Source organism: Mirounga leonina, unplaced genomic scaffold (genome assembly GCF_011800145.1).
Source record: "Mirounga leonina isolate KUSES-001 unplaced genomic scaffold, KU_Mleo_1.0 Mir_180, whole genome shotgun sequence".
Taxonomy (NCBI): Eukaryota; Metazoa; Chordata; class Mammalia; order Carnivora; family Phocidae; genus Mirounga; species Mirounga leonina.
Genome location: NW_023270469.1, coordinates 4060189 through 4201956, shown reverse-complemented (window position 1 = coordinate 4201956; position 141768 = coordinate 4060189). Strand labels below are relative to the sequence as shown.

Here is a 141768-nt window from a genome sequence, read left to right as displayed (position 1 = left end):
TCTTGGGGATGCAGAAAGAATTCTACTGTTTTTGTGTGTGTGTGTGTGTGTGTGATTAGAGCAGCTGTACATATGGTTCATGCACAGATAATGCAGAATATGTGTGGTCTTAAAATTTCACGGGAACGGTTAGGAAAAAAATATCTTACAAGAAGATTGAAAAAAAAGATTAAGGAATAGCACTTTAGATAAAGGGAGTTGTGAGCAGCCTGTAGATTTGAAGGGAAAAAAGAGGGACAGAGGTTCTGCAGATGTGCATGATAGGAAAATGGGGTGTAATTTTCAGGAGAGGTTGGTTCTCCAGAGAAACGGGCTCCTGTTTCCATCTGAGTTCCCGAGAAGGCGCTTGCCAAGCCTGGCTTTATCTGCTGTGAAAACCCAGAGAGGTCTCGCGGCTGTCTCAAAGAGGCTTTGTTTCGGACCCTGGCTGCAGAGACAGTGTAGCTTTCTCAGTGTGATAGTGCTAGAAATCTTTGTCCCTTAAAGCCACATCCTGAGTTTGTTTCTGTCTGAACCTATTCCTTGGTTAGATTGTTTATGTTTCTAATGTTTTGTATTAAAGAAAGAACCCAAATGGTAAGTGTATCTTCAGTTTTCTAGATATTAAACACATCTCTGTAGCCAGCACCCGGATTACAAAAGAATGTTAGCAGACCCTCCCGTCCCAGTCTCCAGCTTCCGGGACTGGCATTTTGTCTGCCCTTGAACTTACTGTGAATGGGACCAGGGGGTAGGTACACCCGTGTGCCTGGCTCCTTTCACGGGTTAGTACGCTTCCGAGGTTCATCCTGGTTGCTGTGTAGTGGGAGGTGGTTCCTTCCCAGCACGCTAGAGTCTTACCTAGTGTGACGGCCACTGTTCATTTATCTGCTCCGAAATGTCTTCATCCGTTTCGATGGTTAATTTTTTTTTTTTTTTTTTTTTAATATGAAATACCCTATACCTGCTGCATTCTGGCTAGGTTAGCTGCTGAGTGGCTGTGTTCCTTCACCCAGCTTGCCTTGCCTCTGATGAAGGCAAGGAAATAAAGGAATGAATAGGGTTAATACCATCAAAGAATGTAGGGGTTGGGCCTTCCAAATTATAGGAAATGCCTCGAGACTGTTACTCATGTCCCTTTAAAATTGGGAAGTCACGTTGTTCTGGATTTTTTTTTTTTTTTTTTTGAAAGTGTTCATCTTTGCAGCTACACGAAAATAACCAGAAACGGGGTTGTAGTTGAGACCCAGGTGAAGAATGAAACATGCCTACTTAGCACGGAGACCCAGTTTTAGAAAGAGTGGCTGCTCTTCTCCCTGCCCCGGCTCACTGGAGCAGATGGTCCCCTCGGCAGCTGTCATCTGGGGCTGTCCCTCCCTCCCCACCCCGCCCCCTGGAGGGCTCTTTCTCTTCCTGCACTGCAGATGGGGGTCCTGTATACACCCATTTAAGTGTGGTGGTGCCACATCCCCACCAGCTTAGAGACAAACGGGGGGCCAGGTTGGGCAGCCTGCCCACTCGATGCCCCTCACTTCTCAGGATTCTGAGCCTTTGCTGTCACGAGATAGCCTGCACTGCCCTGGTGCTTTTACACTTCCTTCCTTTAGTCCACGCCCAAGAGGGGCCCCAAGCAAAAAAAAAAAAAAGAGGGGCCCCAAGCCAGGGTGCGTTGGAGCCCCGGCCATTTCTGCTTCATTAGAAGCCCATACCAGGCCAGCCGGGCTCTCTCTGCCAGTAACCAGAATAGACCGAGAGACTGTACGGGACCTCGGAGGAACCGTCCCGTACCGTGACAGCCGCAGAGCCTGGCGCTTGGCACATTTGGAAGGAAGCTTTGGGCAGTATCTGTCTGGTGTCCTCAGCAGAGTGTGAGAACGTGGCCTGCACCTGTGGTCTAGATGGCGTGATTGGTGTGGGAAGTGTCTGGACCAGGAGGGACCGGAGGGAAGTAAAGTATCACAATCACAAATGCGTTGGAGGCAGGAAGCGGAGAAGGAGATGAGTCCAATGCAGTAGGGCATGGCTTGAGAGGTGACCTGCAGGAATGCATGCAGGGAGCCCTCAGCCCATCACCCCTCGCCCCACCACTTCCCCTTGCAGCCTTAGAGCCCAGCTAGCCCCTTTCCTCAAACACCCTCAAATAGGCCAGCAGCCTCGCAGATGTGTTTGGACAGCCTCCGTCTCCCTGTGCTGAATTTTGTGGTGTTTCTGAGGTAAACGAATCAAGCAGCATGCAGATCCTGAATGCCCGGAGCCTAATCGGTCTTCTAAGGATGGAAGAGCTGCTGTCTTGGTCTGACGGATCTTTGTATCCTGCAAAGCACATGGCAGGCTTACAGCACTCAGTCAGTGTCTCCCAACCTGAATTGATTGAATTAATCCATTTTAATTGTTCATATTTTTTCATTATTTTGTTAATTCCGATGCTGTATGGCAATGAAAAGTTTGGGCTCTGAAATCAGACCTACCTTCAAATCCCAGCCCTGCCACTCGGTCACTGTGGGACTTTGGGCAAGTTTCCTCGCTTCTCCGAACCTCAGTTTTCCTCATCTGGGAAATGGGCATGATAACTACATTCTGTCTCCTGAACTCCCATGCCTCATCCTAAACACTCTCATCCTCACTCGTGAGACCAGGCAAAGGGGGCTGAGAGGTGGCTTGTGGCTTTCCTGAGATCACACAGCTAGTGAGCAGCAGAGCTGGAATTCAAACCCAGATTCTGTCCAAGTGTTGGCTAGGCTACATTTGAGCAACTTCACCGTCCTGATAGGACAGCAGGTTTCTTTTTCTTTTTTTTAATTAACATATATTATTGGTGTCAGAGTCTTATATAATACCCAGTGTTCATTACATTATTCTCTCCTTAAAAGATAGCAGTTTTTAGAGCTATTTGCTCATGTCCCACAGTAAGAAAGAAAGAAGGGGCAGGGAGAGAAGAAAGAAAAGTTCCAGGAATTCTATTTAGAAAGAAGAGAGGAAGGACAAGAAAGAGAAAGAAAAAGTAAGATTTTAAGAATTGTATATATAAAGAAAGAAAGTAGGAAGGAAGGGAAAATGCTAAGTTAGTTTTTAGAAACTGCAATTGATGTATCACTTTTTTTTTTTAAGATTTTATTGATTTAACTGACAGAGACACAGTGAGAGAGGGAACACAAGCAGGGGGAGTGGGAGAGGGAGAAGCAGGCTTTCCGCCGAGCAGGGAGCCCGATGCAGGGCTCAGTCCCAGGACCCTGGGATCATGACTTGAGCCAAAGGCAGACGCTTAACGACTGAGCCACTCAGGCGCCCCGTCACTTTTTTTTTTTTTTTAAGATTTTATTTTTAAGTAATCTACACCCAACATGGGGCTCGAACTCACAACCCCGAGATCAGGAGTCTCCTGCTCTTCCGACTGAGCCAGCTAGGCGCCCCTTTAGGACTTGCATTTGAAAAGGAAGAAGGAAAGCTACAATACACACACACACACACCCCCACACACAGAAACACCCTTACTTCCTGCAGACTCTCTGATCTCCTGTTCCCCCTTCTCTTTCATTGTACTGTAAGTTCCGGCCGTGTCAACACTCGGACAGAATCTGGGTTTGAATTCCAGCTCTGCTGCTCACTAGCTGTGTGATCTCAGGAAAGCCACAAGCCGCCTCTCAGCCCCCTTTGCCTGGTCTCACGAGTGAGGATGAGGGCGTTTAGGATGAGGCATGGGCGGAGTTCAGGAGACAGAATGTGGTCATCATGCCCATTTCCCAGATGAGGAAAACTGACCCCAGGGCCCTGCAGCGGGGAGCGGGGCGGGGAGGGGCTTGGCGTGCTCCCCCTGGGAGCCGACCCCTGAGCCGAGCTCTCTGCTGCCGCAGGTGTACCACTGGGCCGACCACTCGAGCACGGTGCTGCAGCGGCTGAACGAGCAGCGTCTGCGCGGGCTCTTCTGCGATGTCGTCCTGGTGGCGGACGAGCAGCGCGTGCCGGCCCACCGCAACCTGCTGGCCGTGTGCAGCGACTACTTCAACTCCATGTTCACCATCGGCATGCGCGAGGCCTTCCAGAAGGAGGTGGAGCTGGTCGGCGCCTCCTCTGTCGGGCTCAAGGCCGTGGTGGACTTCCTGTACGGCGGGGAGCTGGCCCTGGACGGCGGCAACATCGACTACATCCTGGAGACGGCCCACCTGCTGCAGATCTGGACGGCGGTGGACTTCTGCTGTGAGTACCTGGAGCAGGAGGTGAGCGAGGACAACTACCTGTACCTACAGGAGCTGGCCTCCATCTACAGCCTCAAGCGGCTCGACGCCTTCATCGACGGCTTCATCCTGAGCCGCTTCGGCACGCTGTCCTTCACTCCCGACTTCCTGCAGAACGTGTCCATGCAGAAGCTGTGCGTCTACCTGAGCAGCAGCGAGGTGCAGCGGGAGTGCGAGCACGACCTGCTGCAGGCCGCCCTGCAGTGGCTCACGCAGCAGCCCGAGCGCGAGGCCCACGCCTACCAGGTGCTGGAGAACATCCACTTCCCGCTCATCCCCAAGAACGACCTGCTGCACCGCGTCAAGCCGGCCGTGTGCTCGCTGCTGCCGCGGGAGGCCAACTGCGAGGGCTTCATCGAGGAGGCGGTGCGCTACCACAACAGCCTGGCGGCCCAGCCGGTCATGCAGACTAAGCGCACGGCGCTCCGCACCAACGAGGAGCGCCTGCTCTTCGTGGGCGGCGAGGTCTCCGAGCGCTGTCTGGAGCTCAGCGATGACACCTGCTACCTGGACGCCAAGAGCGAGCAGTGGGTCAAGGAGACGCCCCTGCCGGCCCGGCGCAGCCACCACTGTGTCGCTGTGCTGGGGGGGTTCATCTTCATCGCCGGCGGCAGCTTCTCCCGGGACAACGGAGGGGATGCGGCGTCCAATCTTCTTTATAGGTATGACCCCCGCTGTAAACAGTGGATCAAGGTGAGATTAAAGCCAGATTATTTCTTTACTCTTGACGGCTTTTTGGTCGCTTAACCTAGCCTTGACTGCCCGCCCCCCACCCCCCCCGGGCCTTGGCCACCGTCCCGCTTCTTCTTTTTTTTTTTAAAGATTTTATTTATTTGAAGAGAGAGACACAGCGAGAGAGGGAACACAAGCAGGGGGAGTGGCAGAGGGAGAAGCAGGCCTCCCGCCGACGGGAGCCCGATGTGGGGCTCGATCCCAGGACCCTGGGATCATGACCTGAGCCGAAGGCAGACGCTTAACGACTGAGCCACTCAGGTGCCCCCACCGTCCCGCTTCTGAACGAGGCGTGACGATAAAGTGACGAGCCCCGTGATTCCCACGCTCCCCGGCGCCCGCACCCTGCACGGGGCGCGTGAGGGCCGACTGGCCTCCGTGTGCAGGCCAGGTCATTGTCCGGAGCGGTGCCTGCTCGCTGGTGGAACGTTCTGCGGCGGTAGGAACGCTCCACACCTGTGCTGCCCGATACCTGAGGCACCGGCCACATGTGGCGATTGAGCCGTCAAAATGTGGCCAGAGGGACTGAAACACCGAATTCCCTCTTTTATTTTATTTTAACTGATTTACGTCTAAGCAGAAAGGCCCACGGGAGGCTGGAGGCTGCTGTGCTGGATAGTGCCGGTCTCGAGATTTGACCCAGAGTTCAAACCCCGTTCCCCTGTCTCAGAGTCTCCCTGCAGCCCCCTCTTTGGGAAGGGTTTGGAGCTCGTGGAGGAAGGCCACTGAGCCTCACACCTGCTGGCAGGTGTGGTGAATTCTGGCAAGTGTGGCTCTTGGCATCAGACCTGAGTTCACACCCCACCTCGGCTAAGTCATAGCTGTGGATTTCAGACTGGGCCTTGCCCTCCGAATTTCAGCTTCTGCCTCTGGAAACGGGGTGGGAGGGCATTGTCATTCTACGATCAGAGGCTGTATGTTGCTCAGGGCGGTTGGCAAACGCCTGGCACAGGGAAGGTGGACCCTTCTCTCGTGAACACCTCCCCAGGCCACCACCCTAGAAAATCAGCCTGTCTTTATACTCACACCTCAGTGGGTTTTTTTGGTTTTTTTTTTTTAAAGATTTTGTTTATTTGTTTGACAGAGAGAGAGAAACAGCGAGAGAGAGAACACAAGCAGGGGGAGTGGGAGAGGGAGAAGCAGGCTTCCTGCTGAGCAGGGAGCCCGATGCGGGACTCGATCCCAGGACCCTGGGATCATGACCTGAGCCGAAGGCAGACGCATAACGACTGAGCCACCCAGGCACCACCTCACACCTCAGTGTTTTTACTTAACTTGATGGGGTTTTCTCCTGGGCACAAAACACAGAATGGACTCCAATGACCTTTCTGTTTTATTCTGAAAAAAAAAAAAAAAAAACCACAAAAAAAACTCCTAAAAACTCTCCTCCAAAGTCTATGTCCTGCCACTAGAAAGTGGCTCCCAGCTTTGGAGCTCATCCTCAAAAGCATTGTAGTGGTGGCAGCCTGAAGGTGTGGTCTCCTCCGGGACTGTGTTCGCTTCTCTGTTCCACGTGAATTATTTAAACAAACAAAAAAAATGGGGTCTTTTGCTTTAAGTTTCCTGTTGATTGCTCTTAACACATAGCAATCAGCATTAATTTTAAAAGTATCTTATGTGGGGAGGAGCAAAAGGAAAGATGAATTTTTATTACGGGACACCACGAAGCCGGTTTCTGAACTGTATGTTCCGTGGAACTCAAGCCCATGAGGTCAGCCACATGGCCAAACAAGTTAGGGGAACTGTGTTCTCCATCTCCTTCTTGGGGACTTGCAGTGCCTCCAGGGTCCTGGGAGCTCTGAGAAGTCCCTCTCAAGAGCCCCCTTTTCTTCAAGTTCGACTTCCTTCTCCCAAACACGCTTGGCCACCACTTGACCTTCCTGGGCTATGTGTTCCATAGAACCCATTTGGGAACTCAGTGCTCGATGTTGACATGGTCCAGGTGTGGGCAAGGGAAGGTACAGGTGTCCCGCCTCCACAGGTAGCCTCCATGAACCAGCGCCGCGTGGATTTCTACCTGGCCTCCATTGAAGACATGCTGGTGGCCGTCGGCGGCCGGAACGAGAATGGAGCTCTTTCCTCGGTGGAGACTTACAGCCCCAAGACCGACTCCTGGTCCTACGTGGCTGGCTTGCCAAGGTGATGGGGGGCTCTGTGGCGGACTCCGCAAACGTGATGGCTTTGTCCACCTCATTTTCTAGATATTTTGACCTTCAATTCCAGGGAAAAAATCTCCTGGCTTGTAAATAACCGTGGGCAGACCATGGGGGCAGAGGGCGTGGTGGTGACCAGTCAGGGCTCTGGTTTCAGACCATCCGGGTGCACGTGTCTGCTCTGCCAATCAGGCAGATCTCCCTCAGTTTCCGAGTCTGTTTGGAGTTTCAGGGAGAGAGTATTAAGTTCAGATAGCAAGAGCTTTCCCTAGGAATGTCCTGAGTGTGGGCTTGGGTTGTTCCAAGAGGTGACAGATCTGTGACACGAGCCAGAGTCTTCACCCCGCTCTCACTCCATCTGTAAGGGAAGGGAAGGTGGACCCAGCGGCCGTGATAACACCTGCCCCATAGGGCTGTCAGGGCGAGATGTTCCTTAGAGGCCTCACCCCCCAACACACAGCATCCAGTACCCGGGGAGCGCCCGGGGCCCTCACTCCTCCTCAGGCGCTCCGCATCGAGGTCTGCACTTAGGAGCACTGGTCATCATCGCAGATCTAGCAGAAGGTGTTTGCCACCAATTTTACCAGCTCCTTATAGTTGAACCTGCGAGCACGCTTTGTGAACAGTCTTGCCGTGGGGCATGGGCAGCTGTCTTGCACGGCTCCTGGGGAGCTAGAAGGACGCGTGGCGTAAGCCGCAGGTTGTGAATCGCAGTCCCGCAGTCTCTAGTTGCTACCACCTTCGTGTAGAGGTTCCAAAAAGGCGATGGAGTAACACCTCAGGCAATCGGGATAGTGGCTCCTGATTAGCCCGTGCCATCTCTTGGGCCAGGTGCTTTAAGTGACGAGTCCCTTGAGCCCCACAGTGACCTGGTGGGGTGGAGGTAGTCGCCCACATAATTTGTCATCCAAACCAGGATTGGCAGTGAACTGGGGAGGTTAACAGTGTAAATACCGACGGTGTCGTAGGTAAACCAAGACCTCTGGTCTCCCTAGGTTTAGGACTGTTGTTTCACCATCCCACTTCACAGATGGAGAAGTGAGGCTTCATGGTAGTCCTAAGAGCATCTGCTGCCGTCACTTTCTCTGGGCCAGCTGGGGTGACTTACGTACCTCAACGCTACAACAACCCTGGTTTTTTCTTTCTAAATGGGCCTGAGCTGCCGGGATTGGAGTCAACATAGCCCATGATGCTCTGATCATTGGTGTGTGCGTGTAACGGGACCTCCATGAACCCGCAGCCCAGCCCGAGAGCCGCCCCGGACTGCCCTCCCAGACGCTCCCCTCCCGCCGCCCCTGGCCTGCCCTGTGCAGCCACTCCCCTGAATCACCTCCCCTTCTCCTGTCATCTGTGTTTCCACTTGGGTTCTGTTCTTTTCTCCTCGGTTTTATGTCCACTGCACTTTTTAGAGAAAATTAAAAACTGAGCAGAAGGTCCAGATTGTTCCCTAGACCTTCCCCGCAGAGCATCTTTCCCCGTTGGTAACCTCTTGGAGTCGCGAGCAGCGACCTGTTACAGCCCGAGTGGCTGCAGCACCTGAAGGGGGGTCGCCCCGAGTGAGGGCTCGCTGTCTGTGTTGTACGTTCTGTGGCTCGGGACAAAAGTGCGGGGGATGCGTGTCCCCAGCGTCGCACAGAGGAGGTTCACGACCCTGAGGCGCTCTTGTGCGCCACCCATTCGTCCCACCCTTCCCGCGAGCCCCTCGGATATTTCACTGTCCCTCCGGTCTTTTCCAGAACGTCGCAGAGTTGAATTGTACTTTGTTTGGTTCCCGTTTGCGGTATAATTTGATCAGGTGCCTCTGTGTGCCTCGATTGCACAGCCTTGTTTTCCGCTCCTCCAGAAAGGGTCAGCCTCGTGATTGTCCCCACTCCCGGGCGGGGGAAACGGAGCGCGGGGCAGAGCCCAGGCGGCATGATGCCGAGCCGCACGTCCGTTTCCCCACCCGGCCCTGGCACGTCTTGTCCCGTGACCTTATCCAGTGTCTGTAAAGTGTGCATGGCGTGCCTGCTCCCTGCGTGGTCCCCTCAGGTCCCCACTGCCTCCCGTCTTCCCAGAGAACGGGTTGCCCCCCCCCCGCCTTAGTCAGGGGAAGAGAGCGCAGGCCCGGCGCCAGGAGGTCCCAGCCCGGGCACGGCCCTGAGCCTCCTCTCTGCCTCTCTCTGTCCCCACCCCGTCTCCCCGCAGGTTCACCTACGGCCACGCGGGCACCATCTACAAAGATTTTGTGTACATCTCAGGGGGCCACGACTACCAGATCGGCCCCTACCGCAAGAACCTGCTGTGCTACGACCACCGGACGGACGTGTGGGAGGAGCGGCGGCCCATGAGCACAGCGCGGGGCTGGCACAGCATGTGCAGCCTGGGGGACAGCATCTACTGCATCGGCGGCAGCGACGACAGCATCGAGTCCATGGAGCGCTTCGATGTGCTGGGCGTCGAGGCCTACAGCCCGCAGTGCAACCAGTGGACCCGCGTGGCCCCCCTCCTGCACGCCAACAGTGAGTCGGGGGTGGCCGTGTGGGAGGGCCGCATCTACATCCTGGGCGGCTACAGCTGGGAGAGCACGGCCTTCTCCAAGACCGTGCAGGTGTACGACCGCGACAAGGACAAGTGGAGCAAGGGCCCCGACCTGCCCAAGGCCATCGCCGGCGTGTCCGCCTGCGTGTGCGCCCTGAAGCCGCGGCTGGAGGACAAGAAGAAGAAGGGCAAGGGCAAGAGGCACCAGGACCGGGGCCAGTGACGCCCCCGCACCCCCCTCCCCCACCCCCACCCCCCCTGCCTGCGCCTGGCGGGGACCTGGTCCCCGCCACCACCTGCCAGAGTGTCTAGACCAGCAACAACTTCGTAGCATCCTGGAACCATGATATACTTCTTAGCAGCTTTTTTTACTTTTATGATTCTTGATATTTCTATGATATCACAGTAACCGATTAAATATTCTGTATAATTTTACATATTATTTTGCTTGAATAATTAAACCCGGGCCCAGGCAGAAAACAGCCCCTCATCTCTGTGCAGGGCTTCTTCCCTCGTTCTGAGTCTCCCCGAGGATGCCACCTCACTGCCCCCCGCTGAAGTACCTAGGGCAGGGCTTATGCAGAAATTTTTGTGAGCGAAACTAGGGGCCGTGGTGGGGATAGCTGGGATCCCCCAGTCCATGCCTCTCTCAGCTTGGCTGAGCTGTTGGATTCCTGGGCCCCACCTCAGAATTATCCATTCTAAAACTACCAGGAGTAGGGGCAGAGGGGGTGCCTGGAAACGAACCAATTTCCAGAATGACTGAGCACTGTCCACATTTGGCCATCATGGGCAACGTCAAGTGCGTTCATGTTTATGAATGGGGACTCCGAGGCCCCCCCCACAGGGCAAGACCTGGGACTTCTCACCAGGGAGACGTTCCCACCAGGATTTCCTGATCTGGTGACTGTTGTTTCTGAGTAGTCCCGTTTTCCTGATGGGTAATCTTCCTGAATTCTAAAAGGGTCCAGGTAATCAAGAAACTTAAAAAAAAAAAAAAAAAAGGCATGAAACTCTTAAACATTTTTCTGTAGCGTGTGCTTTTTTTTCCCTGAACCCACTGTTTTCTTATGTTACTGACATACTGAGCCCCCAAAATCTGTTCATTTCTCAGGAAAGAAAAAGTGGCCATCCTAGAATTTGCCATTGTTTTCTCTGGCTTGGCTCCAAGAAGCCCTCGACAGCCCCTCCATGAGTGAGCCGAGCACATCTTGCTCCCTAAGGAGGATGTCAGGTACCCACCCCCTCCCCGACTCAGCCGTCCACTGCGAAGTCGTTTTGTGCTGCTGGGCAAATTCTTTAACAAGTCCTAGCTGTTCCCTCTTTCATTGCGCGGTGGGCCAAAATCACTGCCTCCCAGGGCTCGGTGCCTTCAGTCCGTATAAGCTATTAATGTGTGTTCAGCACCTCCTCTTGCGATGTGTGACCGCCCCGCGCTGATTTCTGCAGGTGTCACTAACTGTGTGCCCTCGGAGGTCAGCTGGGGACCCCTGCCCCAGCTGCCGTGGACACAAGGATATGGGAAGAGAAGCGTGCTTGCCGAGGGAGGCGTTCACGATCTTTGCCTTGACAAAGATCAGATTGCAGAGATGAGAACACCTCAAGATTTATTGTTAACCTTGGTATTAGACTATGAATCTCCGTTAACTTATTTCCTTAAAAAAAAAAAAAAAAAGATCTCTTTACTGTACTTCTTTTCCTTTCCCTTAAAGGATTACTGTGATTTTGAGTGGCTTGGGTGTTGAAAGCTTCAGTACATAAATCAGTGCCCTCCGTCGTTAGTGGGGCAAGGGGTCTGCTGACTTGGCTAGTTCCGTGCATGCGGAAGTCCCTAGATGCTTCCAAACTGTTGAGAGGTTCTGCAAGGCATGCAAACAATCAAACCAAAAACTGTACGCTCTTCATGGAGCTCCACAGTACTTCAGTGTATTAAAGTCTCTGGGAAGTCCCACATTAACTGTTAACCTTCCATCAATCCAGTGTTTCCAAACTTCACTGAGCCCAAAACCCTTTTTTTGTCTCATACCTTGTCCAGCCCTCCACAAAATGTTCTGCAGAACTTCTGCCAACTTTGGGATAGCTTACCCCCTTCCTATTCCAGGGAAGATATTACTATTAGAGGACCCTTTGGAAGGCATGGAACATGGGGTCTGTGCTCAGTCATAAAGAGGTGGTTGTTCAACCAGAGTCCAGGGGAAGGTGGGGAAGAGCACGTAGATTCCATGTGTGCTTTGGGGAGCAGGATGGCTTTGACCTTGGGAAGAGGAGAGACGTCCATTTTTAGCTTAAGCCCGCTCTCTTATTTTTGACTACCGTGACGTGTCCCTGGATAACAGTGCAGTGCTGGTCGCTACTCAACTCTCTTGTGCCTTGTGGGTTCCGTACAGTGTCCTGCACCTCATACTTCGTGGTGTCACTCTTGCCACTCTGAAGGCAGGCTTTTCATTTACGGGGTTTAGGTTCCAATATGGTTAGGCCTGGGAGTGTTCTTTCAAAGGTAAGGTTGATCAGTTTCTTCTCGTGGGCTGGCTTCACATGATTGGTGGTGGTTTCCCTGTGTGAAGAAAGGTTGTTGAGCCTATCGGTGTCAAGGGAAAGGAGCGTCAACGACCAGGGGGCAGCATCTGCCCAGACGCCGGGCAGCATGGTGGTGGGACCCATGACAGGTAGCTGCTGTCCGATGTTTTTAAGATGGCAGTCACCCTGCTGTGCCGTCCAGCGGAGAATGGGAGAAGATGCTGTTTAACCCAGTTGGGCGGTCCGCTTGGGGATGCACTCCTGCAGGTGGCCATCTGAGCGGCAGAATCTCAGTGGTGTGGTTTCCAACCGCAGGGACAAAGGTTGTTGGAGAACACCAGAATCGCTTCTTTGGATCTTTCAAAATAAGCATAGTGGGCTTTCATTCAGGTTTTTTGGGTTTTATTCTCACTTTTAAAGAACTAGAGTTTTCACTTCATGTCAGTTGTATGTTTTGAGTTTGATCCTCACCCAAGTTGGTACCTTGTTTGCTTAAGACGTGACTGTCACGCTAGAAGGGAGGGGAATAGAAGGCTGAAGAGTCCTGGTTACTTCTTCCTGCTGTTTAAATATACAGAGCTTGTCTTAGCAAGTTGTGTGTTCGTACGGCTTAATCGGTATTTTTAATGTTTTCGATGTTAAGTGTTAGCGTTTTAGCATTTTAGAAAGACTGCCCGGTAGGACTTTCAGATCTTGATCTGAGCAGAAAACCTCGTGTGTGAATTATATTCTGAATGCTCCTCCCCTTGCTCTTTAATGATAAGGTGACCTCATGGTGACTTAGTAGAAACCCCAGAAGCCAACCCTAAGGGGTGTTCAGTTTTGGGTGGAGACCGAAATGCCAAAGGGAGTGGGGTCCCAGTTCCTCCTCTGAGCTCCAAGATCCCACTCGGTGAGCTCAGGTGAGTTAACCTGTGGTTCCAAATACCTGGCCCCTCAGCCAGGTGACCTTTCAGTGGTTTGCAGCAATGTGGGAGGTGAAAGATCCCCCAACCCCGCCCCCAGCCCCTGGTAGAGTTGTCAGGCTTCATCTTTACCCTGGTCCTCCATGGCATGTGGCTTAGCCCAGCAGCTGCCGAAGGAGTACCTCCCGGGCCTTCTGTCTCTCAGAGCTTTCGGCTGGAATCTCAGACCACTGGCCCTGCCCCTGGAGGGGCAGTTCCATCCTTGGCCTCTCCATGGATTCCGAGTGTCTTCAGAGGGGCGGGGAGGGGGTCGTGTCCTGGCCCCCAGAATAAACCTCTGGAGCGTAGGGCAGCTCCACAGGCCCTCGGAGATCCTGCCCTGTGCGTCTGCCAAGCCTGGCAGTTTTTAAAGTTTTTTGAAATGTTTTGATACTTTTTGATACCATTTGCTAATAACCGTTTTGTAGGTTGCTGCCGGGGTTTTCCACTTCACGTCGCCCCCACTCCCTGCCCCCTTCCCCCCCGCCGTCGCCACCCCCTTGAGCTTGCACTAGACAGCAGGTGCCCCCCGGGTCAGCACTGGGACCTCGCCCACCTCCAGTGGCTTTGTCTTGGATCTTGCTCTCCTCTGTGGCTGCGATCTGATCCAACTCTTGAATTCTGTAAGGTCCTGCGTGGCCCACCTGGCCCTGCCCGGCCTGTGACTATGACCGCCTTAGGCCCCCAACTGAGCAAGAGGGCACTGATTTGCCAAGAAGACATTCTCATTCCCTTAAGATATTCTGCATTTCTCCTGAAGCTCCTACCTCAGCGGTGTGCACAGAGGTGAAACCATCCCTGAGGACTGACCCACGTGTCACCTTTCTCATACGGGTCATTGCTCAACCCAGGGCTTGCCCGGGTCCCCATCCGCTCCCGTCCACCCCGCCTAAAGACGTCTTCAGCACGAAGTCTCTAACAGCGAACCATCCTGCACTTTACAGAATGACTGCCCTCAGCTTGGAAGTGAGTTCCGCTCTTTTGTAACAGGAATAGAATTTATGTTCTGTCCTTCTGAGGGTGTGTTGGGGTCTCAAGAAACTGTCTTTCAGTTGCCTTAGTTAAAAGAGGTCAATGAATGTACAAATGTGATGGTGGAACGGGGCAGAGGGGATCAACCTTCTGTGTCCGTTTTCTTTGAGAAAAGGCGCTCCACTTCTCAAAGCGGTTTGCTTGCAGTGGAAGGAAGACTGGAATCCTTTGGGGTCAACTGAAGTCAGTCATCACCACCAGCCCCCACCCCCACCCTTTCAAAATTAGTAAGATATTTGACGATCAAGCAATTCGTTGGGTATGTTCTGGCTACTAATGTTACCAAAATCTGTAATTGTGTGTGCGTGTGTTTTAATTTGTTGCTTTCGTATTTGTAATTTTATGACACTCGAAGGTTTTCTGTGTCTTACCTATTTTTAATTAATTTTCTGCATGTTGATTTTTTTTCTTTGTTTTTAATTCCATACAGAATATTCAGTTCTCAAAACACATTAAAATGATTTGCCTGCTAGGGTATGGTTCATTTTATAATTACATTCCTAGTCTTGTGTGGTTATTGCAATGATCTTCAGGCCTATTTTCTCTGCCCGAATGAAAAAGAGCCCTTTGCATGTTAAGCCCAAATATAATTTGGAAATTAACCAGACTGCCTTTTAGTGCGGGAGGCTGGGACGTTTCGAGGCAGCTTTCATGGTGTTTGTAATTACTATATTTTGCCAGGAATTTCATTCAAATCCTTGATTGCAGGACAAAGTCCTGTGACCTGAAATGAAGCTATTTGCTTAAGTTCGTGTCAGTTGGGGTAATCTGATTAGAGAAGAAAAACAGAAACCAGGGGGAAGCCTAGCTTATGACAAGCAGTTTATTATCTTTATCAGGAAAATAGCATAACATTTCTATAAGAACAGAGCTGGCTCTCTGTCCCATGGGGCCCAAGAAGAAAGTGTGGCCCCACTGCCCCCCAGGGGGTTCACAAGCCCCCCACCCCCAGCGGACAAGCCCAGTCACAGTTGGGACACCTCTTCCCCCACCTTTGGCAGTTCATCATTGGAAGGACGGAGGGAGGTCCCTGGCGCACCCATTGCCCCTGGAACCTGGACCAGAATTTGCCTCTGAGCCGATGAGCTGCCCCAAACAGGCCCCTGGCCACCAGATGCTAAATTCACCGGGATTCTTTCTTTCAACCTCAGGAGGATCTTCGGTTGGAACTGGCACTCTTCCCACTTTCTGGGTGAGGAATCCAAGGCTCGGGTTACAGTATCTTCCCTAAGTTGAGTGACCTTACCTGCCCCGCTGCTCAGGGCTTATCTTGCCTTGGGTTCTCTCGAACCCAGAACGGCAGGCCAGGCAGGTGAGTTCTATGGGGAGGTGGTCCCCCAGAAGCTGGAGTGAGACGGGAAGGAGGAAGGGCTGAGGAGGAGGAGCTTTATCTACAGCCGAGGAAGCAACCACTGCAAGCAGGGGCTGTGAGCAAGAATGAGCGTTTACCCTGCGGACACATCGGGGTTGCCTGGGGTCCGCTAGGTGGCCCTGCCCTGGGCTTCACGGACGAGCGGGGCCCCCTGCACGATGGGGCTCCCCCAGCGCCCCCTCCTCCTCCCGCCCCTTTGCTGTCTCTCCGGTCTCTCCACACGGTGACCTTACCCAGTTCTCTCACACGGCAGCCAAAGGCGCCCAGAGCCAGCGCCCCCAGTGCGACGAGCGGCCTCCTAACAGCCTGGAGCGCCGGGGAGCGGGTCTGCCGCGCGCCGCCCGAGTTCGGGGCTGCGAAGCAGAGCGGGCGCCGTTGCTGGAAGAGGGTCGGGGAGTTGGGGCAGCGGATGTGTTCGAGGAGACCCTGCGGGCAGGGGTAGCCTCGGGGGCGGGGGCGGGCGCGAGTCACCCGCCGGAGGCCCCTGCCACGGCTGCAGCTGGGCCGTCACCCAGCTCGGCCAGCCCGGGCGCTTGCTACTCCTTCGACTACTTGAGAATGACCACCATCCGGAGTCTGCAGGTGAGGTATTGTGTGCCCCCCGGGTCCCCCTAGGATGCAGATATGTGACCTCAGGGGCTAAGCAGGGAGGCTCTTAGCTGTCTCCGGCCTCAGAGGTGGCCGTGGGCGAGAGACAGGGAAGTGTGGGGGGGGCTGGGTGGAAGGCAGACGGGGGGCACAGGCCCATCTCTTAGGAGCCCCACACGGACGAGGTCAGCCGAGGCCCGGCCGTCATCTCAAGGACCTGTTCGCATCCCTGAGATCGCCTTCTCCGTGCACCCGAACAACTTGGCTTCCGCGCCGTGCCCGCCAGGCACCGCTGCGGGGCGCCAGGGACACGGAGGCCATCAAGCCCCAAGGCCTTACCTCCCAGTGGGGAGACGAAGACCAACAAACACGGGTCAGCTTGATCTGACACAGACACACTGATCCGAATGCACTAAAACCCACTGAACTCTACTCTTTATTTATTTATTTATTTATTTATTTATTTATTTATTTATTTATTTATTTATTTTAAAGATTTTTATTTATGAGAGAGAGAGAATGAGAGACAGAGAGCATGAGAGGGAGGAGGGTCAGAGGGAGAAGCAGACTCCCTGCTGAGCAGGGAGCCCGATGCGGGACTCGATCCCGGGACTCCAGGATCATGACCTGAGCCGAAGGCAGTCGCTTAACCGACTGAGCCACCCAGGTGCCCTGAACTCTACTCTTTAAAGGGGTCAGTTTTTTGAGATACGAGTTCTATCTCAAGAAAGCTGTTCATTTTTTTTTTTCTTAAAAGTTTATTTACTTGACAGGGAGAGGGAACACAAGCAGGGGGAGTGGGAGAGGGAGAATCAGGCTTCCCACTGAGCAGGGAGCCCGACGCAGGGCTTGATCCTAGGCCCTTGTGATCACGACCTGAGCCGGAGGCAGATGCATCACCAACTGAGCCACCCAGGCACCCCAAAGCTGCTTATTTTTAAAGCTCTGCATGGGGAGTGTGCGTGGCGGGCGAGGGAGACCAAGGCACTGAGAGAGGTAGGAAGTGGTGAGGTTTGGGAGCTGGGGCAAGTCACACAGGGCTTGGACAGAGGAGGGAAGTGACCCGCCCCCTGTTTTCGAAGCAAAGCCTGGGTCATGGTGGAGAGCAGGGACATTGGGCAAGGGTAAGAGGAGGGAGCCGGCCGGCTGCGTGTGGACAGTGCTGGCCGGGGAGAATTCCCTGCCAGACCCCCCACAGGGAGGGGCCGCAGCTGCCCCATCACCTAACTCCCTGAAACAAATGACACACAGACTTGAGGGCTCACGAGGACATCTTTGTTGTAGCTCAGAGCTCCGTGGGCCAGGAGGGCGGCCGGGGCCCATCTAGGAGGTTCTACTGCTCCCCATGGTGGCTTGGCCAGGGTCTCTTAGGGGCACAGCCCCACTCCACACCGGTTCGGGAGGGGAGGCTGGCCCCCACTGGCCCTGCCCACCACCCACCTGGCCTTTCCCACCTGGCGGCTCAGCCCAACCCTGTTCCGAGACAGGAAGTGGAAGGTGCCTAGGTCCTTTTCCTAAAAATTAACATACAGTAAAATGTACTCAGTCTGTACAGTTCCATGAATTTTAACGAAAGGCCAATCAATTATTTACCGCAGAAACTAAAGCCCAGCACTGGACGAACGGAGAAACAAAATGGGCTCTAACCATACAACGAAATATTACTCAGCCATGAACAGGAATGAAGCTCTGATCCAGGCTACAATACAAGGGCCAGAATGGGCAAATTTAGAGAGCCAGGAGGTAGGTTAAGGGTTGCTCAGGGCTGGGGTAGGGAGCAATAGCTCATGGGTACCGGCTTCCTCCTCGCAGTGATGAAAATGTCCTACAATCGATTGTGGTTCTGGAGGCACATATCTGCGCCCACAAAAAAATCCTTGAATTGTACACTTCAACGGGGCGAAATCTGTGTGATGGGCATTCTATCTCGATAGAGCTGGTTGAAGTATCAAAGCAATAATTCAGCCCGTTCTCTGAGTTCCGAGCTTGGTGTCCCCAGATAGTTCCAGGTTGAGAGCTGGGAGACAAAGCTCCCTGCTCGGGTTCTAAAACTGGGGACAAAATGATGAGAGTAGAGGCAGCATTCATTCTAGGCCTGTGGGGCGGCAACTCTTGGGGGGGAGGTGCCTCAGGGCATCCTCCCAAGAGCACCCTAGAGCAGTGCTCCTCAAACCGTGGTCCCCTGGACCAGCAGCATCACCATCCCAGGGAACACCCCAGATCTGCTGAGTCAGCCCCTCCTGGGGTTGGACCTGGCAATTCGTGTTTTCACCAACCCTCCTTGGTGAGTGTAATGCGTGCTCAGTTGAGGACCACTCTCTCTAGAGGTGTCCGTCTCCTGTCTCCAGCCACAGGCCTTCCCAGGCTGCGATTCTCTGCCGATTCAATGACACTTGTGTCGGTTTGCCCCGGCCAAAACCTGAACCCCGGGGCTTCTCTCCGGTTAAGCATACAGCCCAGGCTAGGGGTAGCTGCAGCTTCCAGGTTCAAAGGCTGGAAAATGTCTTGGAGCAAACTTCGGCCAGGCCACGCACCTGCTGCCTCCTGGAGAAAGTGAACCTCGTCTGTGGGCTTCCTGCTGACGTGGGCAGGAAGCTCTGGTGTGGCCCAGCCCTTTGAATGATCTCCAGCCTCCTCTGGCTCCGCGGAATCATTTGACCAGGCACGCCACAGAAGTGACTCATCTTCCCCAGGGCCGCAGTCCCACTCCTTCAGTCATCGAAAGGCGCTAAAAATACATAAGTCCCGTAGGCAGCTCTAAACTTCTAAGCTGTAGGCCTTTTTTTGTTCCAGGCTGAGGGTCAAGAGATCTGGATCCCAATCCAGTGTTCCTAACGAGGGAGCCTGGAGCAAGGCTTCGCTCGGTATCTCCTGTTTGTAGAATGGGACAGATCTCATCCCTGTGATGTCCACAGAGCGTGGGCTGTGAGTCAGGAAGGCAGATTTTAGCTTTGGCTCAGTCACATCCCCCCGGGCGAGGCACCTCATCTCAAATCTTCTGGGGCCGTAAGAGGAGATGGCTGGAGGAGACTCGTGTCCCTCGGTGTGACCTGCAGAACCCTTGTCCCCTAAGCAGCTACCTAAAGGAACTCTGTTTGCACACTCGAATTTTGCTGACACTCCACGAGAAGGTCAGATCTATGTCAGTGACTAAAGTCATGCACGGGTTTTGAAAGTTGTTGTTTCTTTTTTTCCTTTTTCCTTTTTTAATAAAGGAGTTCTGGTCAGGAAAGGTTTGGGAAATCCTGGAGACAATACCCACCTCTTGGAGATTCACACCAGGCTACACATTTGTATATCACAGCCTCCAAAAGGCCCATCAGATACCCATCTAATTTTGCTTAAACCAGTATCTTCTAAGCTTGTTTGCCCCTGGCCCCCTCCCCCTTTGTGCTCTACTAATAACAGAGACTGTGTGTCAGCACATTACCCCTTGGGAAATGGAAGCCTGAAAGATTTCTGTGTCCCATCAACTCTGACAATCAATGATCGAGTGATTTTCTCGTCACCTACATGGAAAGATGCCACAAAATAGCAAAGAAGATGGGCAGCTGACTTTGTAAGATACATTCCCCCCACCCCCCAACCCCCACCCAGGACAGTGGTTTGATGTGGTTACTATGTTGCAAGGTCTGGCTTTGAATTTTGCAGGTCTAGAATCTTGATTTAGTTAATGCGTCTGTGCGGGTTAATTTTTATGTGTAAACTTGGCTGAGCCGCAGTGTCCAGGTATTTGGTCAAACATTACTCTGTTTCTGTGGAAGTGTTTTTTGGTGAGATTAACACGTAAATTGGCTGACAGTGGAGTAAAGCAGATCACCCTCCATCGTGTGCATGGGGCTCATCCAATCAAGTGAAGGCCTTTACTAGAACAAAGACAAAACTTCCTAGAGCACGAGGGAATTCTCCAGTAGATTGTCTTCGGGCTTGAACTGCAACATCAGCCCCTCCCCAGGGTCCCCAGCCTGCCAGGCTATCCTGCAGATTTTTGGACTTCCAGCCTCCACAATCACATGAACCAATTCCTTAAAATAAATGTCTATCTCGGGGCGTGGAAGAGAAAAGAAAAAAGAAAAAAAAAATTTCTGTCTCTGTATATATACACCCTATTGGCTCTTTTTCTCTGGAAAACCCTGACTAATACAATGTGATAACTTGAAATGTAGAGACCACCTTAAGCATGAAAGATGCTTATTAATATTCAGAAGAATGAAGGAGTAAATGCAATTTAAATACAGGAAATGTGCACAGGACAGAATATTGTACAAGCGCTTAAAATAATGTTCACAAGGTGTTTTTTTTTTTTTCTTTTTAATAAAATGGAAAAATAGTTGCATGGAAACAGCCAGGATACAAAATCAGATATCTAATAATAATAATGTTAACACTTATTTCCTGAGCAGTAGCTAAGTGCCAGGCACTGTCTTGGATGTTCTCTATGCATCATTGAACTCAATGAAATTTTATTATGTTAAAAAATATATATTTTAAAAAAGGTTTGGAGGTTATATACCAAAAAGCAAACAGCGTTTGTTTTTGAAGAGAAATGAGGTTTTTCTTCTTTCTACTTTGCTTACCCTGTTTACCATATTGAGCTTGAATTGCCTTTATGATTGGAAAGAATTAGAACAAACTGGATTTTTAAAAGCAGGATGGAGCCTCAGTCTCCTGCCTCTGATTCTTCTTCCCATTAATCTGAGATCACAACATTAGCAGGGACAGCAATGGCAGGTGGTGGGGCACCCCTCTCCCTCTCCTGGGAGGCCACCATCCCCAGAATCTACCCATGAAGTTAAAGTCAAAATTATTGTATAACTAATATCAGTAATGCTAACAGGAGCAATATTATCTTATATACAAATCACTTTTATTTAATCCTAGAGCAAGCAGAGCACAGTAATTACCTATAAGTGGTAATTAGGCTTTTATTCTTTTTTAAACTTCCTTTTTTTTAAAAAAAAAAAAAAAAGCATCTTAAATTGGAAAGAAACAACCCATGTCACAAGCAGTTAGTCAAAAAATGTTTGTCTGTTTGGAATTCCCAGAATGATCATCCTAACACCCACCTCTGACAGGACACTTAACGCATACCAGGCGCACTTTGCAAAGCAGTTTGCATTCAACCTCTCAATATGTGTTCTTCACCGCTGTGCTGGAGTTTCATCTTGCTGTCACAAAATTACAGATGAAGAAGCAAGGACTGAGTCAGTTGAAATTGCTTGTTGTGGAGGCGGAGCTAGAATTGAAGCCTAGGAGCACTGAACTCAGAAGCGAGGTGCCCTCAGCCACCAGGCTATTGCCAGTAGAGGGGTGTTCTTAACTTGTGCTACGGTGTTCACAAGGGTGTGTTGGTGGAAATAAAAGAGTAAGACAAGGCATGTATACTGTGCCTCGAGAGGAACACTGTCATTCCCTTGGCTTATGTTTCTCTCTCCCGTCATTCTGAAAGCAACCAGAGAGGTTCTACATGCAGTTAAACACCTCCTCCTGGGCTGCGCTGTATACCCAGTCCAACAGATCAAAAATATGGCATTAGGATAACATTGCCTATCTCTCATCTTGCACATCAGTGGTTGGACTTCATCACTTCAGTATCTTCCAGTTCTCCCTGTTACCCAGCTTCTCTCCAGCATCCTATTCAGGATGGCCTAATTGGGAAGTCTATGAATTTTCTCTAGCTTCAGGTATGGCTCTATCCAGGAGTTCAGAAAGTATCTCCAGCCTGGGATTTGTTTATAGGCTCTTAACGAGCTACAAGTCCTCCCATCTTTTTGTGTTCCTCTAGCCTCACTACCTTCCCGCCCCTACCCCCACTGGTTTACACGCCGATGCCTGAAGTACCTTTCTAAAATGAAAATCTGATCACCATTCCTGTGCCAAAGCCTTCAGTGCAGGACAATAGTTTAACTTCCTGCCTTAGCATGATCTGCCATCTGCCTAGCTCCCCAATCTTACCTCCCACCATTTTTCCCCATATGCTTTTTTAAAGAAAAATTATTCTAGGGGTGCCTGGGTGGTGCAGTTGGTTAAGGGTCTGATCCCTGGTTTCAGCTCAGGTCATGATCTCAGGGTCCTGGGATCAAGCCCCCCCTCGGGCTCTGTGCTTAGCACAGAGTCTGCTTGAGGTTCTTTCTCCCTCTCCCTCTGCCCCTTCCACGGCTCACATTCTCTCTCGCTCTCTAAAATAAATAAATAAATCTCGGGGGGAAAAAAAGGAAAAATTATTCTGAACTCGGAACACTGAATGCCCTTCAGATGTCACATCAGGCTACTAGCAATGTCCTCAAATCTGCCCAAAGGTCACCTGACTCTTAAAGGCATTAGGACCCTAGAGAGCCTGCTTTTGGAGTTTTTGATTCAGTGGGTCTGAATCTGGAGGGAGCTTGAGTATTTACATTTCTAACAATGCCCCACTGCTGTTACTCATGGTTCGGGGACCACACTTTGAGAACCACAGTTCTAGGCCAAAGTTCAGGAAACTTTCCTGGAAAAGATGTGATAGTAATGATTTTAAACTTTGTGGGTCAGAGGGTCTCTGTTGCAGCTACTCAGTTCTGCTGTTCCAGCAGGAAATCAGCCACAGATAACATGTAAACACATGGGCATGACCGTGTTCTAATAAAACTCTATTTATAGGGTGACTGGGTGGCTCAGTTGGTTAAGCGACTGCCTTCGGCTCAAGTCATGATCCTGGAGTCCCGGGATCGAGTCCCACATCAGGCTCCCTGCTCAGCGGGGGGTCTGCTTCTCCCTTTTACCCTCTTCCCTCTCGTGCTCTCTCTCATTCTCTCTCTCAAATAAATAAATAAAATCTTTAAAAAAACCCCAAAACTCTATTTATATAAACAAGCGGGGGTGTATTCGGCCCATATAGGCCATAGCAGTTTACTGCTCTAGAGAAAGGTCGTTGTGTTTGACTTGCTATTTACTATTAGGGCCTAGACTCTTCGGGCGAGATGTTAACTTATAGAGTATTAGTAAGTTACCGATGACTTTTGTCCCATAGAGATGAGAATGATTTACATCTGGAAGAAAATGTAGCCCCAAATGTGAGCATCTTACCGCCTTATAGGGCAGCAACCCTTTCGTGTCGGCCTCAACAGTTTTTCTTCCTTTCATTAACCTCATCAACTTCAGTCTCCTGTGTCCTCCCCAGAACCCACTTCCCATCCTTCCGCTTCCCTCGCTCCTGAGTTAAGTCAGCCCCCAACATGGCTCGCCATATATTTGCATGAGGTCGTGGCTTTAACTTTCCGAAAATGATCCTTGCGAAACAATAGTAACAACGTATTTATGGCCCTCATTTGGTGGCAGGTGACAAGGTCCCAGTCCAAAGTAGCAAAAGTTTAAAGATGGGGGGAGGGGTGGGAGGGTCTCAGTTGAGTTGCCTCTAGTTTCAGGCTGGTGGTCCCAGGGGGCTGGAGTAACATCATCAGGCCTCTCTCTGCCTCTGTCTTTGTCTCCCGCCCTCTGTCTCTCCCCCTGCCTCCCTCCTCTCCTCACTTTATCTCCTTCCCTCCCTCCCTCCCTTCTGCCTCTCTCTCTCTCTCCCCCTATCTTATCTTTTGCCTCTGCTGACATCCACTTGGCTTCTTCTGAAGCAGGCACCTCACACGAGCATACTAGAAGCCTTGGCGTTGAGCGTGTGGGCCCATGACGCTGCTCATCTCTCTTGGTAGCTCTGGTATATCCCGGGAGGAGTTTGACTGACTGGCTTGGGCCAGGGGCCTCCACCAAGCACTGAGCCCAGCTGATGAGAATCATCCTCTGATTAGCTGGGGCCTTTGCCATTGGAAGCCACCTGCTGGAAAGAGCAAGATTATTCTAGAAAGGGGATAGGGTGCAGGGCAGACCAGCACATTTCTTCTGTTGCTACAGACTATTACTCGTGTCACTACTCTGCTGCAACGACAAGGACTCCTCCCCACCACTACTACTCTCTTGTGTTGATCAAGTTCATGCTAAGGACCCAGCACTGTGCCAGATGCCTGGCACAAATAGCCCCACATAATCCCCCCTGGAATTAGCTCCATTTCATGGATGAAGACACTGAGGTTTGGAAACGCAAAGTACTTCACCCAAGTTCACATAGCGAATCGGTGGCAGGACTGTGACCCACATCTACCTGAATCCAAAGCTTGTGTGGTTTCCAGCAATGCTGGGGCTGGGATGCACACGATGAGTCAGTGGGAGTTTGCTAGCCTGGAGCATTAGGGAAGGGTGTTTTAGACAGAGGGAAGGGCACTGCTAAGCGACGGAACTGTGAGAGATCATGTTGCCTCTAGTGGCCGGCCAGCCAGGTGTTTTATGAAGCTCCCCAACCCCCCCCCCCACCTGTGCCCCGGCCCACACCCGGAGACTTTGACTGACTGGTCTAGGATTGGGTCTGGCATCAGTGTTTTAAAAATTTAAGTAAAAACAAAAGGCAAAAACTCCTCAGGAGGTTTTGTTTATTTGTCATCATCCCCCAGGAATATGTTTTTGTGTGTGTTTTAGAGATTGTTTGATGCTATAGACTGAATGTTTGTCTACACTCCCCACCCCAAACCCACATGTTGAAATCCTAACCCCCCCATTGTGATGGTATTATGAGGTGAGACCTTTGGGAGGTGATTAGGTCTCGAGGGTGGAGCCTGATGGATGGGATTAGTGCCCTTATCAGGGAGACCCCGAGAGCTCCCTCCCCTCTCCATCTGTGAAGACACAGAGTAAAGATGCCATCTATGAACCGGGGAGCGGATCCTCCTCGGACACTGAACCCGTCAGTGTCTTAATCTTGGACTTCGCAGACTCCAGCACTGTGAGAATTGTATTTCTACTGTTTAAGCCATCCAGAATTATGAAATTATGGTATTCTGGTATAGCAGCCCCAACAGACCAGGGCATTTGATTGTTTTTGAGTGCGTAACAGGTCACCCGAAATATAGTGGCTTAACACAACCACCATGACTTACCTCTTACGATGTCGTGGGCTCAGCTGGGCCATTCTTTTCTCTCTGTGGCAAGAGCTGGGGCTGCCGTCATCTGGGGTCTCAACTGGGTTGGGGCATCCCAGGCGGCTCCCACATGTGGCTGCCAGTGGGTGTGGCCTTTGGCTGGGAGCCCAGCAGAGGGGGAGGGCAGGAACACCTCATTCTCCCCCATGTGGCCCCTCCGTGTCACTCGGGCTTCTTACACCACAGGGGCTGCGTTCCATGAACGGAACTCAGACAATGTTGCTTACATTACATTCTGTTGGTCAAAGCAAGTCCTGGGGCCAGCAATTCAAGGGGAGGGACGCAGACTCCATCTCTCAGTGCAGAGTGTCAAAGAACTGGCAGCCGCCTGTAACCTTCCACACAGATGGCTCTGGGGCTGTTAACGCAGGAAGAAATCCCCAGGGTGACTTTGAGTGTGGTGGAGCTAAAGGCCAGCATGCTTTAGAGCACATTTCAAAGGAAAAAAAAAAGTCTAGATGAGTAGTCAAAATCTTGATGTTTGTTTGGAGGTAATGGTTGTCAGAGGTGAAAGAGATCTTAGAGATTTGGGGACATCCTCCAAATGTCCCTAGAGAAGGGGTGCCTGGGTGGCTCAGTTGGTTAAGCGACGGCCTTCGGCTCAGGTCATGATCCTGGAGTCCCGGGATCGAGTCCCGCGTCGGGCTCCCTGCTCAGCAGGGAGCCTGCTTCTGTCTCTGACCCTCCCCCCTCTCATGTGCTTTCTCTCTCTCTCAAATAAATAAATAAAATCTTTAAAAAACAAACAAACAAACAAAAAAAAAAACAAAAAAAACAAAAAAAACAAATGTCCCTAGAGAAGACCCCAGATAAAGAAAGTGACTTGTCTTGGCTCTCAGGAGACCCCATTTGAGTTCATTCACCAAGCACTTAATTAAATCAGCACATAATTATGGGACACTTATGTGACAGGTGCTGTCCTAGGCTCTAAGGATATTACAGTGAACAAAACATAAATATCTCTGCTTTCCTGGAGCTTCAATTTTAGGGGGCAAGACATACATTAAAGAAAATGGATTAAATACAGGCATGTGAGGGGTATGTCCTAAGGAGAAAAAAGAAACAAAGAAGAGGATAAGCGGTTTGGGGCCGTTCCACGTTATCAAGGGCAACCAGAGAAGCCCTCATGAGAGAGTGAGGGAGTAGCCATGGGCATGTGGGGAGGACATTCCAGGCAGATGGACGAGCAAGTGCTAATGTCCTGGGGTAGGAGGAACAGCAGGGAGTCCAGTGTGCTAGAGCGGAGAGGGTATTGAGGAGAGGAGGAGAAGGTGGGGAGGGGGCAGGACGAGAGTGGGGGGGGGGGGCCTTGTAGGTCACTGTATGGACTTGTACTCAGTGATGGGGGCCAGTGGAGGGTCTTGAGCAGAAGAGGGACAGGATCAAGTGTGAGTTTTAACAGGCTCTCTGGTCACTGCGTGGACAGTAGACAGAAGCGGCAGGGTAGAGTGGGAGGATATTGCATTAGTAGGGTATTGTTATAGTCTAGACAAGGTGCGAGGCACTGATTTTCCTGTTTTTAACTAGCTGGATCACCTTGTCATGTTTCGAAGACCTAGTTTATCATGGATCAGAAGAAAGAGAATCTCTACTTCGGAGAAAACGTGAGGCTGGGCTTTGAAGGCTCAAAGCTGTTGCCTGCGTGTCTGGAGACTCGAGGTATGGTTGGAATATTCTCAGGGCCCCAGCTGTTCATTCATTCATCAAGTATCAGTGTAACACTCACCACATGTCAGGGATTATGCCTAGGGTTGAGTCTCTAATGGAAAGCAAGGCGTGTGCAGACCTTGCCTCCACAGAGCAAAATCATAATTATTGGGGCAGAACGGGGGAACCTCGTGGCTTTGACTGACCAGCACTCGATGGGACAAAGACAAGCAGTCTCCTGCTCAGTGTTGTCAGCAGTAAGTGGCCTCCCTTATGGGGAGTCACACCTGTCGGGAAACGGTAGGGTGATCCCCCAGCTGAAATGTGTTCCCCAGCCACCAAGTGATTGCTTATTCAATTCATAATAAAAAATAAAGTCGGAAGGAGATGTGTTAAGAACCCCACATTTCATGGCAGTATTCTCAGTGATGGTGAAATGCTGGGGACAACCTGCATGGACAGCATGAGCTCAGAACATGTGTGTATCTGTATATAGTAAATGGATACATTCTCTGTCACTTTCCCTCCCATCTCCAGCATCTAAATTAATACTTGCAAATGGTAGCAGCTCAATGCCCTTTTGTTAAACGAATACATACATGAATAAATGATGGACTGATGCATACAAAAAAATGTAATCCAAGTGCCTAACACACAACCCTCAATACATGGTAGGTGTCATTATATGACCTGCCCCCTGCCTGTTTCTCTGATATTCTCTCTGCCAAGACTCTCAGACAGTCCAGCCCTATTTTCCAGGTACTGTGGGGACTCCTCTAGTTTTTCCTGGACGGAGCTCCTCTCCCCGCCAGCTCATGCCCCACCACATCCCTTACAGGGTCATTTGGTATTGGCTGCTTGGGGTGCCTTGGCTGACTCCTCTCTCCGATCCCTAGGTTACGGCACTCTAGCCGATATATATGAGTTCATTTAATCCTGTTGACCATGTGAGAAGGGAAATGGAAGATTTCAGCAGCCAGCTTGCCCACAGTTCCCCCGCTGCTGAGTGGGTAGCTGGGAGCTGAGCTCAGACTGGTAGACTCCAAGTCCGCTCTGGAGAATCCCGTCCCATCTGTGTTAACCACAGGCTTAGGGCGAAAAAAAATCCAGACGTCATAGTGTTTGTGCCAGAGTGCTGGGGTCATGGATTATTTTTTTTATTTCTTGATTTTGTCATAAAAATCAATCTTGCCTTTAGAGTAGAAAAGATACTTATTTTTGTAGGCTACAGGAGATTGGAAGAGCGTGTGTGTGTGCGTGTGTGTGTGTGTTTTCCCTCTGAGCTGTCTGGCAGACAAGAAAAACCTAAGGTAGCTGAAAGTCAGTGAAAAACAAGCAATTCTTGGCTGAGTGGGAAAGAAAAGGGAAGGCTTGTAAGGGGGACTGGACCGAGACAAATGAAAGGCATCAGATTGCAATGTCGCCACTTGAACTCATTACTAATGTGAGTGCACCCACCGTGGCTAATGGCTCATTTTACGAGACTGGAGTCATGTCACATTCGTGTCTCAACTGATCCCGGGATCCAACCTCTGAGGTGGGAGGACTTCCCCCATTACCTGGAACCCGAGCTCCGGAAAATCAGTGGTTCTGCCACGGTCTCCTGATGGCTTGCCCTCAGCATTGAAGACGCAATCCAGACCAGTGCGGTTCTTCCCACCTTGTGTTCACTGTGCTTCCTTAGCAGGGTCTCCCCTGGCCGTGGAGGCGTCCTTGTCTGGGGCTATGCCAGACCCGGGGGGGGCGGGCAGGGACGAGGACATAAAGATGATGTGTGAGTGAGGAGCTGCGTTGTATGGATACTTAAGACACTTCAACTCTATGAGTTCTGCCACTGAAAACGAAAGGGAAAACAAGAGAATGAGAAGAAATCAAAAGGTGAGCGGATGTGCTCGGGACGCCAGGGCCAGTGCATGGGCCGGGTCCCCGTGTGCTCCCAGGGCAGCCTGGCCGAGTGTGGCCTTGATGTTTAGTGCTAAACAGGTTTCACATAATGTGTCCTGTGGAGTAAGCTGCAATCAGGGGCTCAAGCGCACCACCTGAGGTTCCATTGGGTTCGGGATGACGTCCTCCGTGTTGGTTTTATTAAGGGACACAGAGACAGAGTCCCACAGTAGAAGGCCAGGTGACCACAGAGGCAGAGATGGGAGCCATGCAGCCACAAGCCGAGGCGTGCCAACCGCAGAGGCTGGGGGAAGCCTGGGGCAGATTCTCCCCAGAGCTTCCAGAAGGAGTCCACACCTGCTGCCCACACATTGATTCCAGACTTCTGGCCTCCACAGCTGTGAGAGGACAAATTCCCCGTGGGGTAAGCCCCTGGTCTGTGATGCTTTGTTACAGCAGCCCTAGGATACTCACACTAGGCAGGTTCTTTCCTGAGACACATGGGACCCCCTGATGGGAAATGTGGCTCAGGGGCGTTGACGGTCCCACGGAAACACCCCCACGGAAACATTTTAAAGATCGAGCTGTAGCCGAAGGCCACTCCTACCCAGGCCTTCTTGGTCCCCCTCTCCTCCCAGGGAACAGCCCCACAGCCCAGTCTGCAGGCTCCCACCTCGGCCGGCTCCCTCCCGTTTGCCCCCAGGAGGTTCCCTCCCGTATATCTTCACTCTGGCTTCTCAGAAGACCTGAACAGACGCCCCTACATCCCATGATCCCCAGCTACCAACAGTCTGCCATGTTTGCCTCATCCTCTCCTTTCTTCTTTCTGTGCTTTCCTCAAATATTTTAAAGCATCATACATCACATCTTTCACCTCTACGTCTTGAGCATACATCTCCTAAAACCAGAAGGGGTATTTTCGAACATAGACTCCATGCAGCTAGCACACCTAACACATTTATTGAGAAGTAATTCCATGGTCTCCTCTACGCTTCGCTTATACTCCCACGTTGTCTCAAAAACGTCTTTGTATGGTACTTGGCTTGACTCAGTTTCCAAATAAGATCCCAATTCTCCATTCGACACACCCATGTTTTTCATCTCAATCTGCCCCACTTATTAGAGGTACAGGTTTAGGCAGGTTGCTTGACTTCTTTCGGTTTCCCCAGCCCTAAAACGGGGAAGCCAATAACGTCCACCTCACTGGGTCTTGTGAGAATTAAATGAGGCCATTCATTCATTCATTCATTCAACAGATATTTATTGAGTGGCTGGCATATGTCTGAAGCTATTGTAGATGCTGGGAAAATACCAGGGAATAGGACCAAGCCCCGGGCTTCCTGGAGCTTAGGGCCCTAGGGGAGGAGACAGATGATCCACACATGAAGTAAAGACTCCACAGACTGGCAGCTAGTGGTAAGTGTTTTGGAGAAAAAAAAAGCAGGATAACAGGTGGGAAGGTGGAGAGGTGGCCATTAGGGTCAGAGTGGCCAGAGACCTCCTTTCAGAGATAGTGGCCATCAGAGAGCTGAGTGAGTGAGGGGAAAGAAAGTTCTGGGCAGATGAGCAAAGCAAAGAGGCAGCCTGCCTGGTACTTGGGAGCTGTCATTCTCAAACCTCCTTACATTCTTCAGAATTATTGCTGACCTCAGAAAGCCTTTGTTTTTCCAAGTTATGTCTACTGTTTTTTACCATTTAGGAATGAAAACTGAGACATTTAAAAATAAGTATAGTAATGTATTAATCATAAACACATTGTACGTCAACATAAAAATAATATATTTTTAAATGATTTTATTTATTTGAGAAAGAGAGAGAGCATGAGTATTGGGAGGGGCAGAGGGACAAGCAGACTCTCCGCTAGGCAGGGAGCCCAACTTGGGCTCCATCCCAGGACCTTGAGATCATGACCTGAGCTGAAGTCAGATGCTTAACTGACTGAGCCACCCAAGCACCCCATAACATTTTTTTTTAATGAAAAATAACTATTTTCTGAAGCAAATAATTTGGGTGAGAAGAATGGCATGATGGTAGATTTTTCTTTTTTTAAGTAGACTCCATGCCCAATGTGGAACCTGCAGGGCTTGAACTCCTGACCTTGAGGTCAAGACCTGGGCTTAGATAGGGCACCTGGGTGGCTCAGTTGGTTAAGCGATTGCCTTCAGCTCAGGTCATGATCCTGGAGTCCCAGGATCGAGTCCCGCATCGGGCTCCCTGCTCAGCAGGGAGTCTGCTTCTCCCTCTGACCCTCCCCCCTCTCATGCTCTCGCTCTATCTCATTCTCTCTCTCAAATAAATAAATAAAATCTTTAAAAAAAAAAAAGACCTGGGCTTAGATCAAGAGTATTTCTTAACTAACTGAGCCACCCAGGGACCCCATATGGTGGATTTTTGTAAAGTTCGTTAATGTCTGGCTTAAAGGAAAACAGCTGGGTTCTCATATCTGCTGCTGAATTCAGTCTGTAGCAATATGTTGCTTTGATTGAGGTGTATGAAGAAAATTCAGCCTCACACAGAGAATGTGGTTAGGAAAGAGACGGAGGGGTATTTTCCTAAAAAGTATATTCCTCAAAAGGAGTGATGTTTTTAATTTTTAATCTGTTTTATTTTATTATTTATTTTTTAAGAGTGATGTTTTTAGATAATTGTGGATATTTTCCTTCATCACTGCCAAAAACAGACAGATTTCTTAAAGAAAAACTGCAAAGTGGAATGTGAAATCATATCAATGAACTTTTTGTACTCTGTTAGATTAATATCCATTGGTCTGTCTTGTACTTTGAATGGATCTTTCACTCATGCATGGTTTTATAATATCCCACATGGGTCTTTTGGAAAATATTGATTCACTGAGTTATGCAGATCTTCCAAATGCTGAAACATTCCATTATTCATTATTAAAAAAAAAATCATGTTTGTTACTATCACCACTAATCCCACCAGAAAAGTCTTTAAGTATTGGGAAGCTGCCCAGCTCACAATGGTGGATATGTTTTCCAAAATTCCAGTTTTTGTTTGAAAGCTTGAATTTCATTATCAGCAATAAATTCCATCAAATGCACTACATCCTTCCTGTGCAAACATCACTTTCTTTTCCAAGGAGTCTGGGGATAATGATAGTTTCCACTATTTACTGAGCTCTTGCTGTTTGCTGGATATTTTACCAAGCAATTTACATAAGTTATCTTGTTGCTGTATTCATTTTCACTACACGTACTCTGCCAGGTATTGTTTCTCCCATTTTTCAGATGAAGAAACTGAGATCCAGAAAGGTTATGTACTTGCCCAAGGTCATAGAGCTAGTGGTATTCCTCTGTACCCTCAGAATTCCAGAAAAGAATTTTCCAGGTAGGAAAGGCCTAATAGAAATAGCCTGTCATGGGGCACCTGGGTGGCTCAGTTGTTAAGCGTCTGCCTTCGGCTCAGGTCCTGATCCCAGGGTCCTGGGATTGAGCCCCACATCGGGCTCCCTGCTCAGCAGGAAGCCTGCTTCCCCCTCTCCCACTCCCCTTTCTTGTGTTCCCTCTCTCTGTGTCAAATAAATAAATAAAATCTTTAAAAAAAAAATAGCCTGTCTTCTGGGAATCCAAGAATTAACTCCTGCTTGTCAGACCATGTATCCACAAGTTTATTTATTTATTTATTTTTAAAGATTTTATTTATTTATTTGAGAGAGCGAGCATGAGTGGGGGTGAGGGGCAGAGGGATAGGGAGAAGCAGACTCCCCGCTGAGCAGGGAGCCCGATGCTGGGCTAGATCCCAGGACCCCCCCGGGATCATGACCTGGGCCGAAGGCAGACACGTGATGACTGAGCCACTCAGGTGCCCCTATCTAATGGTTTGGATGGGGAAATACGGATCCCTTCTCAAGACATAATCCTCAAGACTTTGCTCAAGTGTTACCTCTTTGGAGAACACTTACACCCTCCCTAGGTATAACAAAAAGTCCCTTCTATTTGTTGAACAGCAGTTAAAAACTGCCAGGCACCATATTCCACGTGCTGAGCCATCACTTCATGTCCTCCTGGCAACATGTTTGCAAAGTAGGGGATATTATTCCCTGTGTTAATTTCCTATTGTTGCTGTAAGGAATGACTGCAAATTTACTGGTTTACAAATGATTATTTTACAATTTTGTAGGTCAGAAGATTTACTAAAATCCAGGTGTGGGCAAGGCTATGTTCCTTCTGGAAGAACTAGGAAGAAATCTGTTTCTTTGGGTTTTCCAACTTCTAGAGGCTGCCTGCATCCCTTGCCTCCCGGCCCCTTCCTCCACCTTCAAAGCTAGCAGCACAGCATCTTCAGATCAATCTCTCTCTCTCCCCCCACTCTGCTTCTGTTGCCACATTTCCTTGTCTGATTGACTCTCCAGCCTCCTCCTTCTTTCCCTTATACGGATCCTTGTGCTTACCTGGGCCCACCCAGATAATCCAGAATGATCTCTTCATTTTAAGGTCTTTGATATAATCACATCTGTAAAGTTCTTTTTGTCATGTGAGGTCATGTATTCATAGATTCTGGGGATTAGGACGTAGATATTTTTGGGTTGGGAAGGGGGCTGGTATTATTTTCCCTACCATACCTCTTTTTACAAAAGATTTACAGAAAGGTTAAGTAACCTGCTGACATTCACACAACCAGTGAGTGAAGGAGTCCAGATCTTAATTCAGGCCTATGTTGACTCTGGGTTCCTCCAATGCCCCTAAACTGGTTGCAAATACCAGGGCCTACTCAGCACTGGGGGGCCCAGGGTTAACTGTTGATATATTCTCTTTACCATCTACATCCTTGTATTGAAACCATGTGTTAATATCTCTGTGGGTGATTTGAAAATGAGAATTAGGTCCCATTTAATTTTTATGCACGATTATGATAAAAATCAGACATCAACCACCATAACAACACCACTGGGTTTTTGTATCCCTTTGTCTTTATCCACATGCAGATATAATTTTTCTCTTGTAACCAAAGCATGGATACAATATTATATTGTTCCCCCAGCTTTTTGTTATATACTTTTTCAAACATACAGAAAAGTTGATAGTACCACTTTGATCCAATTGTTCACATTTTCCTCATTTGCTTTCTATGTATAGCTGCCTGTCTTTATACACTGTTTTTTGGTGAACTATTAAAAAAAGAACTCACAGGGGCACCTGGGTGGCTCAGTCGTTAAGCGTCTGCCTTCAGCTCAGGTCATGATCCCAAGATCCTGGGATCGAGCCCCACATTAGGCTCCCTGCTCGGCAGGAAGCCTGCTTCTCCCTCTCCCACTCCCCCTGCTTGTGTTCCTGCTCTCGCTCTCTGTCAAATAAATAAATAAAATATTTAAAAAAAAAAAAAGAACTCACAGGCATTATGACATTCATCCCGAAATTCTTCAGAGGCATATTCTAACAATAAGAACATTCTCTCACACTTGCACAATATCTTTAGTATACCATTACAAATACCAGTAACGAGCCATACTCAAATTTCTCTGACTGTCAAAAGATATCTATTCACTTAAAAAACACACCAGCATCCCGATTCACCCATTGTATTTGGTTATATTTTTAGCTCTTTTATTTTAGAGCAATATCCTCCCTCCCCCTGATATTTTTCATGGTGTCCCATTGTTGAAAAGACCAGGCCCTCTGTCTTAACAGAATGTAGCAATGGATCCTACTGTTGATCTCTGCTTCTTAGCTCGGGGTCTGGCAATAGTAGGCTCTCTGTGTACGTTTGTTGAACAAGTGAACCCAATGATAAGGAGTGTGGATAATAATCACGGTAGCTACTTTTTTTTTTTTTTTTTTTTTGAGGGCTGGCTCTCTTGGCCAGTTTGTTCGCACTCATCCAATACGATCCTCACTGACATCCTTTGAGGTAAGAAATTGCACTGGTCTCATTCGTAGGTGAGGAAGACAAAGCTGAAAGAAAGAAGTAACATGTCCGCAGTCACACACCCAGAAAGGGGGCCGAATCAGATGGCAAACTGCGTGGTCGGGGAGGGGGCTCACTGTTGCTGGGTCCAGTGACCCAGAAGTTGGGTCTGTCTGCATACGTGCAAGTATGTGTGTAATAGGTCGCACTTCCTGCGTGCTTACAATTCGCCAGGCCCCAATGCTGAGCGCTTTACGCGTGCGTTTTATTTGAATTTTCTCCACTGCCTGGCAATAGGCGTGGCACAGAGTGGGCGCGCAGGCAATGTTTGTGCAATGAAGAGTGAATAAATGAATGAATGGACGGAAGTGTTATCGCCGTCAACAGGGGGACTCCTCCGGGACCTTCGGCGCTCGCTTGGGAGACCCCGGCCCAGGGAGACTTTGCGGCTCCGGGGCCCGGGCCGGCCTCGGGCTCGGACTGTCGCGAGTCCCGCCCAGCACCCGGTGGCCTCCTAGCAGGTGAGAAGCCCGGACCGGCTGGGCGATTTGGCGTTACCACCTCCGCCCCCCGTCCTTCCCCTTTCTGGCTCCGCTGCCGGGGCCCGGGACCCCCAGCGCGCCGCCCGGGGCCCGGCGACGCCGAGGGGCGCGGGCTCGCAGGCCACCAGGCCGGCTCCCGCCGCGCACGCCCACCTGTCGGCCGCGCAGGCGCAGCACGCGCCCGGCGCGCCCGGCCTCCCCGCGCCCCGCGGCGCGCAGCCAGTGCGCAGGCGCGGCGGCCGATGCGAGTGTGTATGTGCGGGCGAGAAGATGGCGGCGGCGGGGGAAGCAGCGTGAGGAGTCGGACGAGCGCCGAGGCTCATTGAAACGGGCCGCCATGGCCCTCCGCAACCCGCAGGTAGCCGGCGGCCCGCGTCCCGGGCGGGGGCGGCCCCAGGCCGCGGCGGGCGGCGCCGGGGCGGGCGGGCGCGCCCCGCCCGGAGCGAGCGTGTGGGAGTGGGGGAGGGCGCTGGGACACGCTGCCCCGGACTAGGCCCCGGCCTCCCGCCGCCGCCGCCGCGCCCCGGCCGCCCGCCGCCGCCCCGCGCGGAGCCCTCAGGGCCTGGCCGCGGGGGAGCAGCGGGGAGGGGCGTCGGGCCCCCGCGGAGGGCACGGGGACGCGAAGGGGTTAATCTCCGGGTGGGCCGCGGGGGAGCTGGGGGTGCGGAGGGGCCCTGGGCGCCCCGGAGAGGCAGCCGGGGAGGGGGTGCTGCGGGAGGCCCCGCAGCGGCAAGGGCCCTCCAGGCGCCTGGCTCGCTGCTCCGCGCCGAGCGGGACCCCAGGGCGTGGGGGTGCCTCGCTGCCCACACGTCCCCGAAGGTTGCTTCCTCAGCTTGATTGACCGCGGGGGGTTTGCTGCTTTTCTGGTTTACGGACTCGAGTCGCCGAGGAGCAGCCTTAGGTGACTGTTGCAAAGAGAACTGGAAATTGAGTCGCCAGGACCGTACTTTTACTTGCACCAGAGTGACACCTTTTGCACGAATCCATCCCAGCCTGGCTGACACTAACGCGCCCTGTCTCAGCTGTATCTAAAGTTTAGGGGCCGTGTACTGTAACGCCGCAGTGGGAAGAAGGGTAGAAGGCACCTTTCTCTTCTCGGGAGCTGGACGTGAGTGTAGAGTCGAGCCCCCGCCCCCCGTTACAATTACTTTTGTGGTATTGCAGTTACTCACGTGGTGTTACCTTTCACGTTCGCTCTAGACCCCTGGTTTTTCGACATCTAATCCCTAGAGATTACTGCACTTTATACCATCCCAGGGTGCTTTCATTTAAATATGGGAAAGTGAAAGTAGCTCCTGGGAAAACTGGTGGCCGGTAAATACTAACCCTCTGTAAATTGGTTTTTCTCGCTCTTTAGGAAATGAAGTCGGTTTTAATAGCTATTGTAATTAACGTGTGTCGTGAAATTTAAAACGCGAGAACCTTTTTTTTTTTTTTTTTTTTAAATGAGATCTTACGGGAGGCTGGAATTCTGTCACGTTTTTGGTACTGTAGTTTGCAGTAGAAGTTTTCCCCTTTAACTTTTTGTTCGCTTGTACATCTGCTTTTGTGAGTATTTAGTATGGTTCTTTGAACACACGAAAAGGGGTTTAGTGTTTGAATGATTTTTACACATGTGTACTTGAAAGATTTTCGTAAGAGATTTGGTATTTGCCGCTTTCTCAACTTAAATATTAATGTGCATAGCTCATTAAAATTAGTAAGAACAGGTACAAGATTGATTGTGGGCTGATGTGTACTGTAATATGCATAGTGATTTTGGGAAACGAAGAAAACATGTTTAGGGATAATTCAGTCCATTGTTTTTTTTTCAAGATTTTATTTTTGTAAGTAGCCTCTACACCCACTGTGGGGCTCGAACTCACAACCCCGAGATCAAGAGTTGCACCCTCCACCTACTGAGCCAGCCAGGTGCCCGTAATTCAGTCCATTATTATAAGCATCCATTACAATGCAAATTGATTGAAATGATAATTAGCTGTGACAGTATGTAAACCTAATTGTAATTTCGTTTGCGTTCATTGTTCTAGTGTTTATGTTTTATACTACAATATTGCTTATACACATCTTTAGAAAATTGCAGTGGCCGAAGTCAGCTGAACATAAATATTAGTAACTCTTTGAGTTTATTCTTTTGTTGGGTTTATTTTTAAGAATGATCTAAATGCTGGTAAGTTCTAGCATGGAGAAGGTGGCAGAGGATTAGTTTGATTTCTCTTAATTTTCTTTTTAAAAGAATAGTAATGAAAACAAGTAATGAAATCATGTGACAGGCTTTCATGGTTGTATCCTGCTTGAGTCAGGCTGAGCGTTTTAAGAAATTTGTTTTCATTCAGTTACCTTTGGTCCTGAGGATCCTGCAGCGTCAGTGGTCATCCATTCATTCATTCAACAAACAGTTATCACTTACCATGTGCTAAGCACGGTGTTAGTGTATTACTTGTTTACAATTGGGAATGAAAACCACAAATTAATAGTAAGGGTTTTATAATAAAATTGAATGGTTACGGGTACAGTTTTGAAAATTTATATAGATTATATCCTGTTTCCCTATTACTGATTGAATCGTGTTCCCTGGATTGAAGTGAACCAGTGCAGAACTTGGAAACATTTCTAATGCCAGTAGCTTTCAACATTGTAACAAATACAAAGGATGAACTTTACAGTTGAAGTGTAAGTGCATCTCTCATTTATGAATATTTGTTGTCTGATGAAATGATTTGGCATAATTAGTTTGAACTGACCAGTTTTTCCTTAAACCAGAAGAGGTTTTTGTGGTCATTGAGGTTGTTTGTAGTGAGATTCCCTCAACAGCGCCGCCTACCCCCTGTTTGAATATCACCGGGGCTGCTTCTGTCCTGGTCCTCTGAAGCGGGCTCACTCCAGTCTTTTCATTACCTCACAGTAGCGGATCCCCCACATTTTATACTGTGGAATTTCTTGGATCCAATTTACAGCATATGGCAGAGTGTTACTGTGTCATTGAATATCTGTTTATAACTGACAGCTCTATTAGTAATTCTCAAAAGATACATTTTTATCAGAGTCTCACATAGCAGCTGAATTAAATAAAATTATCTGAAATGCAGGATATTTGGAGATCCTGATTTTCCTTTGCACAGTGACAGCAAAATACCCAGACATGTCCTAAGACTAGATATGCCCTTTAAAGTTTGTGAGTTGATGGTTGCTGCTCTGGTTTACAGAGTAGCAGTGCAGGTGAGGTGTGTCCAGGGCCCTGACCTCATGCTCTTGAGCCATCTTGTTGGGACCGCTGTTTATTGAAATTACAGTGAATGCTAAGCGGATCTGCCTCATTCCAAATTCCTCTCTAGAGCAAAAGTTAGGACATACATTACAGTGCACTTTTATGTGGAACCCGCATGATTTAAATAGTGGTTCACATAGGAAAACTGAAAGGAAAGGATTACAAGGTTTAATGATTATTTAATGACAAACCTCGTGGCATCTTTACTTTGTGCCATGTTCGGAGTGTAATATTCAGGTAATTGAGAAACGTTGTATCATCTCTACTTGAATTATTAGTTACATCAGGGTTCTTTTTTGTTCGTCTTTGTGTTTTTACTGATTGCAGACATGTGAGTATTTGCTGTTAATGGGTCTGGTTTTTCAAGTGGATTATGAAAGGTGGTTGCTGAGGACACTTCTTACTGATAATATACTAAAGCATGAGAAATTGTAGGAAGAGCTCGCTTTTGGATTTGTAATTAGGCTGTTACATTTCTATTTACTGCCTCCCATGCAAGTATCAGAGTGGCACAAAACAGATAAATCTGTTTGAAGTGGAATTTATTGGCCTCGGGCCATTGGATTACTGTCATTTGTCCCTTTAGTGCTACTTCAGCAGTGTAGATGTTCATTTCCAAAGACTTACGTATGCTTGGATTGCAGTTTGCCCGTTTATTGAAGTGATCCCTCCCCCCCCAGAGGTCTGTTTGTGACCATTTTTGTCACTACAGGCTGGATTAAGGACTAGTGTAGGTGACATAAAGGTAGCCCGTGGGGTATGTTCATAGTATTTGTTTCAAGGATCAGACATCATAGAATCGATCATAAACCTGGGTGAGGATCTTCAAAATGTAGACTTTCCATGAGCTGGCTCTTTTCGGACTATTTGAAAGTTCCTCATCCATGACCCCATTCCAGCAGAAGACCTGAGAAACCAGAACCTGTTGGCCAATAACTCCATTCTGCCCTCTTGTCTTGACACATACGGTTCTCTGGGTGCCCTCTTCTGGGCATAGAGTGGGTGAGGTAGAGAGTCGCTAGAGGTGTGGCTTAGGACTGGGAGAGTAAGGTAGTGCAGGGAGGATTAGAGCATGTGTTCCTGGAGTTTCCTTTTCAGGCTTACTGGAGAATTGTTAGATGGTAATGTGCATGGAGTGTTACCCCAGTGCCTGCCGCCATGTGTCCGCGTGCTGCTCTTGTGATTCTCAGACCCCCCCCTTTGGGGCTTTGTCTGCAGCTTTATTGGTTGTCATTCTTCAGATTAATTCTTAATTTATGTTTTTGGTACCGGCTTGAGGGACGTCTCCTAAGCCCACACTGTCTGATTCAAGAGTGTCATAACTGATGCACTACAAGTGAAAGTAGCTCCCGGGAGAAAGGCTGGGATCCCCACTCTTGTACCTTCGGTACTTGATTTTTACATCTAGTTGCCTTTTTCCTTTCCTCCCGCTTTCTTTGCTCCCTTTTCATCATATATGATGGTGGCAGATTTTCTTACCCCATTTGTTCTTGTTTTATGAGGTAAATTTTTTCGGGGATCCTGGGTGGCGCAGTCGATTATGCGTCTGGCTCTTGGTTTCAGCTCAGGTCATTTCTCAAGGTTGTGAGATCAAGCCCTGCGTCGGGCTCTGTGCTCAGCATGGAGTCTGCTTGAGATTCTCTCTCTCCCCCCTCCTGCTTGTGCTCTCTCTCTCTCTCAAATAAATAAATAAATCTTTAAAAAAAGAAAATTGTTTCATTTCTCTGTACTGTATGCAGACAGCTTGCTGGCTGGGGTGGGAAGGGCAGAGTGCCGTGAATGGTGCGCCCCCGTGGAGCTGTTGTTCTGAGATGAGACCTGCTGGTTGTGCTAGAAGTGGTGGGGACAGCTTTCCAGACTATTTTCTCCACTTGGGTCTCCCACTGTCCACAAAAATGGTGGTTTTGCATTATTATGAGTACATGTCACAAATACTTGTGTTGTAAAATGTATCGAATAAAGCTAGATGTCTGTGTAAGTTACATTTGCAAGCCACAGACCTCCTGAAAATGGAACTGCTCAAGAACATTTAAGATGATTCTGTGTAGAAAATTTTGATTTGCATTTTGGTGTAACAGGTTATAGTCTGCATTGTTTACTTGTTCTCACAGAAACATGATGACATCCTTTGCCCTGGATATAAGGAGTGCATTTTAAATTTTATTATATTCATTTAAATTTAGTTAGGACTAATTAACTTATGAATTTATTTGGTATTCTAATAACAAGAGGATTTTAGTGTTTTTTTGGGTTTCTCCTATTTTAGACATCTTACAACTCTAGAGAAGCAGTGCCTCTCTTGAGAGACTTTCATCTTATGTCATTGAAATACTCTCCCTCTTCTTTCTGAAAATCTTAATTTTTTTTCGTCTTGATATGACTTGTTGAAGCTTTAGGGGAAATGGAAGAGAATTTGACAGTGAAATTTAATTCTAGAGGTTTTTTTTTTTTTAAGGTTTTATTTATTTATTTGAGAGTTAGAGAAAGAGAGTGCGCGCGAGGGAGAGCGCAAGTGCAGGGGGAGGGAGAAGCAGGCCCCACCTCCATTCGATCCCAAGAAGATTCCAAAATGGTGGGGTCATGACCTGGGCTGAAGGCAGAAGCTTAACTGACTGAGCCACCCAGGTGCCCCTATTCTGGAGTTTTTTGAGAGTCTTGCCTGGTGTTGTAAAGTATGTCTCTTGATATTTTAAGTAGTAATTCCACTTAGATGGCTGCCAAGATGTGTATATTTATTTGAGACCTGAAGTAGGTCTTCTGAGTAGATCCCATAATTGGACAAGGAAGAACATATTAATAATAAAACACTAAATGTTACAGTAATCAACATTTGAGGAATGTTGTGCAGTGTGTAAGCTTCATAGTTTATAAAGTGCTGTACCTTGTTTGATCCTTATGGCCACTGTGTTGTCATCACCGTTTTACAGATGAATGAAGTGAGACCCTGACGGCTTGTGACTTGAAGTCCCATGGCTGTCGAATGTGTGATCAGGGCCTTGCAAGCAGGCCTTTGGCCTTCTGAATTCTTTGTTTTTTTCTGCTTTGCCAGACTGCTTTTCTACAAGAGACTGGTAAAGACATAGGGCTTCACATGGTGACTTTGCCATAGCACTTCCTCAATGAAAGTTTACGGAATGGGTGAATGCATGAAATAAAAATTGAAATGTTTAAAGATTTTTTTTTTTAAGATTAAAAAAATTTTTTTTGTGACAGAGAGAGACAAGGCGAGAGAGGGAACACAAGCAGGGGGAGTGGGAGAGGGAGAACAGGCTTCCCACGGAGCAGGGAGCCCGATGAGGGGCTTGATCCCAGGACCCTGGGATCATGACCCGAGCCGAAGGCAGACAGAACCGACTGAGCCACCCAGGCGCCCCTGAAATGTTTAAAGATTTTATTTATTAATTTGAGAGAGAGAGTGCACACATGAGCAGGGGGAGGGGTAGAGGGAGAAACAGACTCTCCTCTGAGCACGGAGTCCGATGTGGGGCTCCATCCCAGGACCCTGAGATCATGACCTGACCCCAAATCAAGAGTTGGATGCTCAACCGACTGAGCCACCCAGGTTTCCCCCCTTCCAAATTGAAACGTTAAAGATAGTAATCTTACTAAGAGTTGCTAATACGTTATTCATTACTAAATTTTGTGTGGGGTGTGTCTGTATTGATTTTGTTTTTTTTTTTTAGAGATTTTATTTATTCATTTGACAGACACAGCGAGAGAGGGAACACAAGCGGGGGAGTGGGAGAGGGAGAAGCAGGGTTCCAGCGTAGCAGGGAACCTGATGCAGGGCTGGATCCCAGGACCCTGGGATCATGACCTGAGCTGAAGGCAGATGCTTTTTTTTTTTTTTAAGATTTTATTTATTTACTTGAGATAGAGAAACAGAGAGCGAGAGAGGGAGGCAGAAGCAGACTCCCCGCTGAGCAGGGAGCCCGATTCAGGACTCAATCCCAGGTCCCTGGGATCATGACCTGAGCCTAAAGCAGATGCTCAACTGACTGAGCCACCCAGGCACCCCTGAAGGCAGATGCTTAATGACTGAGCCACCCAGGCGCCCCAGTATTGATTTTTTTTAAACACAAACTCCAGAGGTGATACATGTTTTCCATGCTTTTTTCTCCTGGGCGTTTTTGTTGTTCCATTGTATGGTCCGTTTAGCCAGATGGTCACTGAGCTGAACTGTTTGGAGCAAATCTTGTTTTTAAAATTTTAGAAGGCATGTCTTCAAGCATAGTAATTTTCTTCTTTTTACCTGATTTTTGCCAGGGAATGGAGCAGATATTCTGGAGGTTAAAGTATACTGAGAACTGTGGAAGTGTTCTAGAAATTTCTGAGTAATAAAATGTCCAAACACTTTTTTTTTAAGAAATGGTATTTTGAAGAATTCAAGCCCTCAGTTACAGCAGCCATGCCATCCAGTTTTTGTGTAGTAAAAAGAGATCTGAATCAAATTCAGATTCTTGTCTATTGGTCCCCCATCTTCACTAGAGGTTATTGAGAGGATAAACCTTTCCTTAGTTGGAGAGATTGGTAGGTTACCAGCTTGAGTGAATAGTGGGGGAATTGGTAGTTAGCCTGGGTTTTCCCGTCTTTTATTAAAATCAGGTTTTCTTCTCCCCTCCTTTGTTTTAATCAAAGTGCTACAGTGGCAGAAAATAAAGCACTTTCCCATTGCCCACCTCAGGTCCCTCTCCCCAGAGGCAACAGCATTCAGCCACTTCTGATTCTAATCAAATGCAAAATCAGGTCTTCCAAGGGTAGCATTCTGTTTGATTTGTAATTAATGTGTAGGCTATCAGACACTTTTATTCAGAACCACATATAAAGGACTTTGTATCTTTTGTGATTGTTCAAACAAAAATTTCTGGCGCCTGGGCATTAGGAATATAGAGCTGAAGAGAGTTCCTGTGCTTCAGAAAAAGTTCACAGGGTAGCAGAGGGGAGAGAAACAGGCTTAATTGGTGAATCCTGATTTCGGGTGGTAATTCCTGTAACGGAAGTGTGAAGAACATTGTCAAGAATTTTCATTCATTCATTCATTCATTCATTCAGCAAATAGTTATTGAGGGGCTACTGTGTACCAGGCACTGAGGATTCGGTGACAAGCAAAAACATTGTCCCTCCTACCAGGGAGCTTACTGTCTGGTGAGGGACACAGTTGCTGATCAGATAATCACAGTATTGCATGTGTCATTCCAAGCTGAGAAGTGTGTCCCAAAGGAAGGGGACACAGCGTGTTGGCATGGCCTGGGGAAGTCAGGGAAGTGTTTCCCTGGCAGTGGCTCCTTAGGGGAGATGCACTGTGTAAGACAGTGCGGACTGCCTGTGCATAGGCCCTGTGGCTGGAGGGCATTGAGAGCACATAAGAGGACTCAGAGAAACCCTGTGTATGCAGAGCTCAGTGTCCAAGAGGAGAGGCGGACCAGGGTCTGTCCAACCTCATAGGCTTTCTTAGGTGTTAATGACTTTATCCTGAGAAAAACCTGGAAGGAGGGGCTTATATAGCATGGAACCACATAGTCGTGTTGCAGTGTGGGCTCACTCTCTGACAGCCCTGTGAAGAATAGACTCGGTATAATGGGGTCACAGTGGCCATCGGAAGATTAGGTAGGAGGGTTTCTGGATTTTTGTTTATAGAGAGTGTGCAGTGGGGACATCTGAATGGCTCAGTCAAGTGAAGCGTCTGCCTTCAGCTCAGGTCATGATCCCAGTGTCCTGGGATCAAGCCCTGCATCATTGGGCTCCTTGCTCAAGTGGGGAGCCTGCTTCTTCCTCTGCCTGCCGCTCCCTCTGTACTCTCACTGCCTCTCTCCCACGCTCTCTCTGGAAATAAATAAAATCTTTTAAAAAAAACAGGGAGAGTGCAGTGGAGAGAGGTGGCATGGCTCAAGAGATGTTGAGGTGGAAGGTGGATTGAACAGGAAGAGTTCAATCTGACTGAGTATCCGGGAAAGCTGGGAAGATGCTCTTCTAAAAAGGTGACGTTTGGACAGAGAAACAAGAGGACAAGGGCATATGGGAGAGAGTATGCAGAGGAACCAAGTCCCAAAACCTGAGGCTTGTTTAGGGACCCGGGAGAGGTTTTTGGCTGAAATGATGTTTAGGGTGAAGTGATGGGGCAGGAGTCAGAGGAGAGCTGAAGGACCTCGAGAGAGTCCAAGCCAAAGACTGCCTTTGATCTTGTAAGCAGGTGGGGGTCTGTGGGAACCCACAGTTTTTGTAATAAAACCACAGGTTTTAAAAAGTGGTAGTACCACTCTGTGTTAGCATTGCTGGTGGAGATGGTTTCCAGGGGGTTAGTTGAGGTACTTCATGGGCTGTCAGAGGTTTCAATCTTTTGGCTGTCCTCCAGATCTGGGAATATTCAGCACTTCTGCTCACTTCAGCACCCCAAGCATGTTAAACCCCAGAACTTTGAGGGGGAAAAGGTAGGGCATTCTTTTGGGGACATCTGAGGCGGATTAATGCAAGGCAAATAGCTCTTTTTTTTTTTTTTTTTTAAGATTTTATTTATTTATTTGACAGAGAGAGAGACAGCGAGAGAGGGAACACAAGCAGGGGGAGTGGGAGAGGGAGAAGCGGGCCTCCTGCCGAGCAGGGAGCCTGATGCGGGGCTTGATCCCAGGACTCTGGGATCCTGACCTGAGCTGAAGGCAGACGTTTAATGACTCAGCCACCCAGGCACCCCTAGGCAAATAGCTCTTGACTGTCCTCAGTGGTAGAATTGGATGGATTTGTTAGGGAAGGCCATTTGGGGACATTATTCACTTTATTTGGGGGGGGGGGAGCATCTTTATAAAAACAAGCATTTGTTCCTTCCTTATGATCCTTGGAAATAAAGAAAGTACAAGAAACACATGTCAACCATAGTGTCCCACAACCCTGAGGTGACTTAATGAGGTTAATAATTTGAAATGCTTCCCTTCAGTCCTTTTTATAGTAGATGTTGGAAATTTGGAATCATCCTGTGTGATAGTATTTCTTACGTTGTGACTCTTGGTCATAGTCTTCTCCTTTGGGAATCATCTGGCACCCTGATGGCCAGCCAGACCTCCTGGGCAGGGCTTCTTGTGGGCAGGCCCCCAGATCTGGGTTTTAGGCAGTTCCGCCCGGATATTGCAGCCACGCTCAGGTTTCAGAGCCTCCATATGGCTTTGTTTCCAGCTTGTTTCACTTAACTTGTTGAACGTTTTACCATAAGATTAACTAAATCATATTTTGGATAAAATTTTTTAACTCATTCGGTCTAGGTTAGGTATGAGCAACAACAAAAATACATGTACGTACGGCTGTGAGAGGTGATACTATGTAATTGTAGCACTGAGTGGAATGAATCGTTGGAACAGAACTAGCGTGAAAAACCTGAAAATTTTGCCCCTTTGAAGATCTGTCACATTGGGACTTCAGATGGGGATTTCTGACTAATTGCTTTTCAGCAACATTTATCCAGCTCTTGCTGTGTGCTAGCGCCTGTGTTGAGGTTTGTCCGGGACAAAAGTATCTTTTTTTTTTTAAGATTTTATTTATTTATTTGAGAGAGAGAATGAGAGACAGAGAGCATGAGGGGGGAGGGTCCGAGGGAGAAGCAGACTCCCCGCCGAGCAGAGAGCCCGATGCCGGGACTCGATCCCGAGACTCCAGGATCATGACCTGAGCCGAAGGCAGTCGCTTAACCAACTGAGCCACCCAGGCGCCCCGGGACAAAAGTATCTTAAGTACAGATCCATTCCCCAGAGCCGTAGAGCTCCTCTGCGTTGTGGGTGGGACCCAGTGTGGACGGTGTGGGAACAGCCCAGACTGCCGCACGGCTCATTCGAACTGTGACCATCTGATGTCCCAGAGAGCTGGGGTGAGCTTTTTGATTCATCCTGAAGTCTGGTCGTAGTCAAAATTTCTCTGAGGTTGTATGTACAGTATTTAGCCAATTTGTTTTCAGAAATTCTTGTTACCCTTTTTTGTTGCCGGTCATGGATTTGTCAGTTTAGGAAATTCTTGCCTCCAATTCTAAACAAACGTGCTAAAATAATTTTTTTTATTTTATTTATGTATTTTTTTTTTTAAAGATTTTATTTATTTTTTGACAGAGAGAGACATAGCGAGAGCAGGAACACAAGCAGGGGGAGTGGGAGAGGGAGAAGCAGGCCTCCCGCAGAGCAGGGAGCCCGACGCGGGACTTGATCCCAGGACCCTGGGACCATGACCTGAGCCGAAGGCAGACGCTCAACGACTGAGCCACCCAGGCGCCCCTAAAATAATTTTTTTTAAAGATTTTATTAATTCACTTATTTTAGAGAGAGGGCGATAGAGGGAGAGAGATCGACAGAGAGTGGGGGAGAGGGGCAGAGGGCGAGGGAGACAGTCTCATGCAGACTACATGCGGAGCTTGGAGCCCAACTGGGCTCCATCCCACGACCCCAAGATCATGACCTGAGCCGAAATCAAGAGTCAGATGCTCAACCGACTGAGCCACCCAGATGTCCCTAAACTAATTACTCTTGGTTCCATCTTTTTTTTTTTTTTTTTAAGATTTTATTTATTTATTTGACAGAGACAGAGAGGGAACACAAGCAGGGGGAGTGGGAGAGGGAGAAGCAGGCTTCCCGCTGAGCAGGGAGCCCGATGCGGGGCTCGATCCCAGGACCCTGGGACCATGACCTGAGCCAAAGGCAGATGGTTAACGACTGAGCCACCCAGGCGCCCCTTGGTTCCATCTTCTTAGTGAACTCTTGGCTTTTCCTGCCACAAATGTATTATGAGTTAAGTGCGAGGAACACAAATTTTAAATTTTAAAATTTAACTTGACTAGTGTTCAATGAGAAAGAGTTAAGAGCGTTGTGTTGTGTTTTTTTTTTTTTTTTTATCTGAGAAGCATTCTCTACAGTTTTGGCTGGAAGCTTAGCTGACTATAACTTGAACTTCACACAGGATGACACTGTAGCAATAGCCTAGTGACTGGTCTTGGACACAGAATTACCACAGCTGAGTTTGCAAAGAGTTTACTACCTCTTATCCCAGGGCACATGTTGAACAAATAGGCTTTTCTTTCTAGGGTGGACAGAAAGTAAAGTACATTGTCATTTTGTTTCCTTTTTTTTTTTTTGTAAAGATTCTTTTAATTTATTTATTTGACGGAGAGGACACAGCCAGAGAGGGAACACAAGCAGGGGGAGTGGGAGAGGAAGGAGCAGGCTTCCCGACAGGCAGGGAGCCCAGTGCAGGGCTGGATCCCGTGGGGCTCGATCCTGGGACCTTGGGATCATGACCTGAGCCGAAGGCAGACGCTTAAACAACTGAGCCACCCGGGCGCCCCTGTCATTTTGTTTCTTTGACATTGATTTCTTTTTGGGTTGAAAGATAGATTTGAATTAGCTTTGTTAATTAGTCCTTCACTGTCCTATGAAAAAGGAAAGGAATGCCATGTATGTATTGTGCACAGTGAGCTTTGAGGCCCCTGTGAACTTTGATTTTGTAGATGCCCTGTCTTTCCTCTGTGAGTCAGTCAGCCGTTCATGGAGGCCTGCAGCCTTCTGGGCCCTGTGTGGGCACTGTGCCCAGAGAGGGCCCTGCCTGGTGGAGGGGAACACCACACACGTGGTTGTCTAACTAGAGCCTTGGCAGGTGCTCTGAATAAGGACCCTGGGAGTGACCTGGTGGCGCAGGAAGGCTTTCTTGAGGTCTGGTTCTCCTCCAGCACCTCCACTGTCAGCACAGTGTCTTGCCCCTGCTGTGTGTGCAGTGGGTAAGTCATTTGACGGAGGAACCAGTTGGAGGAAATAAAGAGAACTCCTGGTTGTCATTCAATTTGTTCAGGACTGCGTATGGGTTTGTTTTGGTGTTTCTCATTCTGGAAATGAAGATTAGGACCACAGTGTGCAGAACCGTGAGGGACGGATTGGTCCTCCGTAAAAATACCTTTTAGTAGTGACACCTGAATAAGGATAGACTGCTGATGAAGTATTCAGATTGACTATAATGTCTGCATTAAGAATGAGTGGGTGGTGGGTGCCTGGGTGGCTCAGTCGGTTGAATATCGTCTGCCTTTGGCTCACATCATGATCCTGGGGTCCTGGGATCAGGTGCATCAGGCCCCTGCTCAGCAGGGAGCTTGCTTCTCCCTCTCCCTCTGTTGCGCCCCCTGCTTGTGTGTGTGTGCGCGCGCGTGCTCTCTTTCTCTCTCTCTCTCTGTCAAATAAATAAATAGAATCTTAAAAAAAAGAAAAGAATGAGTGGGTGGAGCACCTGGCTGGCTTAGTTGGCAGAGCATGTGACTCTTGATCTCAGGGTTGTGACTTCAAGCCCCACATTGGGTGTAGCATTTACTATAAAAAAAAAAAAAAAAAGAATGCATGGGTGATCTCTAAGCATCTTTTAAGGTTTTTCATGGTTCTCTTTATCTCTGTTGTGTAGTTTCTTGAATCCAGGTGACTGACTTCTGTATCAGATAATCCGGTATTTTGTTTCCTTTTCTGGGTTGTCTCTCAGTGATGTAATCCTGAGATCAGAGCATAGTTACTGATGCCAATACAGTGCTTTCAGCCCCCCCTCTCCCATGCCCTGTTAGTGGACCATGGCAGTCATCCTTTGTTGACCTGGTCAGAGCAGATGCCATTATTTCCTGCAATTCAAGAGCCACAGAGCTGTCAGCCTTCCAGGTAGAGAGCCTAATAGTATGTCAGAGATGAGCATAAGTTTAACCAGAGCAGGGATTTCTTTGATTTGTTCACTGATACATCTCCAGGGCCTCGAACATATCAGTGCTCAATAAGTATGTATTGATGAACAAATTGGTGAAAGATACAGCACAGTCCATATATTGAGGAAGTTCACAGTTGAGTGTGGGAGAGACTAATCAACTTAAAATCTAGAGTGAGTAACTCCGCAGGTTTGTTGGGAAAATAGTTGGTATAGCTGAGACTCTGGAAGTGACGGAGTTCTATGGTGTGAGAAGTCCTCGAGGCCAGAGAGAAGGCCCCTGGTGCAAGAGACTCCAGTGTGCACAGCGGCGTGGAAGTGAGCAGAGAGAGCTGCGGCACCAGCTGTGGGGGGTATTTGCTGATGGGTCTGGCTAGGTAGGTGAGTGCCAAACCCTGAGCGCTTGTATGCTCTGCTGGAGCCTTTTCTCCTGAAGAGTTGTGGCAGGCTGTTCCTAGGGACCAAAATCACATTCCCATTTTAGAGAAAGTGCTGTGGCGGCTGCCTGTGGTTTGGAGGGCGGAGGTTGAGCCTGAAGGCAGGGAGGGCTGGCCTGCTCAGAAGCACTAAAGGGGTGGGGAGGGGAAATGAGGCTTTGGATGACCAGTTGAAATGGGATGCAGAGGGAGCCAGGCAGCTTCCCTGTAATGTATTTTAATAACACATTTTCTTAACAAACTGAGGGTTCTAGAGGGGAGGGGGGTGGGAGGATGGGTTAGCCTGGTGGTGGGTATTGAGGAGGGCACATTCTGCATGGAGCACTGGGTGTTATGCACAAACAATGAATCATGGAACACTACATCTAAAACTAATGATGTAATGTATGAGGATTAACATAAGAATAAAAAAAATCTAAAAAAAACCCCACATTTTCTTCTTTAATGAAATAGTTTGTTTAGTGTTTTTTTCCCACTTATATTGTGAATATTCTCCATTATTAAACTTTTTCTTAAGTAGTATTTTTAAGTACTGTGGTGCATTCACAAGTTGTTTTATACATGCTAACAATAGTAATGGGGGACGCCTGGGTGGCTCACTCGGTTAAGTGTTTGCCTTCTGATCAGGTCATGATCCCAGGGTCCTGGGATCAAGTCCCACATCAGGCACCTTGCTCAGCGGGGAGCCCTCTTCTCCCTCTGCCTCTGCTGCTCCCCCTGCCTGTGCACTCTCTCTCTCGGACAAATAAAATCTTTAAAAAACAACAACAAAAAACAGTGATGGACATTTTTTGGATACATTTTTTAGTTGTTTCTGATTGTAAATTATTTTATTTCCCACAATTGATTAAAGCATTGACGTAAATGGAAAGGTGAATTTAAATCATTGATTATCTTGGGGGTGGGGGGGGATATATTTTGCTAAGTAATATTAAGTAATTAGTGGTAATTTAAAACGAAGTTTTTTGTTTTTTGTTTTTTTTTTAAAGATTTTAATTTATTTATCTGAGAGAGAGTAAGAGAGCCAGAGCATGAACAGGGGGGAGGGCAGAGGAGAAGCAGACTCCCTGCTGAGCAGGGAGCCCGATGTGGGGCTCGATCCCAGGTCTCTGGGATCATGACCTGAGCCGAAGGCAGACGCTTAACCGACTGAGCCATCCAGGTGCCCCAAAATGAGTTTTTTTTTTTAAAGATTTTTATTTATTTGAGAGAGAGAGAAAGAGAGCATGAGAGCGGGGAGGGTCAGAGGGAGAAGCAGACTCCCCACTGAGCAGGGAGCCCGATGCTGGACTCGATCCCAGGACTTCAGGACCATGACCCAAGCCGAAGCCCTAACCAACTGAGCCACCCAGGCACCCCGAAGTTTTTTTTTAAGATTTTATTTTTAAGTAATCTCTACACCCAATTGGGCTCACAGTCACAATCCTGAGATCAAGAGTCTAATGCTACTGCAGGGAGGCTGCTTCTCCCTCTCCCTCTGCCGTTCCCCCTGTTTGTGCACTCTCTTTCTCTCTCTGTGTCAAATAAATAAATAAAATCTTAAAAAAAAAAAAAGAGTCTAATGCTCTACTGACGGATCCACTCAGGTGCCCTGAAAACATGAAATTTTTTTAATGTTTGGATTTTATTTTTTTATTTTTAAAAAATTTTAAAAGATTTTATTTGAGAGAGAGAGAAAGAGCAGAGAGAGAGAGTGAGCACATGAGCAGGGGGGAGGGGCAGAGGGAGAGGGAGAAGCTGACTTGCAGCTGAGCAGAGAGCTGGAGGCAGGGCTCCGACCCAGGACTCCGGGATCACTTGGGATCACGACCTGAGCAGACATTTTTTTTTTTTTTTTAAAGATTTTATTTATTTATTTGAGAGAGAGAATGAGGTAGAGCATGAAAGGGGGGAGGGTCAGAGGGAGAAGCAGACTCCCTGCTGAGCAGGGAGCCTGATGCAGGACTTCCCGGGACTCCAGGATCATGACCTGAGCTGAAGGCAGTCGCTTAACCAACTGAGCCACCCAGGCACCCCTGAGCAGACATTTAACTGCCTGAGCCACCCAGGGGCCCCTAAATGTTTGGATTTTAGAACTACATACTGATTTGTTCATAGGCAAGTTATACATATGAAGTACTTGAAAAAGATTGAGAAAGATTTTTCATAAAATATGTGTCAATAAGCTGGTTAATGTATGGTGAAGGCCAACTATTTTAGCTGCTGCTAGAGCTATTCAGGAGGGTAACTGAAGTGCTCTTACCCTGTGTGGGCAGTGGGTGACTAAGCACGTGTTTGAGGCATCGGGAACAGCCGGGGCACGTTGTGGGATGTGTAGTTAAGTGCCGAGTGCTTGTACGGTGCACGTGTTAAGTTCTGCAGCAGTAATTCAGAGAGTGAAGGAGATGAGTGACAAGTAGCCTTGACAGTGAAAGAGGATTTTGGCGAATGGAGAGGAAGGAGGAGGGCATTCTGTGTGGGGAAACAGAATGAGTAGGGCTTAGATTTCAAATTAACCTGGTTTTGGCTTTTGGAGTGATCTTACTTTCTATGCATCCCCTGGTTGCCGCCACTGAACTTGGAATAAGCCTTTTATCTTTTTCATTGCTCACTTCATTCCTGTTTTAGTTAGGATGCGTTTGGTAACAAGTAAAAGAAAGGCCAGCTCTAACTGGCTTGCACCATACGTTAGAGACATAGTGGCTCATGGAACTAGAAATCCCAGAGGGAGGCCAGGCTTCAGGGTTGGTCTGCTGAGTGAGTCCAGCGGTGTCTTTGAGGACCTGGTTTCTTCTCACTTCTGGTGTGTCAGCATTTTCCTAAGGCTAGTTCTCCTTCAAATGACACCATGATCACAGCAGATGCAGGCTTCACAGTTGTGTCCAGCCTACACCACATCAACCAGAACAAGAGAGTGCATGTGTGTTCCAGAGTTCTTGACTGTGTCCTGAGGTTTGTGCCCTTTGGGTCCCCCTTGAACCAAGCGCTGTGGGCAAGGGAGGGTGGCATGCCAGGTCAGGCTCCCATCTAGATCTGGGAGTGGATGTGTGTCAGCCTTCTGAGCTAGGTGACCACTCACCAGCAGGGGAGGAGGAAAATGAACTTTCAGAGGATGGCTGCAAAATCCATTACCGTCCCATCTGGGAGGACCATTCCTTCCCACTCTCCTTTTCCAGGTTTGTCAGTTCCTTCTCCTTCTGGACTCCTCTGACTAAACACTCTGTCCTTTTTTCTTGGCAAGTCATCCTGCACAGTCTGATGGCATCCTATTGTATTTTAGTCTTCATTAAATTTTATTGTACCTTAACTATTCATGTATTCTTTTTGGCATAGCCCCAAGCCCCAGGTTCTAATCCTGGCTTTCCCACCTTCTGTTCCTGGGATCTTGGGCAGTTAGTTCTCTGAACTTGAAGTGTTTTCATCTTAACAGAGTCAACAGATACTAGATTCTAAGTATTGTACTTAAGCACTTAAGTGGTTGGGATCCAGAACTGAAAGACACAAGATCACAATTCATTTACAGAGACATACAGGTAAATGAGAAATTACCATGAGATGTGACATTGCTTTGGCAGAAATAAGGAGTTGGGAAGACTTCCCTGAGGAGATGGTGCCTGTGTTGACCCTTGACAGGCAAGCAGTGGTCACAGCAGCGAGGGACGAGTGAGCTGCTTGCATGAAGGCTTCAGGGCAGGAGAATAGCTGGGGTCTTTGCTGCACAAGGTGAGGCTGGATTGTTTAGGTGGGGATGGCCCTTATACCAAGCTAAAGAGTTTAGATTCCATCTCTGTATACTGTACAGTTAGGAGTTGATCATACATCCTGGCTTACACCTGTTGTTCCAGGATAATTAATGTAATTCTTTGACGCTGAACTGTGCCTCCAGTTTGGATGATAAATGGTTACCTGACTTAAAGTAGGAGTTCAGAGCTACGTGATGGTGGTATACAGGACGCAGTGCTTACCTTAGAGTAGGATCCTGGGATTAAATGAAATACAGCAGTACTTCTCAAACCTAAACTACAGAAAGAATCAGCTGGGGATCTTTTTGATGGAACATTTGGCTGCAGTAGGTGTGAGTTGGGGCTCCAGAGCTGCATAAGCTCTTGAGTGATACCCTTGTTACTGGCCTGGGAACCACCCTTTGAGTAGCAGGGTAGGATAGGACATTAGGAGTGTCAGAGGGTCTCTAAAGTCCCTGGAATCATATGCAAAAATGTGGGTGTGTGCATTCTTCAGGGAGTGGGCCTAATTTGCTTACATCAGATTTTCAGGGGCTCTGCTACCACCCCAAAACAGTTAGAAATCAGTGCCTTTTAGAAATAATGTAATGATGAAATGACATCTATACATTAAATGCTTTTAAGGCAGTGCCTAACTCATGAGAGTAATCCAGAATGCATTAGGTATCTGTCTTCCTTCCCTCCCTCTCCTCCTCCCGCGGCCAAGTTCTTTGAGGCAGGAAACATTGCTTAAACATTTAAAATAACTTTTTATTATCTTCTGTACTATTAGTGCTCAACAAAAAACTGTTTAGTTTGGTGACAAACTCTTTTAGGAGTGTTAGCCGTCCTGATGGCATTTGAGGGTCCCTTGTGTGTCAGCTATTTTACTAGGTGTTGAGAGGCTGCCGTTTGATCTTGCAGGTAGCCACGCGTGGAGGGAGGGTCATCAGGGCTTGGGTTGGATAGTAAAAGAAACAGCAGGATTGAAGAGATGAATCATATTTTTATAATCTTACTGTTGAGGTGTAATGTATGTTCAAAAAGGTGCTACTCCTGCCTTTGATTCATTGAGATACTGTTCTCTTGGTCTCCGTGGTGTGGGATGTTGGTAGGCATCAATTAGAATGCTGCTTTCACTTCATGTAGTTGCTTGTTCTTGCCAAGTAGAGCTTTCTGAACATTTTGATACTTTGTTCATTGTCCCAGAAATTTGAGATGGAAAGGGTACCTGACTTAAGATAATCTTCAAAGTTTCTCTTCTAGGAGGTTGGCAGAACAATGAAGTATGCCATTGGTATAAGTGTAGAAGCTGGTTTTGAGAAAATAATGGGCCTTTTGAATTTAAGGTTAAACAAGAACATAAAAGTGAAGTGCTGTGGGGCTGGCAGCCTGGAAAATGGAACTGCAATATGATTGAGCAGTCCACATGGAAGATGTGAATTTGGACTTCACCAACACAGTTGAAGCTGGGAGAGCAGGAGAACTTCTTGTGGGGGATATTGAGGGGCCAGCCGAAAGAAGAGGAGGGAGTGGTGGGAGGCAGAGTCCAGTCTTGCAGGGTGTGGGAGCCACTGGCAGAGTGTATGTGTGAGAGAGAGCTCTTGATGTTAACAGATTGATGCTTGACGGAGAGGCGGGCTAGCTGGAGAGTGTAAGAGGATGCTGGATTGGATGGGAGGTTATTTCTGAAAAAGCAGAGTATTGGAGGTGAGTGTTAGATTTCATTTAGTTAAGAGCAAATGGAAATGAGCTCAGTTATAAAAGAATTGTCTTTGGGATGCTTGGGTGGCTCAGTCAGTTGAGCATCTGCCTTTGGCTCAGGTCATGATCCTAGGGTCCTGGGATTGAGTCCCACATGGGGCTCCCTGCTCAGCCGGGAGCCTGCTTCTCCCTCTGCCTGCCCTTCCCCTTGCTTGTACCTCTCTCTCTAACAAATAAATAAATAACATCTTAAAAAAAAAAAAGAAAAAGAATTGTCTTCATGGAAAAGACGTGTCTAAAAAGTTGCATGGGGGGCACCTGGCTGGCTCAGTGGGTTGAGCATCTGACTCTTGGTTGCGGCTCAGGTTGCGATCTCCTTCGGGTTTATGAGATCGAGCCCCACCCACATAGGGCTCTGCACTCAGCAAGGAATCTGCTTGAGATTCTTTCCCCCTCCCTCTCCTTCCCTTTGCTCAAACGCACTCTCTCTCAAATAAATAAAATTTTTAAAAAGTTGCATGGGAGTGGAATTTTTTTTATTAAATTATTTCCAGTTGCATGATAGTTTTTCTTCTGATTGACATTTAGCTTTGTTGCCTTTTAAGTTGTTAGTGATCAGTAAACCCTTAAAAGCACTAAGAGTTCCCATTTTATTTTGTTATTTTTTATTTTAAGATTTTCTTTATGAGAGCGCGTGTATGTGAGCTTGAGTGTGGAGAGGGGCAGAGGAAGAGGGAGAAGCAGACTCTCTGCTGAGCAGGGAGCCTGATGCGGGGCTTGATCCCAGAACCCAGGGATCATAACCCGAGCCAAAGGCAGACACTTAATCAACTGAACTACCCAGGTGCCCCAAGAGTTCCCTTTTTTTTTTTTTTTTTTTAAAGATTTTATCTATTTATTTGACAGAGGCACAGCGAGAGAGGGAACACAAGCAGGGGGAGTGGGAGAGGGAGAAGCAGGCTTCCCGCCGAGCAGGGAGCCCGATGTGGGGCTCGATCCCAGGACCCTCGGATCATGACCTGAGTCGAAGGTAGACGCTTAACGACTGAGCCACCCAGGCGCCCCAAGAGTTCCCATTTTAAAAACATCTGCCCTGGTTGTTGTTCATCAAGCAGTAGGTCCTCTTATAAAGTGAATAATCATTTCAAATGGTTTCATAGTTGCTTCTGTCTGGTTTGGGGGTATAACTGAGTGGCAAAGTAGCTCTGCTCACCTTTCTTCCTGTTGTCTGCTTAATTTCTCCCACCCCTCAATTGCCTATAGTGGTAGAGCTTTTTCTTAGGTTACAGGAACACCCCTGTATAGTGATTCTGAACCCTAACTGCACATCAGAGTTACACAGAAAGTGTTTAAAATGTTGAGTGAAGCCTGGGCGCGCCCTTACCCCCACTGAACTCCGAATTTTTGCAGCTATGACCTGAGGATCCTCAGGTGATTCTAGGGGGTAGCCTGGGCTGAACATCACTGCCATAGGCCTTTGACCTGCATAGCTGACCCTGCTTCCCTGCTAGGTGAGCCCCCCCCTCCCCCAGGTTGGTTTTCTACTTCTGTATGGGAAACAGTATTGTGAGCTAATTGGGTGAAATACCTCTTTTACAGGATACTCAAGTTTCGAGCTGCACATATTTACCGTAAGGGGGACTTTCTGAAGTCTCAGGTTTCGTTTTCTCTAATAAAAGATTTTTAGGGGCCCCTGGGTGGCATAGTCAGTTGAGCGTCCTCGACTCTTGGTTTTGGCTCAGGTCATGATCTCAGGGTTGTGAGGTCAAGCCCAATGTCCGGCTCCATGCTCAACGCAGAGTCTGCTTGAGGTTCTCTCTTCCTCTCCCACTCGTGTGTGCTTGCTTACTCTTTCTCTAAAATAAATAAATCTTAAAAGATTTTTAATCATAACAGTGAACTTAAATACATAATTCAGGAGTGAAGTTCAGCCTGTTGTTTTGGCTGGTAAAGTAAACTATTTCTGCATAGTTGCAATCTTCGTTTTCAGCAGATCTTGAGGTGGAAGTAAAGCTGAAAAGGCAAGTGGACGGCTTCCTCAGTGGGCTCGGCTGGCCTTAGCTGTCAGCACCGTATTTGTGTTCTTTTATTTTCAGCATATTGTAATTTAGCAGCTTTTACTGCTTGGACCAACTCTTCTTCTAAGTAACTTTGGTCTTCATTAACAAACAAAGTGACTCATTTAGGGGAACATGGGGAAGTTTTGGGAGCCATAGAAAGGGTTGAAGGTATCTTCCTTCCTCTGGAGGTATGGGATACAGGGGTCTAAGTTTGGCAGCTCTAGATCTTGCAAGGTATTAAGAAACCATTGGCAATGGCCAGCAAATTGAAGAAAGTCATTATGTAGTAACACTGCTTTTTTCCAGATGTGTTTAAACTTGAAGCTCTGGTTTAGTGATGCACTTTCCTTTCTGGCAGGTGGCCTTTGGTAGCCCAGCTTCTGTTTCATATTTCATTAAGTGAAAAATCCTGTAGAACAGATGCACTTACAAGTTTCTTCCCATGTAGCACTCTGTTTAATGAAACACTTGAGGTTTGACTCAGTGTTATTGGCAGTAATTGTCTGTGTGTCGTGTGGGGTTTAAGTAGGTGGTTGGGGATCTAGGCACTTAGAAAAGCCGAGCCGGGCCAGAACAATCTGAGGTGTAGTGATTGGGGAACCACAGGAGTGGGCACCCTTACGGTGACAACGGGCAGCAAAATACAGGTATCATGCACAGTATCGTGGGTGCTGCTGAATGCTACCAGTAAGAGTCTTTGGACCGAGGAACGTGAAATCTTTAAAGAAAATCCCAGTGCATGGATGTTTACAGACAAGAGTATTTAAGATTACTCCTTATGTAAATGAAAGATTAATGCTGTGGTCTTTGGTCTTCAAGAGCTGCCCCAACCACCTTATTTGTAGGTGTGCACTGATTGTGCATCGATTTTAAAAAATCAACCATTTTGAGGTATAATTTAATACAATAAGTGTACGCAAAATTTTAAGGTTTCAGTTTGAGCTTTGATCAATACATGCCAAGGTAACTACTCCCACAATCAGTCTGTTGCCCCAAAAGTTCCCTCCTGCCCCTTTGCCATGAATCTCTACCCCTGTAACCAGGCAGATCCTGATCTGCTGTCATTCGAGGCTGTTCCCCTTTTCTAGAATTTTGTGGAGGTGGAATTATATGGCATGTACTCTTCTCTCTGACTTCTCTCACTCTGCATAACATTTTGAGATTCGTCCATACTGTAAGAATTCTCTCCCTTTCAGTGTGGAGTAGTATTTCATCACATGGCTGTACCACAGTTTCTTTCTTCACCTCTTGATGCACATTTCTTGTGCTCTGGTGTTTGTTAAGATTGAAGCTGTGGTCTGCATTCATGTGCAAGTCTTCAGTGGACGTAGGTTTTCAATTCTTGTGGGGAAACTTCCTGGAAGTGGAATTGTTGGGTCACGTGGTAAGTGTGTGTTTTATTTTATAGGAAGCTGCCAAGTTTCTCCAAAGTGTCTGTGTTGTTTGACTCCTGCACCAGCAATCATGAAAATCCCCCTTCTTCTATATCCTCACCTGCACTTGGTATTGTCAGTCTTGTTAATTTTATTGTGCATCAGTTCAAAAGGGAAGAATTTTTTTGTCCATGAGAACAAGATTCCACATTGATTACAGAAAAGTGAATCTGAGTGCAGATAGGTGGTTCTTAGTGAAATATGTTTTTTAAAAAAAGTTTGAGCCAAAAAGAGAGGGGCAGTAAAGACTGGGAGAGTCTGGACACAGGGGACTTGTTGGTAGGCAAGGATAGTAGGGCTAGGGAATGAAACTGGATTTTTATTTTTTATTTATTTTTTATTTAAAGATTTTTATTTATTTGACAGAGACACAGCGAGAGAGGGAACACAAGCAGGGTACAGAGGGAGAGGGAGAAGCAGGCCTCCCGTGGAGCAGGGAGCCCGATGTGGGGCTCGATCCCAGGACCCTGGGACCATGACCCAAGCCTGAAGGCAGTCGCTTAACTGACTGAGCCACCCAGTCAGTGGCTTTTTTAAAAACTGGATTTTTAAAAGGTTGACCTGCCCTGATACTTTCTGATCACATCTATGGTTTGTTTTACCCTTTTTTTCCCTTCTGGATTTAAAATGTGAAAGTTGATTTTTCTTTAGTTTGGGAGACCACATGGTAATTGTGAATGATTTTCCTCTGGGTCAGAATACATGGTCTTAATAGGTTTTCTGTAAGGCTTAATTCAGATTGTCTTGATTATGTTAAATGTTATATTTAAATATTAAAGATTATGTCTTGGTTATATTTAAAGATTATATTTAAAAGTGAAAATTGTTCTTCTGGCTGGAACATCTCTGATATTAAAAACAGGAGAACAAAAACCAGTCAGAGCAGTCCAGGTGATTAGATGGCACTGCCTTGTGGGAAGTTTCCTGATGTGGAGAATGGGGAGGCTGTTATTCCTTATCCCTAGAGCTTAAATTTGCTGTAGGGTTTTCTCTCCATCTTCCTCTTCCTGAATTCACTTGTTCAGCAAGGCTTTTTTGAGCACCTACTATATGCCAAGTACTGCATTAACTGCTGGCGATACAAAGATGAATTTAACTGGGTTCCTGTTCTTCAAAAAAACAAACAAACAAAAAAAACCCCACAAACCTTTATGGGGACATAATATATCTGCAGTGAATTTCACCCTTTTAAAGTATATATGATGAATCTTAACAAATGCACACATTTGTGTAATTACCTCCACAGGTAAGATACCTGTCAACCCTTTCTCTGGCTCCCAGAACTTCCCCTTGTACTCCCTGCAGCCTGTCTTCTCATTCACCCTGGGCCCCAGCAAAGGTACAACTACTGCTAAAGGTTCTTGTTTATTGGTGTTCTGCCTGTTTCCCCTTATCTTCTTTTTTTTTTTTCCTTCCCTTCTTCCTGCCTCTCTTCCATACCTTCCTTCCTAGATTAGCACCTAGGTGATTGTAATGAAAATTAAAGTAGGTGGAATCTTAAGCTTCTGCCAGAGCTATCCTAGATAACATGGACTAAATTCACTCCCTAATAATTTATCAGGTCTTTTCCATGTGATAAAAATTCTAGAGAGCAAGTTATTGTATAATGTGGACTCTTTATCTTGCTATTTGTATTAGTTTAGAGCAAAGCAAGTTAAAATTTAACTGCCTTTATGTGAAGTAACTAACTCTAATGTAGACATAGGACTGGAAAGTTGGTAAAATTGGATTTCTGTTAGATGCATCATGTTTTCTAATTTGGAAATGCATTTGGTGGGGACAACTTTTTGCTCAGAATCTCCATGAAAGCACTCAGAGAGTGTACAGCCAACCCATTATAGATCGCGCTTCGGAAGGTGAGAGGCGATCTTCTGATAGGACTTTAGTAGTCACATAAAATACACAAACCACATGAAACTGACACTGCATTGTGCTCTTTTGATGCTTGAAATGTAAGAAGAGGGTACTGCCTGTAGGAGTGGCTTTGTAACACAGTCTGTCCATTCTGTCCCCTTCTCGGGACCCTTCTGCTCCAACCCGGTCCATTAAGGATCAAGCATTCCTCTGCCTCCCTCTTTGTCTGCTTTTGCCCCTTGTAATACTCACTGCAACTTGCAGTCCACTCGCGCTGTGACAAAACTGTTAATGTCGTGGTGTCCTGAACCCTGTGTCTGTTTTGTTCAGTTTCTTCTTATAACCTAGCACAGCTCAGTGCGGATAGTCGGTGCTCAGTACATATGGTTAAATCAATGAAATTCCTGCTGTGCATCGACTGCCCAAACAGTGTCATCTCCACGTATCCCCAAACCACCCACACCACTTTGTAGAGTTGAAAGTGTGCTGTGACCGACCGCTCAGTAGATGTCAGTTAGCATCCATCAAGGAGGAGGCATGATCAGTAAAGTTTAGTAAAGGGGCACCTGGGTGGCTCAGTTGGTTAAGTGTCTGCCTTCGGTTCAGGTCATGGTCCCGGGTCCTGGGATCGAGCCCCACGTCGGACTCCCTGCTTCTCTCTCTCCTCTGCCCCTCTTCCCACTTGTGCGAGTGCTCTCTCTCTCTCTCTCTCAAATAAATAAATAAAAAACTTTAAAAAAAGTTTAGTAAAGAAATTATACTTTTTATGCAAGCATTGACCTTTATTTTACTTTATTGAGATATAGTTCACATACCATTGAATTCACCCATTTTAATAAGAATACTTTTTAGTGGTTTTTAGCGTGTTCACAGAGTTGTGTAACCACCACCACAGTCAATTTTAGAACATTTCGTCACTCCAAAAAGAAACCCCATATCCATTAGCAGTGACTTCCCATTTCCCCTTTCCGCGAACCCCCGACAACCACAATTTACTTTCTGTCTCTAGAAATTTGCCTCTGCTAGACATTTCGTATGAATGGAACGCTACAACTTGTGGTCCTGTCACGTGTGACTTCTTTTAATCAGTGTGATGTTTTCAGGCTTCATCCATGTGGTAGCATGGATTCGCCTGAGGACATTTCCAGACCCCTGCTTCTTTGTCCTTGTTGGAGCCAGGAGGTACTTGGGAGAGCTCTGGAGGCCACCTAGTCCAGCACACCCTCATGCTAGAGATGAAATTAAGACTTAACCTCTCCCTCGGAACAGTTTGTTAGTTTCATCTTCTCTCCCAAATTCAGCTTTCTTGGGTTGGGAAATGAGGGAGAAGGAGACTTTGTGCCTCTCCGCCTCTTGTTGGCGGTGCCTGCTTCTGTCCTTCCATCCTGCGAGGCTTGACTTAGGCCTGGACGCCAGAGGTTGCCTGCCTGCTTGGGGAGGCTGAGGGACAGTGTGCGTGCAGCCGCGCGTTCACGGAGCACTGCCTTGTATCTTCATTTTTTCCCACAGACGCTGATCCCCTATTTCCACTAGTCCTTTTGAAGGCAGAGAACAGGCTTTGGTGGTGCCCTGCATATGTATTGGTGCTTTTAGAGGGGAGGTTTACAAAGTTGGACTGGAGGCGCGGTGTGCTGTGCGCCCGCGCCCCCTAGCGCTGCGCTGGAGTGCATGCGCCCCGTTTCTCCCGTCTGCGCTGCCACAGATCTGTGCAGAGCTGGCCGTGCGGCGGGGAACCTTCCCTGCGTGGAGATGGCACCATGGCTTTTCCTATAGCACGTACGTGGTATTTCCACGTTTGCCCAGCCCCTTCCCTGGGGTTTACAAAGCCAGACCCTCTTAAGGGCCGTGGCCTCGGGTCTCCGGAAAACGAGATCCAGAGCAGCCACGTCCAGGGGCTGCGTTCCACAACGGTGTCTTGTCTCCATCCTGTGTTTTGGGCTTGCCCCCTTTTCCTGAAGCACTTCTTAGATCTATTTTTATCATATCCTCTCTAGGATCAGAAAATAATCAAACATGCAAACATTGGGAGTTCTGAAAGCCTGAGCTGAAGGTAGTTGGAAGTGAGGGGAAGTCGACTGCGTCCCTGGTGGTGGGCAAGAGCCTCTGCATCTCACTGGCTTGCGTCCCTAAGAGGGGTATGGAGAGGCTGAAAGCCCTTGGGGCATGCCCCCTGACCGCATGCCTTTCCTCTGGGCATCATGGCTGCTGGGAAGGGAGAATTCCATTTTGCTTTCTTGTTTCTCCTCGTGACTCCATTATTCAGCCAACTCTGGTGGGGGTTGCTTAAAACCTAGAGGGAGTTTCCAGCTTTGCCTTAGACAGTATTTGCTACAACTATTAGAAGAGTGAAATTATAAAGGACAATATAAACATTTTTGTAATGCAGTTGGACCGACAGAGGGACTTTAGGCACCTTCTTTTATCCTCACTGAACTCGTGGGCTGAGTGAGCATCTGTCTGTGCTGGGCCCTGCACTGGGCTTTGGAAATGCAAGAAAGAATGCACTTGTTCCTACTGTTTCTTCTCCCACGCAGACTCAGTTGTCCTGTTTTATCTTTCTGTGCTCTTATAGGACAAAACTAATTCATGAGGTCACTGGCATTTTCTTCCCCACTAAATTATAAATCCTGTGAAATCAGGCAGAATCATTTTTATCTTTTTAAACCCAGACTCCTATAGTATTTTTTCCCTAAAAAGACTTTAAAATACATTTATTAATAATCCTCCAGAGGAAGGAGAATGTCTCACACTCACATAAAAAGAGGGTAAGGGTTTTGCTCACAACTGAGTATTTTCTGCTTTGGCTTTTTAAAAAAATACATTTCTTCATTTCTTTTTCTTTTTCTTTTTTAAAGATTTTATTTATTTATTTGACACACAGAGAGAGATCACAAGTAGGCAGACAGGCAGGCAGAGGTAGAGGGAGAAGCAGGCTCCCTGCTGAGCACAGAGCCTGAAGTGGGGCTTGATGCCAGTACCCTGGGATCATGACCTGAGCTGAAGGCAGATGCTTAACCATCTGAACCACCCAGGCGTCCCAACATTTCTTCATTTCAAATTTACAGAATTTGCAAAAATAAAAATAGTATGAAGAACCCCCATTTACTCCTTTACCCAGATTGACCAGTTAAGATTTAACCCCCTTTGCGTAATCATTGGTGTATGCTTGAGTTCTCTCTTCGCATACACACATATTCCCAAACTTTGCACACACACATGGACACATACTTTTTCCTCCACCCTCTAAGATTTGAGAGATTATGCACCATGATCTTTTACCCCCATACGCTTGAATGTATTTCCTAAGAATAGGAATATTCTCTTACATAACCACAGTAAGTCAGTTACCACTTTCGTAAATCTACACTGGTGCAGTACTTTTTATAACCTACTGTCCATATTCTAATTTTGTCAGTTGACCTAATAATCTCCTATATAGCATTTCCCTCCTGGATGGGATGCAGTCTGGGGTCAGGCACTGCGTTTACTTGTCGTGTCTCTTTAGCTTGTCATCCAGGACGTTTCTACAGTCTTTCATAACTGACTTTTTTGAAGAACATAATCCTGCCCCTCTCTGTTTGGTCACATTCTTCATTTTGCCAAACACCTAGAATAATTTGTGAGTGAAAATTAAGCAGGCTTTTGGAGAAGGAGGTGGTAGAACCTAAATGCGTAGTGGCAATTGGCTGTCCTGAACTTCTGTGACAGACGCTTCAGTGTCATAACACTGTGTGGCTTCAGCCTTTGGTCAGGCATATTTAGCTAAATACTTGTCAGTAAGATGCAGGGCAGCATATTCTATGTCCATGCACTGGGATTTGCTCTTGAATAAATATTTGGCCTTTGTCTTTGTAGTTTTTATCAGGATATTTAAAAAAAAATTTTTAAAGATTTTATTTATTTATTTGACAGAGACAGCGAGAGAGGGAACACAAGCAGGGGGAGTGGGAGAGGGAGAAGCAGGCTTCCTGCGGAGCAGGGAGCCCGATGCAGGGCTCGATCCCAGGACCCCGGGATCATGACCTGAGCCGAAGGCAGACGCCTAACGACTGAGCCACCCAGGAGCCCCAGGATATTAAAAATATACATTTTTTCTCTCCCATTGAATTTGTTTTTTTAATTTGAACTTTTATTTTATAAGCAACTCTCCTATTTGCCTTTCTGGAACAGTGTGGATAATAAATGCTTATTCGTGGTAATGCTTCCTGTAGTCAGTTTTGAATGATGTAGATGATTTTGTTAAACACTGAAATGATGTCATAGCCTCAGAATTTTTATGGGATATTTTGTTAAATCATTCCAAGTGAACATTTGAATGGTTACCAAAGAGGCATTCGTTACCGTGCCTAGAAAGAAAGAATTGTCTGTTTTGTTGCATGCACTGCGAAGGGTGCGAATTGGCTTTCAGGAAGCTTTCCCTTGCCTGAGAGCCCAGGGGCTTGAGCTCTGCTGATCTGTGAGACTGAGCTCCGTCCTGCACTGTTCCTCCATTGCATTTGCCGTTCTGGTTAAGCATAAGCAATATGTATGTACAGACACATAGGAAGAAGATCTGGGTCGTTTCTCTGCCATGAACATAAGGGGAATGCTCATTCTGTAGGAAGCAAATCCTAACCGAGCTCCCCAGGGAGGTGAGCACCTTGCACAAGCCCCCCGCCGTCCTTCGGCGCCGACTTCCCAGCAGTCCCCTCCGTCATCTTGGTCACACAGCTGAAATGACCAGTGATACTGTGGAGGTGTAGCCGCTCACTTTCAAAGACTCGTGCATTTGAAGGGTTGAAAATCGGTCTGATTGTGGCTGGAGGATGTGATTCACGGGTCCTTTGATGGCCTTGTTTGTTGACGCGTGCGAGCCGGCCTTCAGGAGATCCCATTGCGGTAACCGCAGCCCCAGCTAGCCATTTGTTGAGTGCTAAGTGATATTTTAGTGTTGCATAGTTGATAGTTAGCAGTTGCTTATGACGGCTTTTTTAGATTAAATGTTTTCATCAAGTCCTAATCTGTTGTCAGTGAGGTCTTGAAACGAACACAGGCCCAAATTTAGGTGCCGGCTTGTAATTTCTCTGCAAAATGGGTATCTTTGAATAGTTGTATAGTGATTTCTGAAGTAATTTTTTGAATAGATAAGTTATTTATATGGTTCAGAAGTAATAATTCTGACGAGAGACACACTAGGAATCTGGTGTGGTTGCACTGCCTCCACTTGGCTTTCCCTCGGGCTCCGGCTTTTCTTCCCTTTTATAGCCAGAGTGTTCTCTTTGGAGATTTTCTCCCCACCTGTACAGCAAGCTCTTCCACATTTTTCTCTGGTTAGATTTGTGATCAGATTGAGGGTATGCATCTGGTAGAGAAATGATTGGCATGAAGTTGTAATAAAAACACATTTAGGGGGCGTCTGGGTGGCTCCGTTGGTTGAGCATCTGTCTCGATTTCAGCTCAGGTCATGATCTCAGGGTCCTAAGATCGAGCCCTGCGATGGGCTTCTTGCTCAGTGGGGTGTCTGCTTGAGGATTCTCTCTTCCCCTCCTCCTGCACTCTATATAAAATACATCTTAAAAAAATAAAAACATTTAAAATCTATGGGGAAGTTTTCTTTTTTTTTTTTTTTAAGATTTTATTTATCCATTTGTCAGAGCACACGCACGAGCAGGGGGTGTGACAGGCAGAGGGAGACGCAGGCTTCCCTGCTGAGCAAGGAGCCTGACTCGGAACTCACGATCCCAGGACCTTGGGATCATGACCTGAGCCTGAGGCAGATGCTTAACCGACTGAGCCACATGGGCAGCCTGAAAATTATTCAAATAATACTTTATTTAAAAAAAAATTTTTTTAAAGATTGTATTTATTTACTCGAGAGAACGAAAGAGAGATAGAGAGCAAGCAGAGAGAGAGAGGGAGAAGCAGACTCCCCACAGAGCAAGGAGCCCGATGCAGGGACTCTGTCCTAGGACTCTGAGGCCATGACCCCAGCCGAAGGCAGATGCTTAACCCTCTGAGCCACCCAGGTGCCGGCACCCTCAAATAATACTTTAAAAATAAAGAAAGCCACTGGGTGGCTCAATTGGTTGAGCATCTAACTCTTGATTTCAGCTTCGGTCATGATCTTGGGGTCATGAGATCGAGCCCTGTATTGGGCTCTGCGGTAGGCATGGAGCCTGCTTGGGATTCTCTCTCTGTCTCTGTCTCTCTCTCTCTTAAATAAATAATGAATAAAGCAGTAAAAACAGTAAGACTGAAAGTAACAGAACGTTTTTCCTTGGAACCTTTCTGAGCATTGCCGTGGTTGGCGGTGAGGTTGCTCCCAGCCACCTGGTGCGGGGACATGGCTCTCACAGGTCATACTGGGAGTTGCACGTCCTCTTTATTGACACAGTATTATTAAATAGTCCAGAATTTTAGTTCTTTTACTGCGCTACCCATATTTCTATTTTTAAGACTTTAGATTGTATGTGAACCGAAATAAGAATGTGTACTTAGAAGTGTCATTTAATTGAGCATTTTGTTTTTATTTTCAGACCCAGGAAGAAAATATGCCTCAAGAAAATAACCTAATGATCCTGTCGAACCTTCCAGTTCTCATCCTTATATGTCTTCTCCACATTCTGAAATAAAATAGGGGTCCTTCTTTGTAAGAGAAGATAAAATGGATATTTTTACTATTTATATTAAGTTAAGCACCAGGAATCCAGTTTCATGACTCTTACTATCTGCATTGGACTTCACAGCTGCAGTATCAGCAGTTTCTTGGGTCCTGCCTCTTTGTTTACAACTCTTGTATTTCTTGAATTCATTTTCTGGAATTCTTAAGCACCCATCCCCCAACGGAAAGGTGTGTGGATGTCAGAGAATTATTTCTCTTTTGTATTTGAGGAATAATCTTAACTGTAGAATAGAATTCTATGAAAACAAACAAAATGCTTAAGAATTATACAGACGTAATACCTTTTTCTTGGAAATTTAAAAACATTGCTTCATTGCTTTATAGTTTTGTTGATTCTGCTGTTAAGACCTGCTGAGTTTTTAAATTTAGTAATTTAAATTGAATAACTTTCTAATGTGCACGAACACTTCCTTGTTCTCTGATAACACTCTCCCCCACCCTTTTTTAAATAAGTAGGCTCTTTGCCCAACACAGCTCAAACTCACAACCCTGAGATCAAGAGTAGCATGCTCTTCCGACTGAGCCAGCCAGGTGTCCCTCCTAGCTCCTTTGTCATGGCCATCGGGGTTTATTTCATCGGCCAGAATCTCTGGAAGGATACAAATTAGAATTTCTTTGCTTTCTCTTCTTTTTCCTGTCTTTGCTGCATTGACTCAATTTTAAGAGTAATTCTACTCATTCATTGTCCTCCCATGTCCATTCCTGTATGGGGACTGAAATCTTGAGTGTTTTAGCGGGTTGTGTGTTTCCTTGGCAATTAAGATGGTTACTGTTTTTCCAACAGGCTTCCCCTGTGAATATTTCATCACCCCGAAAAGTTTTCTTGTGCCTCTTTGTGATCAGCCCTTCCCCAGCCTTTGACAGCCACTGATCTGTTTTCTGTCCTTATGGTTTTGCTATAGAATGTTACATAAATGTAACTATACCACATGTAGCTTTTTATAGTCGGACTTCTTTCCCTTAGCATGACGCTTTTGAGAGCCGTTGAGTAGCATTTCTTTTTATAGATGTACCACATTCACCTCTTGATGGACATTTGGGTTGTTTTTAGTGATTATGAATAGAGCTGCTGTAAACATCAGCATACAGGTTTTTTCATGGACATAGGTCTTTCTTTCTCTTGGGTGAGTGAGTGGGTGTGGGATAACTTGGTAGTAAACTGCCAAACTCTTTCCCAGAGTGGTTGTACCGTTCTGCATCTTTGTCAGCCATGCAGAAAGTTTCCGTCCTTCCTTATCCTCGTCAGCATTTGGTATTGTTGGGAATATTTTCTCCCAGTTTATGGCTTGTCTTTTCCTTTCCTGCTGAGTGAATTTTGAAGTGTATGTAGACTTCGAGATCTCTGCAGTAGGGCTGTAAAGGAAGGCGGGTCAGCCATGTCGTTTCTTCACCCCACCCTTCCTTCCGCTTCCCTTTCACTGAAGGATACCGTCCCTTCCGTAGCTTGCTATTACACTGACCACACTTAATACAGGCTTTGTTCCCTGGTGTTGGAAATGATAAGAGGGTCTGAGTTCACAGTGAAAGTATTGCAGACGAGGATTTCTAAATTGCTTTGGGACTCTGCTTATTTTCACCGTTAACTATCAATGGACAGTTTCCTTGTGGATTTTTACGAGTATGTATGAGTATTATGTGATGGTGTTCCTGTTTTTAATACATATTTGCAGTGTTGCTAGCTATTGCCAAAGAGCCCTCCAGCAGTATTTTCCCTTGAAATATTCGTGTGTTGGGCCACCTGGGCAGCTGAGTCATTGAGTGTCTGACTCTTGGTTTAGGCTCAGGTTATGATCTCAGGGTCCTGAGATCGAACCCCCGTAGGGCTCTGTGTTCATCGGGGAGTCTGCTTGAGATTCTCTACCCTCCCCTTCTGCTCCTCCCCCTGCTCACTTGCACACTCTCTATAAAATTAATAAGTAAATAAAAAAAAAGCTTAGAAGAAGTATCAGTGAATTTTTTTTTTAAAGATTTATTTGAGAGAGAGTGTGCACACAGAGGGGGAGAGGGAGAATCCCAAGCGACTCCCCGCTGAGCTGGGAGCCCAACCTGGGGCTCGATCCTAGGACCCTGAGATCATGACCTGAGCTGAAATCAGGAGTCAGCCACATAACTGACTGTACCACCCAAGCAGTCCCTGGTGCAATCTTACTACTTACTTAGGCTTTGAGAGTTGGCATTTATTCACATTTACGATAATAATAGGCATTATCCAAATATGTAATATGTAGTTACTGGTTATTTTTGAATCACATGCTTGTACATTTTCCTGCAGGTTACTCAGCCCCATTTGAGCAGAGGAGCCACAACTCTGCTTTCCATTTTTATCCCCAGTACTGATCATTGTGCGTGGCATTAGTAGGCTCTAAATAATTATTGATTAGATGAATGAATAATTTAGTGAGCGGTTCTCTGCTGTAGAAATCTAGTCATACTGATTCTTGTCAATGACTTAGTTTTTAAAGCTCCAGGGAGAATATGAACTGTTAGGCACTTGCCAAACTTGCTTCCATGCAGTTGAACCAGTTGTTTTTCCAGAAAGTCAATATTCAGAATTCTGGGAAGTGAAGGTTTACAACTAGACTTTGTCTGTTCAATAATATGTTTATCTATACATCATGTTTAAATGAAATTTCAGGATAAAAAGGTACATACATACATATCTTAAAGGTACATACATAACATATCTTAAAGATTGTTCATCAGGATCATTAACATTTTTCTCTTTTTGGATTACTCTATCTTCCCATGTGCAGCACGTTTTCTGCTTTCCAGTAGTGCGTGGGGCCAAGAGCACTGAAATGGAGGTAGTGAATGAGTCAGCGGAACGGGAAATGGGACACCTCGTGGTGTCTGTGAGCCAGAAAGTTCTCCAGGCAGGACTCTGCTTACACATTTGGTGTACACAGTTGGCCTGTTTCAAAATAAGCTTTATCGATTTCAGTGTTCTCTGACAATTTATGGAAAAGGCTAAGTAGTATTTTCTTGTTTGTAATTGGAAATCTCCATTTTGCAGACCCTTGATTTGTTTAATTAAGAAAGGGTCGTGGGGCTTCTGGCCTACACATTTCATAGGATTGGCATAATATGGGGCATTTTCCCTGTAAGTATATAAATTGTATATTTTATGTGATCAGTGACTTTTTTTTTCTATTCCAGTATATTTTTGGAGATTTTAGCCCTGATGAATTCAATCAGTTCTTTGTGACTCCTCGCTCTTCAGTTGAGGTAAGACAGAACATTTTATTGAGTATATGTGTAGATATAATTAATGGCTATATTTTAGTTTTGATTTTTTTAATTTATGCTTTTTTGATAAATCCAATGTACAGAAAAGTACAGAGACTAACAGGAGAAATGCCCAAACCCACCAACCAGATTTGACTGATGTTAACATTTTGCTGTATTTGTAAATAGCCAAACATCACAGATACAGCTGAAGCCTCCTTTGTACCCCTCTTCCATCTCATTCCTCTCCCTCCACAGAAGTCACAACTCTGCTGAATTGGTATTGTTTACTGACTATGGTTTTCACCTTTTACTACATACATGGTTATCAGCAGATAGTAACATCATGTTTTATGTGGTTTAAATGGTAAATGGTTTCATACTGAAGTTGACTCTTGAACAACGCAGGGGTTAGGAGCGCCAGCCCCAGTTCATTTGAAAATCTGTGTATAATTTTTGATTCCCCCAAAACTTAACTACTAATAGCCTAATGATGACCGGAAGCCTTACTGATAATATGAACAGTTGATTAGGACATTTTGTGTGTTATAAGTATTATGTAGTTATTCTTAGAATAAAGTAAGCTAGAGAAAAGAAAATGTTAGGAAAATAATAAGGAAGAGAAAATACATTTATAGTACTGTACTGTATTTATAGAAATAAATCTGCCTGTGAAGTGGACCTGCACAGTTGAAACCCATGTTGTTCAAGGGTCAACTGTATATTCATCATTTTGAGGTTTGTTTATTTCATACTAACATATTCTTTACATTTATCTATGCTCTTATGTTTTGTTTTTTGTTCTTCAATTTTAATTGCTAAGTACTGCTGATAGAACAGCTATCAACAGCTGTCACAGCTCATTTGGCTTTTTTCCTCTCAAGGACCATTTAGGTCTTTAGTTCGTACACTGTTAAAAAAATGTTGCAGTAAACATATTTTACGTGCCTCTATGGGTTTCTCCAGGATATGGCCCTAGGAATGGAACTGGTCAGCCTGCAAGGAGTAAGCATCTGTAGTTTTACTGGAGACTGCTGATCTGCTTTCAAAGCGGGTTAGCAGTCTGCATCTCCATGAGCGGTGCAGGAGTGTTCTCATCATCTCATTTGAAGAAAAAATTGTTGCTTATTCTCAGTATAGGCTTACTTAAAATTTTTGTTAGTCTGATGGGTATGAATGGATTCTCATTGTTTTAATTTACAATTCCCAGGTGACAGACTTGAGAACTGTTTCATTGCATGTGCCTGTTGATGATACAGATTTCCACTTCTGTGAATTAACCCTATCTCCCTATCCACATTTTTTTATTAAGTGGCTTATCTTTTTCTTACTGCTTATATGATTAATAATCTTTGGTTTTGCATGTTACAGGTATCTTTTTCTAGCATGAGGGCTTTTAAACTTCATATATGATGCACTTTTATTTCTTTCGCTGCATAAGGGAAGTACGTTTTTAACTTTAATGTCAAATGTATTGGCTTTTTTCCTCATGGTTTGTAAATGTCTTTAAGGAATATTTCCTTTCTCTGAGGTAATAAAGACACTGGTTTTCTTCTAAAAGCTTTAAGGTTTTGTTTTCACTGTAGTGGGTATGCAGTTGGAACGGACTCTGCTGTGTCTGTGGGGTGGGGCTCTGACTTGGGTTCTCTCAGGGCAGGAGTGAGTGGTCCCAGTGTGCCGCTGAGTGCTGAGTGCTGGGCCATTAGTCGCAGTGCCCTGTGGCTGTGGCCCCCTGCTTTATCTATTGTTAGCACTTGTTTTAATGGCTGCAACTCTATAATCCATCTTCTGGGAGGGCACATACCCTCTTATACTTATTCAGAAGTATTTTGATTCTCCATCCTCAACTCTTCCTTGGGAATTTATGAGCAACATGTCATGTTTCATGAAAAATCCTATTGAAATTTCAGTTGGAATTGTGTTAAAAGTATGGGTTAATTTATAGGAGAATTAGAATCTCTATGCTAGTTTTCCTATACATGATTTTGGTGTATTTTTCCATTCAGGTCTTCTTTTATGTCCACTCTCTATGTGAGTAATGGTATCCGTTTTAGTTTAATAAAAGCTTACCTGGAAGATTTGTTCATATTCGTATTGTAAATGTGAAAACAGTTGAAATTGCATTGAAGAGGAGAAAGGGCGGGGCGGGGGGGAGTAGGTGCGAATCAAGTAAAACTGTACTTAACTTTAATGAGACCTAACCAGCCACTTAGATCCCTTAATGTCCACGGTAGCTTTGCACGCGTGTGAAGTGTTTTTGCACGGAGTTATTTTATTTCTCAGGAGAGGAGCAGGAGAGGCTGACTCCTTAGATCTGGAGCCACAGGGCCAGCGTTGCATGTGGCCTTGGCCGGTCCTTCCTGCTTTACCTTGGCTTCTGGAACTCTAAACTCTTTCTGGAGCTGTGGAGGAAGGATTAAATGACAGTGTGTTGAAAGCGTTACTTCAGCTGCACAGACGAGAGAGAGATTTATTGGTTTCTCCTCTTTCATTTTAGGAAAAGGGAGCAAATCAAAGAAGACAAAGCTTGTATCAGGTTTTATTTTAAAAAACGAGTAAATCGAGTTCCATGCCATCTCTGTCTGTTTTGCGTTCATTGATGGTAACAGGATTTTAAGGAATATAAAGATATGAGCCAGGAAACCGTGAAGCTAAATTGTGTGATGTATTTCCTAAGGCAATAAAATGTTATCTGTGCATTTTAGATTCTGTAGAATAAGGCTTGAAGTTTAGTGTTTCCTGACCAAAAAAAAAAAAAAAAAACCCCCCCAAAAAAAACCAAACCAAAAACAACAATAGTTAATTAGGCAAAGCATAACCAGATCCCGTATTTCCCAAGCATTAGTGTTAACTGAAGTTCTACTCTATATACTCTTCTGGTGGTTTGAATTTTAAATCATTTCTGTCTTCGAATCATGGTAAGATACAGAGGCACCTGCCAGGAAAAGGATAGACTGTGCTCTTTGCAGTTATGGTTTTAAAAAATGATAAAGCCCAACTTGTGTGTTTTACAAAAAACTTTTCTCAATTGTGTGCATTTGTGTGGGTTTGTAAGTGCTTGTTTGAAAGTAAGTGTCAGAATAAAACCTTGGGTTTTCCTGTGATGTGAAAGTGGAAAAGGTACCATATTTAAGTCTGAAGAAGCTGGGCTGGCTCCTTTCTCACTCTGCTACGTAAGCAGGCTGGGCAGTCTTGGGCAGTTCCTCCATCGCATTGTGCTTTCTTAAATGAGAACATGGAGAATGTTTACTTACCTCACAGAAATGTTGGGAAATCATTAGGGTATGGTGGAATACCTAGTGGGTAACAAATGTAGCAGATACGGGTGTTGGTGGTAAAGTTATGTCAAACTTTTTATTGCAGAAATAATGGCTCTGTCTTATCAGAGTGAATTATAGCCAGAAATTTAAGTCTTGCTTATTTTTGGGGTCTTCTGTATTTTTGCTTTTGAGAATGCATTGTTGTCTATCAAAAACACATATGGTCGGTCCAGTAACCTGCAAAAGGGAAATGCAGGCAAATTAACGTGACTGGGCCAAGCTATCTTTCTCAGTATTGTAATTATTATAATTTAGGAGTCTGGAGTATCTAATAATATAATCACATGGGACACAGATTGTTTCATGGGGTGATGTGTGGCTGGATCAGTGGGTGTGGGCGTAATGTTCTCTGCCCCAAACTGCAACATGTGGCTGAGCCTTTTATCTTGCACTGAAAATGACTGCAGCCCCGACCAGCGCTCCCCTGCCCTGTGCCCCTGGCAGGAACCAGAACCCCTCCCTGGTGTCCATATACTTCTTTGGGTGCTAGGAACTTGATACAACATTTTTTCTCTACTTGGGGCCCGGAACTGATAAAATAAAGTTTGAGAAACAGCAGGTGTTAAAATGTAAAAACATTCTACCTTTCAGCTAAAGCACCGATCCTCTCAGCTGAGTTTTGGACTCTGTTTTAGTTTGCCTGTTTGAAAGCTTGCCACAGGCCGGATAGGTCAGCAGTTTGACAGAATCAGAAGAAACAACCTCAGCTGATTTCTGTGTGTGATCCTAAATATTAGTATAAATTTGAAGGTAACATATCTTTTCTAAAGCTGTGCTCTAGTTTATAAGCCATTGTGATTTAAAGGTGAATTTCTCCAAATGGAAAAAATAGTTTATTGAATAAGCATGTTTTGAACCCCAGTCATAATCATGTCATTAGTGTTCAGAAATAAAGAATGCTCATTGTTCTTGAGACTTCCAGAACTCAACATTTGAGACAACACATGCACCCTTTAATGTGTTACTGAACACACAGGCCCAGGATAGCATGGTTCAGCTGCAGGTGCGCTGTTATTCTTAGTGGTTTGGTGTCTTCGTGGGATTTCTTTTCTTTCTTTTCTTTTTTTTTTTTTTTAAGGATTTTATTTATTTATTTGACAGAGAGAGAGAGGAGAGAGGGAACACAAGCAGGGGGAGTGGGAGAGGGAGAAGCAGGCTTCCCGTGGAGCAGGGAGCCCGATGCGGGGCTCGATCCCAGGACCCCGGGATCATGACCGGAGCCGAAGGCAGACGCTTAACGACTGAGCCACCCAGGGGCCCCTCTTCGTGGGATTTCAAAGGAGAGATTTAAGGTTCATGAGGGTCTTTTAGACAGTAGAACAAATAGTGGCGGTGCCCAAAAGACTTTAAAACGTTTCATTTTATTTTATGAAATGTAATTGACATATAAAATCCTGTTAAGTTTAAGGTGTACGCCGTACTGATTTGATACGTTTCTGTTGCAAGATTGCTGTTGTAGCATTAGCTGCCATTTCTTTTAGTGGTGGGAATAATTAAAGTCTGGCTTCTTAGCATGCTTACAGTTTATAATAAGGTGTGCTGTCTGTAATCCCCGTACCGTGTATTAGAGCCCCGGGACGTGTTTATCTGCTGGTTGCAAGTGACCCCTGACCCCGCGGCTCCCCTGCCCCCTTCCTGAGCCTTTGCTGGTGCCATGCACTCTTCGTTTTTTTGATTTGAGTTTTTGTGTTTTGTTTTTTGTTAGATTCCAAAGATAGGGATATCATACAGTATTTGTTTAAAATATTACCTTCATAATCAAAGGGCCTGAGTACTGACTTCACAAGATGGTAGCACTGTTTTTAAACCAAGTTGATTTGACTTTGTATCTAATATAACTAGATTTCAGTTTTTTACATTGCTCACCTTGAAATCATGTGTGAGATTTTCTTTTTTGCTTTGATTTTATAATTTAATGTTCTTTTAAGTAGCCATATAGTTAAGGAGGGAACTTTGAGCAATTCTTACAATTTCATCCTGCTGTCTGTAATAATACACATTTACCACAGACTAGGGGGTATCTCATAAGTGACAGAGGTTTGTTGAATTAAAGGTGCCATGTGCCTATAGAGTAAAAAAGATACACACACACACTTTTGTACCTGAACTCATCATAGCACTAATTCCCACGGTTACCTTCTTACCAGCTTAGTAACTGAATAAGTGTTGTAAACACGAACAGAAAATGCAGTGTTGCCGTGGGGTCTGCTGGGGTGGGGAGTCTGTTTTCAGGTCCTGTCTCTACCACTTAACTACATTTTGTGTAACTACAGCATGATTAGAAAAACAAGCACTTTTAGTGCCTCACAGTTTATGTATAGATTTCCATCACCAGGGGGCACCCTGATGTCACTGATAGAAAAAGAAAAGGTATTCTGTATCTGGGAGTTTGCTAAACTTCTTTTGTGACTGCAGGGGGACATGAACCTGATTGGTTCTCAGATGCACCTTTTTTGCTCCATGTGTCTGTGCCAACGGTAAATGCTGGAGCACCGTGTGCATGCGTTTGACTGATCTTTGTGCTGCAGGTGCACCTTAGGCCAGGTGTAGCCCTTGGCCAGCACTCAGAATGGCTTCTTTTGTGTCAGCGTGATGGTCACTGGGCGCCCCCCAGTGGACAAACGTGCAGCTCTCAGGTCCTGCAAGCCTTCAGTTCGTTTTGAACTGCCCTTTGTTTCCTTAGGTTCTTTCTTGTCATGCATTCTGTGGGGGAGAGAACTTCCTTACTGTGATCATTGAATCAACTTGCTAAGAGTTAATTGGAGCAATCAGCTGAGGAGGCCCCTTGCGCAGCAGTTCTCAGGCAGTGGCCGGCCTGAGAATTGCCGGGGCCCTTGACCGTTGCACACTGCGGGGCCCATTTGGGAACCCCGGGTGTTGCGGGGCACACTTGGAGAAGTGCTGTGTGAAGATGTCATTGCCTTGTTCTTTTGTTCTCTCTTTTAAGTCCGCTTACCTTATCCCTTCCATCCTGAACTTTCTCATCCCCAGTGTGTCCGTTTGAAACATTTCCAGTTCTTAAAAATTACGGGATGGCTAGGAAGAAGAAAAATTTGGGATATTCATAATACCTTCCTGGTTTTTACAAAGAGGTCAGATACTTGCCGTTTTGCTTTCTCTCTTCCAAACAAGGAATGTGATTTCAGCCATTAATTGATTTACATAAGGCACTGTGGTAAAAAGGGGGCCGTGGTTCCCAGACTCCTCTGTGGGCTCTCCACTCTTCCCGGGGGCCTGGTCCTTGCCTGCCCTGCTGTGTGGGCATGCAGTGCTGTGAGGGTGACATGCACGCGGTCACTAAGACTCACCTCTGTTAGTGGTGCAGAGCAGTGGCTGTGGTCTCTGTGGGCAGTCTCTCACGTCCTACGAAACTAAGGGTTTATCGTGGCATTTTATTGTAGTTGACTTACATGTCCATTGGAATCTTTTTTATTTTTATTTTTTGCCTCATTTTTGGATCTTAATGACAGTATTTAAAACAATTCCTATGGTATTTTTATCTTAAATGAAGGTGATTTAATTTTACTGTCTCAATGTATGTTATTTTGTTTAAAAAATGTCATGAGAAAAGTTGGATAAAGAGTTTTAATGAAAAAGAATGGGTTGGGTTTTAACATTTTGTTGAATTAAAATTTGTTTCCCACTTCCCTGTGCAGCTCCCTCCATACAGTGGAACAGTTCTCTGCGGCACACAAGCTACAGGCGAACTACCTGATGGTAAGCTGCTTCTCTCCTCCATCTCCCTGACGTGCTGTTGGGCCATGTGTGTGGGCGGGGGCGGGGGGGTGGGGGGTGCTCTTTGGAAATCATGTTTTCCTGCTGGTTCATACCTGTCGAATAAACACTCTTCTTACTGCTTGAGGTTTTTGCTATAATACTATAGCATGTTTAATCTCTGAACCATTTTGATTAATGAAGTATATTCTGTGCTTCGGAGTGTCAGATGTTCAAGGTTTAGTTAAGGAAATAGTTGTTTGATCCTGTTTTTTCTTGACCATTCTCAGTGGCACCCGTGTGTCTTTTGTAGCCAGTGCTTTTTGTAAAAGTTCTCCAGTGGCCTTTCTTCTGGTTGTCGAGGCTCCTGGGCCCAGAGCTGGTGATTCTCTGAGAATGTGTTCTTTGCACGGCTCAGTGATAGCTCAGATCTGTTCTGCAGTTTACATTTATGTCGTAGTCTGTCACTTAATGCTCTCGGGAAGTCAGAGGACCTTTTCACTTCCCAGTCTGTTACTTTTGGTCTCTGTCACAGACATAGAGCTCATTACTGGGGACGGTGCTTACTGAGATGCAGTGATTTTGCATGGTTGAGCAATGGCGGGTTGTTTGGTTACTGCAGGTTGCTGGGGCGCAGGTCCGATCTCTGTGGCCCAATGTACGGTTTGGATCATTAAAGTCCCTTGCTGGCCTTGGAGAAGCAGATGCTAACCCTTTGCTTTGAGAGCCAGGGGCCTGGTTCCCTGTTTCATTAGCATGGTCAGACCTGTGATTGGGGTTTTCTTTATAATTTAAACATAAACCTTGAAGAACGTGTCCAGACTTCTTACATACAGTATAATTAGAGAGCTGATAGTATCTAACATTCTTAGCAGTTTGTGGGAAACCGTGATCTGGGAGCCTGAGGGAAAGTGCAGTTCTAGGGGCACCTGGGTGGCTCGGTCAGTTAAGCATCTGCTTTCGGCTCAGGTCATGATCCCGGGGTCCTGGGATTGAGTCCCACATCGGGCTCCCTGATCAGTGGGGAAGCCTACTTACTTCTCCCTCTCCCTTTGCCTGCCGCTCCCCCTGCTTGTGTGCTCGCACTCTCTCTCTCTGTCAAATAGATAATCTTTAAAAAAAAAAAAAAGAAAAAGAAAAAGAGCAGTTCTAATGGTGGCTCAGGACTAGAGTGAAATGGAGTGAGCTGGAGGGGTCCAGACGCCCTGCCTGGCTGCCCAGCCTTCAGAGCAGCTGGGTTCTGAGTCTGTCGGATTTCTCTCTCTCAAGTACTTGGCACATAGTAAGCATGCTACGGATGTCTGCTCAGTGCTTTAAAATGTTTTGTTCTTTCCCCTTTCGTGTTATTCCTTTCTTTCTTGTTAAGTTCATGGTCTCACCATCCTCCCCGGGGCCCGGGCTGCAGATTGGATGCTCCTCCAGCTCCTCTCCTTCCCTTCCTCATACCGCACCACTCCTTCTAGGCTGTACTGTCTGCTTAGTTCCTGCTTTGTGGGTCCTTTTCTCCATTGTCTCTCAAGTCCATCTTTTAATCTGCCAAAACACAGCTGGGATCTTGCCACCTGCTCACGCTGGTAGTGACAGGCCAGCTTAAAGGCCCATTTCTCTGGGGCCTTTTCTGTTCTCTTGTGCTTCTATGACGTTTCTTTCTTTTACAGTGCCTGTCCCACTGTCCAGTACTGAATCTGCCTCCCTCTTTGGACAGAGTTCGGCTGTGGGTGGCAGGGATCATAGTCCTCCATTTCTGTGTGCTCAGCAGCTGTGCACTGTAGTATATGGAATGTTGTAGACCTTCAGTGTGTTTCTGGATGAATGATTTAGGATGGTTTGTTCTACCTCCCACCAGAGGCAGCTACAGCAAGCTCTTTGCAGGGGCTCCTCATCATGGCGTGCCTTCTATACCTCTGCTTTTTTTTAGTCTGATCCTAGAGCTGAAATAGCCTCTCTTCACCCCCCCCCCCCGGCAATCCTGCCGGTTCCACTGACTTCTCTGTAGCTTCTGACTGAAATTGGTCATTCTTTTCTGTATCTGGAAGCATTCTTTCTGTAAAGCTGTTGAGGCCTTATCTTGCCCTTCCTCTGCACTGTCAGCTTCAGTCTGAGGTGTTTTTCTACTAGTCAGTGTCACTCCCTGAGGCAGGGACTTTGCCATACTAATCTTTGTGCCCTCTGTGATAATAAGCACTTTGCACACAGCTAGGTGCGCTAGGTGCTCTCTTAATTGGAGAAATCAGCTGAGGAGGCCACTTAAGCAGCAGTTCTCAGACATGGAGGGCATGACAGTCTCTGGGGGCCCCCGAGCATTGCAGACTGTGGGGCCTGTCCAGCACCCTGGGCGCTGCGGGAGCACGCTTGGCAGAGTGCTGTGTTGGGATGACATTGTTTTATTTGAGTTAGTTTTCCTTCCCCCAACAACCCACTGTCTGCGTGGCCTGAGCACGGAGGCCCCATTCACTTGATGCATCGACTGTGTTGTTTCAAGCCTGGGTTTGCAGGCTTCACCACTCCTTCAGCCCACAGATTGGGCTCCGTGCTGACTCCTCCTCTGTGCAGTGCAGTGTGCACGTGTGTCCGTGAGACGTGTTGTGGATAAGAAGAGGAACTGTTCTGGGTAGGACTCTCTGCCCTCCAGTGGTACGGTCAGACCCGCTACGGGGTGAATGTTTTGGTAATAAACTTAGTATATTGAAATGGTTCCGTAATGTCCTATCACATTCTAGAATATTCTGTGATATGATAAGAGTAAGGATTGAAATGTGGAAGGCACTGTGTCTATTGGAAATAATTAAACTCTTGCACAGGCTGCATGCCACAACGCACGTCCGTTTTGATTTCACATTGCACACTACAGTTTCCGAAGGGGAGCCTCCCCCCTGTGGAGCGTTCATTTCCTCACGTACATCCGTGTCAGTCTGTGTAGTAGCATTGCAGCCTCGAGGTGTCACGGAGTAGGCGATGCCTCAAGTCAAAGTGGATTTGGTGTGATAATAGAGAAATTAATTAGGTGTGATAATAGAGAAATTAATTTCTCTTTGGTGATTGTTTTCAAAATAAGGAAAAAAAGACCAGTGCTCAGAGGCCAAAGGATTCAAATGCTTATATTGGTGACTTTATATGAAAATATAGCCATCATTAGTATTTCTTTTTCAGGAGCTTTTTGTTGTTGGGAAGGTGTACCCCCCGCCTCCCAGGTGTGATCACAAAGCAGATGAAGAGTTAGGAGACTGGTGGCGTCCCTGTCCCCAACTAACTTGCATATAATGGGCCTCTCTTAGGGGCTGCTTGTTGAAAAACTTCCAAGGTGAAAAATATTAAGTTACTTGTAGTAGAGCACAGTCCTTGTGGTAGTATGATTTTTTTTTTTTTTTTTTTTTTTTAATACTTGCCTTGAGAAGAAGTTGGCCTCTTGTGCTAGATTCGGAGAGATCTTCAATTATGCATTACGGATAAATGAAAAGGCATGTGTCCTTCCCTTAACTTCAGAGTTTATAACTGTTTCATCAGATATAAGATGACACTGTTGCTTGACGTCTGTTGAAAGATGCAGCTGATTCTACAACTTAACCTAATTTCAGAAATGTGAGCTATGAAAAAAATGTACATTTTGGGATGGGTAGAATGTATAGATGGTCTATACTCCCGCTAGCCAGTTGACAGGAAGTATCAGAGGGTTCCAAAGAAATTTTTAAAAGTTTGCAGTCCTAATTGTCCTTTGGTATTTTTGGAAGTATTGTCACCAGCCTTGGAGTTGATCCACTATGAGTTCATTTAGGGCACATTTACATGCATTCATGCAAGGCTGTCTGCAGACTGCAGATAAGGTTGTCAGTGGAGGAGGTCAGGAGATGGAGAATTTGAGAGCATGCCTCTAAAGAGCACTTTTATAGAGAGGATGAACTCTTGGCATAGTGCATACTTTCTGAATTACTAAATTACACTAATTAGGGAAGCCATAAATATAGCAGTGACTTTAAATCCCTAAGTCATCATGATTTTCTTTTTAAGTTGTCCAAATACCTACACCCTAGTCTCAGAAAGTAAGCCAATAAAGTCAGATTTCATTGAGGGGTGTTTTTAGGCAAAATATTATTTGTTTTTTATTATAATTTCATTTAAATTTCTACCTTCTGAAAGTCTCCCTAAGCTACCCTGAGAGTGGAAAATGAATACCGGTTTCTGGTTATCATAGCTCTAACATTAAATACGGTTGTATAGTCATTACTTATTTTTGGCAAATTATTTGTCACAGAAATGAAATGTCATAGCTGTGTTAATTAGAAGACTTTAAGGTTTAGCTTCGAAAAGAAAATAATTATTGAGGCTCTTATAGTTTGTGTAGCTGTGTTCTTAACTAATGCCATATTTACTGATCATTTTCTTTCTAAACAGGACAAGAATATCAGAGAATTGAATTTGGCGTTAATGAAGTAATTGAACCCAATGACACTTTGCCGAGAACTCCCAACTACAGTATTTCAAGCACATTGAATCCTCAGGCCCCTGAATTTATTCTCAGTTGCACAACTTCCAAAAAGACCCCTGATGACCTAGATAAAGAAGTGACCTACAGCTCTGTTGACTGCCAGTACCCAGGCGATGCTCTTGCCCTGGATGGCAGTTCGAGCGCAGAGGTGGAAGTTTTAGAAAGTGATGGTGTCGCGGGTGGTCTTGGACAAAGGGAGCGTAAAAAGAAGAAAAAACGTCCCCCAGGATATTACAGTTACTTGAAGGATGGTGGTGAGGGTGGTATTCCCACGGAAGCCCTGGTCAATGGCCATGCCAATCCAGCAGTCCCAAACAGCGTAGGCTCAGAGGATGCAGAGTTAGTGGGCGATGTGCCCCTGTCGGGGACACGCAGGACTTTTAACAGCCTTCAGGATTCCATGGACTTCGTCAGTGACGCTGTGCCTGGTGGGCCTTTCCCCGGAGCCCTCGACGGCGATGCGAGGACTGCAGGGCAGCCCGAGGGCTGCCATGGGGCCGACCTGAAACAGTCCTGCCTCCCTGCAGAGACTGGCAGGGACAGCCTGTTGAGGACAGCGGTGGCGCAGCCTTACATGGGAACTCATACTACTGAAAACCTTGGAGTTGCTAATGGGCAAATACTTGAATCCTCCGGTGAGGGCTCAGCTGCCAATGGAGTTGAGTTGCACACTGTGGAAAGCACGGACTCGGACCCAGCTAAAGCCGAGAGCGCTTCCCCTGCTGCCGACGCCCCGGCTTCTGCGGCGGGCACCGCTCCCGCTAGCCAGCCTAAGTCATGGGCCAGTCTTTTTCATGATTCTAAGCCCTCTTCCTCCTTGCCCGTGGCTTCTGTGGAAACTAAGTATTCCCCTCCTGCCACATCTCCCCTGGTCTCTGAAAAGCAGATTGAAGTCAAAGAAGGGCTTGTTCCAGTTTCAGAGGATCCTGTAGCCATAAAGATTGCAGGTATAGTTCAAAAGAGTTGAAAGTGAAGGTGGAAGCAGATCTCTGTTCCTGTTGAGTAAGTTTGAGGCTGTCTGGGCTGATAAAACTGTGTGCTAGATTGTTACCCAGAGCAGTAGTAGGTGACCTGTGTGCTCATAGGAATTTCTCAAGACTGTCTATGCCTTAAATGCTTTCTGTCTAGAAATAAAATGATACTTCAGCACAATGCGGGTGGGTTGGGGGCTCATACCTTTATGTTAAGTGAACACTCCATGTCTATTACCAGTCTTTCTCTGTTGACAGAGTGCATTTCCACGTCCTTGCTTTTTGATCCAGTAATTCTGCTCCAGCGAGGGAGCAGAATGCCCTTGTCCTGTGTCACAGCTGTTGTTCACCTTTGCTTTGTAATCCTTGAGTTGGACTCACTTTGCGCTGTTTCTCTTCTGTATTTCTGAGGATGTAAGAAGGCATTTGGGTTTTTTTTTCTTATTATTGCCTGTTTTGGATTGAGTAAATGGATTTTACTCAGTTGTAGAACACCAAGGTTAGCTGTTGACAGGAAAAGAAAAACTGCGACAATTTAGGCCAAAGTTTATGCTTTGTTTTGAGTGCTCAGGCTCAGGAGGAGGGTGGATTTCAGTAAAAACAGCTGCATAATCTGCTGTTGTTTCTAAGTTAAACTAGGAAGTCAGAAATGCAGGGACTGTGTACCTGTATACATGTCTCAGAAGCCAGAGTATTTCTTCAGATTTCACCATACCAAGAAGTTCAGCAGCAAGCTCTTCAGATTCTTGCCTCATTAGCCGAATTAAGATAAGCTGTCTCATTTAGGCTTTATGTGAAATGTACTGATTTAACATTTGAGCACCTGACAGCATCTGTTCCCAGGATGAGCATCAGTTCCAGTAGCAAGCTGCACAATACACACCCTTTTATGAATGGTCACAGTTCCATCAGCACATCCTTTTGAATAATCTTGGTGTCTCGAGTTCTCTTGAAATGAGAAGATAATTGGTCAGCCAGTCATTTTGGGCTTTATATATATATATTTTAAAGTTAGGTGGTTTCTTTATTATAACTTTTGGAATATTCATTGCAAGAGAAAGCTGTCACAGTCAGGGTAAGACAGTGTAAACCTTCATATAGATCGGTATGTTAAAGGTTTTATTTTTAAACTCTATATGAGAAATGCATTAGTGGGATGCTTTTAAAAATGTGCGTTCTAAGTTCAAAGTTATGAAAGTGTTACACTTCTGTTCCTAAAAACCTCCCATTTCTAGGAAATTTTCTCAGTATTTAAAATAAGAAAAACTTGATTTTAAATGTTTTGAAACATTTTAATCCTATGACTTTAAATGTAGTTTGATACATAGTTTGCTGTGTTGTACGTTTGTTAAAATCTCGCCTGCTCACCTCTGCTGTTAACTTGCAGGTAGGTAACCTGCTGTGGAGGCTCTCAGCTACTTGTATGGGGGCGGGGGAGAGCGTTGCTGGGCACAGTCCAAGTATTTGTGAGTTGAGGCAGTGCCTCCCCAGCAGGTTTATTTCCTTAATCCTATGATTAGTCCAGTTAAGAAGATGTTTTACTTATCTGAGCAAAACTGTAGTTCTTTTTAAAATACTTCATTCTTTTGAGCCTTTTTACGGAGCCTTAGAAATCTGGAATGTAGCTGCTGACAGTTGCGAGTGGTGCTTCCTATAAAACCAAGCAGCAGTAGCACCGACACTAAATGACTCTTGGGATCCCACACAGCTTAGGTAAAATGGTGCTGCTTGGAGGTTTTCCCCTTTGTTATATTCTCCTACATAGAAGTTTACTTTATAAAAATGATGAACTGTATTCAGTTTGTTGTAAGTAAGATCCACTACCACAAACTTCCCTTGAATGGGCATGCTTTTAAGTGTAGGCTCACTTGTTTTAAACAGCACTTAACTGTGTGAGATGCTAGTTCCATTAAAAGATCTCTTGACTGATGTTGGTTATCCTAGAATTAGCATAAGCATCTAACTGGTTCTACCAAGAGAGTAATTTTTATGTTTGTTATTATATTTATTAACTATGGGGAAAAGAGGGAGGGAGCATTCCAGACATCAAGTTTATTTTTTTTTGAATTCTTAGAATAATATCAATGTCCACAGTTGATTTTTTTTTTAAGCCCACATTCATTTATTTTGGATGTCCACATTTCTGCGTTCTCTGCCCTATCATTAAGTCTGTGCTTCATAAATGCCAACTAATTTTTGTATAACTACCAGTGAAATACAAAATAGGACACACCAACTGTAAACAAAGAATAAGAACACCACATAAGGCATTTTGAACGGAAATACAGCCAGCTCGTGATTACTTGTAACTGTTTATCCATTACTTTAGCGGGTTCTGCTTTTACTTTCTTGGTTTAGACTGTCACCGTTTTGCTCCATTGGCTGTTTCTTCTTAAGTGTAAACTCTGATTTAAGGAGTTGGAAGGGAAGAGCACTTGTCCTGAGGTGCTGAGTGCCTTCCCCAGCCCCGCAGGAAGTGGGAACCGACACAGAAGCCTGCATGGGCTTGCAGAGGGGTCCTTGTTTCAGCGAGTGGTTTTTGGCATTCTGAGAGGGAGCATTTTCCACTTTTCAGTAGGAACAACTGAACCAGGAGGTGAGAACAAGAAACTTGAAAATCTTAGTAGTTTGTATTTGAAAGTGGTTGCAAAATATTAGATTTGTCCACGTTTGAGAGTAAGCGTAACGAACGCAAGTAGCACAGGGATTGCCGGCGCCCAGAGCCGGGGCAGCGCATGTGACCTTGCGATGAACGTTTACATTTTCCTGGGTTTTTACTAAGAAACATTTATCATATCCCAAACCTAAATTGTATCAAATGCTTTCGAATCACACATAGAGCTATTTTGTATTTTATGTTTTGCTTTTAAAATCTTGCATCCATGTATTTTGTTTTGAAGGAGTGGAAATAATGGTGGGCAAGGAGAAGGACTAGGTTGAAGGCCCACATAAAACGAGTTACAATTTCAGTGGAAGGAGAATGAAGTAAACTGAGGTCTTTGACAGCTCTAAAAAAATCTTTCCTGTGAGGAAATTGAAACACCTAGTCATACCATTTATTACGAGTTTTAGTCAAAACCTATTTAATATATGATTTTGCACAGTAGTTTTATATCTTAAGATTTGTTCCTAGAGAGCAACAAAATCATTACAAGTTGGATCTGCTCAGAAAAATGAATACCTGTGTCCATATTTATTTTAAATGTAGACAAATACATACCTTGTGATTGATCATTTTTGGTGGCTTATATTTATACTTAATGTCTTCTTTGGTAAATGTTTTCTTAAATATTTTTCATTTCCTTTTCAAATTGTCCAAAATAGCAAAAGTAGTGATAATGTAGCATACCCTAAGCTGAAAAGGTATAGCACCTGTTTGTAGGAATCCATGCCTGTGGGTGGAGAGTTCAGTCCCTATCTGATTCAGTGTGTATATATTCTTGCTGGTATTTATGATGTTTCTGTCTTCTAGAACTGAATTGAGACCCCTCCACTTAGAAAGCATACGTTGATTTACAACCAATAGACAGTGGTACTTACTGGTTACTTTGCTGTCCTCCACCTGATTAGGTAACCAGGCTAGCTAGCACGTGTTCTTCCCAAGTGATGTAACGAGGACAACAGAAACACTTGCAGGGTGTTCTGGGTAGTTGAGGAAGGGGACAGAAAAGCAGGTCAGCAGCATCAGAATGTTGACTACAGGCCACTTACTTGGCCTTAAGAATCAAGGAGAGTTCTTACCTTGTATTTTCATAGAACTTAAATGGTAATGTGACCTCTACAGCCAATTTTAGGAAAACAAAATTTGATGCGTAAAGTACGTGTAAAAATAATCCTGCCTTATATTGACTTAAAAGTTCACAGCGCAAGTGTTGCCACTGAGTTTGTAAATCATTTCATGGGAATGGTTTACGGCAACACACGTGAGCTACTGTGTGTGTCTTGAACTATGAGAAAGGCTGTTTAACCCCTCAAGGTCTTCTGTCCGTCGGCAGATTTCGTAAGAGAGTTGAATTTTAATCCAGCCATCTAACGTTTAAACTGTTACAGAAGTGAAGACGCCGGTTTCAGTTTTGTACCTTTCACGTGCTGTGGAGTCGTTCTGGCCTCCTGTGCCGCTGTGGTTACACGGTTCTGGGCAGCCCCAGCAGCCCTGTGAGAGGGTGGGTTCAGGAGGCCGTCCTCCCTGAGGTTGCCGTCTCAGTGGATCTAAGTAGGAAGTTACATGGACAGTAATGAATTGGAAAGGCCTCTGGAGAAGTTTGTTACTACAGTCAATTTCTGATTTTTTGTCCTAGAATAAGGTGAGATAGAACCAGCAGTGATGACTTCGGAACACAGGTCAGTCTTCGAGCCTCAGGCTCAGGAAGTGCCCTGCCTTCTGTCCTTTGGCAGCGCCCTGCCTGGCCTTGATGCTTTTGACCTCCGTAATTACAGTGCTTGTTGGACTTCAGGATAGGAATACAATAGTAAATGGAACTGGAGCCAAGAGTTACACCAAAACAGTAAAAGCAGTTATCCTCCTGGCTTATCTGCAAGTCCAGAATAATTGACTTGAATTATAGCAGTAGGATTCGGTAATAGTGACAGGTGACTGTGGACAAGAATAAGGATTATCAGTACATGCGCGTGCGCGCACGTGTGTTTCACTAAGCGGGAGAAGAGGGAGGACACTGACGTACTTTGTCAAACGTTGGTGTCTGGCTCAGTTTATGGTTACTGAAATTCTTGAGGGGGAAAGGCCCAATATACGCTATGTTACAAAACCAAAACTTGACATTGTTTTGGTATTTGTTTCTTAAGAGAAAATCCTAGACAAGATGTTTTTTACAAGCTTTTATATCTTTTGAAATAGAACTGTATATATTCACAAAATGTTCAACACTTAATTTTAAGTAATTTAACTTATTAGAGTACTGAAAACGGTTGGTTCACTTAAAGTTTCCCGTAAGATTTCTTTCTCTCTCTCTTCCCATCTACATCGGTTTTTTCCCCTAGATTGATTGATTGATTGATTTTTAAAGATTTTATTTATTTGACAGACAGCGAGAGAGGGAACTCCACAAGCAGGGGGAGTGGGAGAGGGAGAAGCAGGCTTTCTGCTGAGCAGGGATCCCGATGCGGGGCTTGATCCCAGGAACCTGAGATCGTGACCTGAGCCGAAGGCAGATGCTTAACGACTGAGCCACCCAGGTGTCCCTGATTTATTTATTGTAGAGAGAGAGAGAGCGAGGGAGCCTGTGAGAGTGAGTGGCGGGGAGGGGCAGAGGGAGCAGGGGAGAAATTCTCAAGCTGACTCCACCCTGAGTGCGGAGCCTGACGTGGAGTTCGATATGGGGCTCGATCCCAGGACCCTGAGATCATGACCTGAGCTGAAAATCAAGAGCTGGATGCTTAACCAACTGAGCCACCCACACGCCCCATTTCTTCATTTTCTAATAAGGATTATCAGCGCCTGTGATGAGCTGGCCGTCCTGCTAGGTGTTCTACACACCTATTACATTATTTCATGTCTTCACTGCAGCCGGGCATGGTGTGGTTTCCTGGCTCTGTTGTAAGGGAGGAGAGAGGTCTTCCGTTCCAGGTTGCAAAATGAAGTGGCAGAGCCAGGCTTTGAACTCTGGTTGTCTGGTTTGTCTTCCTGGGCTCTTGTCTCCTTCATGGGGGCACCTGGAGGCTTTGTGAACAATGTGATAGAATGACTTTCAAAGTCCACTGGATCATTTCTAATAAGCTTGAATGGAGTCATTTACCATAACCAACAACTTTAGTCTCCAGATGTTTAATGCACCCCCCGCACTCTTTAATAAGTACTTTGTGTAGGCCACCCACTATCTCGGTCAGTGAGTAATAATCGGCCTTGTCATGAGTGTCGTCTAAAGAATAAGATAGGGCAGGCACAGATGTCTGCTTTTAGTAGCAGAAAGAGCAGTAATCATTTGCAGAGGGGTTTGGGGTCCAGGGGCCAGTAGGAGATCTGCTGGAACCTTGGGATGGCAGGATGAGGCTGGGACAAAGAAGGCCTGGAAGTTCAGTTACCTGGCCAGGGAGGACTCAGCAGAGCATGAGCAGTGTGAGGGAGTTGTCTGGAAGGAGCTGCGCACCTCTGGTACAAGGTGGAGTCCATGGTGCCTGCTGCCGTGGAGGAAGGCCGCGTCCAGCTATAGGTGCCTTCAGGGAAGGCTGCATCCATTCTGGTCCGTCCGTCTTTGAGAGTGGTGTTTAGGCTAGCTGGAAGACACTCCCGACAGTGGTACTCTGTTGTAGCTTACGTAAGACTTGCCCGTGTAGAGAAGGTTTTTCTAGAATAGCAGCATAATGATTAAGGAAAATCTAGATTGTTCAGTGTTTCTTCTCTGCATGTTCTGAGTCTTTAAAGATCTTAATCTATAAACTTATGACTATTACACCAGAGGCTCTGTTTTAAAAGATGTATATTTTATTTTTTGACAGAGACACAGTGAGGGAGGGAACACAAGCAGGGGGAACGGGAGGGGGAGAAGCAGGCTTCCCGCTGAGCAGGGAGCCCGACACGGGGCTCGATCCCAGGATCCTGGGATCATGACCTGAGCCGAAGGCAGACGCTTAACGACTGAGCCACCCAGGCGCCCCTAAAAGATTTACTTTAGAGAGAGAGCACTGAGAGAGTGAGCGAACAGGGGGAGGACCAGAGGGAGAAAGAAAATCTCAAGCAGACTCCCCACTGAGCGCAGAGAGCCCAAAGCGGCATTTGATCCCCGGGACCCCGAGATCACGACCAGAAGTGAAATCAAGAGTTGGCCGCTCAACCGACTGAGCCACTAGGCGTCCCTGTACCAGAGGCTCTTTTATTTATTTATTTTATTTTATTTTAAAAATATTTATTTATTTGAGAGACAGAGAGTGAGAGAGCATGAGAGGGGGGAGGGTCAGAGGGAGAAGCAGACTCCGTTCTGAGCGGGGAGTCCCATGCAGGACTCAATCCTGGGACTCCAGAATCATGACCTGAGCCAAAGGCAGACGCTTAACTGACCCACCAGGCACCCCTGTACCAGAGGCTCTTTTAAAGAATGTTAAAGACTTGAAGCTAGTTCAGTACATTCTCTGATAAATGTCCCGAGTGTCATTTTGCTCCACATTACGTGTCTGAGTTTTGACTTTGTTCATTTTGTGGATAGATGGCTATTTGGAATGTTTTGTTACTTGCAGTTATTGAGCAAACCACTAGGTGATGCTGAGAGACTTGAGTTTAAGATTGTAGAAGCCAAACAGTGAAACTGCTTTTTTCCTGCCTGTTTCTTAAAATAAGTGAACCCAAAACAATGGCCAGGAGCTGGTATTGCTTCAAGGGAAGGGTTGATGTAGAAACTAAAGGTTTCTGTCCAACCAGTACACGCTGCTTCCCGGATGAATGATGGAACGAAGTCCGCTGTGGTTAGGTTTAAGTGGGTATGTGCTCTGATTGTGTAGGCTTGAGGGTCTCACCCTGCAGGGTCATAAGTTATTTTTTTGTTATTTCATAAGATACTAATTCAAAGTACTTTTGACCAGCTATAAACATGTATTTGAATCTGTTGAGACAGTTAACATGGGAGGGAAGTTTCAGACCTTATATTTCAGTTTCTGGTCATTTTCTTTCCATTTTCCTTCAGTGTCTGTACTAAGCAGGGATTACTGACCCTAAACTACCCCCTCCCCACGTTTTTGCCCCTAGCCCTACCCTAGAAGATGTTGCTCTTTCCCTATCATCAGAGGAAATGGAGGTTGCTGTTTCCTGTCTTCCCCACCATAAACTGTGGTGAGTCTGCCCTTCCCGGCTCCCTCCCTCCCACAGTCCTGTGAGCCTCTTAGTGACCCCATCCTGTCTCACTCCAGCCTGCTTCGGGCGGCTCCCCTCTGCACTTCCCTCTGTGGAGCCCTAGAACCTGCTTCCACCTCCATTACGAATTCAAACTGCCCTGTCCTTGTAGATGGTACAGGTTCTTCTTGGCCTGTCCCTTAGACATGGCTGGTACTTAGGACTCCACTCCTGACACATCACTCCTCTTGACGTATGTGTCGTCAGGATGTACAGTGCCAGCCCCAGGCTGCGTGTGTGTGTGTGTGTGTGTGTGTAGATCTGTTACTTGCTGCTCTGTGGGTATAAGTACACTGTTGACTGGTGTAATCTGGGTACCTCTTATCAGCGCCTCTGAAACTAAACTTGTGATCTCATCACTGTACAAAACAAAAAGAAACCTACTCTTCCGGGTGGAAGGCTCCATCACCCCAGCCAGGGCCCTTGTGGTGTCAGCTGCTGTTTGCTGTCATTGGCCCCTGGCCGCCTCACGGTCTCTCCAGTCTGTGGATTGGGCTGAGCATCCCCTCCACGCATCCCCCTTCAGCTTAGCCTGCACTGGGTTTTCCCTTCTTCACTGGGCCACAAGCTCTCCTGCCGCAGGGCCGCCTTTTAGTCACCTCTGTGCTTCCAGGACCCGGTGCCCAGGCCGGGCTCGGCGAATGATAGCGGGTCATTTAACAAGAGGTCCTTGTGGTAGGAGGGCAGTTGATTTTGAGTCTTATGGTTATGTAAAAACTTAGTATGACTGTAGATATAAAAGTGCTATGGCAAAGATTCACAGGGCCATGCAAGAGTATTCATTTGGGATTGATGCTTATTTGAAAATGCACAGATTTTTTTTACGGAGTAATTATATTAAATAATTGCCGGTCTTTGGCACACACTGGAGAGAGTGGACTGTCGTGGCAACACGCGTCAGAGACAAGTGGACAGCTCCGTTGTAAGTGGGAGGTCCCAAGCCCGCGAGGCAAGTTAGTACGGAAACCTTTGAGTGGAAGGGTTGTAGAGCGGAGCCCGTTACCTTGTGAGAGGGAGTGCAGATCTGGGTCCCGTGTCTGCTCAGGTACACAGCCTTTACCCGTTCCCTAAGCCTCTGGACCTCTGTGTTCTCACCTGTAAAGCGAGGAGGATAACCGTGTCTCCTTGATAGCGTCGTGAGGATGATTATGAACAGTGTAGATGAGGCCCCCAGCACAGTGTTCACCGCATGCCTGGTACTGTCTGTGCTGGGGGCCCTCACATGGAGCTTGTAGTTGAGTTCTAACTGATGTGGTCCTCGCTGAAGCCCGGTACTGTGCCCCATAGTAGGAGAGAGATGAGCTTTATAAGCCCAGACTAATTGAATAGATCCCATTGGGTTTTTTTTGAGCCTGTAATGCTTTACTTTTTATAAATGGGGAAATTATTCTCTGTGCTTCCTCAGTTAGAGGAAAGAGGGCATTTACTCTCAGAGGAGGGAGGGAGGGAGGGTGTGTATGTGGGTGCATGCGGACATTAGAATTTTGCAAATTAACTTCTTCAGCTAATGCTTAAGTCTGAGACCTCCCAGTCCAACTGTGTTTTGGAATGGAAAGGCTACTTTTGTTGGAGTGATGCCTTGGATGGATGCTGGCATCCCATGTACACGTACTTACTTTTCCTTTTCTGGTACACAGTTTAAAAGTAAAGGGAGGCAGTGTGGAATGGCCACAGATCATGGATTTTAGGCCCTGGCTGCACTACATAGCTCCCGAGTGATCACGGGCAAGCTAGTTAACGTTTCAGGGACTCCCATTTCCTTACTGGGGAAAGGGGGATAGTGGTGGTTCTCCTGGATTACTAAGGATTAAGTGCAGCCAGTTACCAAGCGTAAGTTGTAAAGCGCTTGTTGAGTGTAGAAGGTGTCCATAACTTGTAGCTGTCACTGGTACAAGATTCATAATGGGACATGGGGAGACTTTGTCTTGTTTTAAAGCATTTCTGAAAAAAATATTTAAAGCATTTAATTAAAGTATTAAAGCATTATATGAACATGGCATTCACATCTGTCTGAAGGCTGTAGAAAAGAGGGATGTCAGAGGACGAATCTGAGGATAAATGTGTTTCTAAATGGAGTAAGGGCATTCCGGCATCCAAAACATTCCATAAATTGGAATTCTATTGAAAAATACAATTTATTTAGTATGAGACAGTTGTCCCGAAAAAGAGTATTATCCTTCACTGAACAGTGGTTGATCGCCTGCTGTGATGCGTTGGGTGCCCTAGTAGGTGCTGGGGGTTCCCACCGGCTGAGGCTCGGGTTCTGCCTGTGGACGCCTCCGTAACTGGTGTCTGAGGGCCTGCACTGTTAGCAAGGCCCACCTTGCCCTCAGCGTGCCCGGGAGAAGCCTGTGTCTCTTAGGTCTCTGTCACCTCTGTTAGCCATGTATCTTAGCCTTTTCTGCTGCTTGTTAAAATAGTTGTTGTGTTCCCCAGTTACAGTCCCACAGAAAGATAAATAAATGTTGGTGTTTATTGGGGGGGGGGTAGATATTTTTTAAAATTTTTAATCCTTAAGTATCGTACATGGTGTTGGATAGCACGCAGGTTCCACACAATGTGCCTCCTCTTTGGATATGTGGTCTCTCGAAGGGGTGTTTATCACTCCGCCAGAGTATAAGCATTTACTTCCATGTTATTCACTAGATGTCATTAACTTCTTTAAATATGCTTCTTCACTCTTTCAGAGTTACTGGAGAATGTAACCCTAATACATAAACCAGTGTCATTGCAACCCCGTGGGCTGATCAATAAAGGAAACTGGTGCTACATTAACGCTGTATCCTTCTCAAGTGCTGTCCCCAAGGCCGGCTGGCTGCACTTCTCTCTTCCTCCCGTGCCTTTGACTTCGTGCAGCTGCAGAGGGGCCTCTCCCCTAAAGTTTGAGTCCAAGAACTTGGTTCCTTGCTTAGTCTGCCTACCTTGCTTATAAACAGAGTTAATTCCTGACCGCAAAAAAAGATGATTGTTGACTGGTGAGTGACAGAATCAGGCGACTTTTATTTTCATTAGCATGGCCCTGATGAATGGGGCAGTGTGTCCACTTACAATTGGAAATGTTGTTTTAATTGATTTATCTAGGTCGAATCAAGTTTTTGTATGTAAATGCTGATTGCAGAGTAAACCCTTACGTGGAAATCACAGGACAGTTATCCTCATGGTTATTTGGTTTATTCTTTTTTATGTTTACATATGTAAGTCTTTCAGTGTCATTGGCTTACTTAGGTTTATATGCTTTGGGTTTACTGTACCTTTCAGAAATTTGGAGTGTCTGTTTCATTTCCTTTACACTTCCTTACTGCCAATACTTAGACACTGCAGGCACTGGTTGCTTGCCCTCCGATGTATCACCTGATGAAGTTCATTCCTCTCTATTCAAAAGTGCAAAGGCCTTGTACGTCGACACCCATGATAGATAGCTTGTAAGTAAGGTGCTTACAAATGTGTTACGGGGCTGGGTGTTTTCGCCTCTGATAATTTGAATTCAAATGGTTTAGCAAGGTTCTTAATTTCTTGCAAATGAGTCCTATAATTTTATTTTTTTTAAATGTACTGTTGATGTTTTTATGTGGAAGTTAACCAGAAATGGAATCGGAGCATTGTTTGTGTTCTTTAGATTCAGTTACGTAAGTGTAGTGTTTACTAGTGTGTGTATGTTACATAAAATGTACCAAAACCTTACAGAGAAAAGATTGAAGAACTCACTAGCTGTTATAGCATTGGTTACTTAAAATTTGCCATCTTCATGCTAAAATACTTAACCATCGAGGCTCTTTAGTAAAAGTATGTCTTTTTTAAAGAAATGTGCTAAACTGTTGTTTCCCCCATGTTTGTAGTGTTCGGCTAATGAATGAGTTTACTAATATGCCAGTACCTCCAAAACCCAGACAAGGTGAGTAAAAATGAGGTCTTCCGGTGCCATTATGTATGGACTGTTAGGAGCTCAGATGACTGAATGTCATAAGTTCGGTCTTGTTGGAAAGAAAATGTCTTTAAAATGCGAGATGTTACAACTGTGCTCTTCTCAGCACTGCGTGCGGTGGAGGGGAGTTCTGGTCATGCTGCTTTTCATCATTTTGACTTGGTTTTCATCATGAAAATCTGTGTCCTGTTTCCACTGCAGCTCTTGGGGATAAAATCGTCAGAGATATCCGCCCTGGAGCTGCTTTCGAACCTACATATATTTACAGACTTCTGACAGTCATCAAGTCGAGCCTGTCTGAAAAGGTTTGGCATTGCTCTCATGTAGCCCCTAGAAAGGTGGCCTCTTGCTTCAGTCTGTGCCCGCGCCGTTGCCTGTTCAGTGCTCATTCTGCACCGTCAGTGCTGGGATTGGGTGGGTCCTGAGTAGATCTGGGCCTGTTAACGGAGTCAGTAGCTTGAATGAATATTAAAAAATATCATCGGGGCCAGCTCATGCGTCATTTACTGTGCACCAAGTACTCTTGTAAGTTCTTTTCATATGTTAGCTTACTTAATTAACCCTTGAGTAAAGTATGGTTGTCTCCTTGTTACATTTGAGAAAAGTGAGATCCTTGTCCAAGGTCACACAGCTCCTCAGTACAGAGCCTGGCGTTACAGTCAGCTCCTTAAGCACTGCGCTGCCTCTTAGAGCTTGGTCATTGGGCCTGGAATCGTGGCAGCCTTAAGGAGAGCTAGGGCTTCATCATACTCACACGTTTCTAGTAGCTCCTTGCCTCTTTCATCTACATCTGTGGTCATACACTTTGCTCCTGAAGGCATGGGACCGAGGGCCAAGGAGGTCTGCGTAGAGATTGTGATGAGTCAGTATAAGCATTTGAAATGATGTCTAGGGAAATTATTCAGAGAGAAAAATCGTCAAAACAATTGCGTTAAAGCTGAGTAAAGCAATACTGAAGCTCCTTGTTCTGAGGAAGGGTGAATGGCCAGGACAGTGCAGCGGGGTACCACTGGGGATGCTTTACTGCTCCTGTCGTAGCTGTTGGTGCTTAGCTCGAAATTTACGTTTCCCAGGTAGTGAGAAAAGTATAGAATGTTAGCAGTGCAGAAATGGATTAAACTGTGCCCTCTGCCCTCAAAGACCTCACCTGTCCAATAAGGGAATTAGATCTATCATCCAAGAAAACAGACCCGCAAGAGAAGTACTAAAATAGATGCAGACACTGATGCTTTAGAAGCCAGAGGAGGGCCGTCCAGCTCAGGTGGAGGCGGAGGTAAAGCAGTGAATTTTAGGGGGCATCCTGTGGTCAAGCCCCACCGAAATCCTGCTCCGAAGTTACGGTCATGGAGAGAGGTGTCTTTCAGAGTTACATGAATATTGGCTCTGTTGGGTCCCCCACACCACCCTCCGATTTAGTGCTTTGATGGAAGGACTCACAGGACTCAGAGGCTGTTCTCACAGGATTTAGTGCAGGGACACTAAAGCAAGGTCCGACGTCCATGGGAAACCTTGAAACTCCTCTCCCGGTGCAGCAGGAGAATGCACTTAATTTCTCAGCATCAATGTGTGACAGCCATGTGAAAATGTCTGCTGTGGAAGCACATGGGAGACTCCCAGGGGTTTTACCGAGGGCTGGTCACGTAGGCATCCTCTGCCTAGCACACACCAAAATTCCGTACTTGCAGAGGGAAAACAGGTGTGCACCATAAACCACACTGCGCCATTTTGGCATAGTCCCTTTTCACTTCTTGGAATGGGGGGGGGAAATCCCTCCCCAGATCCAACTTCCCAGATGCCCACCAGGGACCAACCCAGCAAGCAGGCCTTGCCAAGAACCGTAGCCTCGTGCCTGCTGTGTCAACCCTTTCTGCTTCTTGAGCTAGCCAGTTTCTGCCCTTTTGCACATACGCGGGGCGTACTCAACGCTGAACATCTGCTGTCTGTTTAGAGCTGCAGTTCTAGGTGGAACAAATAGACCTGGAGACCGCACGAAGACGACTTTGAAAATCCTTGGAACATGTGGTTATTCTCCAAAGAATGAAATGGGAACTAATCCCAAGATTATAAGACAAATATGTGACTGTTGCATGACTCATCTATAAATGATTTTGCTGGTGTGTGTGTATGTGTGTATACAACTCTTAGTTAAATCTTCGAATCAATAGAGCTTTTCACATATAATTTGGGTCCTTTCCCCTATAGTTGCCCATCATCAAAAATAGAAGGAGACACACAGGGCTGCTATTCACAACTCCCTGGGGTTGTGCAGTGAGGTGGCCCTAGACCTCTAGTTCCTGTTCTTCTATTTCATATCAACAAGAGAGCATCTGTTTAATAACTTTTTTTTATCAGATAGGTAATACATATTTATTGTAGAAAATTTCAAAAATACAAAAAAAAACCCAATAAAAATCCCTGCTCATTCTATACTCAGACATAAAGGTGTACCTGTCTCTCCCCCCGTCCCCTCCCCAATCCTCCTACTGCTCAGCCTACCCATTTCAGTGGTCCAAAGGAGAGCTAATATGATTTTGGGAAACACTTTACATTAAATCTTGTTGAAAATTTAAGAGGAGACCTAGTCTGAATATGCAGGTATAATATTCCCTGCAGTCCTTGCATGGTGATCAGTTAAAATTAATGTGCTCACGTCTGGCCTTTTCAGGGTCGACAAGAAGATGCTGAGGAGTACTTAGGCTTCATTCTAAATGGACTTCATGAGGAAATGCTGAACCTAAAGAAACTCCTGTCACCAAATAATGAAAGTAGGTTGTGGTCTATTTGCCACAAAACTGTGTGAGAACCTTTCCTTAAGAATTCCTTTTGAGGGGCACCTGGGTGGCTCAGTCGTTAAGCGTCTGCCTTCGGCTCAGGTCATGGTCCCAGGGTCCTGGGATCGAGCCCCGTGTTGTGCTCCCTGCTCGGCAGGAACCCTCTCCCACTCCCCCTGCTTGTGTTCTCTCTCTCTCGCTGTGTCTGTCTCTGTCAAATAAATAAAATCTTTCAAAAAAAAAAAAAATTCCTTTTGAACAGATGTCACCTGCTCATGTAGTACATTACTTTCCCCCCACCCCGGTCATTGACCCTTTGAGTCACCTTCTCACTAGGGCGAGTCTGGTATCTTTACATTGCTTACTTTATGGGCCATTGTGAATGTTCTACTTGGATAAATTAAAATATATCCAGAACCTTTGCTTTTTTCCCTTCAACTCTTAATTAGGAAAATGATGAGACATCCAGAAAAGCTGGGAGAATAGTTGGTGAATACCTGTATGAGCACTGGGTTCTGCGTCTGCTAACATGTCATGCTTTGTCTGTCTCTCTGTCCCCACACACAGTTTCCTGAGTGACACAAATTAAGTTGCAGATACCAGTTTGCCCCTAAATGCCAAAGCATGCATTTCCTGAGGATGAGGATGCTCTCCCGCATGACCAAAGCCCCTTACCGAATTAGGAAAACTGGCTTTGATTACACAGTAATGCCTACTTTCCAGTGCACCTTCAGATTTCTCAGTTCTAAGCACGCTGTCTTTGGTGGTTAATGCAACCAGGGGTCCAGCGGATGTACGTGCTGCATTTGTTCTGAATGTAGGACACACCCTGATTTCACTTTTAAAGCCAACTCTGTGCAGGTGGCTTATGTAGAACCTTTCTTTAAAACATTTTTTTGCTGTTATTGTTGCTGATGGTAGCTTAAGCGAACTGTCTCCTTTTCAGAACTCACCATTTCCAATGGACCCAAAAGCCACTTAGTGAATGAAGACGAGCAGGAAGAACCAGGCGAAGGAAGTGAGGACGAATGGGAGCAAGTGGGCCCCAGAAATAAGACTTCAGTCACTCGCCATGCGGAGTTTGTTCAGACCCCAATCACTGGCATTTTTGGTGGACACATCAGGTTTATGCTTTTCTGGAATACTTTAGTGGTTGCCTTTTTCAGGGTTTGGCCGTTTACTGAAGGGGGAAGGTGTAAGACGTGTCTAAGAAATTTTGGACTCGATGGCTTGCCTTTACGCCTCTGTGCCCGCTCTGTCCCTGGACTTCCCTGTGCTTCTCCTGCCTGGTGCTTTCCCTGCTCCCGCCCCGCACGGCACCTCGGCACAGGGCGCTGGCCCCCAGGGCTCGGCGGCCGCCGTCACCCCTGCTCCCTCCCTCAGTCAGCCCTACATTCCCTCAGGCCAGCTGCTCACCGCTAGGTAGGAAGAGAAAGACTTGTTAAGTTGAAATACATGTTTTGTGTCTGACTGGAGGAATATTAGGCGCCAGAACCAAGGGAGCTAGAAAGGTAAGGGAGTGTGGAGGGAGATAGTTCTACATAAAGGGGCACATGGGACCTCCTGGAGTGCCTGGGCCCTTCCTCTGTCCCAGTTCCCGTAAACCAGCTGCTCCTTGCTCTTCCATGACATCCTTCTGGAAGGCTTTTATTTGATTGCATTAGAGCTGTTCAGGACCACCGTGATGTGGGACTCAGGAGCGTGGGGGCCGTCTCCAAGGCGGTTCAGTCATCCCAAGTCCCAGAGGGCCTTGTTAGGGCAGGATTTCCTCTCGGAAGGCCTCGTGTTGTATCCTACAAGGGTGGTTTTTTAATGAGACTCAGTCTTCGCTTGTCCCAAATGCTTTGTATCCAAAAGAAGTAACACCCTTTCCAAGGCATGGAAAGTTAGTTCAGTCTCTCTCTGCTCTGATACAACTTAGGTTGAGCCCCTTTCAGTAGGCTAATAAGACCTCAGCGTGTCCACTGGCTCCTTCACAGGCCAGTCGGTGCTGCTGTGTCGGATGGGATTCAGAAGCCAGTTATGCCACCTTGTCACCCTGAACGAGTCGTTTCTGTGCTCTTCGGTGTGCGCTAGAGCCTGCGGGCCCCTTTCTGTTCTGGACTCTGCACGTCAGCCTTGTGGTCAGGTGTGCTCTGGGGAAACGCCCAGCCCCTGACTGCTCCCGCTGTAACTTGCCTTTGCCAGATGCGATTCCTCGGGCTGGGCCGTTTCGGGAAGGGAAGCAGGGATCCAGGTCAGGCAACAGCAGTGAGAGGAGGCCGTCCTGTGCCCTTAGCCCTGCATTAGACCTCGGATGTTAGCATTCGTGGGCTGGTCCCTTAGGGACGGGAGAGAGGCTGAAGGAACAGCCCGGTGGGTAGAAGAGCAGCGCCAGACCCGCGCATAGGTAGGGTATCAAAATTGCAAGGCCACTGAGGCCAACATTCCCGAAGAGCCTACACGTGTTTGAAAATAACCCGTAGGAAAAACCAGAATCCACTTTGGAGAAATTTCTAGCTTGGCCTGCATGGCTCTCCCAGGCCTCTAGCCTCAGTGGTCTTTTTATGTTGAAATTGATTGTTGATACTTTTGAGAAACGATAAAGCAAAAGTAGGAATTATTTTTTATAATTTAGGAAACTTCTCTCCTGTGTGCAGTAGCCATCAGGAAGCGCTTCCTTGTTCAGACAGCTGGAAGGTTTTTCTTTTAAAATTCACCCTCTTTGGGTGGGTTTTCACTTCCCCCAGAAAAAGCAGCACCTTTCTTCACCTTTCCCCTCAGCCACGGAATAAAAGTCCAGGCCACTGGAGTCAAGAGGACCGCCTCTTGATTCCTTCACCAGTTTTAGTGCCTTCTGCTCCCACTGCCGCTCTTGGAACCAACGGAGTGGCCGTTGCTCCCACGTCCGGACACTCGAAGGGAGGGCGCGTCACGGTGCATCCTAACACCGCGCTTTAGGAGAGCAGCGTGTGAACGGGATGCCCTTCAGCTTGCTCTTCACGGCATCTGCTCCATAAAGCCTCAATACCCACGCACACCCATTTGATTCTGTTCGTAAACTAGGTCACTCAGACTGCAGAAATGGAATTCCTTGTTGAGCTCCTGGAATGTTTCCTTGCTGGGGCTAAATGAGAGATGGGCCGAGCACACAAGTTTTACTCAGAAAAACTTAGAAAAAGAAAAGTGAAATGAAAAACCAGCTAAGAAAAACAAGGTTGAATTGGCACCCTTCTTCTTGAGGGTGGTAGGTAGCCTTGTTTCCTGGAATGTTAACTTATTTTTTATTATACACACCCTACTCCTCTTCTTTTGTAAGTCATTTTTGTAGGGGAAAAGTGCCATTAAAAATACTCTGTTTACCTTGGGGTTTCCTCTGTTTTATTAGAACGGGCTATGATACTTTGAGAAAATGGAGTGTGTCAGCATTTCGAGGCCATGGCAGGATAGGCGCATTTACTGACTGGTGTGTGAAATAAAGTCTGGAGTGGAGATGAAGGAATTGGGAAGATGAACTATGTTTTCTTCCAGCGAGCTTGTGCTGGGAGAATGATCAGCTGGTGGATAGTTGCTAGAAACACTTAGGAGGTGGTATTTAGCAGGATTATTTTTAAATTCAGTATATTTTTGTCTTTTTTGTTCTCTCTGGTTTTCTGAAAATGATTCTGAGCAATCTCGTTTTCAGTTAATGCCTCTTCTCCTGCTGGCTCATCTTAACGGAGAATGGGAAGGAGTGGTCTCTTAACAGTGTTCTGTTTTTGTTTCTGCCTCTTAGGTCTGTGGTTTACCAGCAGAGTTCAAAGGAGTCGGCCACTTTGCAGCCATTCTTCACCTTGCAGCTGGACATCCAGTCTGACAGGATCCGGACGGTCCAGGATGCATTGGAGAGCTTGGTCGCAAGAGAATCTGTCCAGGGTTATACCACAAAAACCAAACAAGAGGTATACTAATAGTTGATGTTGAACGTTTGTGCTGAGGCACTCTGGCGTGGTGGAAAGAGCGCAGAAGTAAGAGCGAGGAGAAGTGCTTTTGCATTCTGCCTCTTAACCCCGTTGCTTAACTGTTTTGGACTGAAAGTTTACACATTTTTAGAATGAAATGGTTGAAACAGATGCTCCTTGCAACCTCCTTTACCTCCAAACCATGTAACCCGAGGTAATGATCGTTGGGATTATTTATCCTGAGGTACATTTAATTTTCTGGTAGTCTAATCATGATATGGAAAAAATCAGTACTACCTGTAACAGAGGCCAAATAGCTTCTTTACATCCCTGATGTCATAGAGCTCAGTTTCCCGAGATTAGTTAGGAGAGAAAAGGGATTCCAGACATAGCTATTTTGCATTTGATGTTAGGTCTTCAGGGACATCAACAAATAGAAAGTAGCTGTTTTCATGCCTGTTAGTCTTTCATTTGATCTGAAAAGGATAAAAGTCTGAGTTAAAAGACTCAAACACTAAAAGGTGTTCAGCAGTCAAGGGAAGCAGATAGTCTCATGGGGTGTACTTGTCAGCCGAGTCAGGAGACGGGGAGAATATTCTGCTCTCGGAGAGGTTACTGGCTCCTGGGGTCCAGATGTACCAGCTGACGCCTGTTTTCCACTCTGGTCAGGGGGGTCTTCTCTGCTGAGATGGTGCTGGTGAATGCAGAAAAACGTACTGGGAGGGCACTGCAGGCTAGCTAGGGGCAGCGCTTGTGTGAACAGTCCCTCGTGTCCCTAGGGAGCTTGCTGTAAGGAGACTGTGTGGCAGCTGAAGGTGCACGAAGAGTGGTTGCTGCCAGCACCTTATGGAGCTCAGTGGGCCTCCCGTGGCCGAGTGGCTCACACTGGGAGAGCAGAGCGGAGGAGGACATGGAGACCCTTCGGTCCCTCTGGGGCCTCCTGCTTGGACTGATCAAGCCAGCCTCCTGGGAGATCCACACATAGTTATGCCTAATCCTCCACCATGTTTTCTGACTTGCTTCCCACGGGCGCTTTTGTTTAAAAAATAAAAGTGGTAGGAGTGAGAGACAGAATCTTGGCACTTGGCTTAAGTGAATAAGCTGAGTCTGGCGGTGGAACTTAGAGAGAGTGGGTATTTGTTTTCAGGGAGGTTGGTTCGTGTGGCTGAGTTGTGTACTTGGCTCATTCTATGGCAGCTGTGGCCCCAGAGGTGGTGTCGCTGTCCTGGCCCCCGTGCCTCTCTTCTCGCTTGCTCTCCTGTGGGCTCCTGTGGGGGGGGGGTGGGCGGTGGGCGCTCCTCCCGCAGGCGGCTTTCTGCCTTTCCCGGGCTGCCAGGAAAGCCCCCTCACGTGGCGGTTTTCCTCTCACTCTTGCTGCAGTTAGCTGTGGACGTCGGGGAGGGTGCAGATGAGATAGAGGTGGAGAGCGTGAGGAAGAGGTGGCTTATTCTAGATGGCAGGTGGAGGAAGGATGCAGGAAAGAAGAGGCATTTCAGTGGAGCCTTGAGGAAGAAAATGGGCTGTCCCAGCTCCGTAATGGTGGTGTGTTACCAGATCAAGAGCAAGAACACTCAGAAAAGCAGATGTTTGAGAAAGGAAGATTTTGGACAGTTCATATGGGGTGGGGATATCTGGAAAGAGCAAGTATCACATTTTCTGGAATGTGATTTCTTTAAATTTACTTTTTAAAATACCCAGTTTAATATATTTATATTTTAAGGTCATAAGATTTTTTGCTGTGGGAACACACGATGAAGGTCCATGGGAAAACATGATTATACAAAATACTTGCTGTGTAGAAAAGGTCTGGTTTTGTTGGGCGAAGAATAGTGTGTGTCAGTTTGTCTGGAAACCCAAAACACATGGAAGAATTTCAGATTAGCCACTTAATGAGTTGCCTGAAAGCTTGAGGTCAGAATCCTGGGTTGCCAACACTGAGAAGCATCCCAGAGACACATTCGTCCAACTCTCGATTCACAAATGAGGAAGCTGGAGTCCACTTGTCAGAATCCTGGTTTTTAACTCTTGAGCTGTAGCCACACTTTTCCATCATTCACACGTTCTTGTTGGGTGTGGAGACACCAGGGTACAGACTCAGGATGGGAATCTGGAGGCGTGTTGGGTGGTCCCACACCTGGGATCAGAGTCTGGGTGGGAAGCCAGGTGCCCATTAAGACACCTCCAGCCAGATGGGTATGTGGTTTTCTGAAGGCTTTCTTGTTTTTTTATCTATGCTGTTATCTTTTGGATTGTGACTCAAACAACTATTTCTATCAAAAGTATTCTTCATGTAAATACAGGAAACATCAAAGGGTTTATAAGTACAAAGAACAGTAAATAAAGGGAATAAATTGTTTGTGAGGATGCGTTTTAATGAAAAGCAGCATTTGTTAGACCTGTGAAAGCATATAAGGAGCATATAAATAAAACTGGAACTTGTAAAACTAATGGTTAGAAGAGATGGCTTTTGGGTTATTTAGAACACTTGAGAAACACTCTGGCCTCAGTTTGATTAATGCTACGGGACTTACTAAAAAGCGTGTTAATACATACATAATGTAAAGTACTGCTGCTAACTTAGCTTTTTAATTTTTGTGCCAATTCGTCATGAATGTCACAGAGCAAAGGTTCTTTTTTTTTTTTTGAGCAAAGGTTCTTAATGTGGAGTTCACACATGGGCTCAGGGATCCATGGGGTCATCTGCAGTTGTGTTTAAAGGGATGTTTGCCTTTTTCTAAGAGGAATGTTAGTAGCTTTCAGAAGGCCTCTTAGCAGAATGTTAGATTTTCAGGAGCTCCCTCGACCCAGCAAGGATTGAGCAGTGCTCTCAGAGAGGATCCTTGTGTGACGGACATGCGTCTGCTGCTGCGTGAAGTAAGGCGCCGTGGGTCCTGCTCTGCTTTGTGCCTCAGGTGGAGATAAGTCGCAGAGTGACTCTGGAGAAGCTGCCCCCTGTTCTGGTGCTGCACCTCAAACGGTTTGTTTACGAGAAGACTGGTGGATGCCAGAAGCTCATCAAAAATATTGAATATCCTGTGGACTTGGAAATCAGTAAAGGTAACAGACATGCAAGGCGAAAGCATTCATGGTGACAGTTGTCCCGGGAATCTGTGAACTTGGCACTTAGTGTTTCTGTATAATGTCGAGAGTAAGGAAGTTCTCTTTTAGGGCTTTCTGGTTTTATGTTTCTTGGTTTATAACAGACCTCTGTATTAAAATTGGCACCAAAGTAGCTCTTGAAAAATAAAGGCAAAAATGAATAAGCCATATAATCTTACTAGATTAGAAAAGTAGAGATTTTGTCCATCAAAATGAGCATCGTTTTTTAGAAACATTTTATGGATTAGTGGTACAAAATCATTTTCTTTATACTAAGTATTAACACCTCCCGCCAAGCCTGGTGAAATAAGCTTTTTCAGTGAAGTGAGAGAATGTTGCCCATAGGCCCCTGGGGGTTCCTCCCAGCCTCTCGTTGCAGTGACACAGGGTCAGGTCTGTGGCATTCTGTCAGCCACAAGTCTCTACAGGTAACCGGGGCTCAGCAGCCTCGACGCCTTTTGACCAGAGCACCAAGTTCAGATTGTCTTGGTAAAAGCGCAGCTTGAAGGAAAACTTTGCTTGAAAGCTTCGGGATTTGTGAAAAAGGTGCCGTGCAGTCCTGGGCTTGATTGGGAACAAGCTGGAGGCAGATCTCAAAATAGCGAGGAGTGTGGAAAACGGGAAAGAGGTTGTGGGACGTCATCCCTGGGTTTTGCCGAGGAAGGAAGCTGTTGCCTTCCCCACCCCTCCCATCCCCACCGCACAGCACGACCACGCTCCACTCCTTCCCGGGCCCAGTGACTCTAGAACTGGGGCTAGCCGGCCTCGCCTGAGCCCAGGCAGGGACGCTGCATTTCCGCAGCCGGTCTGCAGCTGGCGGCTCCGACCCCCTGGGCCGGGCTGTCCCTCCTACCTTCACTCGTGGAGCTGCTTCGTCCGTAGGCAGCCTGTTTTCCTGATCCCATTTGAGAACCAGGAAGGGGAAGCAGGGCCAGCTGAGAGCCACACACTGAGTCGTCTGCTGTTTTGCCTTGTCTGTCAGGGAATGGGGAGCACGCACCCAGCCCAGCGGGCATCCTGTGCCCCACGCTCTTGCATCTCCCCTCATGCCCAGAGTGACTGTTTGGACTGACTACACGGATTTTACTTACAGATCTGTTCTTGCTGGTTATGTGTGTTTTTGTGTCAGCTGCCACTTTAAATGCTTTCTAGAAAGAGAAATGAGCTGAGGGAGAACCAGAGGCCCTGGTGTGGGTTGTGGGTGGGGGATGAGAGGGGCCGGTGGTAACGGCGGTGACAGGGGTCCGTCTGCAGGTGTGCTACTCCTTCAGGGCGCCCCGGGGCCCCGGGGCCCCGAGGACAGGGCTGCCTGCCTGCCCAGCTGGTGGACCAGTGCCTCTTTGGAGAGACCATCTGACTCTCACACAGTGGAAGTTTTGTGGTCTGACTCATGTATAAAATATTTCAGTTCTTAGGTTTCCTGGGGCTATTTTGTTTTGTTGCAAAGTGGGCAGCGTTATTCTTTTCCAGTTGAGAATATCTGCTTCTAAGGGGCTTCTAGCATGAGCTCAGTGGGCTCAGTGTATTTCTTCTCTTTCTTCCCCACTGGTTGCTGGGGACGTGCGTGGCTGCACTGCCCAGCCGGCCCCCCAAGGGCAGGGCCTGCGTACATGAGGGGAGGCCGTGGGTTTTGTTTTCCTGGTCTGCCGGGTGGTGCGTGTGAGTGGGGACTGTTGTCACCTCTGCTTCTGTCACTCTGAGCCTTTCTTCAAGTGCTTTTATAGACTACAGCTGTTGGTATTTTGTTTTTCAGAACTGCTTTCTCCAGGGGTTAAAAATAAGAATTTTAAATGCCACAGAACCTATAGGCTGTTTGCAGGTAAGTAAATTTGTCTCTTATTTCCTTACTAAAGCAGTGATAAAAGGGCTTATGCCCAGGCACAGTTTTACTATAATACCACCTAACACAGAGAATAGACTTCTCTACTGCTGTCCCTATGGGGCTCGCTAAGTCCATATATCTTTTGAAAATGTGTGTTTGTCCTGACAATCCGGTGCTTGAAATTCGACAGAATATCCTTTTGGCTCTAAGTGAATCCAGTCCTCGTTTAGCATCGTATCTGTCTTTGAATCAGAGGGGCAAGTGTGAGGCCACCGGGCTGGCAGTTTGAGGGTGCGACCTTTGCCGCGGCAGTCGCGGTGCCTGGGGGGGTGCTGCCTGTCGGGGCGGTACCGTGCAGCGGCCTCGTTAGGTCAGGAGAGCGGGTCCCACACGGATGCTCCGCCGGATGATCTCCTGCACTGCGCTGGCTCGCCCGGGCTCCTGGGCTGCCACACCCCGGCTCAGAGCCCTCCGAGGGGGGCGATGGCAACCCCAGCCCCAGAACTGGGGACCCTGACACCTCTTACCTCCTGGCCCAGCGCTTCCCGTGGCACCTTGTGTCCTTCCTTCTGCCTTCCTTTCTCTTTTATAGCCTGAGTCCTCTGGGCCTTTGAGGCTTTATGTCTCTTTTAGTAGTCACCGTTTGCAACAACTGCGTGTGCTTTCTGGCCTTTTTTATTAGAATTTTCTAACTGCTTTGTTATCCTTCCTTTTGTGCTGCCTTTGGTGAGCCTGTTTGTAATTTAAAATAACATGACCGTTCATTGACCCTCACACTTTTATTGAACCTTTCTGCTACTAGGTACCTTTTTTTTGTAGTATCTCATTTATTCCTCGCAGCTATCCTGAGAGATGTGTGGTGGTGTCCCCATCTTCCAAAACAAGAAACCCAAATTCTGAGAGACACACTCTCCGCTCTGATCCACGGTGGCATGGCCGGGCTTCACCCTGCAACCGCCGGTCCCTCCTGCGTGTTTAGGAAGTTGGGTTGGGCCCTGATCAGTGGGTGAGGTGTCTGCTGCACTGGGAGGGGTTGGGCCCGGTCGGGTCTTTCTTCCTGCAGCTCTGCCCTTGACTTTGTCTTCTCCCCCAAGGCAGCTGATCATGGGTCCTCCCCTGACAGGGTGGCCACCCACTCCTGCGGTGTCTCCAGCCCTTCCCTTGCCCTGCCTTGTCATGGAAGCCGTGCCACGTTGGCTGGCGCTCAGGCTCTGCAGACTGCCTCTGGGGCCGGAGGAGCCCTAGGGTCTGGCCCGCTCAGGGAGCTTGGCACCGAGGTCCCAGGGGGAAATGAAGTGCTGCTTTGCTGCCTCCCTGCTGCTCTGCCCCTCGAGGCCATTGCCAGGGAAGGCTGATGATCCAGGGCGAGGTGCAGGAATCCCCCGTCTCCTGCTCAAGGAGCCCCAGTGTGGTCCTGTTCCGCCTGCCGGCCGTGGCCCAGCATCTGAACTGGGGCTGTCACTTGCATTCCTGATTCCTCCTCTCACAGCTTCTGATCTCAGAAATAAGGGCACTGGATTCAGTTGATTGGAATTTTCTGTAAAAGGTGGGTAAGGAAGCACTTGGTGCAAATGATTTTGATTGCGGGACCGAGAGAGCAGATGAGTACGGTGCTGCCCAGGCCCGTTCGGTCAGGGGCTCACCTGCAGTCCTGGTGCACCTTCCTGGTCACGGGGCTGCCGCTTCCGAGACCCCAGCCGTGTGCCGTGCCTGCTCTGGAGGTTTTCGAATGGAAGGGTCTGGAAGGAAATACAGATGAGTTAAACCACAGGTCCTTTAAATCCCACTGATCGGTCACTTTATATAACTCTTGCCCAAGTCACATAGGTCTTGGGAAGATGCAGAACGAAAGCCCTAAAGCAGGTTTGGGGTCAGGGGGACTGCTCGTGTCGAGCCTCCTCCACGCCCTTGATGGCTGTTTGATCACTGTGACCAGCAGTGCCTGTGCTGGTCCTGCTGCTGGTTTCCTGCCTGGTTGGCCTGCAGTCTTCCGCCCTCGGGTGGCCAGTCGTGTTTGTCACGGGGATGCCCAGGGCTAGAGCCGTGGCGTCCTCTGAGCCCCCAGAGGCTGCTTTGCCAGAGGGGCTGTCCTCCCACCAGCGGTGGCCACAGGCCCGGAGCTGGCTGGGTCCTCCTGAGGAGTGACCACGGCCACCAGAGCCCAGTGATGTTCCCGCCACCTAAGTACTGTGCCTCTCCACGTGCCTGTCCTTTTTGCCCCTGGTGGTGGCACCCAGCTCGCCCGGCCACATTGCTGGCCCCCCGGCTGTTTCCCTCACCCAGGCTCCTGACTGCTGCCTGGGCCCCTCGGCGCCCCTCCTCATGGAGGGGAGGATGCAGCCTTTGGCGTCTTTAGGTGACTCGACTGCAGCTTCCAGTGGTTGTGTGTTAGGCCTTTGACTAAAGCTTCTTGATTGAATTACAGAATTTTTTTTTAAATAGATAAAAACTGGTATTTTTTATTATTATTTTGGCATTATTTGTTAAGACCGAGAAAATTAGAACGTTTTTTAAAAGGAAAAAGGGTGATGACTAGTGCCGTGTTGGTGGGGCTGCCCACGTCACAGCCCTGCTGTCCCTCCCGAGATGGTGCGGTCCACTCACTGTAACGACAGTCACAGAAATGCTGGGGTTCTCGGTTTTTCATTGTTTTTTTCCACAAGCATACTCCTATGTCCCCAGTCCCTCTCTCTGTCCATCTTATTGTGATCAAATCCGCTAATTATTCCTTCTAGTTCAAGTATTTAGGTTTCTCTGTTTTTTCACCATTATGACCTCTTTGTCCGAGATTCACATGCTCTCTTTAGAGCCGTCCAGAAGTAGGATTGGCTAGATCGAGGGCACGAGCGTTTTGGGTCTCTGGGTGGCGTTTCTGGGGCTTGGTCGGTGTGTGGGGCTGGGGGGTCTTTCGCGCTCTGTCCCCGTGTGCTCTCATCAGCAGTGGACACGAAATGGTGGGACAGCCCCACCGAGCTGGCGTCTCTTGTGTTTGTGAGGCATTAAACATTTTTAAAACCTCATTGAGATACATGCGTGTGACTTTATCTTGTAAACCGTGCGGAGTTTTTGATTATGTGACATAACTTTGTGTAGTGACGTACGTCTCTGTGTCCCGCCTGCCTCGGTGAGGGGTGTCACATGCAGTGGCCTTGGGGGCGAGTCAGGCGGGCGCCATCGGCTGCTGGGGTGCGGTTCCCTCACCGGGGCGTCCGTGGGCCTCTCTTGCAGTGGTCTACCACCATGGCAGCAGTGCGACGGGCGGCCACTACACCACGGATGTCTTCCAGATCGGCCTCAACGGCTGGCTGCGCATCGATGACCAGGCGGTCAAGGTGATCAACCAGTACCAGGTGGTGAAGCCCACCGCGGAGCGCACAGCCTACCTCCTGTATTACCGCCGTGTGGACCTGCTGTAGCCGCCTGCGCGCTGTGTGCCCGACGCCCGCTTGCAGACACCGACTCCCTCTGACTTCCTCCCTCTCTTTAGCGGCTCTCTAGAGAGAAACTCTTCCTCCTTTGCAGAAATGGGCTAGAATGGAGAGCAGACGCCTCGGGGTTTGTGCGCAAGAGTTCGCGTTGACGTCTACCTTCCAAATCAAAATCATTCGGTTCAAACAGACTGTCGCTTGATTTAAGAAAATACACAAAACCCATGTTTCTGAAATAATGCTGATTCCTGAGTAAGAAGGGGGACTTGCATTTGATTCCCATTCTAATTGCTTAGTAGAATAAATCCTGCACCAGCAACACTTGTAAATTTGTGAAAATGAATTTTATCTTTCCTTAAAAAAATAAATTTTTTAATCCATCACACTTTCCTTCCCACCCTTTAGTTTTTGATAAACAATAAAAACGAGCCAGTTATCAGAGAAGAAATAGTTCTTACTGCAAAAGAAACGTAAATACAAAGAGTAAGTTGCTGGTTCCTAACAGGAAAGTACATTTTAATAATTGTGCGATGAGAAGCTGCTTACGTACACAGTGCAGATCAGATGTTTGGAGTTAAGATGTTAGTCCACATAGATGGGTGATTGTAAACTTTATTGCTATTAAAAGATTTCAAATTGCATTCATGCCTCTGTGAACACGTAATGAACAATGGGCAAAATAATGAAGATTGACACTTCCCTAAGTCGCTCTGTTTAATTCTGCTGTCTGCTCTTCTATAACGCTGCGTCTCTAATTGTACACAGTTTAGTGATCTCTAGGAGTACAGAAGTTGTCGCCCATCAATAAAAATCACAAAGTTGGTTTAAAGCTGTGTGTGGTGTTTCTTTGACTGCAGATGCCTCTTCCTGTCGCTGGAGTTCCGGGGGGCGCGAGGCCACCCCCAGAATTACAGCGAGCCCTCCAACCAGATGAACCGAGACTCGGGTTGTGCTCGCTTAATATCTCCAATGTTAGTAACTAGTGATTTGGGGAGATGGAGTTTTTGAATCTTCCAGTAGCAGGACAGGGGAGGTAAAGTGTCCCTGCGCTGTTCCTGGCCCCCACCGCGGTCAGCATTCCCAGAGTGGTGGCCTCAGATCACAGCTGAACATCATGCTGCTCGGGCATCTTGGCAGCGACTCGGCACTACCCTTGGGTTGTGGAAAGGAAGCCTTTCCAGACAGAAGAGTTGGGGAGGAGAGGGGCCACGTGCTGTCAGGCCACCCATAGTGGCTCTCGGGCCTGGGGGGCCCCCGCTTCCAGCCCGTGCAGACAATTCACGGTAATGTACTGGGATCCGCAGACAAGCAAGCCTTTTCCCCAAGCTCCTCTTTGAGCAGCTGGTGTTCTTAATCATCGCCTTGTGCCACCGCATTCATAGCTTACTCTTAAAGTCACAGTCCTAACACTGTCCACTTAGCCCACTCACCTGTTGTCACCCTAATCTGATTTGTTTGGCTGACTTATAAGTTATAGTTAGGCTCTTAGGAACACATGGTGTGTGGAGTCCAGATTCACTTTGGGGGAAGCAACCCCCTACCAGCAGTAACTCAGCCAAAGATGACATTGAGCTCTACCTTGGTTGGAGCACTTCGTTGAGCTCTGGGTGGTGATACTGTGATCCAGGTCGTGTCCTTGCTGTGCAAATGGCTTACCTCTCCCAGTACACACCTCGCCTCTAAACTGTGCTGGTCCTTCACCTCTAGCAGGGTCAGTGGCTCTGTCGCTGGACTGTCCCCTGTAAGTCGGACTGGGTGCCCTCTCAAGAACAAGGCCCTCTGATCTGAGAATGCCTTTTCACAGGAATCTGGAACAGGAGGTGAAAGAACATCCTTGTTGATACCTGCTTCCAAGTCTCAGAACACATCCTATGTGTCTAGATGAGAGAATGTCCCCTCAAGTACCATTGACGGGTTTCTACGGAATCTTTAGGTTGCTAAGGCATACATTTCATCTAGGCCAAAATCCACTGGAAACGACTGAGGTGTTGAGAAACTTTGAAAGATCTCAAGAGTGGCGGAGACGAATTAGTCCAGTGGGGCCCTGGGCATCTTGGTCCGTGTGCAACGTGTAGCAATACCACATTCCCTCTGGAGGTTGCTGCCCCGTATGGGAATCCGGACTTTTCAGTTCAGCCTTCTGGTAGCCAGCAAAGGGCTCCTCCGTTACCCTTTGTGTGCATACGTCCTTTGTTTAAGATAAGCGCTAGCTTTGTTTGAAGGAGGTGGCATGTGTAACCTCGCACCTAACACCTACCTCCTCAGATCGTAAGTGTGTGAGACAGGTGGAGCTCCCCTATTCTCTCTGCTTGGATCAGCACACCCGGCTGCAGACAAGAATATGTCGCAAGGGGACGTTGGCTCGGAATCAAGAGTTCTCATTTTGTCCCTGGAGTGAATAATTGGCCCCTGGATAGAGAACAAGATCATTGTAGCAAATCCAACATTTTCTAGGGTCCTAAGTGAATTGTTATCCACGTGTTATCTGTTCTTGAGATTTTGAACTCAGCGTTCAGTATTTTATGCTGCAATGTTTAGTATTTCTGTAAGTTTCATAGACTCTTTCCCAGGTTGTAGGTCATTTACACTTAGAACTTGGACCATTAACCTTGGTGCTGGGGATAGAGATTAAGTGATTTTCCTACATGAGCATATGACTTTGTCTTTATAGGCATCTTTTAAACCAATGTGAATGCTAGGGAACTGTTGGAAGTGTATTACAGGGAGGCTTTTCTTTAATGTGTGAATGATCACTAACATGACTTGGAAGTTCTCTTACAGGGAAGAATGTACCGAAGTTTATCTGGTTAGTGTGTTTGCCCAGTAGCCAAGAAAAGCGCACCCTGTACTGTGGGTTCCATTCCGAATGAGAAATGGTGGTCATCTCATCCATCGCCCTGTTTGTAATAACGCAGTTCAGTTGCCCAGGTGGCTTATGGAAGCATTCTGCTTTCATTTCTCAGCGCAGTTAGTCACATCCTCATGGTCTGATTCGTGGGCCCCATGAGCAGGAACTTTATGATCAGCAGACGCACCTTCTTCTGTCTTTCCCTTCGTGGAAATTTCTGTTTATTGCTCCCATAGGCTGCTTGCATTTGACCAGGCCAACTGGTTAGGAAGCTAAGATTGCAATCAAAGTGGGATGCTTTGGGTTAAGCAAATAAACCAGTGGTTTAAGTACTGCACAGCTGTCCAACCAACGTGCATTATCAGTGAGTTGCATTATCAGTGTGGATATATGGATATCTCATGGTCTGTTTAGTTCCTCAGGACCGGACAGAATAGCCCCGGCTTTCCTGTTAATGCTTGTTGACTTTCCCTAGTGAAGACCGTGCTCATTTCACCAATTTCCTGAGGGTCACTGGACTTGGAAAACATTTAAAAATGTGACTTTTAAAAAAATAGCTAGTGACCAGCAAGACCACATGCTCACAGCCAACTCTACACGGGACATCATGTTTTTCATTTAAAACCAGTCAAGTACATTGCTAAGCTGGCATGGCTTTTCTTAAGCCAGCCTTTTCTCTTGCTTGCTAGGGTTTTTTCCTTAAGTGTTGGTATTCATCTTCTGGACTAGCCCTTCCCATCTTATTTATATCTTTTGGAGAAAAATTTATTTGCTTGAAACATGAAATTGACCTCATAGCCCGGCTTCACTCTGTGGGGATGTTTGTTATGAATTTTGAGGAGTAAACGATGAACCAGCACCCAAGTGCTTCGTCCCCTGGCGCAGTCTTTCACTTCCTTGTCTGCGTGCCCCCCCAAGGAGGGGCACCCCGGGGTAGCTGGTGAGGGGGCGGGGAAGGGGGGGCCTTCCTCCAGAGGATTTGTTCCGTGCGGTTCTCTCTGAGTTGCACACGCATTCTGTTTCTCAGACTTGGTTGTCTCTTGCCGTTCGCTGGTCGTAATTGGGATCATTTGCTAAGTCCTGATTTGCTGAACACGAGCATTTTGTCAAGTCATCTTTCCTTGGAGAAATAACGGTCAAGCACGCTTTTAAATCGCTGTGTGTGCATGAAAGGAAATGCACTCGGTCCTGACGGCCATGGTATTTGTGCAGTGCTGTGTTCCAGCTGTAGGACTCCACGCCGAGTGATAGTGCTGAAGATACTCTCATTTGTTTATAGACTCTACTTTCTTCGAGATTCCCATTTAAGGGCTTGCCCTTTGTCTTGTCATTTGTTGGAGAAGTTTCTTGTTTGTTTTCTAACAAAATATTGGGGTAGCTTCGTTTACTCAACGAAATAAAAGTGTACATTTGAAGAGTTCCCGGACGGGCTTAGGAATGCCCATGTTGCTCACAGCACATTTGGGAACCAGAGAAACCTCAACACTGGTTTTGTCCTGTCTTTTTTTTTTTTAGCATTTTAACGCACCGGGAAGGTGTTTTGGTCTCTGCTGCCCGGCCATCTGCATGGTTTTTTCAGTGTTCGGGATCACCCAAGATTCTGGGATTGGGTCTGCTGAATGGACGTTGGGTTTCCCCGCTGTCCTTCAAAGAAAGCAAACCTCTTCGTGTATTTTCTGAAAATTTTGGGATTCTTTTTGTGATTTAAGAAAAAACTGTTTCTCTGCTTTAAAAAAAGACTGAAAGCCCCTTGTGTAAGATGTGGATTCACTTGCTGACCTGAGCACTGACCCTCCTCATTCATTAGCTGGACCTCTGCACCGGAGCTGTGTGTCTGTTGGCGCAGGGAGCCCTCTATTGACGGCTGTCTAGGTAGCCTCTGACCCCTGCAGGGCTGGACGTGCTTCCTGCTTTCCTTCACCACATGCAGCTTGGAGTGGCATCCTCCCGTGCGCTCCGGAGAATAAGCTGGTGCCCCAGCTTCCCAGCAGATGCCCACCCTCCCACCTGAGGCCCGCACGTGAGCCCTCCGAGCGGGTGATGCAGTGACAGAAGATGCGTTCTCATTTTGGAAAGGTGTAAATTAACTTGGCAGTGAGTAACATGTGCTTTCTAGGAGGCTGTCCCATTTCCTGTGGCTTTAAATGCACCCTGCCGCCCAGTACGAGAGGCGCGGACTTAGATGGAGCCGCCATCTGGGCTGCGGACGGGGACCCCCCCCCAAGGTGCCGGGACTAGCACGTCTCCGCAGCGTCCTCTGTGGTCCCCCTTGGGTGCTCCTGCTTGCCGTGCCCTCAGCACCTCTCTCCGGCATCCCCGCCTGCCCTCCCTCTCAAGCACACAGATTCTCCTTTGGCGCAGGGCTTGGTTTCGTTCCTATTTAAGATGTCCGTGGTAGCTCAGACTTGCTGGGGACCAGGCCTGCTTCTGAGCTCTTTGCAGGCGGTTGGCCCTCTGGCGCCCCCTTGAGTATGTCTGTATCTGCCTCGTGTGGCTGGGGAGTTGGCACCAGTGGGGCTGGCTCCAGTCTGTGCTGTGTGCAGGTGCTCCCGGCCCCGTCCCTGCGGCCTGCCCTGCTTTACTGAGCTCAGCCCCCAGGAGTAAACTGGAGTGGCAGAGGCCCGTGGATATTGCCGCAGAACGGAAGGGAACATGTGCGTGAGCTCTCCATGCTTGTAGCGATTAAAACAAAAGCAACAAAGTAACGACGATAAAAAGGGTACTGAGGCCACACAGCCTGTTTCCAAACTCCCCTGCACTAACCAGTTGCTGACCTTGGGGAGCTGGCCCAGCATCTGGTCGGAAATGGCCAGGGGTGACACTGCCACGTTGCATCAGGGACAGGATTAGGCCGGTTAATAGATGTGCTCTCCCAGCATGGCCCTGGGGTCAGCAGCCCCGGACGCTGGTAGCCCTCCTGGTGTCATTGCAGGGCTGCCGGCTGGGGCCTCGTTGCTCATAGCTCACCTTTGCACTTCTGCCTTTGACCTGCCTCCCACTTTGACTCTGCTTCCTTGGTCCCTCATCTGAATTCTGCCGTCTTGTCCGTTTTGGATGCTTCTGTTTGTTCAACCCAGACAGCTGGGCGGGGTCTCCTGCTGGTCACGGCCCACCAGGGTGGAGAGACGTTTGCGGCTGGCCAGATTTCCACTAAAAAAACCAGCGTGAGTGGGTGGTGGGCAACCCCATCACAGACTGCCTCGGGGAAGTCGTCCTGAACTCCGTCGGAAGTTTATTGTCCCCACTGCCTTTCTTTGGTTCAGAGGCAGAGTCAAGGGCCGGCTGCACACATGCCTTGGGTTTTATTTTTTTATGTCTACTCTTCTTTATAGCTCTAAGGGGACTTAAGAAAAAAAAACAACAACTCAGGGTCACTAGAGTACAGGAAAAATAAACCAAAGACTAGTCCAACCAAAGATTTGTTTTCAAATAAATAAAGATCTTCAACGCAACACTTACGACAAGAAGAAAGCACGCATTTCGTTCTATAAACACAGCTGTTTAAAATGTGCTTTAGTTCTGTTTTGGGACCAATTAAGGGCACAGAAGGGGTGGTGAGGCTGTGGGAAGGGAGAGGAGATGCAGGGGAGGAGAGAGGGCGGAGGAGAGGGGTACGGGCACCGAGGCTGGCAGGGGCATGGGCCCAGGGGTGCTGACCATGACTGCGGGTCATAGCGCTGGGCTGTGGTGGTCGCCACCAGCCGCTGCAACCAGCTTCCTTTGCCCTAATCCCCTAATCTCTGCAGGTGAGAGCCTCACCCATCATGATTTCTCCTGGAAACAGCTTATTTGAATTCTGGAAGTCTCAGTGTCTGAAGAATGGTTTGCATTTTAGAAACTGATTTTAGAAATTTGGAGGTGTCCATCTCCTTGGCCCGCAAGCACGCTCATTGTTCACAAGCAAGTGGTTGCCTGATTTCTCTTCTTGGGGCACGGAGTTGTTTCTGTCCCCAGTGCCCAAAGAACCCACGTTTACTCTGACTCCTGAGTGTTCTCCCACAACCAAACCCTTCTAGTGTGTTGGTGTCAGTCCTAACGGTGGCCGTATATAATAGGAATCAAAGGGAAAATAAAATTCACCGAAAAAAAATGAGAATCAATGGGGTGGACGGCTCCCCGGTCAGAGCCTCAGTGTTCTCTTCCTGGAGCGGTGGCCCCAGCAGGACCTCCTTGCAGGGTCTGGCAGGCGCATCGCTGGCCCACTCTTGCCCGGACTGGATGGGATTAAGTCATGGCTCAGGACTTGCACTGCAAGCCGGCCCTTTTGAAGTGACCTCCCGGCCCACTGAGCAGATGACCCACACTACATCTTTCAACACTGCCCCCGCCGAGCGCGGACACCCCTGAGCAGGTTTGCGGCTGGTTGAGCAGGAATTGGGGGGGCAGGCCCCCCTTTCACGGAAATGATGAGCTCTCCCAGGCGATGGTGCCAGAGCAATAAAATCTTGGGGTGGGGGGAGCGTCAACTCCAGACGCCTCTGTGCTTTGTTGCGACGGCCGTGGTTTGGAAAATATTGAGAAAGAGAACCAAGTGGCTACCGTGAGTCTACATGTTCATATGGTTCGTGTTTGCCTTGGAATACCCGAAAACCCAGCCCTTTAATTTCACTTGAGTCAAAGTGATACATTGACTGAAATGTCCCGTCCTACTTAAGTGGGGGCGACGGCCAGGCTGTGTGGCACTGGAGAGGGAGGGAGGGCTCACTCGCGGCAGGGCGCATCGCCTGGAAACGTGCCGCTCTGTGGCTTCTTGCCTATTCACACACCCATGTGGACGTGTTGAGCTGCTCCAGCTCCCCAGGGCTCCCCTGGGCTCTCAGGCTGGACACTGTGGGCACGTGGGGCCTCTGTGGCCCGGCCATCCCGTGCATTGCAGGGGGCTTAGCATCCGGCTTCCAGAACCCCTTCCTGCTGTGACACCCCCACATGTCTCTCTCCACGGCCCCAGTCACCCCTGGGCAAGGACTGCTGCCGGAGACAGTTTTGGCTGTTTGGGACTTCCTGTAAATGCCATCACAGGGTATGCACTCTTCATGTCTTCTTTTACCTGATGTTATTTCTCTAAAATTAACCCACACGGTGGTTGGTTCCAGTCGCTTGCCCCTTTTCATCACTGAGTAGTATTCCACGGTGTAACCGGACCGCGGCGTATGGGTGCATGTGTTGTTGACGGAGGGGTGCCCAGAGCTCTGCAGAGTCTCCTCCTTGTCTTCCATACGTGTGTGCGCTTGTTTCTCCGGGGTGTGCACTCGGGAGGGGAAGTGCAGGGTCTTAGGGTAGGCCTGTGTTGAGCGTTTGTGGACAACGCCGCACAGTTTTCCAGAATAGTTATACCGATCTTTATTCCTCCCTGCCATGAGAGAGGATGCCAGTCGTGGGAGCTCTCGTCCCGATTTTAAACGCGCTGCAGGGTTAACGCAACCCTTCTGATGTGCTCAAAGTCACTTTGTGTTGAAATTCACAGTAGGAGGATTTAAGGTCACAGGAATATATCCAGAGTGTGCCAGTTTTAATAATGCTGTGTCCACTCCCAAGTTATTCTCCAAAGGATAAAGTCTCATAGCTCAGAACAACATAAAACCCTTTTCTTCCTGTTTACCATTTTTTGAAGGCGTGCTGAGTAATCGGATGCCAGGCTAACCAGGTGACACTGAGTCTTGACACACATCTTCCTAATCCTTAGGGGTGGTGGGGCAGGATTCGTCCCGTTCGAAAACAAGGAAAATGAAGCTTAGCTAGCGGGGCTTTGCAGAGTCCCCACATTCAGTCCGTGGTGGCATAGCTCGTCTGTCCTGTGCTTGACTCCCACCCCGGTGTCACAGCCTCTGGGGGATGGGCAGAGAGTGGTGTCTGCTTACCGTGGATGAAGTTTGCATGAGTGACAAGGCCGGCCAGCTCACCATCCCGCTGCCCACCAGGAGGGCGGCCCCGCCCATCTCCTGTGCCTACAGCTTTCCCAGAGGGGCCCACGCCGATGCTCGGGTAGCTGCACCACCCCTTTCAGAGACACACTTGCCACCCTCAGAGCCAGTTCCCAAAGCCCAGGGCAAAACCCTAAAAGCAAATAACCCTCGTCTAAAACCATCACCACTGCTTGTCTTTGTAGGTTGCTTTTTAAAATCTATCTGTATGTGTATTCCGAGTTTTCCCCAATGGGTGTTTTTTACTTTCTAAGGTTATTTAATTTTTTTTAAAGGTTTTATTTATTTATTTGACACACAGACAGAGCACACAAGCAGGTGGAGAGGGAGAGGAGAAGCAGGCTCCCCGCTGAGCAGGGAGCCCAGTGTGGGACCCCTTCCCAGGACCGTGGGATTATGACCTGAGCTGAAGGCAGATGGTTCACTGACTGAGCCACCCAGGTGCCCCTTTCCTTTCTAAGTTTAAAATACTTTGTCTTGAGCTTGAGTTGCCAGCCCAGGATGGCTGGAGCCCCCCGCCGTCCTCCACTTCCTGAAGACAAAGGGTCCTGGTTCCCCGAGACCTGCAGTTTGGTTTTGTTGCAACCCAAGGGGCTTCTTTTGATTCCAGTAATTGAGGAGCACATCTGCCAAGTCTACACCCTCTTGGAATTCAAGTCCCGGTTTGAGAAGGACCATGGGATTCACTGTGTGCATCCGAAGCGCAAGTGTCTAATTGCACGTTTCAAATATGGGGCGTGCGAGCCTGCTGGGCATCGTGTGCCATTCTGTTGGGATGAGCTCAGCACAAACAAAGCCTAAACTTAAGGATTAAATTCTCCTTTAAATACTTATGGGTTTCCAACTTCTGGGGAAAGTATGCCTGGGAAAAATATCTTTGGGGTTTCATCAAACACTTGGAAAGTAATCTGAAAAATTTTCCAAACCCTGGATGGTTCCAGCCTGAATCCTAATTGATACTTAATAACTATGTCTATAGGGGCTTTGCCAGTCTATTCTTAGTACTGTAAATGGATAAGGAGACATCTGTACTGAGGATTTGTACTGGTACAGATGGGGTCTGAGGGTCTCGCTGCCCTGGCCAATCTCTCCATCATCATAAACCAGCCTCCCCCACTACCAAAAAAAATACTTGCCTGAAGTCACTATTAACCAGTACCAGAATCAGATCTTGGGTCAGTTTTAAGTATATTTATTCATTCTTCAAACCATTATTGAGCACCAACTCCATGCCAGGTATTTAAATTTGGTTTGTAGTTGCGGGGAGATCAGAAGTGAAGGGAGGTGAGAATTTGGACAACCTTGAATTTTGACCATTTTGATGAGTTCACGGTCATTGGGAGGACGCTGGGCCCAGGGAGTGGGAAGGACGCAGCGTGAGTGCTCGGGTCACAGGACAGGAGCTGGGGGTGGGAGAGCCCAGAGAAGGGCAGACTGTGCAGGGTGAGTTCAGTCTTACTCTTTCTCAAAATTTTTTTCTGTCTTCCGGGTCCTTTGGTTTCCACATGTTTCAGCTTGCCTCTGTCTACAAAAGGTGTGCTGGAATTTTGTTTGGAAATGTGTCAAGACTTAGAGATCAGTTTGGGGAGAATTTGTAACTTAATTACATTGAATCTTCCAGTCCATCCATACACACAGTATCTCTCTCACTTTATTTAGGCCTTTTTAAAAATTTCTTTCATTGGCACTTGATGAAACCTACAAGTCATGTACAAGTTTAGTTAGATTTATACCTAAGTATTTCATTTTGGAGGAGCAATTGTACAGGGTATTATTTTCAGGATTTCTGCTGTTAGTTATCTATTTGTGCTATTAGTTGTTTAATCAGAAATATGATTGAATTTTATATGTTGACCTTATATCCTGTGGCCTTGCTAATCTCATTAATTCTATCCATTTATAGGTTACTTAAAATTCTCTACATAGATGATGATGTATGCAAAGGGGGATAGTTCTTTTTCTTCTTTTCTAGTCTGTATGCTAGTGATTTCCTTTTCTTGGAATATCTCACTGGTTAGGCCTTCCAGTAAAATGTAGCAAAGGAATATGGTAAGAATATATATACTTGCTTTGTTTCCAGTCTTAAGGGAGGTAATTTGGTCTTTCTTCATCAGTTATAATGCTAGCTAAGGAATTTTTGTAGATGTCCATTGTCAAATTAAGGAAGTTCCCTTTTCTATCAGTTTTCTGAGCATTTTTGTCATGAATGGATGTTGAATTTTGTCAAATGTTTTTCTGCACCAATTTTGATATGATCATGTGTTCTTTCTTTTTTAGTCTGTTAATATGATGGAGTATGCTGATTGAGTAAATACTTTTTTAAAAATAAAATTTAAATACTTCACAGCCATGCATTCCTGGGATAAACACCATTTGGTCATGGTATATTTTTTTATATATTGCTGGATTCAATTTGCTAATATCTGTTGATGATTTTTGTGTCTATGTTCCTGGTCTGTACACATTTCTTGTACTGTCTGCATATGGTTTGGGTATCAGAATAATACTGGTCTCATAAAATGAATTGATAAGGATTTCTTCCTCTTTCATTTTCTGCAAGACACTATGTAGGATTGGTGTTGTTTCTTCTACAAACATTTAGTACAATTCACCAGTAAAACCATCTGGGCCTGAAGATTTCTTGTTTGGAAAGTTTTTTTTTAATTTTTATTTTTTATTTTTCAACCCGGGACGTGAACCCATGACCCTGAGATCAAGACCGGCGCTGAGATCAAGAGTCAGATGCCTAACTGACTGAACCATCCAGGTGCCCCTGGAAGGTTTTTAACAACAAGTTCAATTTCTTTAGTAGATAGAGGACTCTTGGATAGTCTGTCTCATCTTGGATGAGTTCTGGTCATCTGTGGTTTATCAGGAAACTTTCTCATTCATCTGTGTTGTTGAGTTTATATGCACAGAGGTGCTCAAACTATTAACTTCATTAGCCTGTTGGTGTCTGTGTGGTCTGGTCATAGCTCCTTTTTATTCTGGATATTGGTTTTGTGTGTCTTCCTTCCTCTCTCTCTCTCCTCTCTCTCTCTTTTTTGATCAATCGTGCTAGAGGTCTGTCAAATTTTGTTGGTCTTTTTGAAGTACCAGTTTCTGGTTTCATTGCTTTCCTCCATTTTTCTGTTTTCAATGTCATTGATTTTTGCCTCTCACCTTTATTATATCCTTCCTTGAGCTTGCTAACAGAGCGTGACTTATCCAGGGAGCGAATGCCCTTGGGTCGAGCATGCACAGCCGGGAATCTCTATTTTTTTTTTTTTTTTAAGATTTTATTTATTTATTTGACAGAGAGAGAGACAGCAAGAGAGGGAACACAAGCAAGGGGTGTGTGAGAGGGAGAAGCAGGCTTCCCGTGGAGCAGGGAGCCCGATGTGGGGCTCAATCCCAGGACCCTGGGATCATGACCTGAGCCGAAGGCAGATGCTCAACGACTGAGCCACCCAGGCGCCCCGGGAATCTCTATTTTTAATATTAATAGTAAGCACCATTGCTCCTTAAATACGTACTTGCACCCTGACCCTTGGGCACTCACCAGTTACTAAGCACCTGATGATTCTCTCATGTGTCTGCCCAGCAGCCCTGTGCGGTGGAGGGCTTACTGTCCTCATTTACAGGCATGAGGAGGGAGAAGGGCGGTGACTTTCCCTGGGGCACACAGCAAGGAAGTGCTATGGCAAAGATTCAAACACAGCCCTTTTTTTATGGTGCCTCTTAGCCAGGATAAATTAAAAAAAAAAAAAAAAATTCCGAAGTCTCCCAGGTGAACACAGCAGGCTAGCTTACCTTTGCTGACGTACTTCCAGAATTTCAGTCGGTGGCCCGAGCTCCCGTTTCCTACTGACTCATTGGCCCATCCGCCTCCATGTGTGAGCAGGCACTCCACAGCGACCTCAGATAGAAGCGAAGTAGCCAGGGCTCAGATGACTTTAATTTATTGGTGAGAAATGTTAGTAAAGAACAGTTAACCTTGGAAAGTTTGTACGTTCCGTTTTGATGAAGAATTCTGGGAAGCCGGAGACGTCCTTCTGTGGAGAAAGCTGCCATTTTCCCCACCAGAGTTGGCTCTTTCTCCAGATGGAGCAAGATCACGTCACTCATGGGAACTTTTTAACCTTCCCTTCCGCTGACCTGTTCCAGGCTCGGTCAGCAACACTGACTCAGAGAGGTCCGACTCTAAGGAGTTGGAAGCAGAAATTTCCCTGACTCCGTCATTTGGATGAATCTCAGGAACAGGTCACAGGGGGGCTGCCCCTCGACCTTCCTGAGGCTGTGGGGGTGTGCACTTCGTTTGCTGCTCACACACTTGTTCAGCTGCTGGAGGTCGATTTGGTTGCTGTCAGTAAATAGTTAGATGCTTCCATCTGCCCTCGGTTCATAGTGCGCACGGACTGTGCAGCTATAACGTGTGGACTGTTTAACGGGGGTTTCCTTCTGCTCCAAGTTCACGGGATGCAGCCATCGTCCTACATTTAACAGGGCCTTGGCAGGGTGCTGGGGGGAGCCTCCTGGCTTGCATGCGAATGCCCCACCAGGCTCTCCCTCCTCTCTCTGCTCTGCAAGATCCCCTCCATATGTTTTCCTTCGCTCCCTCTGTCCCTTCCTCTCTTCCTTCTTTTTTTTGTTCTCCTCGTCCCTCCCACTCATTTTTCTTTCACTTTCCTGTTTTGCACATTTCCCTCTGAAGTAATACATGCTCACTGTAAACGTTTTTGTTAGTCATGGAACAGAAGAAAAGAACTACCCCCATAATATCATCATCCACATGAGTGTACATTTCTTTCCCTTTTTTTTTTCCAAGATTTATTTTTAGAGACAGTGAGAGAGCACATGAATGGAGGGAGGGGCAGAGGGAGAGAGAGAATCCTCAAGCAGACCCCCCACTGAACATGGAGCCCAACACAGGGCTCGAATCTGGGACCCCAAGATCATGACCTGAGTCAGCTCAGGGGTCGGATGATCAACTGACTTAGCCCTCTAGGTGCCCCTGACTGCATATTTCTTTTTGGCCTTTTTATATTCCTTTTATATATTTAGGATTTCTTTTTTTTATATAATTTTTTTTTTTAAGATTTTATTTATTTATTCATGAGAAACAGAGAGAGAGAGAGAGGCAGAGGGAGAAGCAGGCTCCCAAGGAGCAGGGAGCCCGATGCGGGACTTGATCCCAGGACGCTGGGATCATGACCTGAGCCGAAGGCAGACGCTTAACCATCTGAGCCACCCAGGCGCCCTCTTTTTTTTTTTTTTTTTAAGATTTATTTATTAGAGAGTGTGTGTGAGCGGGGGAGGGGCAGAGGGAGAGGGAGGAGAATCCTCAAGCAGTCTCCCTGCTGAGTGCGGAGCCCAAGGCAGGGCTCAATCCCAGGACCCCCAAGATCATGACTTGAGCCAAAATCAAGAGTTGGCTGCTTAACTGACTGAACCACCCAGGCACCCCTATATTTAGGATTTCTTTATATATTTAGGATTATACGCTTGATATGATGCTGCTCTCCTGTATTTTTGCCTAGTATATTTCAGTAGCTCCCCCGCCCCGCTGCCTGGGGCCATGGAAAGAACCATCATTTTTTGTGGTTGTTCTAGGGATCCTGGTGTGCATCTTTAACTTATTGCAACCTAGTTAGGGTTACTATTGAATTACTCCAGAAAAATGCAGGGCCCTTGCAACAGTATATTTCCACGTATCCCTCCCCCTGACTTTGGGCTCTTATAGTCCACACACTGTAAGCCCCACAAGGCAGTGTTACAGTATTTGCTTTAAACAGTCCAGTTTATCAATCTGTTCGTTTATTGATTGTGCTTTTGATACTGTATCTAAGAAATCCTTGCCTAACCACACGGTCACAAAGACTTTCTCCTATGTTTTCTTCTAGAAGTTTTATTGTTTTAGGTTTTACATTTAGGTCTAAGATCGGGTGGAGTTAAGTTTTGTGTGTGGTGCGAGGTGTAGATCAAGGTTAATTTTCTGCATATGGCAGTTCTTCCAGCACCTTTTGTCAAAAATACTCTCCTTTTCCCCATCAAATATATCTTTCATCTTTGCAAAAAAACTTGACCATTTACACGTGGATCTGTCTCTAGACTCTCTGTTCTGTTCTCTTGACCTCTTTGTCTCTTTTTTTTTTTTAAGATTTTATTTATTTATTTGAGAGAGAGAGAACACATGAGAGGGGATAGGGTCAGAGGACGAAGCAGACTCCCTGCCGAGCAGGGAGCCCGATGCGGGACTCGATCCCGGGACTCCAGGATCATGACCTGAGCCGAAAGGCAGTCGCTTAACCGACTGAGCCACCCAGGAGCCCCTCTCTTTGTCTCTTGTGACACCAGTACCACGTGGCTTTGCTTCCTGTCCTGTAATTACAGTGTTGAGCTGCAGTGTGAATCTTCTAACTTGGGGCTTTTCTCAAAGTTGTTTTGACTACTTTATGATCATTGTATTTCCGTATGTATTTTAGGATGTGCTCATTAATTTCTATCAAAAAAACACAAAAACTGGCTGGGATTTTGATTGGAATTGCATTTAACATAGAGATCAATTCGAGTTCCTCAAATTCTGGTCTGTGAACACAATGTATTTCTCCATTTATTTAGGTCATTAATCTCTCTTAGCAGCTCAGTTTTTGGTTCATAGGTCTCGATCATCTTTTGTGAGATTTAGACCTAAGTATTTCATACTTCATAAACAATAATAAATGGTAATTTGGAAATTTCAGTTTCCAACTGTGATTTAGATTTGTTGATTCCTCCTTTCAGTTCTCCAGGTTTTTGCTTTATGTATTTTAAAGCTCCATTATGAAATAGGGATTTTATATATTCTTAATGAGTTGGCCTTATTACCATTATAGTAAGTTCCTCTTCATCCCTGGAAATATTCCTTGTTCTGAGGTCTGCTTCGATGCTAATACCACCACTCTGCTTTCTTTCAATGAATGTATGTCGGTGGGCTTACATCTTTCTGTGCCTTTGCTTTAACCTGTCTGTAGCTTTCTAAAGTTGGCTTCTTATAGGCAACATGTGTTGTACCCTGCCTTTTTTTTTTTTTAAAGATCTTATTTATTTATTTATTTGACAGAGAGAGACACAGCGAGAGAGGGAACACAATCAGGGGGAGTGGGAGAGGAAGAAGCAGGCTTTCCGCGGAGCAGAGAGCCTGATGCGGGGCTCGATCCCGGGACCCTGGGATCACGACCCGAGCTGAAGGCAGGCGCTTAATGACTGAGCCACCCAGGCTCACCGCACCCTGCCTTTTTATCCAATCTGATAACCTCTGTGTTTCAGTTGGATTGTTTAGACCATTTACATTTAATACAAACTTGAGCATAGTTGGAGGTGAACCTGCCATCTTGCTCCTTGTTTTCAATTTGTCTCATCTCTTCTTTGTTACTTTGGTCTCGTTTTTCCTGTCTTCTTTTAGATTAATTGCATGGCTTCTCTGATTCCAATTTGTCTTTATTATTTGCTTGGAGATATTTAAAAAGTTGAAAGTTCATTAGGGATGTATAGAAAGTAGAGGTTTTCCCTAAAATAACAAGACCAATTACAAGAAGATTGGTTAAGGAAAAGGTCAACAGTAACGATGCATATTTGGATTTGCCTCTGGTTACTATTAGGAAACCGAATACACTTAACACTAGAAGCATTTTATTCCTTAAGCTCACAGTTGCGGTATCTGTGATTGGAATCATCAAAGGAGCAAAGTGGAGAGTTCTGGAAATTTGGGGGAGACTAGGTCATTGGGAATGACGTTCTCACCTCTGCTCCCCTTTGCTGTGGTTCTCCTTCCTTCCCTCATGCTAAGGCGGGAAGCTGCAGATCGCATGCTCCAAAACTGCCCTTGTCAAAGGATATTTCTCTCAACTAGAGTTTTCCAGTTCTTACCCTGGTTAAGTGCAGTTCTTGGGTGAGCTTGCAAGTCTCTCTGCCATAGCAATTCTAGGGAGCATTTTGGGGCCGACAGTGTGCCAGGCCCTGTCCAGCTCTTTACCCGCATTAATTCATCTACTACTCCCAACAACACTCTGGGATTCACACTGTTATTAGCCCTACTTTATGAGGCTCAGGCCCTTAAGGAAGCTGCTGGGATTTAAGCTTGGGGTGTCCACTGATCAGAACCTGTGGTCTTAACCCCTAAGCTATCCCAGGGATGGCCCATCTTGCTTAGATCTCCTAGGTCTGTCTGTCCTTCCCAGTGGCTGAAATGAGTGATGGGTAACTTCACAAGGCCTTCTAAAACATCTTCCCCTTCAACTGTGAGCCCTGTGCTGGTGCTCGGGAGGCAGAGGGGGTGAGACACGGCCTCTTACACATGCTTGTCATAAAAAGAGGTGAGGGGATAGGCAGCTGTTGCATAGTGATGCTGAGTAATGAGGCACCCGTAACTCTGTGCCTCTGTCTTGCTCCCAGGTGTGCGGCTCAGCTGAGTGAGGACAGTGGGTCAGCCGGTCTAGGCCAGGTTCAGCAGGGCTTGCCTCCGAGCTGCAGGTTGGATCCAGTTCTACTCCACACATCTTGGTTCTGTGCCCAGTTCTCCAGGGGTCACGTGGGGGGCATGGTCTCCTTGTGGCCATGGCAGAAGCCCATTGGTCAAAACAAGTCACACTGCCAAATTCAAAGTCAAGAGGTGAAGAGTACTCTCTGCCTACCAGAAGGCCATGGCAAGCCCCAAGGTGATGGGCTGTAGAACAGTCATCTAGCAGGGTGAAGAATTGGGACCAATGACTCAGTTTACCTTACACAGCTGAGTAAAGTAATTTGCATGATAAATACACAAAGAGAGGAAGCGCTCGATGCTAAGGAAGACAGAGTTGTCAGCAGCTGCAGCCCACCAGCCACGTATCTTCACAGAGCAGGTCGCGTTTGTGCTGGGTCTTAAGAGGTGGGGTGGTGTTCCCCAGGGGGAGGGGGTAGAGCATGTGCAAAGGCCCAGGGGTGCAAAAGGCCCCCGTGGGTTCAGAGGGCAGGAAGAAGTTGGGTGCAAGTATCTGCGGGCGGGGTAAGGGGTCGGGTGCAGGAGAGGGAGATGACCCCAGAAAGCTACCAGTAATGAAGCCAGCTGAGGTCTGTGAGCACTGGGGTGTCTCAGTTGGGCTTGGGTCTTCCGATGATACTTCTGGCTGCAAAGTGAGCAAAGAGCAGGCGCAATAATGACGGCTGTCATTTATAAGCTTTTAAGTAAGTGTCAGGTACTTCCTACACCTGATCGCATCCGAACCTTACAACAACCTAGTGAAACAGGTTTGGGGTGTTTGTTTTTTTTTAACATACAAGTCTGTGAATTTTTATTTAAAGTCTTTCCTCATGGGCCAAGCTTGATGAACTGGAGGCTTGAATGTGCTCTCTTGTAGGGGAAGGGAAAGATCAAGAGCAGTTCTCAACACGCCGTGTGGTTCCAGTTATTTGACATTCGAGACCTGGCAGAGCTGGGCGGGGGTGGGGGCGTGGGGGGGTCGACTCCGGAGGGCCACGAGGAGGTGGAAACATCCAGTGTGGTGGTTGCCATTACTCGGGTAGAGACGTTTGTCAGAACTCCTCAGGCTGTGTGCGCTTCATTGTGTGTAGAGGTGACCTCTTGTGGGGTTGATTTAAAACCGCCCCTGAGGCCTCCTGCTGGTGAGAAGGGGGGCCAGAGGAAGGGGATCAGGTCTTCAGAACACATGGCTCTGCCTTCCTCTTTTGTGTCTCGAGGTACATGACCCTTTCTCTGCTCAGCGGAGGCTGCTTCTGCCTTGGGGGGACTGGGCTTCCTTAGCAGGAGCTCAGCAAGAGACGAAGAGTGTGGGTTTCGCTTGTATGTCCTTATCGAGTCCTGAAAGCTGATGTGGGTAAAAGAAGAGTTTCCTAAGTCCCTTTAGCTCCCTTCCCACTTGGGCATCAGGAATCACACCTGTTGAACTTGACCGTCAAGCTGATCGCCAGCCAGAGAGGAGATAAAGTCCAGCGCTTCATGGAAGAGGCATCCTTGCGGCACAAGAAGGTGGGAAATCCTTCCCTCCCAGTTCCAGGCAGGGAGTGGGGAGATGACAGGAGATGGGGGTTGGTGAGAGCCACCCCACAATGTGTGATGTGGAGGGGAGACCTCTGTGCACCGTGGTCTAGCTCCAACGGCAGGCGGGGGGTGGCTGGCGGCGTAAGCCTCAGCTTCTGGTATGGCCTGGTTAGGGTCAAGACCAGCTAGAGGTGAGCCCACGCTTGCTGTCCTGGTTGAGTGGGGCCACTAAAAAGATATATCCAAGTGCTAATTCCCAGAATCTGTGAACGTGACCATGTTTGGGAAGAGTCTGCAGATGTGATTCAGTAGCAGGTCCCAAGCTGAGTTCGTCCTGGACCACCTGGTTGGGCCCTAAATGCAATGATGAGTGTCGTTATAGGAAGAGGAGGAGGCCACATGAGGATGGGGGGCAGAGGTTGGGGTGATGTGGCCACAGGGGACACCTGGAGCCACCAGAAGCTGGAAAAGGCAGGAAGTATTTTCCTCTAGATCCTTTGGAGGGTGCATGGCTCTGCCAACACCTTGATTTTGGACTTGAGGCCTCCAGAACTGGGAGAGAGTAAACACAAACTGGGGGTGTTGTCTTAAGCACCCCCAGTTTGTGGTCATTTGTTACGGCAGTCCCAGGACATTAATCTTGCCTCCTGTCTTGTAAACGGATCTGGAGGGCTGGGCGTGGGCTGTCCCCCATCAAAACCATGAGGGCCCCACCCCCCACCCCAGTTGGCATCTCAGGAAGGGGAGAGCTGAGGGAGACACAGCAGTGAGAGGCTCCGGATGGCACATCCATGGACCTGGGACCAGAGACTTTCCCATGAATGGAGATGAGGTCAGATAAGAAACTGGGGTACTGCTTATTGTCAGGTTTAAGTTAAGTACCGCTCCCGGCACCACCCCACTCGCCCTTTGCAGAAGGTAAACACACACCTCTGAGTAGCTGCCCCTTCCCACGGAGGTGAGAAATGCACGGAGGATGGCAGCTCGGGGGGAGACAGCGAGGACGCGCTGGGCTCTCTGCCCACAGCCTCGGCCCCTTTGCCAGTCCAGCCTGGTGAGGGCTTCTGCAGGCGTGTCTGGGCTCCCTGGGTGGTGGCGGGCTGGCTGCTGCCCACCAGGATGCTGCAGGCACTCAAGGGCACTGGGGGTGCCGTGACGGCCAGGAGGACTTTAAGCCCACCGGCGTGGCTTGCGTGGACCTCCCAGACCACGTGAATTCTGAGACTGGCCACTGTCCGCGTTGCATCTGGAAAGTGTTACTCGATCACTAGGAAAATAATCAGGGCAAATCTAGGGCATTTCTGGTAAAGAGGCTGTAAGGAGGCGCCTCTCGGGGCCAGATGACTCAGGGCTGCGCCGAGCGCCGTGTGGTCTGCGAGCCGGCTGGCTGCCCTGGCCTTCCACGGCGTTCTGCTGATTCATGGTGGTTTCCCCCTTAAGGGGCGGTGCAGGGGCCCCTGGCCCGGCTCTGCAGCCACCCAAGCCCTTCCACGGATGCCGCCGATCCTGGGTCTGTGTTAGTGTCCTGTGGTTGCTGTGACAAGTCACCACAGCTTTAGCGGCTCAAAACAACACAAATTCCCTGTCTCAAGTCCTGTAGGTCAGAAGTCCGAAATGGGTCTCACGGGGCTCAAGTCAAGGTGTCGGCAGGACTGTGTTCCTTCTGGGGGCGCCAGGGGAGAGTCTGCTTCCTGGCCTCCTCCAGCTTCCAAAGGCGCCAGGTGTCCCTTGGCTCGTGGCCCCTCCTCCACCTTCAGTGCATGTCACTCCCACCTCTGCCTCTGTCACCACGTACCTTCCCCTCTCTGACCTCTGACCCCTGCTTCCCTCTTATAAGGACCTCCGTGATCACACTGGACCCATGGGGTAATGCAGGCTAATCTCCTCGCTTCAAGATCCTTAATCACATCAGCGGAGTCCGTTTTATGATGTATAGTGGGTGGAACAGAATTCCTGACTCCCCCCCCCCCCCATTCCTGTCCACTCGGACCCTCAGAATGTGACCTTATTGGAAGTAGGGTCTGCACACTTGTGAGATCATGCTGGATTAGGACGCGCCCTGATCTAGGCACCAGCGTCTTTGTAAGGGAAGGGACATGGGGACCAGGATGCACAGGGAACACGGCCACGTGAAGACAGGGGCAGAAGCTGGGGGCAGAGGAGACACGGAATGCCAGGGATCGCCCGCGACCAGCCGGAGCTGAGAGAAAGGCCCACTGACACCTTGATTTTGGACTTCTGGCCTCTGAAACTGGGGGAGCACACGTTTCTGTTGTTTACCGCCTCTGTGTACCCCACCTTTGTGGCTTTTGGTCACAGCAGCCCCAGGAAATGAGCGCATCATGTGACAGAACATTCACGGAGGCCCGGGAGGAGGAGGGGACGCCTTTGGGGGCCACCGTTCAGCTGTGCTGGAGACTGTGGCCTGGAGGTTCTGCGCTTCACAACCTCAGCTATGCATGCACGGGCAGGTTGGGCAGCCCCTCTGGGCCTCGGTTCCTTCAAGTGAGAGGGCAGAAAACAGCACATGCCCTGCAGTAAGTGTGAGGACTGCATGACAGGAGACACGGGTCATATTAGAAGTTCTTATTCTACGAGTACTGAGTGGGCACCTGAGCATCAGATGGAGGCTCAGAGCTGGAGGCCAGTAGGGCCCTCAGAGAAGGGAACGGTTCCCTGTCCTCTGATGACAAAGCGGGGTTGAGCCAAGGTTAATGCAAATTTCCAACTCAAAGGTGTGGACGAGTAGGAAGGGGGGGCCTCGGCCTGAGCTGCTTAGCAACTTGTATCGGCTTGTTTTGCCATAAACTAAGTCCCGCAGACTGGGGGCTTAAACAACAGAAATTTATTTGACACCGGTCATGATGATGACCTCATTTTAATTACCTTTTTTTTTTTTTTTAAAGATTTTATTATTTTTAAGTAGTCTTTACACCCAACGTGGGGCTCAAACTTACAATCCTGAGATAAAGCGTCCCAGGCTCCACCAGAGCCAGCCAGGCGCCTTTCTTAATTATCTTTTTAAAGACCTGTCTCCAAATACGGTGCCCCTCCCAGGCACTGGGGGCTAGGACTTCAACATGTGACTTTGGGGGTGGGGGGGGCACAGTTCAGGCTAATTTTTACCAGACAGGTGGCTGTTTAGAGGGGAAATGTTTGGCCTCAGAATCATCTCTCCTTGACAATGTTTGTCATCCCAGGACATGATCTGTTAGTGTTTGCTGCATAACAAAGCATCCCGAGCTGGAGGGTCTTCAAACGGTGACAGTGTATAATTCTCATGCTCTGTAGGGGGCGATCAGATGGTCCTTCTGTGATCTTGCTGGGCTCACTCCTGCGGCTGCAGGTGGCTGACAGCTTGAGTAGGGCTGAAGGTCCAAGGCCACTCATCCAAACGCCAGGCAGTTAGTGCTAGCTGTCAGTTCAGGTGCCTTCGTTGGCCTGCATGTGGCCTTTCGTGCTCCAGAAGGCTAGACTGGGCCTCTCTAGAGCACAGCTGTCCCTGGGTCTGAGAGAGCAGAACAGAGGCCGCAGACCCCTTAAGTCCCAGGCTTGGAACGGGTACTCCTCACTTCCACCATAATCTGTTGGCCAAAGTAAATCACACGGCCAGTCCACGTACAAGGGAGATCGAGTCCACCTCCTGATGAGACAAGGGACAGAGTCACACTACAAGGGGCAGGACACGGGGCTGTGGGCTTCCTTGGGAGCTGTCATTATAATGATCTGTAATGATTTACATGGGCATTTCTCTTTTGAAGAGACATTTTCAGTTTTGACTTGGGTTCACGAAAGCAAGACCTAATGAGCACCAGCCCCCAGTCATTGAGCTGGTAGCAGTGATCTGAAATACCTGCACGCAGGATGAGGTCCTTCTTCCACGTGTCCCCAGGTCGAAGCACCTGCTAGGCCTTGCATGTCTGCAGGTCTCATGAATTCACTTACCCGGCCAAAGCCGGCCACTGGCCGTGGGAGGTCTGTGCTCCATCAGGGGCCGGTATGGCCTATTTAACAGGAACACTGGTTCCGCCCCATCACTTGGAAATAAAAGTCTCAGTTTACCTTGGTTTAGGTGAGAAGGAAGACAGAGTGCTGGCACGTTCTATTTATTACTGGCTCTGGGTTATTGCCAGTGTTGGCTAGTTTCTCGGGAGTCGGAGAGGGCTCTGTTCTAGTCAGCAAGCCTCGGTGAGTGCCTGCCGTGTGCCCCGCAGTGTGTTCATCCTTCTTATTCTTTTGTCTGTTGCTGCACAAGAGGCCATCCCAGCCCCTTATTTTGCTCATGTGTCCACTGGATTCGGAGGACCCATTCCAAGATGGTGCACTCATAACTGCTGCACGTTGGTGCTGGCTGTTGGCTCCTTCTAAGAAGAGGAGACGTGGACAGATCAGAAGCTGGAAGAGGCGGGAATCCTCCCATGCCGGCTCCAGAGGGAACATGGCCCTGCCAACACCTTGATTTTAGACTCTGGGTTCTGGGAGAGAACAAATTCCTGTTGCTTTCAGTCCCCTGTTGGTGGTCATTTGTTACAGCCCCAGGAAACCAGTGCATCCATGTACCCTGCTTTTCAGTCTTTGACCACAAACTCCTTATTTGCTTGCTTCCTGGGGCGGGGCTGATTAGGGAGGGTGCCCCGGAGGAGGTCATGCTTGGCAGGGGCAGTGTTCATAGAAACAGGAGTGTGGACAACTTGGAGAGCAAACATGGACAGGATGATCCTAAGGATTCTCAGCAGTTAGCTTGTTTCCCGCCACAGCTCGGTGACGTGGCCTGTTGCTACTGCCATTTACAGGGGAGGACCCTGGGGGACAGAGAAGTCAAGGCAGGTGTCACAGAGCTTGGATTCGAGGCCCCACAGGGGATCTGCAAGCTCAGTGCCGTGAGGAGGGGTGTGAGGGCCCCTCCCCAGCAGGAGGGGAGTCGTGCTGTGTTTCCATTCCTGGCCTCAGCGAGGAGGGCTCCAGCTCACAGAAGGACCCAGCACATGCCCTGGGGGACATGGGAGAATGAGCAGCATCCGGAGACTTGGCTTCCTCCCAGGCAGACAGAAAGGTTTAGAATCTTCCGGAAACACCACACCCTGGGCGTGAAACTCAGGGCCAGGCCTCCCCTGGAAAAGCCTGATTGTCACTGAGGGAGAAAGCAATCACCGTGGCAGCGTTTGCCAAAAGAGCTGGATTTCCTGAGCAGTTTCCAGTCATGGTCCTCGGTGTTCTCTGGCTCCTGTGTTTGGAGATCGGGGAGACCAGAGGGTGCAGAAACCTCTGGGAGCGCGGGAATGCGGGCGTGTTTTGGACATCGGTCTGGGCTGACCCAGGTTAATGGCTTCGAAGCAGCGTGAGCAAGGAGTTCCATGAAATTACAAAGTGGGGTTCTGCCCTTTCGTAAGGATGTGAAGACTCAGCCTTGAGCCATCTCCATCAGTCTGACCTTCGGGTGCGTCCCCCCCTCCCCAGCTCACAGTGCCTTCCGTCACGCTCACGTTGCCTGGCAATACCCCCTGGGTCGCACGTGATTGACCAGGGGTGGACATCAGCTACCGACAGGGCCAAGTAGGTTCTGTGTCCAGGAACCGGAACCGGGAGGTGCCCGGGCACAGCCTGAGCTGGTCCGTGGAACTAGGCGGATGTGAAGTCATGCTGGAGGGATGCTCATGTCCACAGGGAGTGGGCAAGACCTGGCCACAGAGGAAAAAGGAAGGGACCCCAAATCAGTGCAGGAGAAATGCTCACAAAGGACTGCCAGAAGGCCTGACACCCTCCACAGCTAATTCTAGTTCTTTGAGGGTCTGGACTGTCCTTGGGTTCCACATTAAGCTACCTTGCTTCCAGAAGCCCTCTTCTCTGCCCACACTAACTTGGGGGCATTTCTTTTACAACTTCAATCAATCAAGACCTTGCCCCAGATCTCCCCACCAGCAGGGCCCACACTGCCTCCAAAGAGTTGCCCACCAATAGAAGATGTGGAACTCACTCCGTACCGTTCCTCAGCAGCAAGTCAAGCAAACCCATCCCACTCAGATCCTGGAGGACCCCATGATTGGTACCTGTTAACCCAGAGGTGTTACCGTCTTTCCTGACAGTGACACCTCTTTCCCACTTTTGGTTCCTCTTTCTACACCATGCCCATCACAAAATGGTACCCCCACCCATGTCTCCTTGTCTCAAATTGTTAGTGGTCTTTCATGCAAATAAAGGCTCACCACCACTCTGTAGCTGCTGAATGGGTGTGGCAGGAACAGACAGAGAAGCTGGAACTTGATGTCCAGCCCAAGATCTTCTGATGAAAATAGCTGGTCAGCTGGTGAAGAAGATGTTGGTGTGAGTCCAAGACCCACCAGTCCCGTGGCAGCCTCATCGAGATAGGAAAGACCTGGTCTGTGCTCCCAAGTGGTGAAACCCTCGGGACCATCTGGTGTGACCCACTGTTTTGCACTTCTGCGTGTGGCCTTCCTGTCAGCTTCCCGCCCCGGTTCTGAGGCAGCAGGTGGGCAGAGGGCTGGAACCTCTCCCTGATGTCGAGACCAGATCTGTGTACTCCCACTTCCAGGCTGGGGCTGCGTTCTAACCACAAAGACCTTTTCCTTTGTCTCAAACGCTCCATGACTTGACTCCTGCCTGGCCAGCAGACAGGATCCTTTACTGGGATTTCCAAGGATCCAAGTGGCCATTTCCTTCCCAGGAGGACTCCTGGGTGCATCTTGGCCCTTTCCCATGTTCAGAGCTTCTCAGGAAACCACATTCCCCATAACACATCATTTTACTCGAATTCAAATATTACTTTCTGGAAATTGGATTCTAAGATTGCACAGTGATGGAAAATTGTTGATCAAGATTAAAATTATCTGTCTCTTGTTTTAGTTTGTTGACTCTAATAACAATAATATTAACTAATTCTTGCCATGTGCCAGACCCTGTTCTAATTTTTCATTAATTAATGTATGCCTTTAAACCGTTTAATGTTTTAAAGGCAGCCCATAGAAAGATGCCATTGTCATTACACTCAGTTTACAGATGGGGAGCTGAGCACAGGCCAGGTGCTTGGAGGTAGAGGAGTTGGGATTGGGTCCCATCCTGACTGGTGCCAAACGGTGGCACCAACCAGCAGGCTACAGACTCAGCCTGCCCCTTTGGAGCCTGGGAGGCTGTTGTCACTCAGGTCAGGTGACTTGAGAAAAGACACACACAGCTGGTGCATGGTGGAGTCAGGATTGGAACTCCTCCACGGACATGCAAAGATGATGCTCACTCCACTGGACTGCCTAGCTTAGCCCCATAAGAAGGATGGATTATCTTTTACTGAGTATCTGCTCGGTGCCAGGCTGTGTCTGCAAATTCCACGTATCTTGTCTGCAAATTCTTTGATCTTCACCTGTTGAGAAGGGTGATCTGTGTCTTCTCTCCCTGACCCTCGGCAGGCTCTGTGATTCAACTAGGAGTACAGCTCAAGTGATGTTCTCTGATTTCCAATGCCGGGTCATAAAAGGCCATGCACCTTCCACCCGCTTCTCTTGGGAGGCTTGTTGTGGGGGAAGTAAAATTCTGACTATGCCGAGACTGCCTTCCAGGAAAAACCACGTGGGGGCAGATCAGTCGAGCCGTCCTGCTGAGCTCCCGCCACGTGGGTGACAGCTTGGATGTCCAGCCCAACTGAGCCCTCAGATGCTGCCACCCCAGCCAACATCTGATGGCAACCACACGAGAGACCCCTAAGCAAGAACCATGCAACCAGGCCTTTCCCAGATGCCTGATCTACAAAAGTATGAGCAAAATACAATGGTGGTTTTAAGACACAACGTTTTGGGTAATTTGTTACAAAGCAAGAGTAACCATAATGTCCCATCTGAGAAATGTTTGCCAGACTGGGATGTTAAAGAGAAACAAAATAGCTCAGAAACGCTCAGTGGATCCATCCTGCAGCAAACCCAGACTCCCTAATCCCCTCGGATCACCTGGTTTAGAGGCCAAGGTCATGAGCTGTGGTCCTGCACCGCCTGAGTTGGGGTCCACCCCAGCACTCAATAGCCAAGTGACCCTCACCTACCTCAGCCTCAGTTTCCCCATCTATAAAACAAGGCCAACTAAAGCCCCTCTCTGCTCATCAGGTTGTAAGAGGGTCACAGGCAGATGCCAGGGAAGCCCTGGGCACAGGGCCCGGCACGTGGAAGTGCTTGCTGGACGTCAGTGGGCAGGGGTGGGCATGGTCAGATGCCAGGCCTTGGAGGCTCAGTGGGTCAGATAAGAAGCGGGAGTGGGGGGGGTGGGGCAGATAAGGAGAGGACTACAGAGGGAAAGGAGAGGGGTAAGGGTCTGGAACGTTCCGTGGTGTGCAGGGTACTGGGGCAGGGGCTGCCAGGCTGGACAGGAGCCGGGAGGCTGGTGAGGGGATGACACTGTTGAGAGGTGCCCCCCGGTGGCAGCTGTGTCTGCGGTGCCCCTGGAGTGCCTGGCCCGGGAAGGGTGTCCCCAGAGCCATCCTGGACCAACAGGGAGCCCACTGAGTTACCTTAAAAAGCAACGGTAAGGAGGTGGGGGTTCAAGTTAGCAGAGCTCTGGACATTTAAGTACGAACTACCCCCACCCCCATGTGAAACCTGATCCTGTGTAGCTTTCCTTCCTCTCCTCTTTTCCTGGGTGGGGACCCAGTTTCTTCCACTCCCCCGAACCCAAAGCTTGTTGGTACATGGGCAGTGGCAGCCGAGTGAACGAGAGCATGAGTTCAAATCCCAGTTCCTCCCCTCGGGACAGTGTGGCCTCTGGAAACTACTTGCACCGGGTGCCCAGTTTCCTGATAATAACAGCACCACTCTGGGGCGGGGGCGGGGGGGGAGGGTTGTGGTGGGGGGAGGTTGACAGGATAACGCATGTGAGGCCCGGTGCCTGATGAGCATCTCTTCTCCATCCGGGTTTGTCTTTTGTCGAATGAGGGGCTTGTTCTGGACCACGGGATACGCCAGTGTTTGGAACAGAGCCCGGCGCACAGTAGGTGCTTAATAAGTTCTGCATGAATGTGGAGCTAGCCTGAAGCTTCAAAAGTAAAAAGAGTAAAGGGAACAGACAGATAACAACCATAAATGTGCCTGTGCCAACTTCTTATTGGCGTTTGAGCGGCACCGAAACCCTGGCAAGCTTTGGGGCTTTCGGAACTGAGCCACGCATTGCCCGCCCACTCGCTGTCCATCTTGGCTCCCCATCTGCTCTGACCCTCTGGATGCCCCCGATGCTTGAGAGTCCAGAGGGGCCCTGTCCGCCCTGCCGGAGCTGCAGAGCACAGGGGCTGGTGCAGAGTGACCCGGTCGGAGTGTGCGGAAGGAGCAGGTGATTCCCGGTCTTCATGCAGGGACGCGCCACGTGAGGACGGGCCCCCCCTGCCCTTGTCCGCCCGCAGGGGGTCCACACTCTCCTCTAGTCCTTCACGCCCTCTAGCCTTGGTTTCTTCGCCTGCCAGCAAGGGCCTTGGATTTACGGGTTTCAAAGGCAGCGCCTTCTGGCTCTAAATGGATTCGTATTTGCCTGCGCAGGTTAAGGATGCTAAATGCCTGTGGGCAAAATGTAACTAGAGCAAGGCTGCTGCACCCCAGCTGTGGGACTAGCGACAGACACTCTTTTCTCCAGGCCTCAGGTGTCTGATCTGCGAAATGGGATCACTTCCCGCATAGACCCCTGTGAACGCATACTGGGATAATGACGGGCAAGCGCCTAGCCTGGAGCACGGTTTCTTGGTCTGCACACTGGGAAAGCGCGCGTGCGTGTGTGTGTGTGACGAGTGGCGCTTTCTGCCACCGTGTAGAGGATGGGAGTAAATATAGCAAGTGTGTATTCTGTGCCACAGTTTACAGAGCCCACACCCTTCCCGGTTTTATTTGCTACAATCCCGGGAGGTCACTTCCCTATTCCCATTTTCCATTTGAGGCACAGAGAGATGGGACTTGGTAAATTTGCCAACCCCCGGCGGAAAGTGCTTGGCACCTCGCCGGACGCACAGTAAGCGCTCAGAGGAAACGGTATTGTCGCGGTCACGCTGAGGAAAGCGAGCGCGTCCTCTTCTCAAGCCCCAGTCTTAGGACGCTCTGGTCCAGCCCTGCGCGCGCCGCCCCCTGCCCCCTCCCCCCTCACCCCGGTTCCTGGCGCCCGCGGGACTCCCGGGGGGCGGGGCGGGGAGAAGGGCGGAGCCGGGGGCGGGACTACGCGTCGCGGCCCTATCAGCGCCGCCGGCCTCCGGGGGCGTGGCGCGGGGATTCTATAAGAGGCTGCGCGCAAGGCCCCTGCATCCACCGCATCCCTCCGCTGCCCCGGTGTGTGGTGCCTGCGACAGACCCCCTGTGCGACCCGCTGTGCGTCTGTGCGACCCGCTGCGCCGACCGTGTCCACTGCGTGCGCGCTGCTGCCGCTGCACGACACGGGAGACACCGGCGTGGTGGTGATTGGAGAGCCCTGCGGAGGTAAGTGTGACTTCGCTTCCTCTCCTCTCCAGGCTGCCATCCACTCCACTAATCTATGAGCTGAATGAACCAGAGCAGATACCATGTCTTGGGGCTTACTCTGTGCAGGCACTGTGCTGGGCGCGCTACCTGCGGCTCAGAACCGGGCTCAGCCGCATGGCCTCTCGTAGATGGAGAAACTGAGGCTCAGAGAGACCAAGGCACTTGTCCAAGGCCTCACAACCAGGGAGCAAGGGAGTCGGGACTCAAAGCCGGTCTAACTGCAGATTCCTGCTCCTTGAGCCTGGGTACTCTTGCCTCCCTTTGCAGCTCGCTAGCATCTGTTGCATTCCTGTGTACACAGTGGGTGTCAATAAATGGAAAACTGATGGTGTGAATGTGGCAAGGGTTTGAATGTGTCTATGCACGTGTGGATGGTCAGGGTGATCCTAACGGTGTGTGCATTCTGCTAGGGTTTACAGGGCCACGCCCCTTTATGATTTTATTTGCAACAAACCTGTGAGGTAGCCTTTCTCTTGCCATATTTCAGATGAAGATACTGAGGGTCAGAGAGGGGACGTGAGTTGTCCAGTTAGAGCCAGGGCAGCAACCCAGCTCTCTCTGCCTCCGAAGCTCCGTGTCCAGGTGTGGGGCATGCCAGAGTTCCTGCAGGCTTGGGAACACATGCTGGGTCTCTTTAGCCAGACTGGACATCTGCATACACTCCTTGTGGGGGAAGAATTGTGCTGGAAGCTGAGGACTTGGCTCTGTGGTCCCGGGGAGATCAGCTGCCCTAGATGGACAGGGCCAGGGCAGGCCCCTTGTGTGGTGCAGACTCAGAGCCTCCCTTGGCCAGGACTTGGCTGGTGGACGAGTCAGAAAAGGCTTAGCTGATGCCTGCTCATTGAAACCTAACTTGAGCTGGGCATCTTTTATCCAAAGGCTGAGCTGCTGCTACGGTTGAGAGAAGCAGCTGGGAGCCTGTGCAAATGCCCAGCTTGCCTGGCAAAGTGGGTTTGTACATTTCCACCCTGAGCATTTGGGTGCCATGTTCCGGCAGAATCTGGTGTCCCTGCCTTCCCCAGTAGGGTCATCTAGGGTCTAAATCTGCCAGGTGAGAGCCCAGGGTCCAGCAGAACAAGATGAGAGGCATGCCCTCTTCTCCAAATAGACTGAGAGGGGGCCTTTGAAGGTTCTTGGTGTTTTGTGCACCTCATTTTCTGCTTCTGCCTCTGATCTGGCTGTTTCCACACGGGAAGGAGGAGCAGAAGGTGTGGGAGCTGTATTGCTGGTGTGACAGGTGTGAGGCCATGCCACTTCCCTGCGTTTTCATCCCTGCCACACACCAGGGCAGTCGGCCTCTTGATCCCCATTTCACAGATGAGTAAACCAAGGCTCAAAGAGGTAAAGATCATGCAGAAGGTCTCCTAGCTGATATGCCATGCTGTCACCTCCAGGTTTGTCTGGTTGCAGACCTTGTGCTCTTAACCGCTGGGTCCTGCCTCCTTTAAGACATTTCTTTGCCCAACCACTAACTCCACCTCCGGACCTGACCTGCACACAAAATTTCGTGTTGTCTGAGAGAGATTCCAGTAAAATCTCTCAGCAGAGTTAAGCCCAAGCCCCCAGGTTCCCAATAATATGCACCCAGGGAGGAGAAAGAGAGCGATTTGGATCTTTACAGAGTCTCTGAAGATGTAGGAGTGGGAGTCGTAACATTTATAGTAATACCGGCAGCTGATGTGTACCTGACACTCGGCATGAGCCAGATGTGGCCGGGCTTTACATGGGTCATCTCATGGCCTTCCGTAGGAGGCGGACACTGGGCTGTCTTCCTTTTTACAAGGAGGAAATTGAGTCTCGGAGTGATGAAGGCATGTATGCGACATGACAGAGGCCGGGCAGGGGAGAGCGGCCCTCCAGGCTGGGTCCCACCCCAGACTCTGGAAGAAGGCTGTTTGTCACAGCAGAGCTGGCCGAGAGGGCTTCTCGTGCCATGTGGGATCTGGATCCCTGTCCGACTTAGGGGTGGGCCCGGACAGGGGATACCCTGACACGGGGGCCGGGGCTCTACTCTGCTGACAGGTATCAGTGTCAGCGTGTGGACAGCCCTGCTCTGGGACCCAGATCAGCCTCTGGACTGCAGAGGAGAGCTGGCTTGGCAGGGGAGGGCCTGGAGCCTTGGCAGAAGAACACGAGGCCTCTGGGAGTCCCACACTTCATCCCTCCCTCCAAGACCCCTCGTTGGATATCTGGCCTTTTGTAGGTTGCATTTGAAAACTGGCTTTTAGAGGCGGGACCCTCAAATGCTGACCTCTTTGGCCTTGTGGGAGCTGGAACATTTCTTTGCTCTGTCACTAGCGTAATTTACTACGTATGGGAGGTGCCTCTGTGTCTGCTTGCTCCAGACCTAGGAGGCTTTTTTTTTTTTTTTTTGTAATCTCACTGGTTTTTGATCAGTCCCAGATGTGCAAGCCCAGCATCACTCAAAGGGGCTGATGGCTTGTCAAGAAAGGAAAATAGGGACGCCTGGGTGGCTCGGTCTGTTGAGCGGCTGCCTTCGGCCCAGGTCATGATCCCAGGGTCCTGGGATCGAGTCCCACATAGGGCTCCTCGCTCAGCGGGGAGCCTGCTTCTCCCTCTCTGTCCCTCTGCTTGTGCTCTCTCTGTCAAATAAAATCTTTAAAAAAAAAGAAAGGAAAATACAACACGGGCATCATTTCATTTCATCTTCAGTTAATGAAGCTGAGTAGCTGCTCAGCTCTTCTGAGAGGACGGGGACCCCGAGCCTCTCCGAAAGTCCTAACTGAGGTATACCGTGTTCTGGAACAGGAAGGTGAGGGCAGATCTGGGTGGTGGTTGGTAGGACCCGCCATAACCTTTTTTCTTCTTTCTTTCCTTGAAAAAATTATTTTCATGTGGTAAAATACGCATAAGCACAAAATTTACCATTTTAACCGTTTTAAAGCATAGAGCACAGTGGCATTGTGCATGTTTACAATGCTGTGCACCCAGCACCCCTGTCTGGTTCCGGAATGTCCTCGTCACCCCCAAAGGACACCCCGTAGCCATCGTTACCCGGTCTCTCCTCCCCAGCCCCCCGGCGACCACCAGTCTGCTTGCCATCTCTGTGGATTTGCTTATTCTGGAAATCTCATATAAATGGAATGATGTGATATGTGGCCTTTTGTGACTGGCGTCTTGCACTCAATGTGATGCTTTCAGAGTCCCTCCATGTTGTAGCGTGTATTAGCGTTTT

The 141768-nt window shown here is 47.7% G+C and overlaps 3 protein-coding genes across 5 annotated transcripts in view; all 3 read left to right on the top strand.

Moving 5' to 3' along the window:
- Positions 1-14606, top strand: part of KLHL36 (kelch like family member 36) — a 16550-nt gene extending 1944 nt beyond the window's left edge. The window contains exons 2-4 of the mRNA XM_035024675.1: positions 3831-4904; positions 6925-7082; positions 9284-14606. Coding sequence (XP_034880566.1) covers positions 3831-4904; positions 6925-7082; positions 9284-9839 — 1788 coding nt within the window. The 3' untranslated portion in view covers positions 9840-14606. The remainder of the gene's footprint in view (positions 1-3830; positions 4905-6924; positions 7083-9283) is intronic.
- Positions 14607-35240: 20634 nt separating this feature from the next.
- On the top strand, positions 35241-110154 carry USP10 (ubiquitin specific peptidase 10). Of its 3 annotated transcripts, XM_035024673.1 has the most exons (14): positions 35241-35361; positions 69970-70038; positions 77015-77075; positions 81462-82502; positions 93051-93142; positions 93676-93785; positions 94200-94255; positions 94487-94590; positions 96951-97050; positions 98003-98180; positions 100811-100976; positions 103889-104033; positions 105829-105894; positions 109126-110154. In XM_035024673.1, the coding sequence occupies exons 1-14, from the start codon at positions 35341-35343 to the stop codon at positions 109311-109313; spliced, it is 2397 nt and encodes a 798-aa protein (XP_034880564.1). In that variant the 5' UTR covers positions 35241-35340; the 3' UTR covers positions 109314-110154. The 3 variants fall into 3 exon arrangements, with proteins under 3 accessions (XP_034880564.1, XP_034880563.1, XP_034880565.1); XM_035024672.1 differs by lacking the exon at positions 35241-35361 and having other exon boundaries at positions 68889-70038; XM_035024674.1 differs by lacking the exons at positions 35241-35361; positions 93051-93142; positions 93676-93785; positions 94200-94255 and having other exon boundaries at positions 68889-70038.
- Positions 110155-138371: 28217 nt separating this feature from the next.
- Positions 138372-141768, top strand: part of CRISPLD2 (cysteine rich secretory protein LCCL domain containing 2) — a 63293-nt gene continuing 59896 nt past the window's right edge. The window contains exon 1 of the mRNA XM_035024670.1: positions 138372-138530. The gene's annotated coding sequence lies outside the window, so the exon portion shown is untranslated. The remainder of the gene's footprint in view (positions 138531-141768) is intronic.

Excerpts from the sequence above, each read along its gene's own strand:
- USP10 (XM_035024672.1), top strand. The coding sequence starts at position 69,898 with ATGGGGCATTTTCCCTGTAAGTATATAAATTGTATATTTTATGTGATC. Across the intron at positions 77,076-81,461 it reads TACAGGCGAACTACCTGATG|GACAAGAATATCAGAGAATT; the intron begins GTAAGCTGCTTC and ends CTTTCTAAACAG. Across the intron at positions 82,503-93,050 it reads TGTAGCCATAAAGATTGCAG|AGTTACTGGAGAATGTAACC; the intron begins GTATAGTTCAAA and ends TCACTCTTTCAG.